General features: G+C 42.5%; 4 protein-coding genes across 11 annotated transcripts; 2 read left to right on the forward strand and 2 right to left on the reverse strand.

Annotated features, from left to right (window-relative positions):
• Positions 1-2,196: 2,196 nt before the first annotated feature.
• On the reverse strand, positions 2,197-50,541 carry PLA2G7 (phospholipase A2 group VII). Of its 4 annotated transcripts, XM_075201331.1 has the most exons (12): positions 46,457-46,543; positions 24,103-24,224; positions 20,377-20,529; positions 17,417-17,567; positions 16,671-16,764; positions 14,908-14,976; positions 13,098-13,251; positions 11,803-11,916; positions 10,537-10,628; positions 9,065-9,235; positions 6,165-6,313; positions 2,197-3,474 (listed from the first exon to the last, which is right to left on the reverse strand). In XM_075201331.1, exons 2-12 carry the CDS (start codon positions 24,160-24,162, stop codon positions 3,362-3,364), a joined length of 1,320 nt encoding a protein of 439 aa, XP_075057432.1. In that variant the 5' UTR covers positions 24,163-24,224; positions 46,457-46,543; the 3' UTR covers positions 2,197-3,361. The 4 variants fall into 4 exon arrangements, with proteins under 4 accessions (XP_075057432.1, XP_075057431.1, XP_075057434.1 ...); XM_075201330.1 differs by lacking the exon at positions 24,103-24,224 and having other exon boundaries at positions 46,457-46,567; XM_075201333.1 differs by lacking the exons at positions 24,103-24,224; positions 46,457-46,543 and adding an exon at positions 50,498-50,541 and having other exon boundaries at positions 2,199-3,474.
• ANKRD66 (ankyrin repeat domain 66) lies at positions 50,487-61,136 on the forward strand. Of its 5 annotated transcripts, none has more exons than XM_075201338.1 (4): positions 50,487-50,605; positions 53,077-53,235; positions 54,918-55,146; positions 60,257-61,136. In XM_075201338.1, exons 2-4 carry the CDS (start codon positions 53,088-53,090, stop codon positions 60,504-60,506), a joined length of 627 nt encoding a protein of 208 aa, XP_075057439.1. In that variant the 5' UTR covers positions 50,487-50,605; positions 53,077-53,087; the 3' UTR covers positions 60,507-61,136. The 5 variants fall into 5 exon arrangements, with proteins under 5 accessions (XP_075057439.1, XP_075057437.1, XP_075057435.1 ...); XM_075201336.1 differs by lacking the exon at positions 50,487-50,605 and adding an exon at positions 50,628-51,214 and having other exon boundaries at positions 60,262-60,345; XM_075201334.1 differs by lacking the exon at positions 50,487-50,605 and adding an exon at positions 50,641-51,214.
• Positions 61,137-77,756: 16,620 nt separating this feature from the next.
• On the forward strand, positions 77,757-100,058 carry MEP1A (meprin A subunit alpha). The gene is made up of 12 exons (XM_075200811.1): positions 77,757-77,825; positions 78,058-78,082; positions 78,163-78,213; positions 82,235-82,352; positions 85,040-85,215; positions 87,293-87,514; positions 88,542-88,691; positions 90,560-90,775; positions 92,155-92,628; positions 96,068-96,238; positions 98,187-98,406; positions 99,664-100,058. The coding sequence occupies exons 1-12, from the start codon at positions 77,757-77,759 to the stop codon at positions 99,809-99,811; spliced, it is 2,040 nt and encodes a 679-aa protein (XP_075056912.1). The 3' UTR covers positions 99,812-100,058.
• Positions 100,059-102,674: 2,616 nt separating this feature from the next.
• LOC142142615 (adhesion G-protein coupled receptor F3-like) lies at positions 102,675-122,114 on the reverse strand. Its single transcript, XM_075200487.1, has 9 exons — positions 122,066-122,114; positions 118,457-118,588; positions 117,354-117,553; positions 115,942-116,124; positions 112,596-112,935; positions 111,559-111,878; positions 106,885-106,923; positions 105,767-105,802; positions 102,675-102,826 (listed from the first exon to the last, which is right to left on the reverse strand). Exons 2-9 carry the CDS (start codon positions 118,578-118,580, stop codon positions 102,755-102,757), a joined length of 1,314 nt encoding a protein of 437 aa, XP_075056588.1. The 5' UTR covers positions 118,581-118,588; positions 122,066-122,114; the 3' UTR covers positions 102,675-102,754.
• Positions 122,115-141,788: the final 19,674 nt, after the last annotated feature.

The following is a 141,788-nucleotide window of genomic DNA, read 5'->3' on the forward strand; positions in this document are numbered from 1 at the left end:
GGACAACTATATGGCATACTCTGAATAGGGGGGACAACTATGTGGCATACTATGAATATTGGGGACAACTATGTGGCATACTATGAATAGGGGGAAATAACTATCTGGCAAACTATAAATATTGGGGACAACTATGTGGCATATTATGAATATTGGGGAATAACTATGTGGCATATTATGAATATTGTGGACAACTATGTAGTATACTATGAATATTGGGGACAATGATGTGGCATATTATGAATAGGGGGATGATTATGTGGCATACTATCAATATTGGGGACAACTATGACAAATAGGAGGGGGGACTCTGTGACATACTATGAATAGGGGGGACAACTATGTGGCATACTATGAATATTGTGGACAACTATGTGGCATACTATGAATAGGGGGGACAATTATGTAGCATACTATGAATATTGGGGACAACTATGTGGCATACTATGAATAGGGGGAAATAACTATCTGGCAAACTATAAATATTGGGGACAACTATGTGGCATATTATGAATATCGGGGACATTTATTTGTTGGTCTCCTTACTGTACACACGTTGCCAACCCCTGCTCTATGGAATGAATGGGCACAGACTCCCACAGAAACACTCCAACATCTTGTGGAAAGACTCCCAAGGAGAGTGGAAGCTGTTATCGCTGCAGAAGGGGGACTAACTCCATATTAAAGTATATGTATTTGAATACAATGTCATTACAGTCTCTGTTGGTGTAGTGGTCAAGCGTCTGAATACTTCTGTCCATATAGTGTACATATTTAGCATGAACACTTGATTTCTGGAAGAGGGAGGAGCACTCTGTGCCCCAGGGGCCACCATAACAAGATTCCGCCTGTATAGCTCTGACCAATCGACCTCCTCTATATTTCTAGCTACTCTCTAAAAGAAGCAACAATCCGCATTTACCCCACATCTGTGTACAACCCCTTTAGAGCGGTGTTCACCATACAGTTGGATGGGCCACGATCTATAAGGCACATGTGAAACACACAGGTTACGTGGAAACACCACACAGCAGCTTCTGAACTGATTGCAATGGAGCTCAGACAAGTGTTTGCTATTTAGGAAACTACAAGTGGTTTTACATCTGCTTGTGGTGACTTCTTCTGCGTGTAAGAGAAGATAATACAACGTCCACTAAGTATACTAATCACATATCCCTGTGGATGGATGAATGAATTGACATTACTCCCTGTAACTTATAAAGTGTCTTGAGTAGGAGAGCAGCTTTAAGGACAGGTTACTGCAGTTTGGGAGGTCACGGTTGTCGGTAATTTTTTGTTAAACACATTGATTGGAGCAGGCGGTTATGATGTCCATTGGAAACAATGTTTTCCATTTTCAGACCTTATTTTTTTTTTGTGCATCACACTAGAGTTGTAAAGATGAACACAGCACACAACACTGACAGCGGTGGGTGAACAGAGCCCTGATCAGTTCATGTCTGTCTTTCATGCGCTGAAATGTCTCAGCTGAATGAGTCCTGTCCAACATGACAAACTGACAGGACTCCAAATGCAGCTGAGAAGTGGTGACACATGGACATCACCGTCTCCTGAACTGGCTGGTCTAACAATCCTGCTTCTGGCATCTATAGCTCAGTGCTGCCCAAACAGAAAGTATAATGACACCTTTATGTCAGCAAAGGTTGAGAGTTTAGCAGTTACAGGAATCATCTATCACTTTAAAACAAGTATCATCCTGTTTTTAATCAGTTCAATTTTAATTTAGTGTCTGACCATACAATATTAAATTATATATATTATTTACTGCTTGAAAACTCTGTATCCTGATGCCCCAGAGATATGTGTTGTGATGTTTGGCGACAGATGTTATATCTCAGCGACCGTGGATGGAGCAGGTTTCATCTTCTGAGTTGTACAGGACGAGCTCTGTCCCGTTTTGCCGTTCACACCCAACCCAGCAGAAATACTATTAAAGTGCGGCACAGTTACGGTTCCAGCGGCGCACAGAGGATTGTCGGGGGGGGTTTCCCCCCGCCGACCCAAAAACAAACAAAAAAACGAGAGAGAGCTGCTGCGTTTCGCCAGCGCTGTCCTATACAGCAGCCGCGGCGCTGTATAGGACAGTGGCCACTTAGTTAGCACAGGGGGGGTTTCTAGAGACTCAGAAACCCCCCCCTGCGTGCGCCACTGGGTTCAGCATTGACGCACCGTGCGACAGGCACACAAATTGCGCCTTTTATCCCAAAGACAATTGCCCCATCTGTACACACTGGCATTCAAGCAGTGTACTTTGTTTTTGTCAAATGTTATGACCAATGAAAATACTGTATTCACCATACATAGACAAGAGCAGGGGGGGGGTACAGGTGCCCAGCAACCCCCCGTAAACCAGAATTACTGCCTAAAATATGAAGAAAAGCCCTTGCACTGAGTACTTTTTTCAAGGTAGTATTATTTATACATTTTGTACTGAGAAGGGCATTTATATAACATTACAGTCGTGGTGTAGTTATATACACAGAAGATTTATCAAAGTCCTGTATTTGCCCCTACAATTGTGGCTTCATGGCCCATCCTTAGTAAACAGTTTCTATTGTTTAGAGCAGAGGCAGACGGCGTGAGGTTAGTCAGTTGCTGTAGTACTACAAGTTCCAACATGCTTTACAAGCTTCTGGTTGCCTAAGCTTAGCCCAGAAGCTTTGATCTGAATGGATGGCAGCGTGCGTATGACTGTAGTCGCTGACCAAGCTGCCTAGGTTTAGTGGTACAGTCGTTGCAGTATACCTTGTATTATCAGTGATCAAGTTCCAACCGTTCACATTTACACAACAAGCTCAATTATCATAAATGTCTTTTTTTGAGCACGCAGACCCTGAAGTAACACAAATCATTGTTTTCAAGCATGATTAGTTAGTTTCACTGTAGTGTATTCTTCAGCATTCATATTTACAGTTGGCATCTTAGTATCTGGAAAACATGTATCCCTGTTAGATAAAGCACCATACAAGCTGTTTGAGGAACAGAAACATCTTGGAGTGCAAGTCATTGTGCCGAAACACTGACTGTGTTCTGCTTGCTCTGCGCTGTGAGTTCTTGAGGACGAACTCGGTTCCGCTACCACTGAGGGTGAAGATTATAGGGAATGCAGAGAGATCATAAACCATTCTACAAAGAACCTGACACCACAGCCAATAGCAATCCATGATGGACAAAAGTTAAAACTTGTAAAATAAAAAAAAACGTTCTAAAAACAGGTTCTCCACCGGTTTGTCACTAATAACGTGGCAATTAATATGTTCCGTGTATGAAGTACATGTTCCTCCGCTGGTGATCACGATGGCAAAGTGTTGCAACACTGGTAATGTGCTACTGACGGGTGTCATTTGGAGGAGTCATTCTGTGTTGAAGGTAGATTAAGGTTGGTTCCAGGAATGACAAATTCTCCTTCGCCCTCAATGAGAGGATCCCACTGATTGAAATCCTTCTGAAGACCTGGCCAATGAAATAGAAGAACTTGTCAAAAAACTGATGTTTGCTTTGCTTGGCCTGATTCAAAACATAAAACCAATATTTAGAAAAGCCCACCGTAAACGCTACAAGTTTCACATCCGTCTCCCGCCTCCCCAAATGCTTTTTGATCTGTATAATCCCTACTTTCGTACACTCATTCTACTAAACTATCTTCACTAGAGTTAATAATGGTCTATCGGTGGTTCCCAAAGTGTGCGCTGCGGCTCCCAGGGGTGCCACGGCGCTGTCACAAGGGTGCCGTGGCCGGGAAGAGAAGAATAAAAAACAACAACAAAAAACTTACCAATCCACGTGGCGCCCGGGACCCAGCATCCTCCCTCCTTGCTTCTAACAATGTCGGGCGTGACGTCATCACGCTCGACATTCAGTGACAAGCGGCAGGAGAGAGGATGCAGAGGGGGCACAGAGTGAGGGGAGATGCAGAGGGGGCACAGAGTGTGTGGAGATGCAGAGGGGGCACAGAGTGAGGGGAGATGCAGAGGGGGCACAGAGTGAGGGGAGATGCAGAGGGGGCACTGAGTGTGGGGAGCCGCAGAGGGGGCACAGAGTGTGTGGAGATGCACAGGGGGCACAGAGTGTGTGGAGATGCACAGGGGGCACAGAGTGTGTGGAGATGCACAGGGGGCACAGAGTGTGTGGAGATGCACAGGGGGCACAGAGTGTGTGGAGATGCACAGGGGGCACAGAGTGTGTGGAGATGCACAGGGGGCACAGAGTGTGTGGAGATGCACAGGGGGCACAGAGTGTGTGGAGATGCACAGGGGGCACAGAGTGTGGGGAGATGCACAGGGGGCACAGAGTGTGGGGAGATGCACAGGGGGCACAGAGTGTGTGGAGATGCACAGGGGGCACAGAGTGTGTGGAGATGCACAGGGGGCACAGAGTGTGTGGAGATGCACAGGGGGCACAGAGTGTGGGGAGATGCACAGGGGGCACAGAGTGTGGGGAGATGCACAGGGGGCACAGTGTGAGTTTGCTGTAAATTATTCTTTGACAGAAATATAATTAAAAAAAAAATATATACAAATATATTCTTTTCCCTTGGATTTATGTGTATTATTTTACAACTAAATTAAGTATTTCTGTCCTGACCTAAATACATTTTACGTTTTTCTGACCCAACCGCTTATAAAAAACGGGACTGCTCGGTTATTATTTTGGAGGGATGTCTTGAAAAAATTATGGAGACTCTAAGGGTGCCACGAACTGCAAAAATTTGGGAACCCCTGGTCTATATAATGATAAATACCAAGGGCTCCACTTGCTTTTTATCCTCTTTTGATTCTTTCCTGATCTGTTACCTCAGGGTTCCGTTTAGGGCCTTCTGCTTTCCTCTATACACTCCAGCTTGGGCATTTGGCATCAATTAACACATAGGGGTATATTCAATTGTTGAATATCTCGCGGCGTTAAAACTATTACCAGTATTACGGTAATAGTAAGCTGGATTTCAGCTCGCAGCTCCCTGAGAAAAGTACCGTAATACCAGTATTTACGCGCACTATTACCGTCTTTACGGTAATAGTGCGCGCGCCGCGAGATTTTTGGCTATAACGCCAACAATTGAATATGCCCCTTAATGCGCAGTTATATCTGTCCACAACTGACCTCTTCACTTAATTTCACTTTCTAATGTCTTACAACATGGGTGGCAGTGAGGTGAACATAACTAATTCTTCCCCGAACTCACTCATGTTCTCCTATTTCTTTCTTATACACAGGTGCCCAAAACGGCACCCCAATATTTAAGGTGCCACCGAACAAGTGATTTATACAATGGTAAAATTACATTTGCTTCTGTGCCTCATTTTAGGCACCACAGGATTTTATTTGCTCCTCTTGCAGCAGCCGCCTGACATTGAGAGCTACTGCTCAGTTTATTGTCCACTAAGTACTTTTTCATCTCGGATAACCCGATGGTATATCATATAATGTATAGGGAGCACAATTATTGCCACAGCCGTGCAAGTCAGCTTTTCCTTTATCTCCTCCAGTCAATTTCTGTAGCATATACACATATATATATATATATATATTTATATATATATTAGAAAGACTTTATAGGGTTAGACTTCATGGCTTTATTTAGCAGATCACCTGTACCCTCTAACTTAAATGACAAAAAATACTCTCTACCTCTCCTCTGTCCCCTTTAGTTCTTTCTTATTTAGCCGTATTGTTCCCTTTTTATTCCTAGGACAATTGTTGCAATAATCTATATACCCGCAACACTTATTCAAAATATATACAGTATCCTATATAGCCTTTGTGGTTTCCTGGAAGAGAGCGTTATTACAGTAAATCTGCTAAAATGCCTGTACGAGCTGTTCAAAATGAGTCTTTGAAAAACTTTTTTGCGTAGCCCCTTACACGAGATTTTATTAAAACACAAATCTATATTATATATACTGCTTCCTAAATGCCCCTCACCTATACATAATATATCTGTTTTATTAGGTCTAATATAACCCCCCACCCCTTCTGCTCCATGGACTTGATAAACATCTGTTTCTTCTGAGAGAAACAGCTAGTTCAGTATCCCGATGTCCAGCCATGAGGACTGGACGTTGTATTTGCAATGGTCAGCGGATTTCATCGCTATGCTTAGTAAGACGCTCCTATCTCCTTACATCCCGTCTGTGGCTACTCACCTAGATGTCTCTGCAAGAAGGCTAATGTCACATTAATAATGATGTCCATTCCCGTGTACGGATCGATATCTCCCTTTAACTTAAATATTTTCCCCATCAAGTAGCCGGTCAGAAATGTGAAGTCGGGGAAACTCTGGTGCACGGTGCCCCTACAGAGGTAAACAGGAGGGAAGATCAGTACAGAGCTCCTGGTATACACAGGGCAGTCTATTCATAACTGTGCATTGTAACATAAACTCTCCATAATAGCAATAATGGCGACAATGAAAAACAAATGTTACGACAATGGAGCCTATGTATCCACCAGAAGCCACTGATGTCACTTAGAAATAATATACCGGAGTGATATCACTAATTCCTGTGTATGTGTTAGCTGTATTTTCAAGCAGACTGTTTCAGCCCACAGGACCGCCCATACTGGGTTTAATAATACAGTGGATAGAAAACGGAACGTTGACAGTTCCTCTGTGATTACATTGTGTATATCTCTGCTCTTACTGTCGGCAATGGAGAGACTGTTGTTGCCATTAGGACCTGACTGTGAGCAGCAAGAGGCAGTCAGTCATGGAGGACCTTTCAGGAGACAGAGAACACATTAGAAGATTTAAGAATCATTTAAGAACGATGGGTCTCAGCAGAGGGAATAATGCTCTTTTTAATCAATATAAATATGTGAGTTTCGTGTTAACTGAGACTTCTATGTTCTCTGTATGAAGGAGCCCAAGAGGCACAGACACATCCAAAGGGGATTGCCACTGTTCTGCAATTAAGGACACCTCAATGCAGCAGGGATCTGCTGTTTCCTGTGTCTTACAATCTCTGCTGGGCAAAAGCTGTACCAGAGCCAAACACGGCAATCATCCAATCAGAAGCTGAAATTTTACTCTGACTCTTCCCTCCTGCAGCTCTCATGCAATTACAGAACTGTCCAGCAGATGGCATCATAGATACCAGGAGCCTGAGAGATCGCAGACTATCCCCCACCAATGTGCTAATGTGGTGTAAGACACAGGGGTGTAGCTGGTCCAAAAACTGACTCATTGTAGGAGACAGCAACTGTGTCTTGTCCCCATTAAGAGTATACTAACCAGCAATCTGTTTATATTATGTAGCTTTTCTATCTGGAGTTAGGGACTAACTGTAACAAAATAACATTTACATTCATTTCTAGGCTAAAAGGAGCAGGGACAGTTACTTAGTATAGGTTACAAATATTAATGTGATATAGCTGAAAGCTAAAATAGTTTCTGTTACTCAAGTTTGCAGTTAACAAAGGAAGTCACACCAAGTAAGTCAAGATACTGTTAGGGCCTTGTTGATGAAAAACTAAAGTGTGCTCTAAATGTGTTTTACAATCTATTATACTGGTAGCGTTGCGTTACTGCATGAGAAACGGCTTCTGTTGTGTTCTCAGATGGTAAAGTCTGCATAGAAATGTCAGAATGCAATGGTGGAAGCCAGCCCATAAGAAACCATACATCTTATTTTTTGATTCAAGCTTTTAGGGGTACCAAAGTAGTACGGAAGCCACAGACTGAGAGTTATATAGTGGAAGGAGCAGGGTCACCCAGCAGCACAGAGTATAGCAGGAGATGAGTGATGTGTTAGTGAGGGCAGGGCTGCATGTGACAGGGGCAGTGACATGATGTGAGGAGGGGAATGAAGGCAGCAGGAAGCCACAGACTGAGAGTTATATAGTGGAAGGAGTAGGGTCACCCAACAGCACAGAGTATATCAGGAGATGAGTGATGTGTTAGTGAGGGCAGGACTGCATGTGACAGGGGCAGTGACATGATGTGAGGAGGGGAATGAAGGCAGCAGGAAGCCACAGACTGAGAGTTATACAGTGGAAGGAGCAGGGTCACCCAGCAGCACAGAGTATAGCAGGAGATGAGTGATGTGTTAGTGAGGACAGGGCTGTATATGACAGGGGCAGTGACATGATGTGAGGAGGGGAAAGGAGGCAGCAGGAAGCCACAGACTGAGAGTTATACAGTGGAAGGAGCAGGGTCACCCAGCAGCACAGAGTATAGCAGGAGATGAGTGATGTGTTAGTGAGGACAGGGCTGCATGTGACAGGGGCAGTGACATGATGTGAGGAGGGGAATGGAGGCAGCAGGAAGCCACAGACTGAGAGTTATATAGTGGAAGGAGCAGGGTCACCCAGCAGCACAGAGTATAGCAGGAGATGAGTGATGTGTTAGTGAGGACAGGGCTGCATGTGACAGGGGCAGTGACATGATGTGATGAGGGGAATGGAGGCAGCAGGAAGCCACAGACTGAGAGTTATATAGTGGAAGGAGCAGGGTCCCCAGCAGCACAGAGTATATCTGGAGATGAGTGATGTGTTAGTGAGGACAGGGCTGCATGTGACAGGGGCAGTGACATGATGTGAGGAGGGGAATGGAGGCAGCAGGAAGCCACAGACTGAGAGTTATATAGTGGAAGGAGCAGGGTCCCCAGCAGCACAGAGTATATCAGGAGATGAGTGATGTGTTAGTGAGGACAGGGCTGCATGTGACAGGGGCAGTGAATTGATTACACCTGGTGACATTTTGCTCATCACAGCTTGGCTCATTTCCGAGATCAGACATATGAAGTAATCACTAGACGTTTGTGTCATGTTCTCATCCAGCATACCTTTATATAGAGGTAGCCAGATTAATGTCAGAGTGACCTCTAGGACCATCACATCTCTGAAATGATTGGCTGAGCTGGATTTCAAGGTGTAGTCACAGTTAGACTGCTCCAGATGAGCAGACTTCCTTCTGTTGTATCGTACGCTCCTTCTATACATCACTCACCCACATGAAGGTTCCGTTCGTAATAATATGCAAATACTGACCCAGGAAGCGGCAAACACCGTCCGCCAGATCCGCACTCACGGAGCGTAAACTTACTTGATAGTCATCATCTTCCTCTCCACTCTGGTGGCGTCCATTTTCTTCATGATCTGTACGTTTTCTACCCACTGGAACTTTTCTGAGTTGACGAACAGAACGGGCTGGTGGATGGCGGAGAATATCTCATCTCTCAGAGAGAACATCCAGGCGTCTAGGGCCACCGCACACCTAGAACCGGGGAGAACAGATCTCACACCGCGCTCGAAGTTCAGCATCCTGTAATGGTTTTATCGCGGCATTTCCTTTGTGGAGTATAAAGCACTGGGGTTTTGTGGGGCCTGTAAGAAGTATGTTTGTACCCCAAAACCTGGGCCTGATCTGAATGTGCTGAAACTGTGCTGTTATTATAGACAAGTGAGGGGGTGTCCACTGTGGAACCCAAAAATCCGACAGGATGCCACAGGGGAAATTGAAAGTATAAAACTTTTTTCACTTCTAAAGTGTGTTAAGTCTTATTGGCAATAATCAGAATATGCACTGACTGATACACAATATCTGTGTCTGTATATGAGCTGAGGAGTTCTGTGATCATAGACAGGATGAGGATGTAATCCTAATGCTTCTATACACGGCACTGGAACATACCACATAAGCTTCTGCTGTGTGTATAGGTGACATGTGACACTTAATGTATAAAACTAATATAATTGGTTATGTCATCACCCTTTATTTATATAGCGCCAACAATTCTGCAGGGCTGTACAGAGAATATCTGTCACTCACATCACTGCCTGATTACAGTCTAAATCCCCTAATACACGCACACAGATAGGGAGATACTAGGGTAAAGTTGTCAGCAGCCAATTAACCTACTAGTATGTTTTTGGAGTGTGGGAGAAAACCAGAGCACAACCACGGGGAGAACATACAAACTCCACACAGATAAGGCCATGGTCGAGAATCAAACTCACGACTCCAGCGATGTGAGGCAGAAGTGCTGACCACTGAGCCACCGTGCACACATCACTTATAATGCTCTTGAGCAGAGAAATGCATAGGTCTATTATTGGCAATTATGTATTATAAGGATATTCAAGGTCACCTAAGAGGTCAGTGTTCTGTTAAGAAGCACTTGATCATTGTCTGTGTGCATCTATATGTCTACAACTCCTTGGTGATGTCTATTATCTGTATAAATCACTAATTTATTTCTGTAGTATAGATCCAGTAAAACACTATACATTATTTTGTAGTCTTGCTGTGGCTGATTATAACAGTAAGCACCACATGTATATACGTTATGTATATACGTTATGTACCCTGTAGGTGCTGCTGTAAGCTTTATGATTTATAAACACTATTTTTCTGGTATTAGAGACATGGACCTTGTAAGTAAATGACTACAATAATAATGTTATAGACTTATCCAGCTATAATTATGTGCTCTCCTGTGGTGCGTGTGGGTTTTGCATTTTATCAGTATAAAACCTGACCTGACACCTGTTTCTCATTTTTGGAGAACTACTTACCTGAACCTCGGGTCTCTGCCAAGAGCTTTGATTGCCGTCGCAGCCCCAAAAGAATGCCCAGCCGCTGCCACCCGTTGGACGTCAATGGAGTCCTTAATACAGAACAGACGGGTGAATGCTATAATTAGGGTATAAACTGTCTGCAGCAATTGTGGAACTATAAGTCCCATCATGTCATGTCATCTGAAGGGAGAGGTTATGGGTAATTGACGTCAACATTGACGTCATACCCGGAAGTGGAGCCAGCGAGCGGTGGTGCCGCTAGCGCTCTGATACTATTGACTGTGCGTCTTCTGTTCTATATTTATTAAGCGCTTGATGTATATTTGGCTAGGGAATCCATGGCATACGTTATATCAGTTAATATACTTACATTGATGGTACTATATCAATGTTGTTATTAATAAGGGACCTCTGATATTAACTCTATGGCATATACCGATCTGTGATATTTTTTCACTTGTGATTTTGCCAATCCCCATTAATTATCATTTAGCATGGGGCTGGTATTTTAGGATATCCCTGGCAAGAGCGCTTCACACATACCTTAACCAGGCAATCCTAGGTGTTTGCCACAGTCATTTGGGGCGCTTATATCTGGTTATTATATATGTTTCTACTTTGTCCTACTATCAGATATGGACACTTAGAGACATACAATTTCATATTACCTGGCTCCACTATCCCTAATTTTAAATACACATTGCTCTATCTTTTTTTCACCATATTCTATCTGTTTTTAAATATTTCACTTTTTTACCAATGAGGTTGTATACCATCATCTAGATGGATATGTTTTCCATTTATTAATAAAGGCTTTTTGCCCGTAACTATTTAGTGGTAATTATTGAATTTCCTTTCAATGTGGATAGGAGTGCTTCCAAATCCCTTCTTTTTCTAATCCCTTTTTAGAGGGTAGTACTATGCAAGCTGCCTAGACTTTGTCTTGCACTGTTTCTTTAATCAGTCTGTGCTTTATAGAGGCATAATTGCTTATTGTAGAAAAAAAACCAAAAAAAAAAAACTACTATAGGTTACGGGTAGGGGACAAAATAAACCAAAAAAAAAATCTCTCAGTGTATCAGTACTCATGAGAATGCAGCCAATAAATTCACTGGTGCCCCGCCGTGCCTCAGTGATTTCACTCGTACCTCGCTGACTGATGGGTGTTAGTTCAGACCACACGGTTTCTGTCTGCACAGTGTCTCAGTGACAGGTGCACCATAATGTGTTTCGGTGACCCCGGTGGTCTTGCTCTGTACTCACCTTTAATAGAAGCCAGTTAAAGTTGGATGGTAACGCGTTGGTGACCGGTTTCCCAGCATTGAGATCCAGCATGAGATCCAGGGCTCTTAAACATTCATCCGCTCTCTTCTGGACCTGCACATACAGGAGGACGGGGTGAGTGAGCAACGCGTTTCACCTACATATTGTATAGACTGGATTAACAGTAATCACCAAATGTATGGAGAGTATGAAAGGGAAGTCTTAATGCTAGGAGAGGCATGAGTACCTCATGGCTCAGTGACTTCACAGGATATCAGCTGTAAAAAAACCTGTGTGGAACAGCATGCAAATTATTTGCCTACCTGTATGCAAGGCGGTCCCAATTTTCCTCCAAATGCACGTTTACAATATGATTATCTTTGTGACACCTTGTACACAGCTGGATTTAACTTTAAGCTATTATTGGACATTCTTAAAGAATAAAACACATTTTAATGCTGATCGCCCAATACAATAATGTAACTAAAGCATTCACTTTGTGTGAGTTTTGATATTATCTTCCACGTTCAGATGTGTTAATGGTGGGTACAATACAATAGGTCATTAATTACAGTATGCTGCAGGAAAGGTTTGGAACCTATTATTGAACGCGCCTTTAGCGCTCTGATAACGCAAGGAAAAATAATGTTGTGATTCAGTAGAAATCATTGACATCACTGAAGCACTTCATGAAATCGATGAAACATTCCCCCAGTTCTTACTAAACCAAGTACTTCTCTGGGGTACAAACCCTAATTCCCCTTTGCTCCCCTCCTCTTGCCGTAACATGACATAACACACTATTACAGATGTCAAACGCCCAAATACGTATATCGCTAAATTAATTTGCAACAAACTGATGAATTTTTTCGACAAGCCAAATATAGACAGTATTATTAGGTCAACAATTCAAATGTCGACAGTATTAAATGGATAGGATTAGAGATATTATTGTTGACCTAATAACACTGTTGACATTTCGATTGTTGCCCTAATAATACTGTCAACATTTTGACTTGTGGACCTTATAGTACTGTAGACATTTGATTTGTGGACATAATAATACTGTCTACATTTCAATTGTTGACCTAATAATATTGTTGATTGTTGTCGTCTTTCCACCCTGTCTATATTAGGGTGTCGACCGTATAAATGTCACATGTACCACACCCCGCTAGGAAACAATGAACACATGAGGAATGAAAATGACAATGATGTTCTCTTTTGGCAATTTTTTACGTTTAATTAAAACACCCGATGATCCGTGTGATAAAGACAACTTGTCGTATTCGTACCTGCTCAAACCTGAGAGGGAATTCATCCTCCCCTGCTTTCGGGGTCTTGTTGTACATCCAGACCTCCTCCAGAGGTCCACACTCCTCGTCTTCCTCACAGGGGTCGGCTGAGGACCTCTCACGGAAATAAAATGTTGCAGATGCAGATTCATCTCTGTCACAGAATTATATGCTATTAGTTTCTGTAGCACTGCAGCCGTCCTATGGTAACATTTGTAAAGTGCAAGTGTTGTATTTGTTATCAAAGCCAAGAAGCGCACCCTTACCGGCCAGAAGGCAAACTAAAACTACAAGAGGAGCGTCTCATATACCAGAATGTTACTTTGGGAGTCATGTTAAAATTTAACACTGGTTACACACCTCCCAGTATTATTATAGTTTATTTGTAAGGACCACGGCTTACTGCAGCCCCACATAGTGGGGAAAACAGAGACATACATAAAACAGGGACCTACAAGGTAGACAATATAAATACACACTTGAAAACAAAGGGTATGGAGGACCCTTCTCATTATAGAGCTTACATTCTAAGTGGAGGAGGGCACAGCTGAAACAAGAGGAGCAAGTGTGGCTCAGAGTGGAGATTGGGACTGGTGTGAGGGTGCATTAGTGTGTGTAGTATATAGGGAGTAGGGTAAGTTCTAATAAAGAGATGGGTTTCCAGAGGGTGTATAAAGATTTGAAGGCTGTGGGAAAGTCTGATTGAGCGCGGTAGAGAATTCCATAACTGGGGAGCAGCACGGGAGAAGTCTTGTAGGCGGGAGTGAGAGGTAGTTACCAGAGACGGGACAAGGCGCAGGTCAGAGGTAGATCTAAGAGGGCAGGAGGGAGATTTGAGATGTATGAAGGGGTAGTATTGTTGAGGACTATATAGGTAAGGGTGAGCAATATGAATTGGATATATTTTATATATATTTATTACTCAAATTCCTGCTAAAAGATAACTGAACCACATGAAATAGGTCAGTCTCCTGTAATGGTTCGTGGAGTGCAGAGCAAACAGCAGCTAATCACATTATTATGTATATACACATATTATATATGACATAGTGCGCTCCCTACTGTAACATATAGACATTACTATTCTCTGCAGAGTTCTGTCACCATATAAAAGCATGATCTTGAATACTTTTATACAGGTCTGAGAAATCTGAGGTGACTTCTAATATCTGTAATAATATATAGCAGAGGAAGCATTATTCCTTAAAATACACACATTTTACTAATGAACATTGAAGTGATGACATCAGAACTAACCAATTATAAGCGATGACACCAGAGCTCACTGTTTACACAGATATTACATGTACTACAGGTGCTTAATACTATACAAAATAATCTTTGGGTACTGTATATGTTTTTGAAGTTCACTCATCACCATACAGTGGAGCCAGGCAATATAGAACACATAATAAGGCAGTTTATCAGTTCACTAGGGGAGAGATTGATCAAACCCTCTAAAAAGGAATAGTAGAGGCGTTGCCCATAGCAACCAATCAGATTCTAGCTGTCATTTATCCTGTACATTCTGGAACATGATAGCTAGAATCTGATTGGTTGCTATGGGCAACACCTCCACTTTTCCTTTTTATATGGTTTGATCAATCTACTCTTAGGAATTAGTGGCATCATTGATGCATAAAGCACTGTGGTGAGGGAGACTTTTTGTTTTAATGATGTTACTAGTTTCTTGTGAATTTATAGGCTGCATTCTAATTCAAACTCCAGAAAAATGGCTGCCCCCTGTGTGTGTGTATGTGTTTTCTGGTGGATCCAAATGGCAATTTAAGTGACTAAATTGAGCACCTACCTGTGTTCTACTGAAGCAACTACAAATCCTTGTGACGCCAGCCCAATGCAGACAGCCGAGTACAACGTCCTGTAGGAAAGAATCACACAGCATGACATCAGATGTAAATAAATAAAATGTGACATAGAGGACATCTTCCATTACTTTACTATGTAACCTTAGAGGCCACTTGCAGCTGAACTACAACTGGCAGAGCATGCTGGGAACTCAGGTTCACCAAGAGCTTAAACAGCCAAAGGTTGCTACATTATATCTGACTAGAGACTTGGAGAACCTTCTGATAACTTTATTGGTTTGCACGTGACCTCCTACATCTTTAACTAAATACATTGCATTTATCTTTCGGATTCCTTCCAATGACTTTTTGTAACAAAACGTTTTTTTTCAAAGTGCAAGTAAAACACTATATTACTAAGCTGAATAATATACCTGAAGTGCTTATACAGCTAAATACTGTAAAGCCATCATGCTGTGGCCCTTTTCAGAAGGTGGCCATATTAGGAGGGAGGGGCTTCTGTAACTGAGCAGTCAGAGTGCGACTGACAGGCGTGCACTGCATGTAAACTGGTTATACATAGGGGCAGGGCCAGTAATGACCATGCTGATCAACAGATTGCATGTTCAGCTATTTGATCTTTACGAGATCTGAATCAGGGGCAAACGCAGAATTTGTAGAGGGGGATTTCCACACCACACAGCCAGAGGGCGTGACCAGCATGTATGGGGGCGTGGCTTTAATTTTAGTGCTTTGCTGCTCTCCAACTCTTCCTATCCCCATAATATACATGGGCAATGCTGTGTGGACTACTGTTATGTGCACACAGCTCTCCCTTTTCAAGCAGAGCCGTGTGAAGCGGGAGTAGGGTAGGGTCCAGCCACTTCAATTATACAGTGCACCAGGCTTGGAGGGGGGTTTCCAGGTACTATGCCTATGCTGATTAGGACATGTCCTTAAGATGTGATAGGAGGTTCAGGTGTCTGTAGTGAGATGGAAGGTCTGACTTTATTAAACATTACTTCCTGAATAGATCAATAGTGTGATGTCAGGTTAACACTGAAGTATTACAATCATATATGAAATGTTGGGGATTTAATGGTCCTTTCACTTTCATTACCATTAGATATGACACAGATGAGTTCAGCTATGTGCACTGGATACATGTATACACACAGCATTCCTATGTCATAATCAAGGATAGATCATATAAAGGCCTTGGTGAAAGACACAGTATACAGAAAAATAAAGCAATTGCTGATGGGAAACGCCTTTAGGTTGTCATTATAAATAGCCTTGTGTACAAATTCTTCTCTCCTCCAACAGAGAACTTGCATGAAGCTTTCTTAAACTTACATAACACATTCAGACGACTTTAGCGTGCACATACCCTCCTGCAGCTTATACTGCATACATAACTTCTACTTCCCTGTTCCTTATCTGCTTTTTAACAGTTTACTTTTATCATCGTGCAGAATCTGTTAGAGCTGCGCTGGGAGATAATTCAGCACTGTTCGGTTCTATGAATACAATTATATCCAGAAAGAAGCTTAGTGGTGTGTACCAGAGCAAGAACAATCAATGTACCTGATAGTATAACTACAAGGATGGAAAGCACAGAATGAAAGAAAGAGCATTAGGAAAAGTTTCAGGAGAAGGTGTACGAGCCATTAAATTATAGTCATCTGAAAATTGAAAACTCTTTAAATCTCGCTAATTAATAGTAAAATAATGTATACAGTAAAATACATTTTAAAGCAATTGTTACCTGAAAGCTCCGAGGCCGTGGGAGAATATAACCAGGGGGTATTTTTCTCCTGTCTTGAAAGGTGCGTTCAGCTTTGCAGGACATTTTACAGAACCTACATATAACAGAGAACTGCTGTCACTATTCCCAACAACATGAACAGTACATTCACCTTAGAATCAGCTCTGCATCCTATATCTGTAGACATTTGCCCATAGCAACCAATCAGATTCTAGCTATCATTTATCTAGTGCATTTAGAAACTAGAATCTGATTGGCTGTTAAAGGCCAACACCTCCGCTTTTCCTCTTTTGAAGTTCTACGATATGTAGAAGGCACTTTAACCTCAACATTTTCCAAATAAGGAGCATGTGACTACCTCCACTTTGTTACCGTCTGTTGTGGTTACAGAGCCCCTGGGCTCATTATGACATCAATTACATTTTAAAAGACCCACAATGATGTCATACCCGCGCCCTTGTATTATAATGGGATTATCACACATGAATAAGATTCACAGAAAGTGGAGTTATATAAGTAAACTAACCTAAACTGTATAGGACCATCAGCATACCACAGGTTCATTATTTATACAGGAAGATTATACACTAGTTACATACGTGGTATAATTTCACTCTATTACAGTTCACCGAAAAACAAATGTGCACAAGATTCTCTGTACAAAAAGACCACATACTCTGTGCACTTACATTGTAACTAGTAATATGAGTTGTAGAAACAATAAAGGAAAAATCTATAAAACTTACCAAAATAATTCCTGAAAATGAAATCAACTACTGTCCGGTTGAGCTTAAGTGTGTCCGCTAGGCCGAGGTAATACTCCCTCCTGGGGATCCACACAGCTTCTTCATATTCATCGCTGTCTACACATGGGTAGAACAGCCGAAAAAAACTTCCCTGTGGATGACAAAACAGACACTTAGTTCTGTGCAAAACTCCGGAATCACAGGAAAATGATGCTAAAGAGATAAGTTAATTTAAATGGGGCCATTCAGAAGGGTTTCTAAGGAATAATGGAGCCAGACAAACAGGATTCCTGTTAAGATTGTCATTTCTTCATCACAGGACTCTTTTCTCATTCACTTATAAGAGCTGATGGCATACGTTAATGTGGGCATAATTGTAATCTCACACTTTTATGTGCCCGTCTACCAGCCTTTTATTTATGTACTTATGTAATACACTTATTACTCTTATACAGAGACTAACACATTATTTGTATTAATAAGTAATGTGACAATATGGAAACTCACTCACCTACATTACATATTTATTTTCCTTATTCCCAATTACCAGTCGTAAATGACTCATTAAATAATAAACATCTCACAATGATATGAAGCAAACGATATGTTGTGCAACAGAAGTGCATTATTTGTTGCCTAGTCATATATACTGACCTAGTTACATAGGTAATGCAATAAGCAGACTTTATATATTAGAAGACAGCTGCCTCTAGTTTTAAGGTACATCCTATGAGATACTGTAATATGTGGCACAATATTACCAGCCCTAATAGTGAAACATTGTTTCTTGATACATATTTCCCCTATGTATCAGGCATCCCTACCATATCTAATAATCCCTATGTTGTATTACAGAGATTCTACTTACGGAGATATCAAGTTGTACAAAGCACCACTTCACCCAATAACCCAACACACTGTCTTTCTATTCATTCTTAAAGAAGAATTCCACAAAAAACTAAGAATTCAGTTGTGTTTGGAGTTCCCAAGGATACGATAAACAGCCTTCACCTCCCTCTACTTGTGCATTCATAGAACAAGCTTCCCTGCATTGCACACAGAGATATGTCGGTCGCTATGGACTGTAACTTCAGCATCACATGTCAGGGGCCCGTCCACACAAGCATTATCTTGTAACATTTCATTTGTCGTCTCTTTATTGTTTCACGGAACTTCCGAGCCAGGTGTATAAATCCCGTCCATGTGGGCAGGCAGCAGCATCATCAATTATTTATATGAATGTATTCTTCAAAGGCTGAGACAGGGATTCCTTAAAGATGTAGAGCCTGATTCAACAAGGCACCCATACTGAGCGCAATGTGTGTTTGTATTAAAAAGCATGTAATCTGGCTCTACGAGCTCCCAAATTCAACAGATAGCGATAGATACATGTGCTGATCAATACGGGTGTAGGTCTACTACACAAGGCACGGCAGGATACGTCATACTTGCCAACTCTCCCGGAATGTCCGGGAGACTCCCACGGACTCCCGGGAGAGCTGGAAAATCTCCCGCATCCCTCTACTGCCGTCACAAAATGACGCGATTTGCGGCGAATCGCGTCATTTAGGCTCCCCGAGACAAAACGTCACTTCCGTCGCGGGGGCGGGATCAAAATGACGCGTTTGGGCCACGCCCCCTCCCGGAAAGAACTTGCCCAAAGTAGGCAAGTATGGGATACGTCCAATACCTATGTGGATTATACATTTGCCAAAGAGCGCAAAAAAAAACCTATTCAATTATTGTCACCTCTTAATAATATAGTCGTTAATGATAAATACGTGTTTTTAGATTTATTTTTTTCCAAGAAATACATTTATGCTCAGTAGACAATAAGAACATCCTAATAAAATACATTTTTACAGTTGCTCCTTTTTGCAAACACATGTTATAGCATGCAAACCAGACGATCATCACTACTGAACAGCACTTAGCCCTGTAGCTGGAGAGTAGAAAAACAAGTAACTTTGAGATGCCCAGAGCTGGATTCGGACGTGGCTGCATGCGCTCGAGTTTGGCACGTCCTTACTGTACATTGACTGCGGAAAAAACGCCCCTTCCCAGCTCCGCTAACTCCCTGAAATTGTAGGCTGTAGTAAGTGTCCTTTGTGCCCGAATACAGAATGGACAGGGCTGCATTTACTGGTGTATGGTCCGGTTCTGAGCATTTACAGGGCGATTTTGTGTACGATACGCTCAAAATCGGCAGATAGCAGCACGGTGGCTTAGTGGTTAGCACTTCTGCCTTACAGCACTGGGGTCATGAGTTCAATTCCTGACCATGGCCTTATCAGTGTGGAGTTTGTATGTTCTCTCTGTGTTTGCGTGGGTTTCCTCCGGGTGCTCCGGTTTCCTCCCACACTCCAAAAACATACTAGTAGGTTAATTGGCTGCTATCAAAATTGACCCAAGTCTCTGTGTGTATCTGTGTGTATGTCTGTCTGTTTGTGTGTCTATGTGTGTGTGTTAGGGGATTTAGACTGTAAGCACCAATGGGACAGGGACTGATGTGAGTGAGTTCTCTGTACAGTGCTGCGGAATTAGTGGCGCTAAATAAATAAATGATGATGATGATGATGATACGTGTCTTGATGAATCAGGTCTGTAGTGTTCACTTCTCTCTCAGATTTAAATAATAAACACAGCCTTTGACAGCAACGGTCCAGGAGAGGTTTGGAATAATATTATGCACCTTGATGCTGCGCTTTAACGAAGTATCAGAGAGTAAATCTCCCAATACAAAATTAATTTCCTTACGGTGTAGCCATTGCCAACACACAGCGGAGGCAGCCATTACTTTGTACCCATTGCCAATGCACAGTGGAGGCAGCCATTACTTTGTACCAATATACCCAACAATACAGCCTCACCCATGGACCTGTGACATCCCTGGTCCAAAGAAAGGTCCAAGGTAACGTAAAGGAAACATTCCCGTGAAAACAAAAGGTTAATTCCTGTACCTGAACGGTGTGATCGCTCATCATGTCGGAGCAGCCCACGGCGTGGGGCCCTCTCCCTTGGGGTATCCCACAGAACTGGACACTGCTGTAACTTCCCATCTTCTCCGGTGCTTTATGATTCCCAGGCCGGCTGCCCGAGGGCTTCTTCTGGGCCTGAGAGATAAATGACTTGTGGTTAAGGTCACGTGTACAGCACTAATCTATGTAAACCTCACACATAACGTATATACAGCACAGAATGCAGACGACATATAAGGACAGAACGGAAGACTGGAAATAACTCAGACTTAGTTGTCCCTCTCCTATCAAACTCCTACAATTCCCCAACCAGCATTAAGTAAGCGTCACGTTCACTATATTACTTGCACTTATTTACAGTAGAAATGTTGGGTCTCATTTAAAAAGCCAATAAAGACTCTATGTGACATGACGATATATGAGTGATATAACTGCAGTAATTACACAGAACTAAACCCGTCCCTCAGGCTCTCTGTCTCACCTTCCTACAGCAGCTCATGTTCGGGTGAAGGTGTTCTCCTATCTGAGCCAGCAGTGTGTGAGAGGCTCCCTCTGTACTGTGAGCACCGGAGGAGTCATACACAGGGGGCGGGGCCAGTGATGTCACACCAGCTTAAATGTCTGGAATGCCGGCTCCATGACTGTGTCACAGAGCCACAAGACACTCATCTTACTCCAGCTATCTGTGACGGAGCGGGTTAGGCAAGTTATCAGCCTATATCTATGCAATTTTCAAACACTTTGGGGTGACCGTGGTCCCTTAATCTGTGAAATTCCCATGATAATTGTGAGATTCTTTCATTACTCTTTAATTTAGTCGATGAACCTGTTTAATAAGAATGAGCAGCTTGATGGTTAAGTGCACACCTTGTAAGATAGGGAGAGTAGCTGGAGATCCGCGTTCTGAATCCCACAGTCAACTTGTTTTGCCCTTCACTAAAATTAGATGGTAAGCTCTGCATCGCTTGGAAAGCCGTATCTGAAACATTCCGTTTAAACCGTTCTATATGACTGAGTACACAAGTACTGGCCTATCCCTGACCCAAAACAGCCTCACATAAGCTGTAGATACAATGTATCCTACAAGGAATGATTCCTCTTTAATATTAATATATCTTGTACAATGTAGTGTTGGACTATATGGAAAAACAACAGTCTGACCATTTTACAATTACACCTTTTATTCCCCTAACCATTGTTGTTAGATGATACACAATATTTTATTACTACAATGTGTAAACCATCAAAGATACACAGAAGCTATGAGGATTCTCTCTGTTACCCGAATGGAAAATATCACAGGAATTAACAGACCGGTTACATTCTAGTATTTAGCAGATAATTAATGGAATCTAGCGAGTTGCATTTGTCTTACAGAGATATGGAGCAGAGAGAAGGTTGTTGGCATTGGCTAGTAGCCTTGATCAATGGTCTATTCATCAGTAGGTAGGTAGGTAGGTAGGTACCCCCCCCCCACCCCCCAAAAAAACCCTGCTATGGGATAGTCGGCATTTAGGAGCTGGATTGGCACCTGATGTGGTTTTGGTGGAAAGACTTACACATAGGGTACTAGTTATCAATAGAGATGTTCACTGACCCCCGTGTTTTGGTTTTGGATCTGGATTAACTACGTGTTTTGGTTTTGGCAAAACCGCCCTCGTGTGTTTTGGTTTTGGATCCCTATTTTTTTCTAAAATCACATAATTTGGCTCTTTTTCTGTTCCTACATTATCATTAACCTAAATAACATTAATTTACAGTAATTTCCAGTCAATTTTTGTCAAGTGACAAGAACACTGCTACCCCTCCTGTTTCTGTGTGATCAATGGCACTGAGCAATGTCACTAGAGAATGGAGAGTGACAAGAACACGGCTACCCATGTTTCTGTGTGAGCAATGGCGCTGGATCTCCTGGGGAGGGAGGTACTTATGGAATCCAAAACCCGTGAGATCCAATGACGCAATGATGATGTTTTGCCTCTATTCAGATCCGAGGACGCACGAAAGTCCCGAGCTGGCTCGCGAGCCTACTCTGATCCCCTAAGTTCGGGTGGGCTCGGTTTTCAGAGAACCGAGCCCGAGCATCTCTAGTTATTAATAGGATAAAAGCCCTTCGCTGCCTATTTAACAAGGACAGCGGCAGTACAAGTAACGCCGTTGTATTCTGATTGTTACCGTCATATTAGGTTGGTACTAACCAGGAGTGCCCACATATATTATATGCGAGTATGGGAGATCTACCCGGATGTTCGGCCTTTACGGGAGAATGAGCAAGTATGACCTTATCTAGTGCTCTGAACGAGGATAATATGACTTGGAGAAGATATTAATCTGTGCTGCCACTTCCCTCCTTCCCTTATTCACTACAACAGAACTTAGCAAACAGCGGGACGAGCTCTGCAACCTTACAGATTGTATTTACATAATAAAGCAACAAAACATTACAACAGTGTCTTGCAAATACATTGTTATGATCAACTAGTGGATATGAATGAATGAAAAACGTGGTTGGAGAAGAAGGAAGTGCGGGTTGTGTACTGCCCTGTTTTTATGCATTAATGATTGCAGAAATTAAACAGTCTACTCTTATAGCAGCTTACCCACAATTATTAGGTCTGATTCTGCATATTTAACATTTGTGTGGAAAGAGCTTGACAGGAACTTGTAAATGAGTTATTTTATTAACAATGTGATGTTGTCAAAACTCTGCAGTCTATAAATGTATTTGACTTTCTTCACACCTACGTATGTTGTCCAATTAGAAATGTAATGTGTTTGACTCGCTCAACCCAGAAACCCTAGATCTACTGTCAGTTCCCAGCTTTTGTCAGGAAACATCAATAATGTTTATATGACCCCACAAATATGAGGCCCGGCATCACCTCAAGTTAAGGATCATTATTATTAAGTTATTATTAAGTGACCAATATAATTGCAGTACACACCTGATTCATTAAGGAATGTTAAGCAAAAATTTGAGTAACTTTTCTTACTTAAGTTCTCTGGACAAAACCATGTTGCAATGCAAGGGTTGCAAATTAGTTTATTGTTTTGCATATAAGTTAAATACTGACTGTTTTATCATGTAGCACACAAATACTTGATAGCTTTATTTTTACACTGAAATATAAAGTTGATCTAGGACATGCCCTACCCCCAAATAAAAATCTGCCATCACATTTTAAATTTACCTCCCCCTCCAATGCAACATGGTTTTGCCTTACTTACTTACTTTTGCTTAACTTTCCTTAATGAATCAGGCCCAATGAGATTAATATGTCTGTATTAGAATAGACATATTACTGCCGCTTTCCCCAATACATCAGTCCTGAAATATCTTCTAATTCTCCCAGGCTGCTGTCTGTAAGAACACATCCTAATGGACCTTTTTTTTTTTAGCTATAAAAACACCACGTTTCCTATGGATACAACATCCAGGAACGTTTACTTGCCGTTTTCTAAGGAAAAACAGTCTGTTTCTTTAAATACCATTCAAGTCATTGGACGTGAATTGTTGTAGCATTGTGTATCCTAAAGCACGCCTCAAATAAATTACTGAAAAACCCCTCTACATACATGTAGCCGCGAGGTGACGTTACTATGATGATAGAAGAACTAATTTGGGTGTGGGGTAATCCAAGGGAGGAGCAGTGTGACAAGCTGAAACACATAAGTTAGTAGTGGAGACAAGATATATAATTGTTTTACCCAATGCAGAATTCGGTTAAGACTGAACAAGTTTCGTGACAACCTTGTGACATGTGCCATTCCACTCAGACTCTTCCCCCAGTCTAGTCTATCCGTTCATACAGAGCCCGGATAAGAAGATCCTGTAATACAGGAATTCAATATGATGTGTAGAAGTGACAATAATCATTGCATTTTTTATAAGTAATAAAAACCATTATAAAGGTCCTCTGACCCTAGAGACTCCCCCAGTATCCTGACTCTTGGCGGCTGTATAGAACGAGGGTTGAGGTATATACTGTGAAGTAACTTTATGTGGTTTTACAGACTATATTATCATTTAACATCAGATTGTGGCTCGCACATGACTGCTAAACAGGAAAAAACAATTATGAAGCTGATCTCAGATAAGCCACTTATACATTTAATAAGTGCAGCCACAGGACATAATGCAGCATAAAAGTGTATTTGCTAATTCTCTCTTATTATGACACCGTTGAACAGAAACACGCTCATACATGTAGCGTAATTAGGAAGCATTGCAGCAAATCACAGTTTACAGCATGCGGTTTGAATAGCCTGCACCAATTTCTAAGCACATTGTAGATTTTGTACAACATTCTCTGCCAATAACAAGCTATTAACACTCATTACTAACGGCAGGATATTTGGAATAAAATTGAATTAGGCACTGACGTTACTTTTTATCCACCTCACGCATAGATAGGTGCATGCTTTCTTCCTAATTTTGGAAGTTCCTCTGTGCTAAAAGCTCTGCGCGACCCTTTGTGGGATTGATAGAAATGCTGACGGTAGAAAAAGGAAATATTCTGGTGATGTTGGTGGTGAGTAATTACAAGGTGCAGGGGCAAACGCAGGATTTGTAGATGGGGGTTTCCACTCCACGACACCAGTGGGCGTGACCAGCATGCATGGGGGCGTGGCTATAATCTTAGACAGTGCTTGGCTGCTCTCCAACTCTTCCTATCCCCATAATATACATGGGCAATGCTGCATACACTACTGTTAGGTGCATACAGCTCTCCCTTTTCAAGCAGAGCCGTGTTAAGCGTAGGCAGGGTCCAGCCACCTCAATTATACAGTGCTCCAGGCTTGGATGGGGGGTTTCCAGGCACTATGAACCCCCCTCTCCCCATTCCTTGGTTTGCCTATGAGGTGGTGGCACAAACTTCACCGTATTATATGCTGGAGGTTAACCACATTCACTGCAAATCATAGAGATAAATAGTAGAGTTACTATATATCAGGGTAGAGTGGCTCTAGGAGCCCCGGGAAAGTGCCCCCTCCTCCACAAACTTTCCTTTCAACTCACCGGCAGCCTAAGGCAACCAAGGAATGGGCAATGTGTATATCACTCTCTGTGGTGAGGGAACCAGCGATGTTGGCGAAGATTTTCACCGCTTAACACAATGTCGCAGCCCCCATAGAGGTCTATGGGAACAGCGGAAAGCTCCGGTAATCAGGCTAAGTCCGGAGACATCTCTGATTTCTCCAACATTAACCCTTTATTAAATAACAAACAGCGCTGAAAGAGCCTTTTTTCATTTACTGCATGTTGTGTATTCATGTAGTCAGAATAAAGACATTATTTTTTGCCATACCGCGTATATACTCTAGCACTGTAAAGAGTGGCCATATTTGAAAGCATTTATTATGCTCCGGTCACAAACTTTTAAATTGGCAAGTCTGCCAGAACCAACCGGCCCTTACACATGGTTAGGATGGTGCTGCCTATGGACATATCAGTAAGAACCACCCGGCCCTTACACATGGTTAGGATGGTGCTGCCTATGGACATATCAGTAAGAACCACCCGGCCCTTACACATGGTTAGGATGGTGCTGCCTATGGACATATCAGTAAGAACCACCCGGCCCTTACACATGGTTAGGATGGTGCTGCCTATGGACATATCAGTAAGAACCACCCGGCCCTTACACATGGTTAGGATGGTGCTGCCTATGGACATATCAGTAAGAACCACCCGGCCCTTACACATGGTTAGGATGGTGCTGCCTATGGACATATCAGTAAGAACCACCCGGCCCTTACACATGGTTAGGATGGTGCTGCCTATGGACATATCAGTAAGAACCACTCGGCCCTTACACATGGTTAGGATGGTGCTGTCTATGGACATATCAGTAAGAACCACCCGGCCCCTACACATGGTTAGGATGGTGCTGCCTATGGACATATCAGTAAGAACCACCCGGCCCTTACACATGGTTAGGATGGTGCTGCCTATGGACATATCAGTAAGAACCACCCGGCCCTTACACATGGTTAGGATGGTGCTGCCTATGGACATATCAGTAAGAAACACCCGGCCCCTACACATGGTTAGGATGGTGCTGCCTATGGACATATCAGTAAGAACCAACCGGCCCTTACACATGGTTAGGATGGTGCTGCCTATGGACATATCAGTAAGAACCACTCGGCCCTTACACATGGTTAGGATGGTGCTGCCTATGGACATATCAGTAAGAACCACTCGGCCCTTACACATGGTTAGAATGGTGCTGCCTATGGACATATCAGTAAGAACCACCCGGCCCTTACACATGGTTAGGATGGTGCTGCCTATGGACATATCAGTAAGAACCACCCGGCCCTTACACATGGTTAGGATGGTGCTACCTATGGACATATCAGTAAGAACCACCCGGCCCTTACACATGGTTAGGATGGTGCTGCCTATGGACATATCAGTAAGAACCACCCGGCCCTTACACATGGTTAGGATGGTGCTGCCTATGGACATATCAGTAAGAACCACCCGGCCCTTACACATGGTTAGGATGGTGCTGCCTATGGACATATCAGTAAGAACCACCCGGCCCTTACACATGGTTAGGATGGTGCTGCCTATGGACATATCAGTAAGAACCACTCGGCCCTTACACATGGTTAGGATGGTGCTGTCTATGGACATATCAGTAAGAACCACCCGGCCCTTACACATGGTTAGGATGGTGCTGCCTATGGACATATCAGTAAGAACCACCCGGCCCTTACACATGGTTAGGATGGTGCTGCCTATGGACATATCAGTAAGAACCACCCGGCCCTTACACATGGTTAGGATGGTGCTGCCTATGGACATATCAGTAAGAAACACCCGGCCCCTACACATGGTTAGGATGGTGCTGCCTATGGACATATCAGTAAGAACCACCCGGCCCTTACACATGGTTAGGATGGTGCTGCCTATGGACATATCAGTAAGAACCACTCGGCCCTTACACATGGTTAGGATGGTGCTGCCTATGGACATATCAGTAAGAACCACTCGGCCCTTACACATGGTTAGAATGGTGCTGCCTATGGACATATCAGTAAGAACCACCCGGCCCTTACACATGGTTAGGATGGTGCTGCCTATGGACATATCAGTAAGAACCACCCGGCCCTTACAAATGGTTAGGATGGTGCTGCCTATGGACATATCAGTAAGAACCACCCGGCCCTTACACATGGTTAGGATGGTGCTGCCTATGGACATATCGGTAAGAACCACTCGGCTCTACACATGGTTAGCATGGTGCTGCCTATGGACATATCGGTAAGAACCACCCGGCCCTTACACATGGTTAGGATGGTGCTGCCTATGGACATATCAGTAAGAACCACCCGGCCCTTACACATGGTTAGGATGGTGCTGCCTATGGACATATCAGTAAGAACCACCCGGCCCTTACACATGGTTAGGATGGTGCTGCCTATGGACATATCGGTAAGAACCACTCGGCTCTACACATGGTTAGGATGGTGCTGCCTATGGACATATCGGTAAGAACCACTCGGCTCTACACATGGTTAGGATGGTGCTGCCTATGGACATATCGGTAAGAACCACTCGGCTCTACACATGGTTAGGATGGTGCTGCCTATGGACAGATCGGTAAGAACCACTCGGCTCTACACATGGTTAGGATGGTGCTGCCTATGGATATATCAGTAAGAACCACTCGGCCCTTACACATGGTTAGGATGGTGCTGCCTATGGACATATCAGTAAGAACCACCCGGCCCTTACACATGGTTAGGATGGTGCTGCCTATGGACATATCAGTAAGAACCACTCGGTGCTTACACATGGTTAGGATGGTGCTGCCTATGGACATATCAGTAAGAACCACTCGGCCCTTACACATGGTTAGGATGGTGCTGCCTATGGACATATCAGTAAGAACCACCCGGCCCTTACACATGGTTAGGATGGTGCTGCCTATGGACATATCAGTAAGAACCACTCGGCCCTTACACATGGTTAGGATGGTGCTGCCTATGGACATATCAGTAAGAACCACCCGGCCCTTACACATGGTTAGGATGGTGCTGCCTATGGACATATCAGTAAGAACCACCCGGCCCTTACACATGGTTAGGATGGTGCTGCCTATGGACATATCAGTAAGAACCACCCGGCCCTTACACATGGTTAGGATGGTGCTGCCTATGGACATATCAGTAAGAACCACTCGGCCCTTACACATGGTTAGGATGGTGCTGCCTATGAACATATCGGTAAGAACCACTCGGCTCTACACATGGTTAGGATGGTGCTGCCTATGGACATATCAGTAAGAACCACCCGGCCCTTACACATGGTTAGGATGGTGCTGCCTATGGACATATCAGTAAGAACCACCCGGCCCTTACACATGGTTAGGATGGTGCTGCCTATGGACATATCAGTAAGAACCACCCGGCCCTTACACATGGTTAGGATGGTGCTGCCTATGGACATATCAGTAAGAACCACTCGGCCCTTACACATGGTTAGGATGGTGCTGCCTATGGACATATCAGTAAGAACCACTCGGCTCTACACATGGTTAGGATGGTGCTGCCTATGGACATATCAGTAAGAACCACTCGGCCCTTACACATGGTTAGGATGGTGCTGCCTATGGACATATCAGTAAGAACCACCCGGCCTTTACACATGGTTAGGATGGTGCTGCCTAGTGACATATCAGTAAGAACCACTCGGCCCTTACACATGGTTAGGATGGTGCTGCCTATGGACATATCGGTAAGAACCACTCGGCTCTACACATGGTTAGGATGGTGCTGCCTATGGACATATCAGTAAGAACCACCCGGCCCTTACACATGGTTAGGATGGTGCTGCCTATGGACATATCAGTAAGAACCACCCGGCCCTTACACATGGTTAGGATGGTGCTGCCTATGGACATATCAGTAAGAACCACTCGGCCCTTACACATGGTTAGGATGGTGCTGCCTATGGACATATCAGTAAGAACCACCCGGCCCTTACACATGGTTAGGATGGTGCTGCCTATGGACATATCAGTAAGAACCACTCTGCCCTTACACATGGTTAGGATGGTGCTGCCTATGGACATATCAGTAAGAACCACCCGGCCCTTACACATGGTTGGGATGGTGCTGCCTATGGACATATCAGTAAGAACCACCCGGCCCTTACACATGGTTAGGATGGTGCTGCCTATGGACATATCGGTAAGAACCACTCGGCTCTACACATGGTTAGGATGGTGCTGCCTATGGACATATCGGTAAGAACCACCCGGCCCTTACACATGGTTAGGATGGTGCTGCCTATGGACATATCAGTAAGAACCACCCGGCCCTTACACATGGTTAGGATGGTGCTGCCTATGGACATATCAGTAAGAACCACCCGGCCCTTACACATGGTTAGGATGGTGCTGCCTATGGACATATCAGTAAGAACCACCCGGCCCTTACACATGGTTAGGATGGTGCTGCCTATGGACATATCAGTAAGAACCACCCGGCCCTTACACATGGTTAGGATGGTGCTGCCTATGGACATATCGGTAAGAACCACTCGGCTCTACACATGGTTAGGATGGTGCTGCCTATGGACATATCGGTAAGAACCACTCGGCTCTACACATGGTTAGGATGGTGCTGTCTATGGACATATCAGTAAGAACCACCCGGCCCTTACACATGGTTAGGATGGTGCTGCCTATGGACATATCAGTAAGAACCACTCGGTGCTTACACATGGTTAGGATGGTGCTGCCTATGGACATATCAGTAAGAACCACTCGGCCCTTACACATGGTTAGGATGGTGCTGCCTATGGACATATCAGTAAGAACCACCCGGCCCTTACACATGGTTAGGATGGTGCTGCCTATGGACATATCAGTAAGAACCACTCGGCCCTTACACATGGTTAGGATGGTGCTGCCTATGGACATATCAGTAAGAACCACCCGGCCCTTACACATGGTTAGGATGGTGCTGCCTATGGACATATCAGTAAGAACCACTCGGCCCTTACACATGGTTAGGATGGTGCTGCCTATGGACATATCAGTAAGAACCACTCGGCTCTACACATGGTTAGGATGGTGCTGCCTATGGACATATCAGTAAGAACCACCCGGCCCTTACACATGGTTAGGATGGTGCTGTCTATGGACATATCAGTAAGAACCACTCGGCCCTTACACATGGTTAGGATGGTGCTGCCTATGGACATATCAGTAAGAACCACCCGGCCCTTACACATGGTTAGGATGGTGCTGCCTATGGACATATCAGTAAGAACCACTCGGCTCTACACATGGTTAGGATGGTGCTGCCTATGGACATATCAGTAAGAACCACTCGGCCCTTACACATGGTTAGGATGGTGCTGCCTATGGACATATCAGTAAGAACCACCCGGCCCTTACACATGGTTAGGATGGTGCTGCCTATGGACATATCAGTAAGAACCACCCGGCCCTTACACATGGTTAGGATGGTGCTGCCTATGGACATATCAGTAAGAACCACCCGGCCCTTACACATGGTTAGGATGGTGCTGCCTATGGACATATCAGTAAGAACCACCCGGCCCTTACACATGGTTAGGATGGTGCTGCCTATGGACATATCAGTAAGAACCACTCGGCCCTTACACATGGTTAGGATGGTGCTGCCTATGGACATATCGGTAAGAACCACTCGGCTCTACACATGGTTAGGATGGTGCTGCCTATGGACATATCAGTAAGAACCACTCGGCCCTTACACATGGTTAGGATGGTGCTGCCTATGGACATATCAGTAAGAACCACCCGGCCCTTACACATGGTTAGGATGGTGCTGCCTATGGACATATCAGTAAGAACCACCCGGCCCTTACACATGGTTAGGATGGTGCTGCCTATGGACATATCAGTAAGAACCACCCGGCCCTTACACATGGTTAGGATGGTGTTGCCTATGGACATATCAGTAAGAACCACTCGGCCCTTACACATGGTTAGGATGGTGCTGCCTATGGACATATCAGTAAGAACCACCCGGCCCTTACACATGGTTAGGATGGTGCTGCCTATGGACATATCAGTAAGAACCACTCGGCCCTTACACATGGTTAGGATGGTGCTGTCTATGGACATATCAGTAAGAACCACCCGGCCCTTACACATGGTTAGGATGGTGCTGACTATGGACATATCAGTAAGAACCACTCGGCCCTTACACATGGTTAGGATGGTGCTGCCTATGGACATATCAGTAAGAACCACCCGGCCCTTACACATGGTTAGGATGGTGCTGCCTATGGACATATCAGTAGGAACCACCCGGCCCTTACACATGGTTAGGATGGTGCTGTCTATGGACATATCAGTAAGAACCACCCGGCCCTTACACATGGTTAGGATGGTGCTGACTATGGACATATCAGTAAGAACCACCCGGCCCTTACACATGGTTAGGATGGTGCTGCCTATGGACATATCGGTAAGAACCACTCGGCTCTACACATGGTTAGGATGGTGCTGCCTATGGACATATCGGTAAGAACCACTCGGCTCTACACATGGTTAGGATGGTGCTGCCTATGGACATATCGGTAAGAACCACTCGGCTCTACACATGGTTAGGATGGTGCTGCCTATGGACAGATCGGTAAGAACCACTCGGCTCTACACATGGTTAGGATGGTGCTGCCTATGGATATATCAGTAAGAACCACTCGGCCCTTACACATGGTTAGGATGGTGCTGCCTATGGACATATCAGTAAGAACCACCCGGCCCTTACACATGGTTAGGATGGTGCTGCCTATGGACATATCAGTAAGAACCACTCGGTGCTTACACATGGTTAGGATGGTGCTGCCTATGGACATATCAGTAAGAACCACTCGGCCCTTACACATGGTTAGGATGGTGCTGCCTATGGACATATCAGTAAGAACCACCCGGCCCTTACACATGGTTAGGATGGTGCTGCCTATGGACATATCAGTAAGAACCACTCGGCCCTTACACATGGTTAGGATGGTGCTGCCTATGGACATATCAGTAAGAACCACCCGGCCCTTACACATGGTTAGGATGGTGCTGCCTATGGACATATCAGTAAGAACCACCCGGCCCTTACACATGGTTAGGATGGTGCTGCCTATGGACATATCAGTAAGAACCACCCGGCCCTTACACATGGTTAGGATGGTGCTGCCTATGGACATATCAGTAAGAACCACTCGGCCCTTACACATGGTTAGGATGGTGCTGCCTATGAACATATCGGTAAGAACCACTCGGCTCTACACATGGTTAGGATGGTGCTGCCTATGGACATATCAGTAAGAACCACCCGGCCCTTACACATGGTTAGGATGGTGCTGCCTATGGACATATCAGTAAGAACCACCCGGCCCTTACACATGGTTAGGATGGTGCTGCCTATGGACATATCAGTAAGAACCACCCGGCCCTTACACATGGTTAGGATGGTGCTGCCTATGGACATATCAGTAAGAACCACTCGGCCCTTACACATGGTTAGGATGGTGCTGCCTATGGACATATCAGTAAGAACCACTCGGCTCTACACATGGTTAGGATGGTGCTGCCTATGGACATATCAGTAAGAACCACTCGGCCCTTACACATGGTTAGGATGGTGCTGCCTATGGACATATCAGTAAGAACCACCCGGCCTTTACACATGGTTAGGATGGTGCTGCCTAGTGACATATCAGTAAGAACCACTCGGCCCTTACACATGGTTAGGATGGTGCTGCCTATGGACATATCGGTAAGAACCACTCGGCTCTACACATGGTTAGGATGGTGCTGCCTATGGACATATCAGTAAGAACCACCCGGCCCTTACACATGGTTAGGATGGTGCTGCCTATGGACATATCAGTAAGAACCACCCGGCCCTTACACATGGTTAGGATGGTGCTGCCTATGGACATATCAGTAAGAACCACTCGGCCCTTACACATGGTTAGGATGGTGCTGCCTATGGACATATCAGTAAGAACCACCCGGCCCTTACACATGGTTAGGATGGTGCTGCCTATGGACATATCAGTAAGAACCACTCTGCCCTTACACATGGTTAGGATGGTGCTGCCTATGGACATATCAGTAAGAACCACCCGGCCCTTACACATGGTTGGGATGGTGCTGCCTATGGACATATCAGTAAGAACCACCCGGCCCTTACACATGGTTAGGATGGTGCTGCCTATGGACATATCGGTAAGAACCACTCGGCTCTACACATGGTTAGGATGGTGCTGCCTATGGACATATCGGTAAGAACCACCCGGCCCTTACACATGGTTAGGATGGTGCTGCCTATGGACATATCAGTAAGAACCACCCGGCCCTTACACATGGTTAGGATGGTGCTGCCTATGGACATATCAGTAAGAACCACCCGGCCCTTACACATGGTTAGGATGGTGCTGCCTATGGACATATCAGTAAGAACCACCCGGCCCTTACACATGGTTAGGATGGTGCTGCCTATGGACATATCAGTAAGAACCACCCGGCCCTTACACATGGTTAGGATGGTGCTGCCTATGGACATATCGGTAAGAACCACTCGGCTCTACACATGGTTAGGATGGTGCTGCCTATGGACATATCGGTAAGAACCACTCGGCTCTACACATGGTTAGGATGGTGCTGTCTATGGACATATCAGTAAGAACCACCCGGCCCTTACACATGGTTAGGATGGTGCTGCCTATGGACATATCAGTAAGAACCACTCGGTGCTTACACATGGTTAGGATGGTGCTGCCTATGGACATATCAGTAAGAACCACTCGGCCCTTACACATGGTTAGGATGGTGCTGCCTATGGACATATCAGTAAGAACCACCCGGCCCTTACACATGGTTAGGATGGTGCTGCCTATGGACATATCAGTAAGAACCACTCGGCCCTTACACATGGTTAGGATGGTGCTGCCTATGGACATATCAGTAAGAACCACCCGGCCCTTACACATGGTTAGGATGGTGCTGCCTATGGACATATCAGTAAGAACCACTCGGCCCTTACACATGGTTAGGATGGTGCTGCCTATGGACATATCAGTAAGAACCACTCGGCTCTACACATGGTTAGGATGGTGCTGCCTATGGACATATCAGTAAGAACCACCCGGCCCTTACACATGGTTAGGATGGTGCTGTCTATGGACATATCAGTAAGAACCACTCGGCCCTTACACATGGTTAGGATGGTGCTGCCTATGGACATATCAGTAAGAACCACCCGGCCCTTACACATGGTTAGGATGGTGCTGCCTATGGACATATCAGTAAGAACCACTCGGCTCTACACATGGTTAGGATGGTGCTGCCTATGGACATATCAGTAAGAACCACTCGGCCCTTACACATGGTTAGGATGGTGCTGCCTATGGACATATCAGTAAGAACCACCCGGCCCTTACACATGGTTAGGATGGTGCTGCCTATGGACATATCAGTAAGAACCACCCGGCCCTTACACATGGTTAGGATGGTGCTGCCTATGGACATATCAGTAAGAACCACCCGGCCCTTACACATGGTTAGGATGGTGCTGCCTATGGACATATCAGTAAGAACCACCCGGCCCTTACACATGGTTAGGATGGTGCTGCCTATGGACATATCAGTAAGAACCACTCGGCCCTTACACATGGTTAGGATGGTGCTGCCTATGGACATATCGGTAAGAACCACTCGGCTCTACACATGGTTAGGATGGTGCTGCCTATGGACATATCAGTAAGAACCACTCGGCCCTTACACATGGTTAGGATGGTGCTGCCTATGGACATATCAGTAAGAACCACCCGGCCCTTACACATGGTTAGGATGGTGCTGCCTATGGACATATCAGTAAGAACCACCCGGCCCTTACACATGGTTAGGATGGTGCTGCCTATGGACATATCAGTAAGAACCACCCGGCCCTTACACATGGTTAGGATGGTGTTGCCTATGGACATATCAGTAAGAACCACTCGGCCCTTACACATGGTTAGGATGGTGCTGCCTATGGACATATCAGTAAGAACCACCCGGCCCTTACACATGGTTAGGATGGTGCTGCCTATGGACATATCAGTAAGAACCACTCGGCCCTTACACATGGTTAGGATGGTGCTGTCTATGGACATATCAGTAAGAACCACCCGGCCCTTACACATGGTTAGGATGGTGCTGACTATGGACATATCAGTAAGAACCACTCGGCCCTTACACATGGTTAGGATGGTGCTGCCTATGGACATATCAGTAAGAACCACCCGGCCCTTACACATGGTTAGGATGGTGCTGCCTATGGACATATCAGTAGGAACCACCCGGCCCTTACACATGGTTAGGATGGTGCTGTCTATGGACATATCAGTAAGAACCACCCGGCCCTTACACATGGTTAGGATGGTGCTGACTATGGACATATCAGTAAGAACCACTCGGCCCTTACACATGGTTAGGATGGTGCTGACTATGGACATATCAGTAAGAACCACTCGGCCCTTACACATGGTTAGGATGGTGCTGCCTATGGACATATCAGTAAGAACCACCCGGCCCTTACACATGGTTAGGATGGTGCTGCCTATGGACATATCAGTAGGAACCACCCGGCCCTTACACATGGTTAGGATGGTGCTGTCTATGGACATATCAGTAAGAACCACCCGGCCCTTACACATGGTTAGGATGGTGCTGACTATGGACATATCAGTAAGAACCACCCGGTGCTTACACATGGTTAGGATGGTGCTGCCTATGGACATATCGGTAAGAACCACTCGGCCCTTACACATGGTTAGGATGGTGCTGCCTATGGACATATCAGTAAGAACCACTCGGCTCTACACATGGTTAGGATGGTGCTGCCTATGGACATATCAGTAAGAACCACCCGGCCCTTACACATGGTTAGGATGGTGCTGCCTATGGACATATCAGTAAGAACCACCCGGCCCTTACACATGGTTAGGATGGTGCTGCCTATGGACATATCAGTAAGAACCACTCGGCCCTTACACATGGTTAGGATGGTGCTGCCTATGGACATATCAGTAAATCATTACCAGGCACTCACAAAGTAATGAAAGGGATAGCAAGATATAAAGCAGATATTTCCTCTGGGGAGTTACAAGGCCTCAGAAATTGAACATGTGTATCTCCGGGGCCTAGGTGACCCTAGAGAGCTGAATTCAGCCTAAATAAATGTAAACATGCTTTGCCAGAAAGAACACTATAGATTCCCAGCACAATTGGGCAATGTGGAAAGAGCTGTCTCCTTTGTGCGTTCACACAAAACACATTCTGCAGCTCAACAGCAAAAAAAAGCTTTATCTGTAAACATGGGAAGCAGCTGTGTGTTAGTCCTCAACAGCCCTGTGCGTACTGATCAACCAAAAACAACCAGACAGTATTAGTGACCCAGAAACTAGATGCACATGTTCTATAAAGAAATATTGACTATTTTGTCATAAAAAAGACAAAACATTCCACTGCTCTAAGTAATTGTGAATACATCTATTACCCATTCACTTCTGCCCCATAAACTGTGCTGCCCTTAGCATGGGCCACCGTGTCACCTTTATCACAAAAAAAGCTTTTTAGTGAAAAGTTATTAAATAATGTGTGAAGTTCTGCATTGTTTCAGAAAAGACGGAAACGATTTCCACAACTTCTAGAAGTTGTGGTTTTTCCTTTAAACTTGAAATAATGGGACAATTTTTAAGGTTACGAGTTGTATTTGATGTTTAAAGGCAAGTGTCATCCATCTATATTATACAGTTATATCACAAAATATATCACAATTTCTCATGAACTGTGGTATTGGGCTTAACTGTTATACAGTACACACAATTGAATGGAACAGCTGAGCAGTGCCTCTGTATCCCTAAAGGCTCATTCGCATGAGTAATTGTTCAAGTGCATTGTGTATCCAACTCAACAATACACATCCAGTGAGCGGGCAGTTCTGTAGGTGACTGGTTCAAGCTGACAGTAACTCACAGTAACATGCATTACACCAGCGGTATGCAGAAAGGTATCTCGGAACGCACAGTACGGCAAACTTTGAAGTGGATGGGCTACAGCAGCAGAAGAAACAAGCCCACGCTCGGTATATCCCATACTGTATATTGTACCAGCTGCGTGGCAATATAAATGCCCATATATGTATACAAAACAAAAAGACAGTTGTCAGCGCTTATCCTTTACAATGGATATCTGTGTGTGTCTAGCAAAATGAAAACATGAGGTATTAGTTCATATTTTGATCAAAACATTTAAGCCTGTATCCCAGCGTCAAGGGCACCTCATTATATGCAGGTCCTACACTGACCTATATGCTTTAAACACCATTAAAATGCAGTTAAAATCAGATGCACTCACCTCCCAGGTATAGGGGTTTACATCTAGCAAGGGCTGGCTTGTGAGCCACACCCAAATGTGCCTTAAATAGGCTTGTTTTTTTCCCTCTGGTTTAGTTTCAAAATATTGCCTTTTTGTCATAGCAGCCGTCCATCAAGCCTATTTAAGGCACATTTGGGTGTGGCTCACAAGCCAGCCCTTGCTAGATGTAAACCCCTATACCTGGGAGGTGAGTGCATCTGATTTTAACTGCATTTTAATGGTGTTTAAAGCATATAGGTCAGTGTAGGACCTGCATATAATGAGGTGCCCTTGATGCTGGGATGCAGGCTTAAATGTTTTTATCAAAATATGAACTATTACCTCATGTTTTCATTTTGCTAGACACACACAGATATGCAGTGTAAAGGATAAGCACCGGCAACTGTCTTACAAGCTATACATGTCAGTAAGTATCTGGAATCCTCCTGACACACAGTCAGTGAAAGCTATACATGTCAGTAAATATCTGGAATCCTCCTGACACACAGTCAGTGAAAGCTATACATGTCAGTAAGTATCTGGAATCCTCCTGACACACAGTCAGTGAAAGCTATACATGTCAGTAAGTATCTGAAATCTTCCTGACACACAGTCAGTGAAAGCTATACATGTCAGTAAGTATCTGGAATCCTCCTGACACACAGTCAGTGAAAGCTATACATGTCAGTAAATATCTGGAATCCTCCTGACACACAGTCAGTGAAAGCTATACACGTCAGTAAGTATCTGGAATCCTCCTGACACACAGTCAGTGAAAGCTATACATGTCAGTAAGTATCTGAAATCTTCCTGACACACAGTCAGTGAAAGCTATACATGTCAGTAAATATCTGTATTCCACCGCTACACACAGCAGACAGAACATCCATTAACACAGAGGTGACGAGAACCAACTTACAAAAATGCTACTTTCAACTTAGAGTACAGCTACAGTATAACCCTATTAGTATTATCCTCTTACTTTGTATAGTGAGATATGTGTCAGGTACATGTAGATTATCTATATTAGCTCCAAGTGCCAGGGAGATTGTAAAAGAAATAAATTGGCAAAACAGCAATTATTATGTAATACAATATAATGTTTAATGCAATAGAGTTTTAAAAAAAAAAGTGATTATATAATTAGAATATAATATTAATGTAATGAGACGACTTTAATTTGGAGTGTTACCCAGAGATAGGTTACTGCAGACACTGACTCAATAGACGGATATTGAGTTTCGTTCTACACACAGGGCTCTGGGTTCAGTCTTGGAAATGTGACTCAGAGTTTTCTAATAACCAGGAAAACTGGTAACACAGTGCGTAAATGCGAAGCCCTTAAATCTGTTTTTGGCTTCATTTCATGCGGCTTCAATTATATATCCTGGGGGATGATATTTTGTTACACAGGAATAACCCAAGATACGACATAACAACTGTTATTGTGTAAGGGAAATACAACCTTGTTGCTGTTCATTTAAAACGGGTACTTGTTAATTATACGGGCGCCACTTTAAAACATGGACTCCACCCACCTGTCATTTCAGTTTCCTAACTTTGTTACATTATTAAGTCCCCATATTGGTATAGAATACAGCACTGTGGGGCATGTTAATATAAATAATAACAATAATGCTGTTTATGGTATTGAAGAGCACGTACCAGATAGGTGACCATGCAGTGCCGTGGGTGGGCCGGTGGGGGAGTTAGGCTGCCCCCCTGGATATTTACCCAGATGGGCCCTCCTGTTACAGAATGCACCACAAGTGGGCAGGTGGGTGAGTTAGGCTGCCCCCCTGGATATTTACCCAGATGCTCCCTCCTGTGACAGAATGCACCACAAGTGGGCAGGTGGGGGAGTTAGGCTGCCCCCCCCTGGATATTTACCCAGATGGGCCCTCCTGTTACAGAACACACCACAAGTGGGCAGGTGGGGGAGTTAGGCTGCCCCCCCTGGATATTTACCCAGATGGGCCCTCCTGTTACAGAACACACCACAAGTGGGCAGGTGGGGGAGTTAGGCTGCCCCCCCTGGATATTTACCCAGATGGGCCCTCCTGTTACAGAACACACCACAAGTGGGCAGGTGGGGGAGTTAGGCTGCCCCCCCTGGATATTTACCCAGATGGGCCCTCCTGTTACAGAACACACCACAAGTGGGCAGGTGGGGGAGTTAGGCTGCCCCCCTGGATTTTTACCCAGATGGGCCCTCCTGTTACAGAACACACCACAAGTGGGCAGGTGGGGGAGTTAGGCTGCCCCCCTGGATATTTACCCAGATGGGCCCTCCTGTTACAGAACGCACCACAAGTGGGCAGGTGGGGGAGTTAGGCTGCCCCCCTGGATATTTACCCAGATGGGCCCTCCTGTTACAGAACACACCACAAGTGGGTCGGTGGCTTTTAAAAGTTTGGAGGGTAAGAACAAAGTTCAACGGGGAAATGTCTTGTGGCATACTGAGGTTTTACAGCAGAAACTAGGCCCAAATGTGTTGCCATGATAACCTGTAGCACCACATGTAGCTTTTGAGATCCCCATAGAAGTGGCATCCATATAATTAACAAGACTTCATATATTGTACAACTTAGTACAGGCTTAAAGGGATATGCAACCTATAGATGACTTAACAGGCTTATAAATGCCCTTCTCCAATTCCCCCCCCCCCCAAATACAATATTTTGCTTTTTCTTTCTAGCTATCTTCTGTGATTTTTAGCCATGTAATCCAACCATCCACATCTACATGCACATCAATCATACATTCTGTTCCCTGGGATATACACAAAGCTGGATAATACTGTATCCAAAACATAGAACAGAGCAGCTCTTTGTTGTAACCCAGGACAAACAACAAGCAACTGGCTGTAGCAGGTAAGTAAATGTTCAGAGGTAAGTAAAGGTTTGGGATTTATTTTAACTCTCTGTGCTCCACCGAAAACTATTGTTGTTCGATTTGGCTGAAGTTATTAGATGTTCTCACTCAACGCGCACTGTCACAGAAGGTCACCTTTAAGTCAGTGTGTTCAGAATGCTACCGCTGAGTGCTGAAGCGCGTACAAATCATCTGTCCTCAGCTACATCACTCACTACCTAGTTCTGAGGCATCTATTCATAATTATACTGACTGACACCAGTTTTACAGTCTCAGCTTTTGCTGACCAGAGGCTGCCAGGACAACCTGTGTCTCCCACAGCAGAGAATTTTCCATGACAGCTAAAACATTTTGCTGTGAATGACATATATGCAACACAACCCAAAAAGTCTGCCCTAGCCTACATTATTTCTGAATTGAAAGTAAATCTATTACTTCAAGTCACTGACTATTGGGACGGAAATAATAGAAATAAGGCCACGTACAGTGAGCAACTTCTGAATGATTTTCTGGGTAAAAAGAATTGTGCTCATTTCAAAGGAAAGTAAAATAAGAGGAGTTCAACAACCTCTAAGTCAAATTATTTTGTGATGGTTGCATTGCAGTGTAAAGATTCTATCCTCCCGGAATAACCTGTATACAATGTAATTGGTCTATTGCGTTGTATGTGGAAAACAAAATTATAAACATGTGCACTCATTGGAAGTTCTCTTAATTATACAGCTAGAACTAGTCACACAAAAATCTCATTTCAATTGTTTAGTAGTAATCGGTTGCTTTCAGCTCTACAACAGAAGCCTATACACTGGTTTCACATTTTTGTCTTTTTTCATTGTACACCTCTTCTCTTGGGGCACTAATTCGCTCATTTGGCCTCCAATACCACCTCTACGCTGATGACACCCAAATCTAAATCTCATCCGCTGATCTCTCACCTTCTGTACTATCTCGTGTAACCAACTGTCTTTCTGCTATCTCCACGTGGATGTCCCAACGCTACCTAAAGCTGAACATATCCAAAACAGATCTTATTATCTTCCTTCCTGCCAGAGTCACCACCTTCCCTCAAATCTAACTCATTGTCAATAACACCACGGTTTCCTCAGTCTCCCAAGCCTGCTGCATTGGTGTCATACTTGACTCCACTCTCTGCTTTATTCCTCACATCCAGACACTCTCCCAGTCTTGTTACCTCCACATTAAAAACAGAGTACGCCCTTTTCTTATTCAACATGCTGCCAAAACTCTTATGCATTCTCTTATCTCCCGTCTTGACTATTGCAACCTCCTGCTATCTGGCATTCCTGACACCCATATATCCACACTTCAATCCATCCTAAATGCTGCTGCAAGACTGATCTTCCTCTCTCACTGCTCCACATCTGCTGCACAACTTTACAAATCCCTACACTGGCTCCCTGTGTCCTCCAGAAACACATTTAAATTACTCACCCTTTCCTACAAAGTCCTCAACAACACCCCTGCATACATCTCAAATGTGATATCAAAATACTCTTCCTCCCGTCCTCTTAGTTCTACCTCTGACCTGCGCCTTGTCTCGTGTCTGGTAACCACTTCTCACTCTCACCTATAAGACTTCTCCCGTGCTGCTCCCCACTTATGGAATTCCCTACCACGCTCAGTCAAAGACTTTCCCACAACCTTCAAATCTTTAGCTGCTATTTGAAATCCCATCTCTTTTTTAGAGGTGACCTTATCCCCGATAACACTATTCACACTAATGCACCCTCACAGCTCCCAATCTCCACTCTGAGCCACACTTGCCCCTATTGTTTCAGCTGTGCCCTCCTCCACTTAGAATGTAAGCTCGCTAATGAGCAGGGTCCTCCATACCCTTTGTTTTCATGTCTACATTTATTTTGTGTATGCTGTATGTCCTGTTTTATGTATGTACTGTTTTCCCTACTGTACAGCGCTACGGAGCACTGTGGCACCTTACAAATCTACGATAATAATAATAATCCGAGTAAAAAAGAGTAAGAAAGCATAGATCTGTGGCTTAACAGTGTTAGTAATAAATCCTAAAGTCACAGTTCCCAAATTGTACACTATACAATACTGTAATGAAGTCTCCCAAGAGAGAATGTCTACACAGTGTTACTAATAAATGCGAAAGCTGCATTCACCATGTAAAATACAATTAAAGACAGAAACAATTACAAACTAAAAGTACAAACTCAAATCCAGTTAAACACAAACATCCTTTGTTTCCCCTTTTAAAATTCAAATGGGTTTCTGCTGCAGTACAAATGTGAATATCAATCTAGTAATGTGTGGACGGGACTACATATAATATACTAAGGTTTCATTTACTATCAGTGGGAGTGGCCCAGACACAATCAGCCAATCAGAAGTGGTAGTTTTAACAAAGTGCATACTGCACCAGGGAATCAAGAGATACGTCTCCTGACAGGCGCATACGCCTCTGTGTCCAGATCTACATCGGTCGCACTGCGTGAACGCGCTCTTAGAGGGGGATTAATTAACCGCAAATTGTCTCTGGAACGTATGTCAGTCACTTCGCGATGTAGATTTCTATAAATTCTCTGCTCATTGAGGTGCGAGGGAAAATTAGCGGAGACTTAGCTGTATTTGCCGGCAATCTGCGCAACGCGATGTCATCATTCCACATCAACTGCAATTGAAATCCCCCCTTACTGTACTCGTCCTTACCACCCCCGTTCCTTCTCTCTAATCTTAGGGAGGTGTAAGTGTAATATGCAACCAAATCCACATACAGACAGAAGTGTAAGTCTTTTTTGGGTACATGTTAAGGCATCGGTTCCCAAAGTGTCAGGTAGAGGGGAAAAAAACAAAAAACAATTTACCAATCCGGTGGCGCCAGGGACCCAGCATCCTCCTCCTCTCACTGAATGTCGGGCGTGACATCATTACGCTCGACATTTAGTGACAAGCGGCAGGAGAGAGGAGGATGCTGGGTCCCCGGCGCCACCGGATAGGTTTGGTTTTTTGTTTTTCCTCTTCCTGGCACCGGCATGCAGAGGGGGCAGGGCCACCTTAACAACATTATGGGCCCCCGTGCAAAGCATTGCAGCGGGGCCCCTACCTCTATATATGTGTATCATATATATATATATATATATATATATATATATATATATATATATATATATATATGCAGGATTTTTTTTTTTTTTGCAGGATTATTTATTTTACTTAAGAGCCCTGTCTATGAGGCCCCCGTGCCTGTGGGGCCCCCGGGCAACTGCCCATCGTGCCCAATGGAAAAGATGGCCCTGAGAGGGGGCACAGAGTATATGATGGAAGCAGAGGGGGCACAGAGTGTGTGTGATGGACGCAGAGGGGGCACGGAGTGTGTGATGGACGCAGAGGGGGCACGGAGTGTGTGATGGACGCAGAGGGGGCACGGAGTGTGTGATGGACGCAGAGGGGGCACGGAGTGTGTGATGGACGCAGAGGGGGCACGGAGTGTGTGATGGACGCAGAGGGGGCACGGAGTGTGTGATGGACGCAGAGGGGGCAGGGAGTGTGTGATGGACGCAGAGGGGGCACGGAGTGTGTGATGGACGCAGAGGGGGCAGGGAGTGTGTGATGGACGCAGAGGGGGCACGGAGTGTGTGATGGACGCAGAGGGGGCAGGGAGTGTGTGATGGACGCAGAGGGGGCACGGAGTGTGTGATGGACGCAGAGGGGGCACGGAGTGTGTGATGGACGCAGAGGGGGCACGGAGTGTGTGATGGACGCAGAGGGGGCACGGAGTGTGTGATGGACGCAGAGGGGGCAGGGAGTGTGTGATGGACGCAGAGGGGGCACAGAGTGTGTGTGATGGACGCAGAGGGGGCACAGAGTGTGTGTGATGGACGCAGAGGGGGCACGGAGTGTGTGATGGACACAGAGGGGGCACAGAGTGTGTGTGATGGACGCAGAGGGGGCACGGAGTGTGTGATGGACGCAGAGGGGGCACGGAGTGTGTGATGGACGCAGAGGGGGCACGGAGTGTGTGATGGACGCAGAGGGGGCACGGAGTGTGTGATGGACGCAGAGGGGGCACGGAGTGTGTGATGGACGCAGAGGGGGCACGGAGTGTGTGATGGACGCAGAGGGGGCAGGCAGTGTGTGATGGACGCAGAGGGGGCAGGGAGTGTGTGATGGACGCAGAGGGGGCAGGCAGTGTGTGATGGACGCAGAGGGGGCAGGGAGTGTGTGATGGACGCAGAGGGGGCACGGAGTGTGTGATGGACACAGAGGGGGCACGGAGTGTGTGATGGACGCAGAGGGGGCACGGAGTGTGTGATGGACGCAGAGGGGGCAGGGAGTGTGTGATGGACGCAGAGGGGGCACGGAGTGTGTGATGGACGCAGAGGGGGCACGGAGTGTGTGATGGACGCAGAGGGGGCAGGGAGTGTGTGATGGACGCAGAGGGGGCACGGAGTGTGTGATGGACGCAGAGGGGGCAGGGAGTGTGTGATGGACGCAGAGGGGGCACGGAGTGTGTGATGGACACAGAGGGGGCACGGAGTGTGTGATGGACGCAGAGGGGGCACGGAGTGTGTGATGGACGCAGAGGGGGCAGGGAGTGTGTGATGGACGCAGAGGGGGCAGGGAGTGTGTGATGGACGCAGAGGGGGCACGGAGTGTGTGATGGACGCAGAGGGGGCACGGAGTGTGTGATGGACGCAGAGGGGGCACGGAGTGTGTGATGGACGCAGAGGGGGCACGGAGTGTGTGATGGACGCAGAGGGGGCAGGGAGTGTGTGATGGACGCAGAGGGGGCACGGAGTGTGTGATGGACGCAGAGGGGGCAGGGAGTGTGTGATGGACGCAGAGGGGGCACGGAGTGTGTGATGGACGCAGAGGGGGCAGGGAGTGTGTGATGGACGCAGAGGGGGCAGGCAGTGTGTGATGGACGCAGAGGGGGCAGGCAGTGTGTGATGGACGCAGAGGGGGCAGGGAGTGTGTGATGGACGCAGAGGGGGCACAGAGTGTGTGTCATGGATGCAGAGGGGGCAGGCAGTGTGTGATGGACGCAGAGGCGGCAGGCAGTGTGTGATGGACGCAGAGGGGGCAGGGAGTGTGTGATGGACGCAGAGGGGGCAGGCAGTGTGTGATGGACGCAGAGGGGGCAGGCAGTGTGTGGAGATGGAGGGCACAATGTGAGTTAGCTGTAAATTATTCTTTGACAGAAATATAATTGAAACAAAATATATAAATATATTCTTTTCCCTTGGATTTATGTGTATTATTTTTGCATACAACTAAATAACTATTTCTGTCCTGACCTAAATACTTATTACGTTTTTTTGACCCAACTACTTATAAAACGGGACTGCTCGGTAATTATTTTGGAGGGGTGCCTTGAAAAAGTTATGGAGACTCTAAGGGTGCCGCGAACTGCAAAAGTTTGAGAACCACTGTGTTAAGGTGTATTGTTCGCAAACAAAATCATGGTCCAGCTCTCCATGATCCCCATAACATACATGCATTGTATACACCTCCCAAACTACAGAGCGAGTAATGCACACCATAAGAATACAATACTGTACTAAGTGCTTCCATTCAATCCTAAAGTATACAGCAAACATAAACAGCACAGATACTTAGAAAGCAGGGACTGCCAGAGGCACAGATCCAGGAAACCAGTGACCTATCTGATAACACAGAGCTCTGCTATATTTGCACATAGTACAGTGACTGACGCCTGGCAGCCAGTAGCAGACATGTAGATACAGCACTGTATGACTTGCTGTGCCAGCCATGCCACCCTCACTCACCTCTGTCTCTCGCCTGCCAGTCTCTGCCCTGGCCCCCTCACAGCCACCAGCTGACTCAGTGAGCCCAGCACAGTGCATGTGTCAGAGGAGGGGAGGGGACCACAGTCCTTTCCTGACTCTATGTTCAGGGCAGATGGGGAGGAGCTGAACTTTGTCTTTCTTTCTCAATACAGATGACGGGGCTGTAGAACAGTCAGTCAGGGAAATGCACTGTATAATGCAGTGTGTATGTATCATGTGCAGTGTGTATGTGTGTATAATGCACAACGTGTATGTGTGTCATGCACAGTGTGCATGTGTGTCTTATAATGCAGTGTGTATGTGTGTCTTATAACGCAGTGTGTATGTGTGTCTTATAAATTATAATGCAGTGTATATGTATCATGTGTATGTGTGTATAATGCACAACGTGTATGTGTGTCTGTGTCATGCACAGTGTGCATGTGTGTCTTATAATGCAGTGTGTATGTGTGTCTTATAACGCAGTGTGTATGTGTGTCTTATAAATTATAATGCAGTGTGTATGTATCATGTGTATGTGTGTATAATGCACAACGTGTATGTGTGTCTGTGTCATGCACAGTGTGCATGTGTGTCTTATAATGCAGTGTGTATGTGTGTCTTATAACGCAGTGTGTATGTGTGTCTTATAATGCAGTGTGTATGTGTGTCTTATAATGCAGTGTGTATTATAAATTATAATGCAGTGTGTATGTGTGTCTTATAATGCAGTGTGTATGTGTGTCTTATAACGCAGTGTGTATGTGTGTCTTATAAAATATAATGCAGTGTGTATGTGTGTCTTATAATGCAGTGTGTCTGTGTCATGCATAGTGTGTATGTGTGTCTTATAATGCAGTGTGTATGTGTGTCTTATAACGCAGTGTGTATGTGTGTCTTATAACGCAGTGTGTATGTGTGTCTTATAACGCAGTGTGTATGTGTGTCTTATAAATTATAATGCAGTGTGTATGTGTGTCTTATAATGCAGTGTGTATGTGTGTCTTATAATGCAGTGTGTATGTGTGTCTGTGTCATGCACAGTGTGTATATATGTGTGGGGCAGACATCAGTGACGTCTCCAACATGCAGCCTCCATACAGACTGTGTTTCCATGATCTATGTGTGCCAGATAGTCTGTGTTACATTTAGTAGTTACATCCCACTGTGGAAGGAGGGGAGGGTTGAGTCAGTCTGTGAATCTGAACTTCCACAGAGCTGGTGCTCCCACATCCTAGAGAATTGTAATTCCCTGCACCTCGGAACTAGCGCGTGGATAATGACACCAATGTGGGTGCTAACTGTGCATTTGATATTAATAGAAAACGATTATTCACCTTTACCAGGACAGATCATGACAGGCATACAAATGGCACATATGTAATGACAGGTTTTTTTAAATTGTGCTGAGCCTGAAAGTGCTTTTATCTTGGAACAGTTACCTGAACCCTCCAACTTTTCCTTAATCATCAGCTATTTATATAGCGCCACTAATTCCGCAGCACTGTACAGAGAACTTACATCAGTCCCTGCCCCATTGGAGCTTACAGTATAAATTCCCTAACATACAAAGACAGACACAGACTAGGGTCACATTAATAGCAGCTAATTAACCTACTAGTATGTTTTTGGAGTAAAACCAGAGCACCCGGAGGAAACCCACCCAAACACAGGGAGAACATATAAACTCCACACAGATAAGGCCATGGTTGAATCATACTGATGACCCCAGTGCTGTGAGGCAGAAGTGCTAGCCACTGAGCCACCATGCTGCCCTGACTGTCCCCCTAAAGCAGGCATGACCAACCTGTGGATCTCCAGGTGTGGTGAAACTACAAGCCCCAGCACGAAATGCCAGTAGATAGACAGCCAGTTAGCTGGCAGGGCATGCTGGGACTTGTAGTTTCACCCGACCTGAAGAGTCACTGGTTGGCCATGTCTGTCCTGAAGGTTCCGTCAGATCAGTGTTTTTGTACAAGTCAGACTGAGACCCAACTGAACCTCTCTCTGGACTCCTGCACTTCTCTGTCGCAAATTTCTCAGCAACTTTGACTCAGGGGCGGGCCGGGCCGCTCAGAATCACGGCTGTTAGGGCCGGCCGCCCCCCGGAAGTAATATAAATGTGATGCGGACGCATCATTGATGACGCGGCCGCATCACATGTCATGTGATGCGGCCAACCTGTGCAGCGTGTGCCCCCCGGGCTGACGTCCGTCAGCCCGCGCCTGCTTTGACTTATGGGGCTCTGATGTCATATCTCACTTCTCCACTAATTAGGCATGCTGGACCCCAGCCAGCGGCTACTCCTCTGTCTCCATATTCCCTAAGCAGATAAGCTGTGAGTCTGGGGTTACACATGTTTCCGGGTGCTGTAAACCAAATATTCCAATGAACTATGCCCTAGATTGTGACTGTGATTGCACAATATTTATATTATATGATGATTCCGATTGACTGCACTATTACAGAATGATTATACTGAGTCACAACCAAACATTTACTGGTGGAAATAGGCTGTAAAGGACTGCAGTTTCTGGCTTTCTTATAGAAACACAGAGTCATTTGGAAACTAACATTTCTGTCATGTGACCTGATCACATTTTCCATGTCAGTCATGTGACCATAAATGTACCACCGAATTCTTATGCTTACTCAGCATAAGAGATAAATAAATATTGCTAAAACAGATTTAATAAGAAAATTGTACAGTTCCTCTTTATGGAGGGTACATAAAAAACAGGAGCAACGTAGAAACAAATAGCTACATAGTGTCTCTAATGCAGCGGGAAAGCTGGCCCAATATTCACCATGAATGTGACCCCAAGTTAGTCCGATGCCCAAGAAACATCATTTCAAAATGACTCTATTAGGTAGTTTTCGGACAGGCTTATAAATGCTGTTTAGGGGCCTGATTCATTAAGGATCTTAACTTGCGAAACTTGTTATTTCAGTCTCCTGGACAAAACCATGTTACAATGTAAGGGGTGCAAATTAGTATTCTGTTTTGCACATAAGTTAAATACTGACTGTTTTTTCATGTAGCACACAAATACTTGATAGCTTATTTGTACACTGAAATGTAAAGTTGATATTTGTGTGCTACATGAAAAAACAGTCAGTATTTAACTTATGTGCAAAACAGAATACTAATTTGCACCCCTTGCATTGTAACATGGTTTTGTCCAGGAGACTGAAATAAGAAGTTTCGCAAGTTAAGATCCTTAATGAATCAGGGCCCTAGGCCTGTGGGCTACGATCTGCTGACATTGTGTGGTCATACTGGATATAGATCCGGTCAGATGGCGCCGTGTCTGAGTGATGGCGCTGGCAGGTTCAGTTACTGTACAGCTAGTCACTCCACATCGCGCCCATTATTGGTGCCACCTTTAATCTGTATTCACCGTCCGATTAAAGCCCCTGCCATCATGGTAGCGCAGTAGCGCTTTTCAGCAAAATTTTCAAAACTGATCCATGCAACATTCCCCTCGTGCTGCGTTTGTCGGTGGAACTTCATATGTTTTGCTAACAGAGTTTAGTCTTCAGAGTTCTGAGTGGAATTTCCAGTCCAAACCCAACCACAGAGCTGAATAAATTAAGTGTTGTTATTTCAGATCTCTTCATAGATAATAAATTTGGCGAACTGCAAGTTTAAAAATACAATGCGAGAGTGCATTACGCAGAATGGCGAAGCAGCAGTGGAACTCACAATTGTATAGACAGAACTTTGCACCGCTTTAAAACAACCTGTTCCACCACGAAACCCAATTTGGGTAACATTTTGGCACTCTCAGTTTCAATGCCCTCATGTTAGGAAAGGGTGTACCTGTCTCATGTATCCATCAATACTGCAAGGGGGTCAATGTATCATGTACTAGCATCTTATAAATTAATGGAGGTATTAAAAATCTCTTAGCACTACAAGGGCTGTAATAACTTATTACAGAGCTTCTTGCAAGGAAGGAACTGAGGTGAGTGACATCACAGAATACTGACAGATGGGAGGGACCAGTTGCCACGGCAGCCGCTGACAACAAAACTCACCCACTCTCAGCCCTGGGCGATCTTCCCTGCTGCTTCTCTCACAACAATTTCTGAAGGTTTTGCTGGAGACAATAGAAGACTTTTCTGCACCTCCAGGATGTAGACAAAGTAAGAAAATACATTTATTTTGACATTCTCCTAACTAGAACACAGCTTAGTCATTGCAATAATTGTTTCACTGTTGCAATATAGGGTCACACAGGTGGTTTCTGTGCTACAATGACTCTGCACAAATAGTAACAGGACGTCACATGAGCATCTGAAACTCTGGATTTGCATTTTGGGGAAGTGTGAAGAGCGGTGTCCCCAGGAATCTATGTTATTAATTTTATCTGTCTAGGGAAGGTTAGATAATTAGACTCATTAGTGCAGGGTTGTCCAATTCGCGGGCCGCATGCGGCCCAGCACGCCTGTAAATGTGGCCCAGAAGGAGTTTTGGTTGTGGCAAGGGGGCAGCGCTGTTAATGGAAAAAAAAAATTCTGCAAAAAAAAAAAGAAGAAAATACTTACCTTGCGGTCACGTCAGCTGGTACTCCGGCTCCCTCCCTTGTCTCCTCCTCCGTGCGGTGCTCGCAGTGAATGTCGAGCATGATGTCATCACGCCCAACATCCATTGCGGAGCGCAGCACAGAGGAGTCACCCGCGCGAGAAGAACAATCAGCAGCACAGAATTGGAGAAAAGAAGAGAAGAGGACAGGAGAACAAGCCGATTAAAAGGTAAGTTAAGGGGGATTTTTTTCTATTATTTCAAGGGACGCTGACCAGTGAATAAAAGTCACCTGGTCCTGGAGCATCATGGACCTTATCTCCCTGCTACATACTTCTACTTGTATTACTAATGGGGCATTATATATTATTCTCTTTGGCCCATTATAAGTTGTTATACCTTAACTAACATAGTGGTGTAATTAGCAAAACAGGTCACAATTTGGGGTCACAGTGATGTATATGTCAGGTACCGCAGGCCTGGTCAGGGCACCCTGATATACAATGCCTGGATTAAATGCACTTTATTGATATTGCATCGAAACAATACAAAAAGTGATTATAGTATAATAACTAGAGAGGATTTTTTGAACATGGCGATTGAAAGGTAAGTATAGGGGGATTTGAAAAAAAAGTGATATATATATATATATATATATATATATATATATATATATCACTTTTTTTCTCATATATATGTATATATATATATATATGTTAACTATGTTTTCTATGTTTTTTTTGGATGATCAGCCATCGTTATTGTTAGTGTATCTTATGTGCGGCCCAAACCAACTCGTCGTCTTCCAATGTGGCCCAGGGAAGCTAAAAGGTTGGACACCCCTGCATTAGTGCAAATATTGCAGGTCTTTAATTGCACAAATCTACCTACTGTCTGCCTAGCTCATTTCAAGGCTCACACCAGTCCTTGGAGCCACCCGATAATCAATCTTTTTGCGGATACATCTAAAAAGAAATATCCAACCTTTTTTAGGACCGTCCCTGTCTGTCATTTGAACTCAGTTTTCTCCTAAAATGCTGCTCAGTGTTTCCTTGGATAGATAATTTGGTGTAAAGAGCATTTTCCACCATTGCAGGGGGGAAGGCTGATGTACTCTCCCGTAAAGTATGGGACCCCCTCCCCCTAATCTGTCTTCCCTACCCTGTGATCTCATGTAATTTAATCTTGTTCCTTGTTCATCACTTTTGTAAATGACCCTTAATGAAGCAACTTTCAGATTGGTTGCAAAATGCATGTAAAACGAATGTTAGTGAGTAAAACAGGTGCAACACGGTGGCTCAGTGGTTAGCACTGGGGTCATGAGTTCGATTCCAGACCTTGGCCTTATCTGTGTGGAGTTTGTATGTTCTCCTTGTGTTTGCGTGGGTTTCCTCCGGGTGCTCCGGTTTCCTCCCACACTCCAAAATCATACTGGTAGGTTAATTGGCTGCTATTAAAATTGCCCTTAGTCTCTCTCGGTCTGTGTGTGTGTGTGTGTGTATATTAGGGAATTTAGATTGTAAGCTCCAAAGGGGCAGGGACTGATGTGAGTGAGTTCTCTGTACAGCGCTGCGGAATAATTAGTGGCGCTATATAAATAAATAGATGATGATGATGATGATGAAGATGATTAAATAGCCATGTAAAGCACTTGGCTTACGTTTTTGCTGCCTCTTGGCCGGACACGTATACTAGCTCTCTATAAGTGATATAAGTGACATTCTAACACTTCTGTTATAGAGACAACATACTCAAAATACTACTTATTTATCCCTGTATGACCACAATGATTAATCGTGTTCAAACCATCACCATTAACGGGATGCTCCATGTAAAGATCACTGTGCCATATACGATAAGGTAGAAGAGAGGTGGGATGATTAGAACTATATAGTATATTTTATTGAATACATAAATACTGGCATAATACAATAAACAGACAACATTCAGCAAACCAAACAGAGGGTAAGTCTGGTGCAGGATCAGCCGGATAATAGTGGTATGATGATTATATACATTACAATGGATATATTCCTGCGGAGTGATGTTGTGTAGTTGTGTAATTGTTGATATCACCTTCTCTTCACAACAGAACGGCAGATTATGGCTGATGTCACCGAGCTTCATCAAGCAGCCGCTCTCGGGGACTATGATTTGGTGTCGGATATCTTGAAGAAAGGTCTCCATGACCCAAATTACAAAGACATTGACTGGAATGACAGAACAGCCCTGCACTGGGCAGCGTCCAAAGGTACCGGAGGGTCCTAGCTCAGTGCAACGGGCAGAGACGGAACTAGAAGTGTTAGTTACCAGGACAAGTGACACCACTGTGCCCCCACATAGTGGTGCCCCCACTTCATATTATGCCACATAGTGGTGCCCACATTTCAAGTTCAATCATATGTAGACAGCTGTCCTCTTATATGTGACTCGCCTCTGGAGTCCGCTCACACGTCTTTAGTTTTGCAGCGGAACCTGTTCGGAGCTGCTGCCAATCAGGAAGATGCAGGGAGTCTCTTTCTCCCTTAAAAGTAGACATCACTGTTAGTTTGTGTCCTGTTTGCTGAGATTATTTGCTTAAGGGCATTTACATGGACTTTTATGAGAACTGGTGACATAACCGTGTCCTGTACCCGAAACAACCGATATGTTTCTGTTATTTTTCTTGTACAGTTTAAAAAAATGGAAGCAAATAATTAAATAGTTCCTGTGGTTTATACCACCTTTATCTTGTGCACCCATGTTCCTGAATGTCTCTGGTAAATGTCTGAGGTATTATATATAGAATACTAATAATATATTCACATAAACACTGTCACTGATGTGTCTGCATAGGGAACACTCTGATCATTGAGTATCAAAATATGATTGGGGGATCCTGGTGCCAAATAGATCCAAAATCTGCTTTGCAGCTATACATATCTATCTGTATTAACACCACTCCTGGGGCTAGATTTACTAAGCTGTGGTTTTGAAAAAGTGGGGATGTTGCCTATAGCAAGTAGCAACCAATCAGATTCTAGCTGTCATTTTGTAGAAGGTACTAAGTAAATGAAAGCTAGAATCTGATTGGTTGCTATAGGCAACATTCCCACTTTTTCAAACCCGCAGCTTAGTAAATCTAGCCCCTAAAGTCTGTAAACTGGGACCAATTAGGTTAGTTTGTCAAATGTTTCCCTGTCCCATTGGAGCTTGCAATATAAATTCCCTAACACACACACACTCTTTGGAGAACCTGTATCTTTTTGGACTGTGTGGGAGGAAACCGGAGCACCCGGAGGAAACCCACAGAAACACGTGGAGAACATACAAACTCTACAGGGGCAAAGGCAAGATTTGCAGAGGGGGTTTTCACACCATGCCGCCAGTGGGTGTGACCAGCATGCATGGGGGCGTGGCTATAATATTAGACAGTGCTTGGCTGCTCTCCAACTCTTCCTATCCCCATAATATACATGGGCAATGCTGCGTGCACTACTGTCAGGTGCACTCAGCTCTCCCTTTTCAAGCAGAGCCGTGTGAAGCGGGGGCAGGATCCAGCCATCTCAAATATACAGTGCCCCAGGCTTTGAGGGGGGTTTCCAGGCACTAATAACCCCCCCCCCCCCCTCCTCGGTTTGCCTATGCTCCACACAGATAGGGCTTTGGTTTGAATCTAATTCATAATCCCAGTGCTGTGAGGCAGCAATGCTAAGTCCATACTTCATACAAGTCCACAGAAGGTGTACGCATCCTTATAAAAGCAAATTTTACCACAGAAAACTTCAACTCTCTTGTTCCACAACTCACATGTAACAGGGGAAACATTCCAATATTGGAAGAGGGGGAATCCTTGTATGTATACAGGGTGTAAGGGCATGCATGATGAGGGAGCAGCATAAGAGATAAACTAATTTTTATTCATCTATCTTGCTAAATTCCTGTCTCCGGCAGGGCAGTCTGATACTGTGAAGCTGTTAATTGACTACGGGGCGCGGCTCTGTCTGAGGACGGACATCGGCTGGACCCCAGCGCATTTCGCAGCAGAATCAGGAAAGCTCAGCGTTCTCCGCACCCTCCATTCCCTGCATGCCCCTATTGACGCCACAGACATACATGGGGACACCCCTTGCAGAATAGCGGAGATGTACGGACACAAAGACTGCGTCAAGTTTCTGGAGACGTAAGTTTTAGAATATTGAACACTCGCGTTCCACTCGGAACCGGTCTCTAAATCTTTCTATTGAACCCAAACATAACAGTCAGATTCCAAGGGGTGAAAGAACAAGAGACAGAGGGTGGAGAGGGCCCTGGCTGCTTATAATTTAGACGACTAGGGAATGCTGAGACAATAGGAGCTAGTGGGACAGGATGGTGGATGATAGTTGGTGTAGGCTCTAGTGAAGAGGTGGGATTAGAGAGAGTGCTTTAAAGATTGACGGTGGGAGAGAGTCTGGGTAGGGAGCTCTATTTGAGTGGAGAAGCACAGGAGAAGTTTTGGAGATGGGAGTGAGAGGAGGTTATCATAGAGAAGGCGAAGAGCAGGTCAGAGGCAGATCTAAGCGGGCATGAGGACAGTGTCTTGTGAAAGGTCAGAGATGTATGAGTGAAAGGTATTGATGAGGGCTTTGAAGGTGGATGTAACCAGCTTGAATTTGATTCTAGCCAGTGTAGGGATTTGCAGAGTGATGCAGCAGATGTGGAATGACAAGAGAGGAAGGTCAATCTTGATCATCAACATTTATTTATATAGCGCCAGCAGATTCCGTAGCGCTTTACAATTGGGAACAAACATTAATAAGACAATACTGGGTAATACATACAGACAGAGAGGTAAGATAACCCTGCTCGCAAGCTTACAATCTATAGGACAATGGGAGTTAGAAACACAAGGGCATGTGCTACATCATATTGCACACTGGACCAGCCAGACTGCAAAGGTAAAAGTACTGAGTGGGCTGTGTGTGTGGCAATGTTGGTCAGAGGGTTGTTGTCTTGTGTTAGCTGTGTAGAGGATGGTAATAGGGTAACCTAGGGAGATTAAGATGGTGGTAGAGTCTTGCCTCAGCATTTAGAACTGATTGGAGTACATAGATAGATGAGGGTAAAGCCAGAAAAAAGGAATTTGCAGTAGTCAAGGCAGTAGATAATGAAAGAATGTATAAGGGTTTTGTTAATGTCCTGAGTGAGCAAAGGGCATATTCTGGCAATGTTTTGAAGATGGAAGCGACAAGATAGTGGGAGGCTATTGGATGTTTGGAGTAAAGCTGAGGGTGGAGTCAAGGATGACACTAAGGCAGCAGTCAGGGAGGGCTGGGGAGAGTGTTGTTGTCAGTTATGAGTGAGACTAGAGGTGGAGGGGGGAATATGATGAGCTCAGTTTTGGGAATGTTGAGCTTTAAGTAATATGTGGACATCAAAGGGTAGATGATGGAGAGGCAGTTTGAAACATGTGGGATAAAAGAAAGGTAAGGGGAGATGAGGTAGATTTGGATGTCGTCTGTGTAGAGCTGGCAGTGGAGGGCAAAGGATCATATTAGTCCTCCAAGAGAAGAGGTTTACAGAGATAAATGCTGAGTTCCAGGAACAGATCCTTGATGAACCACAACGGATAGAGGAAGTCGAGTAGAGAATGTTCCGTAAATAGAGATGTTTAAGGAACATTCAGAAAGGTAGGAGGAAAACCCGGAGAGCACATGGCCAAGGGAGTGAAGAGGGTGAATGACTGTATGTAAGAGCAGCCTAAAGGCCAAGGGAGATGTAGCCTTTGACAGCTGTGAGCAGAGGATGGATTCTGCAGATGGTCGAGAAAGGAGTGAGAGGGGACAAAGTGCGTTAGGTGGTTGTACTAAAGCCTCTTCAGTAGTTTGGAGCAGAGACCCAAGGTGGTGGTTGGAGAGAGGTGAGGTCACAAAATGATTTGTTGACAATAAATTGGCCCCTTCCTGTCACATACAAGACAGGCTCCAATCACTGCAAATTTGTCAAATGAACTTGAACAGTCACATTTTGGGGAAATGCATCCTGGGGACAGGTTGACCCACAAGTCACCACCCCAAAACGTAAGCTAAGTCATACATTGATACATCCATTTTAAGCAGATATGTAATGTATTAAATAATCAACTAAATATTATCTATTTAGGAGAAGTGCCAGTTGGGGCTATCCGGTACACTCTTCAGAAATGTGTACCTTAGTGAAATTAGGTGTTATAAAGGAGATAATAGCTGCTCTTATGTAGTCTGTAGAAGTCACTATTCTTAAGAGGTGTTTGGCATGTTCAGAGCCGGGGTGATTTTTGAGGGGACTGTACAAGGTTGGCATCCCAGCACCAGTTTACAAAAAGACTATTTAAAGCCAGGTCTTATAGGTAATTCCATTTTACATCAAAAAAGGTCCAATAACATTCGTGTTACCATTCTTCATCTCCAGTTGTGATCCCAGTTTTGAAGTGGGATTAAACAAGCTGTAGCCAATCAGAATTTTCACAGCAGCACAGCATATTTCAGGAGATGAGTATATTCATCCTGTGGAAGTCAGAGACCTATCCACTCGTGGTTATATTAGTGAGGACAGGGCTGTATGTGATTGGGGTATTGTCATGATGTGAGGAGGGGGATAGAGGCAGCAGGAAGCCACAGACTGAGAGTTATATAGTGGAAGGAGCAGGGTCCCCCGCAGCACAGAGTATATCAGGAAATGAGTGATGTATTAATGAGGTCAGGGCTTCATGTGACAGGGGTATTGTCATGATGTGAGGAGAGGGATAGAGGCAGCAGGAAGCCACAGACTGAGAGTTATATAGTGGAAGGAGCAGAGTCCCCAGCAGCACAGAGTATATCAGGAAATGAGTGATGTATTAATGAGGTCAGGGCTTCATGTGACAGGGGTATTGTCATGATGTGAGGAAGGGGATAGAGGAAAGCGGATAGACACAGACTGAGAGTTGGGTAGTGAAAAAAGCAAGGTCCTCCAATCAGTAGTGATGTGAGATGTCTGTCCAACCAAAATATTAACCCCTTAATGAAACATCCAACATGTTACTGCTTAAATTTGCAACATTAATTAGAGCCTCATTAAAGTATAGGTGACCACCCACCTAGAAGTCATTAGGTGGTTACTTTGATTTTTAGATGACTATGATCCATTTGTCCCCTGGGTAAGTCCTTCTTCTCTAAAGGAACACTAAGCCCAAAAACTGAAACTTGCATATAGGAACCATAAAGGTAATTGTTGCAGAAAAGGTTCTTATGGATGAAGAGTGTATGTAATGTTGAGCTTGATGGACATGGGTCCATTTTTTAACCTTGGTAATTATGAAAGATGACAAAAATATCAACTATTGCACTCAGAGTATTATTTACTAGCAACATGAAAATGTGCATTGAAACCATAGCAACCAATAAGATTCATTGTCTAACTTGCACCAGATAGATACAAGTTAAATGACAAATGGGTGCTTAGGTTTAGTGCAAATAATAAAAATAATAATAATAATAATAATAATGTTACATATCTGATTTGGATTTGGATAACACAGTGTCACTGGTAATATATTGTCTCATGAAAAGTTGTTATGCAGGTGTTAACAGTGCCCTCTGCTGGTCACAGTGTTATTGGGCCTATTTATCATTAAAGCCACGATAAGTGGATTTAAAAAGCCAAAAAACGTGGTACTGAGCAGCCCCTGTGATACTGGACGGGAGGCTAAGGGTTAACTTACCGCTACACTGGGTGAAACTTTACAGATGTAAATTACATTTATCTAAATAAAAAATGTAAAAACATTTAAAACAATTTTATTCATGAAAAAATAAACATTTTTTTAAAAAATTATTTTAATCTGTTATCGTCATCCTAAAATGGCGATAACCGTACAGCTCTTAAAGTGTTACAGCAACAATACTTTTTAAATAGTGAAGCTGGCAAATCTTACAGCTGACAGGATTATCACCCGCGTGACCCTTTGATGTATAGAGTGAAACTAACAAAATAAAAAATCTGTATCACCGGCTATACCGTCCCTTTTATAAATCCCATAGTTTTGACTGGCAGAAACCACTTAGGTAACAAAAGAGAAACAGATAGTTGTTCTCAAAATAGGTGCACACGATGTCCCAGGAGAGATTATGGATTATGTGCACCTATTTTGTGAACAACTATCTGTTTCTCTTTTTTTTTTTGCGTGCGTTGAGTTAAGTTGTCTTTTGGTTGCACCCCTTACACAAATATGTTGTAGTTAGGGTAACTCCCAACAATAAGTGCAATGGAACTATTCCTTTTATCTTAGAAAACACTTAGGGGTATATTTACTAAACTGCGGGTTTGAAAAAGTGGAGATGTTGCCTATAGCATCCAATCAGATTCTAGCTGTCGCTTATTTAGTACACTTTGCAAAATGACAGCTAGAATCTGATTGGTTACTGTAGGCAACATCTTCACTTTTTCAAACCCGCAGTTTAGTAAATCTAGCCCTTAGGGCCTGATTCATTGCCAAACGCAAAACTAACTTAATGTGCATTTTTTTAAAAAAAAATGCACGTGTATTGGGTATACGCTGACATCTGGTGATGAATACGGGTCTAGATCCGCTCTGCTCTAACAGACAATACACTGCAGAATACGTCCAATACATATGTCCAATATCAAGTCACAAAAGAGCACACAGAAAAAAATAGAACTATTCCATTAATGTCACCTGTTAATAATACAGCCATTAGCAACAAAATATTTAAAAAAAAAAAAAGATTATATTTAATTTTTTTCCCCGTCAAATACATTTATTAGAGTGTAATTAATGACTACTGTACATAAAATACATTTTTACAGTAGCTCCTGATTGCAAACACATTATCTATCATCCATTCACAGCCGTCATCACTAGTAATCGGCAGTTAGACCAGACCTGTAGCTGGGGCGAGTGATACGACTGATAATTACGTACCGTAGAGATGCCCAAAGCTTGAATTGCACGCTGCTGCTGCGTGCGCTGGAGCTTGGCACGTCCTTACTGTACACTGACTACGGGCATACGCCCATCCTCCTCTCTGTTCCGTCCCTGAAATCAAAGGCTGTAGTAAGGGTCCTTTACGCTCGAAAATTAAGTGAACGTTGCTGTGTTCTGTGGCGTATGGTCTGGTTCTGGGCAGAGTGATTGGGTGCAGTATATGCAGTTACGTTCCTTATGAATGAGGCCCTTTATGTGGACAAGGTAATGATAACATGTATCTATGAAGAGGTGAGGTTTCCTTATCTTATACTGGGATTATAGTAAATCTCATTTTCCTTCTCAGGGCAGAAGTGGAACACAGAGATTACCGTCTCGCTGCGGATCTTACAGAAGACCCCTTGGACGAGTTGGATGAGGACTGGGAGGCCAAGAAATCAGAGTTTCTAACATCTCAACTCAACAATAAAAGAAAAAAAAATAAACTGAACAGGAAAATTGTTCCACTTAGGAGCAGTCTCTCCAGGAACCCTGTAACGCGCAAACAAGAAATCCGTCCTACAGACCCGCACAGCCACAGAAAGACAGAGCAATGAAAGGAGGCAGATTTATACTACACAGAGACGTACGCAGGATGTAATTGTGTGTCACTGGGGGTCACATGCAAAGCACTGCAAAATGATATATATTATATGACATTGAAATAGGAAATGTGCTTCTCTGTTACCATTAGAAGTGTAGGATGAGACCCAAAGACCGCCAGATCTGAGGAGCTGGGGCAAGCACACTGCAGTGGCCCATGAGCCACGGTCCATCCTACACGGGCTCAATTATCAGAGGGGGGAGAACCTCTTTTACTGGAGAAAACCAGTGTCTTGTTTTCTCTTTGGCCACTATATATACCAGTGTTGGCTAACCTATGACACTCCAGGTGTTGTGAAACTACAAGTCCCAGCATGCTTTGCCAATATATAGCAGTTTATTGCTGGAAGAGTATGATGGGACTCGTAGTTTCACAACACCTGGAGTGTCACAGGCTAGCCAACACTGATATATACAGTGACCGCCAGCATTAACCCTTGTTTGGAAGCCTGTTTATCCTCAGATGGAGTTACCACAACAGAAGCATTAAAAAAAAACAATACTTTTTTTCTTGGAAGAAAGCATTGAAGTACTGTTTAAATATGTTTTATTGATTTATAAAAAAGAAAAGTACTTGGTAATTATACAGGCTCCACTGTAGCTCACAAGTGTCTCCCCCTTGAGCTGCTGTTTCTCCTGGTGCCTGGGTCAGGTCAGTGAATAAGGCATCATGCCAGCTCTGAAAACAGTGGGTCAAATGGAAGAATCGTCGAGGTGCCAGAGATGAACAGTGACATCGGTATCAGATAAAACACCTTATTAACATAGGAAAATATTTGATATACATTATATATAATGTGATTGGTGCTCCAGCTAATTAACAGAGCAGGTAACGTGTAGGTGGTAGTGCAGATTAAGTCATTTTACTCATCATCACCTACACCCGACTGTTATCAATGTTGGTGGAATGTTGACATCTATCTTCACGGTCTGCTTGTGGGTTCCAGAAGTCTCATTCTGTCTTAGATAGTTCTAGCACAGCCCAGGCATGGTGGGAAGGGGCTTATTAAACCAGCATGAGCCATGTAGACTGGTACTTCTACCCTTCCATCCCTATCATACCTCTACTCAATCCTCTTAATCTTCTCCCTTTGATCACTTCCATCTCACTGTTCCTTTCCTCCTCAATCCCCTTCTCCAAAGTCTCTATCTCACCCCAACCCCTCTTTCCTCAGTTACCCCCTGTTCATCGGCCTTGCTTCCACCCTTGTCATAGTTCCCCTTATCTTCATCGTAAGTAACCCCCAAATAAATAAACCCTCCTATTAATTTACCTTCTCAACAAACGATCCCCTCAAAGTCATTAACCTCCTCCTAATTATTAAATCTCTCAGCGTCATCATAATCATCAACATCACCCTCCCAATAATCCGTTATCCCCCAACACTCTAATTAACCTCATCACCCCCCTCGTCAGTAAGGAACTCCCTCCTTAAATTCATCAGCCTCATCATAACAATACCTTCAACATCATTCATTGGCTCATTCTACATCATTAATTAATTCCATTCATTAAGCCTCTCAATATTTACCACCTCTTGGCCTCATCAAAAGAGCCCCTTCATCATAATTAACTCCAGAGCTATATTTACTAAACTGCGGGTTAGAAAAAGTGGAGCTGTTGCCTATAGCAACCAATCAGATTCTAGTTATCATTTATTTAGTGCATTCTACAAAATGACAGCTAGAATCTGATTGGTTGCTATAGGCAACATCTCCACTTTTTCAAACCTGCAGTTTAGTAAATATGCCCCCAGACCTGATCTCCCTCTGGGTACTTCCAGGTGTCCACCATGGTGCTCCTACCATAGAGAAGGAATGTACAGCCCGTAGAGCTGAGGAAAGGTCCCGCCACAGCCTGAGAGAGGAAGGGGCCACCAGAGAGGAGCTAGGAGCCGTTCATGGCCCCTACCTTCGAGGCATGGTGAGGTAAAGGGAGGGAGTTAGGTGGCCGAATAGTTTTTTTTAATAATGAAAACAATATCTTCTCTTGGCGTCCATGGGCCATGCAACCAGAGATGGATTAAGGCTCTGGGGGGCCTGGGGCACTTTAGACAGGGGGGCCCCTAAGATGTACTATGGCTATAATTTTATACATATACACAGACAATACTGTATGCACTACTGTTAGGTGCAGGTAGCCCTGCCTTAACCAGTAGTACAGTTTGAAGCAGGACATACCTCCCAACTGTCCTTGTAGTCGGACCAAATCCTGTCTAAGCGGGACAGTTCCCCAAATTCGGGACTGCTCCAACAGGTTCAGGACAGTTGACAGACTGCCTGCTCTCATCACCTGTGGCTGCTGGTGTCTTAAACTCAGTTGCTGCTTGTGTAGATCCTGGAATATTCGTGTAAATTTAAAATAGCCCTGGCATTAAATCAACAGCACATTTCATAAGAAAAAAACTATTTCCCTCCCCACAAAACAGCCCAGCAATAAATTAATAGCATTTACATGTAACAAATAAACCCATTTCACACAACCATTTCTGACAATTAATATTTCATATTGACGTTTAATAAATTAGCCCTCCTTCTCCCCAAAATTAGACCTAAATTGAATAATAAATTAATAGTCCTGAAACCAGCACAGCATTTAAAGATCCCATCAACTCGCCTGAATTGGCCCCACTATTAAATTAAATATTACACCAACACCTGTAAAATAAATTCATAGCACCCACCAGCAAAACTACACCATTAAATTAATAGTCTCTCTCTCTCTCAGCAAAACTACACCAGGGGGTAAATGTATGAACATGCGGGTTATACATTTACCCCCATATCTCTCTCTCTCTCAGCAAAACTGCACCATATCTCTTTCTCTCTCAGCAAAACTACACCATATCTCTCTCTCTCTCTCAGCAAAACTACACCATATCTCTCTCTCTCTCTCTCAGCAAAACTGCACCATATCTCTCTCTCTCTCTCAGCAAAACTACACCATATCTCTCTCTCTCTCTCTCTCTCTCAGCAAAACTGCACCATATCTCTCTCTCTCTCTCAGCAAAACTACACCATATCTCTCTCTCTCAGCAAAACTGCACCATATCTCTCTCTCTCTCTCTCTCTCTCTCAGCAAAACTGCACCATATCTCTCTCTCTCTCTCTCTCTCTCTCAGCAAAACTGCACCATATCTCTCTCTCTCTCTCTCTCTCTCTCTCTCTCAGCAAAACTGCACCATATCTCTCTCTCTCTCTCTCTCTCTCTCTCTCAGCAAAACTGCACCATATCTCTCTCTCTCAGCAAAACTGCACCATATCTCTCTCTCTCTCTCTCTCTCTCTCTCTCTCAGCAAAACTGCACCATATCTCTCTCTCTCTCTCTCTCTCTCTCTCTCTCTCTCTCAGCAAAACTGCACCATATCTCTCTCTCTCTCTCAGCAAAACTGCACCATATCTCTCTCTCTCAGCAAAACTGCACCATATCTCTCTCTCTCTCAGCAAAACTGCACCATATCTCTCTCTCTCTCAGCAAAACTGCACCATATCTCTCTCTCTCTCAGCAAAACTGCACCATATCTCTCTCTCTCTCAGCAAAACTGCACCATATCTCTCTCTCTCTCAGCAAAACTGCACCATATCTCTCTCTCTCTCAGCAAAACTGCACCATATCTCTCTCTCTCTCAGCAAAACTGCACCATATCTCTCTCTCTCTCAGCAAAACTGCACCATATCTCTCTCTCTCTCAGCAAAACTGCACCATATCTCTCTCTCTCTCAGCAAAACTGCACCATATCTCTCTCTCTCTCAGCAAAACTGCACCATATCTCTCTCTCTCTCTCAGCAAAACTGCACCATATCTCTCTCTCTCTCAGCAAAACTGCACCATATCTCTCTCTCTCTCAGCAAAACTGCACCATATCTCTCTCTCTCTCTCTCAGCAAAACTGCACCATATCTCTCTCTCTCTCAGCAAAACTGCACCATATCTCTCTCTCTCTCAGCAAAACTGCACCATATCTCTCTCTCTCTCAGCAAAACTACACCATATCTCTCTCTCTCTCTCAGCAAAACTGCACCATATCTCTCTCAGCAAAACTGCACCATATCTCTCTCTCTCTCAGCAAAACTACACCATATCTCTCTCTCTCTCTCAGCAAAACTGCACCATATCTCTCTCTCTCAGCAAAACTGCACCATATCTCTCTCTCTCTCAGCAAAACTGCACCATATCTCTCTCTCTCTCAGCAAAACTGCACCATATCTCTCTCTCTCTCAGCAAAACTACACCATTAATATATCTCTCTCTCACACACACTTAAAAAGACAACTTGGCCAATGTCCAACACCTAACCATCGCTACCTCGCAAGTGTTGTACTACAACAAAGTTCGGATCAGCTGTCATCTTTCTCCTGTTTGTGCGGCTGTCAGCTGTAAATCTCCCTCACGCAGGCACTCACCACTCAGCAATACAAACCCTCCCCCTCCAGACGGACAAATCCTTGGCAGCAGGCCAGTTCTGCTGTACATTTTTACATATTTACGCCGACTTCTAGTTGCTGCACATGCGCAGCAGCTTCTCTCCTTCCAGCCGGCGGCGGGGGGCCCTCAGAGAGAGGGGGGCCCGGGGCACGTGCCCCCCCCCCCCTTAATCCGGCCATGCATGCAACCTACATAAATGCTTGACCCCGGCCAAAGGCATTTCAAGTGGGACCAGCATTGGAGACATATGAACCCCTGATCCATGGCCCAGCCCGCACCTGTGCACAGTTCAGATGTTTGTGGTGTGAAAATGGCAAATTCCCCTTCACACCAAAAATGTGCCCTCTCTACCACCACGGGCGCCTCTACTCTGTATTTTCCTAAGAACACCTCTCCTTCTCCGTATGCCTCTTTTCTGTCTTTGCAAATTTCGATATAATCAGTTTAAATATATTTCCTATTAAAAAATAGAACAAAACAAGAATAACAATAAATTCCAGAGAGTACCCTCTGCAAGTGTGGTGGTCGAGTACTCGATGGGAAGTCTTTCCTTTACCTTGTCCTCCAGATACGAGTCAGGTTCTTTTCTGTTTCGGACATCCGGTGGCCAGGAGATAAATACTTCAATGAAAGGGACAAGGATTGGTCAAACAACTTGGATTTATTGAGGATACGGTACGGGTAGATTTGGTAGGCCACCGCACCACTGACCCCCTCAGCCCAATAGTAATGACAAAATAATACGTCTTGTCAGTATAGAGCACAATAGCATTTAACATATAACATACACCTGGTGAGTATAAGGCACAATAGCGATAACATCTTCAATGCACTTTGTCTAATAAGGCACACTGGTAATCACATGTACTACTCTCAAGTTAACGATATCTGACTGGTGATGATGCAAGTAACCATCGATAATAACCAATCAAGACTCTTACGGTCACTACCGCGCCCACTAGAGGGCTCCTTCCAATTCAAGCGTTTGGGGTACCGTGCTATTCCCTCTGGGTCAGGTGCCCCACTCTTAGTGTCACGACTAGTATAGCGTACCTGCTATCGTTGGCACTACTCGGAGGAAGGCGCGGAGTCTAACGTGCCCCTGGTGTTCACCAGGGACCCCCGCAAGGAGGTATGGACTTGGCTGCAGGAAACACGCAGGTCGCGGTCCTTCCACGAGTCGGATAGCGAAGCACGAGAGGGATATCAGACAGGCGGGTTCAGCAATGATGCGGGTAATGCAGGTACACAAGGAGAATACAAACGGGGTGTGAGTCAAGCCGGGTCGATAACGTTCTGACAGCGAGGTACAAAGGGAGATCCAAAGGGGTAGTCAAGGCAATCCGGGTCACAATGGTCACAGGCAAACGGCAATAAACTGGAGGAAGGCAAGGGTCAGGAAACAGATAGACACAGGAACACTGGAACGCTGGAGGACAGGAAAGGACCTGAAACTCTGGCACAGGAGGTGAGGTCAGAGGCACTTAAATAGGGCTGCTAACCAATGCCCTCAGCACTAGTGGTGCTGTAATAGCTGTAGCGCCGTAGCGCTAGTCATAGGGCAGCGCCGTAGCGCTCTAAATCTGCAGCGTCCCGTTGCCTAGCAACGGAGACGCTTCTGGGTCTGGGCTGGCCGGCCGGGAGGAAGGGGAAATGACGCATCTGGTTGCTAGGCAACCAGACGTTCTTGTATGGACGGGCGGGCGGCCGCCGAGCGGCGCCTGACACTTAGCATCTACTACTGGGTTAACTTGAATCGCAGCGGTACCACTAACGCTGAATGTCACACCCTCAATATCAATAAATCAACTCTTAGGTAAATCACATAACATTAACATCCCGCTAAAACATTTGGTGCACCAATATTATCCCCAGTAATGTTACCATATTTTCCACTCAGTCCTGGGCTGACCTGTGCACAGGAATATGGTAGTGTTCAAATGTCCTGCAGAGGTTTCCAGAAGGGTTAACAGTCCCGGTTAAGTCTCTGTACTTCCTCCTAAAAGGGGAGCTGTTAAAAACTGTAGGCTGGGTTGAGTATTATAGTAGAACGCAGGGCTGTTGCTCAGTTCAGCCACAAGATGGCGCTGTTCTCTCACCAGTCAATGAATCTCTACTAGCACGTGCTCTGAAACAGGGGATAGGGTCCAGATATCAGCAACACACAGGATATAGCTGAAATGACAGTCTTAATTGTTTCCTGCAGCCTGTGTAAAGGTATGATCTGGGGGAAGAGCTCCCACAAAGGAAACAGTATCCTTCCTTGTACAAGAATGCAATGGCAGTTTTGGGTAGATTCTCCCAACACTCTTCCCCCTGACACTGGGGTGTGGGCTGTACACTGCAGGCTAGGGTTTTACCTTGAGAGGGTTCTGCAGTTAGTGGAGACTGTCTTTGGCGCCCCACTGCGTGTCCCCAGCCATCTTTGTCCGCGTGTGCTGGCAATGTCACCGGTTCCGGCAGCAGCTCAGTCTCCTCTCTGCTCGGCTACACATCAGCCCCCTTTTTTCTTCTACCATGCGGCTCTCTCTTCTTTCTTCCAGCACATCCTCTTCCTGTTACTCCCCCAGCCAATCAGGGCCTTCATCCTCCTCCTGTCAATCACTCCTGGGCACAAGTCTCCAGAAGCACAATTAACCCATTGTAGCCCTGCATTTTAAAAGCGCTTATGCACTCCTCTGTGCTGTGCAACGAGGCTTTGGGGCACCACACAAGCACGTATTAATCCTTCATTCGGTTTTTGAACTAAAGTATTTGAGCTTACAAAGATTGGAATTTATTTGGCAATGAATTACTTTTTTTGACAATACCACGATGAGAAATAGTCACTGTACAATACACAGGAAATTCACTGAAATATCAAACGGTGTCTAAAATTCTGCAAGCAGACGATCAGCACTTTTTTTTGTGGCATCTGAAGAGGAGTTAATGTTTTTGTACTAAGCAAGAAGAGGACATAAAAGATGCAGGAAAAGGAAAAATATATACAAAATACACAAAATAAGGGTGGAAGGGTTCCTTAAATGCCCTTTAGTGCTTCAGTCTTGTGGTCGGTTGGATTATTGGTAGGATAAGGTAGACCAGTGACCAGGGATAAGAAAATGTGCTGCCCATAGAGTATAGTCTGATCGTGTGGGCATTGCTGGCGGTGGAACTTTAAATGAAAAGTTACCGCTCAAAACGTGGAAAATGAATAAACAATGGCTTAACGAGACTCACAAATATACATCATCATCATTTATTTATATGGCGCCACTAATTCCGCAGCGCTGTACAGAGAACTCATTCACATCAGTCCCTGCCCCATTGGGGCTTACAGTCTAAATTCCCTAACACACACACACACAGACAGACCAACAGAGACTAGGGTCAATTTAATAGCAGCCAATTAACCTACTAGTATGTTTTTGGACTGTGGGAGGAAACAGGAGCACCCGGAGGAAACACACGCAAACACGGGGAGAACATACAAACTCCACACAGATAAGGCCATGGTCGGGAATTGAACTTAGGACCCCAGCACTGTGAGGCAGAAGTGCTAACCACTAAGCCACCGTGATGCCCAAATCATGATAGTTTTAACTTTACCTTGATTTGGAACACAGAAAAACTCTGTGTCAAATAGAAACTGGATCCTATGAGTTACTAAACTGCAAACACTATTTTTCTTTGTAATCGTTTATATTTTCCAGCAGCATATCTTGAGGTATGTTGAATTGGACACTTAGGAGGTCGTTCCGCACAAATATTCCTTCCTAAGCCCAAAATGGCAATCTGACACATTTCTTGGATACCTCGTCCCATATTTGGTAAGATGAATGTTAACAACCCTAAGTATGTCTTGAGATAACCATCAATCATTGAGACATACTGCCAAAATGTATTATTCTAAAATCAGGCAAATTTAGTCCAAACCCCAATCTGCCCAAGCCACACCCTTTTTGGAGTAAGGCCACTGATCTGTCAGGCATACCAATCCAATCTTAAATTGTGTGAATGATTTTGCCATCACCACAATTCATAGTTATATCATTCTATAGTAAGGTTGAAGAAAGACACAGGTCAAAACTTTAATAAATTCAATTTTGTATGGATTCAGAGAAAGGCAAAGCAGAACCCCCAGTGTGTCAGTTGCCAATTCAGCCTAAATTGGGAAAAATATCCTCTACTAGTTATAGCCACAGATATAATTTCTAGTAAGAAAGGCTTCCAATCCATTTTTAAGGTCTGTGAATTTACCATCACCGTGTGGTAAGAAACTGCACAGCTAAACCACCCTTACAGTAAAGAATCCTTCCTGTGCTTATGGTGATACAGTATTTCTTCCATTCGCAGTTGACGACCTCTCATTATCTGTATGCTCCTTTGTGCGAAAAGTTTGTTAGATAATTCTTTATATTGACCTCAACTATTTTTTTAGATATATTAATATATATATATATCTAATATAAAATATTTAGATATAGTAATAAAATAATGTAAAAGGCTCCTTTTTTTTCTAAACAAACCTGTATATATGCGAGAGATTTTTCTAACCTCTTGCATTTATACATTCTCATATACACAAACAGTGGTCGAAGTGAAATTTTAGAAATGCTGGTATGGAAATTTTAAGTGCATAATTCCAGAAATTTTTAGGGCTTTGATAGTTTAAAATCAATTTTAAATGTATTTTAACAGTATATAGTATAATGTAAAACATATTAAATATTGCCAGGCTATCTGCCCTGCGGGCCCCATTACTCATGTACAACATATACTGTCCTTGGTGTTTGATGCCCAAATAATTATTATTTATGTTTTGTCATGCAACTTAGTCTGTTTTATTGATATATACGTTATTGCGCCTGAAGGAGACATAACCACTCACCCACTTATGTACAATTAGTACATGTACGTTGTTTTCATCAAGGTATGTATCACATGTACAGATAACAGCTGATACTGGGGTGATTAGTCCACATAAACGTTTTAATAAAGAGGGTTCGAAGGTTCTGAATTCATCTCTCGGAATAATATACTGAAATGTTGGCAACCCTATGGGGCCCCTATGCAGGTGGGGCCCCCAGGTATCTGCCCATTGTGTTCATGCAATAAGACAGTACTGATTTTTTTTTACAATAACACATTTACTTAAACACAGCATGCAGTGTAATAGTTTGTGTATTTTGCCGGTTTCATGTCCAGTTTACAGGATTGTAGGATAAAACTGATTGAGCCTATTTGGTTACTCTATGGTCAAGCTCCTCCCCTGTTGTCATTCCTTCCTTCAGAGCCTGTGATATATTAAAGATAAAACTCTCTCAACTAATGGTTACAGATCAAAGTACAAACCCATTCAATAAACCACAATTATTGACCCATCTGATTTCACATATACACACATAGCAGAACAATCTCTGGCACAATGACCTCTCCACGTAGAATAAGGGGTGGGAAGATGTGCTTTAATAATTATCAAGCATTCTCTCTTTATCTAAAGCCTGAGTAACGATTTGTTTAATACCTGAAATTAGCCCATGGTGCTCCCTCTGCTGTTCATCTAAAAAATTACATGTAGGTGGATTCTTTGAGTTTTAAATCACTATACACAGCTGTTATGGAACTACAAGTCCCAGCTGCTATGACAGTGCATTGGTATTGTGTAACTGTAAGCTACAACATACACTACCAACATCTTGTCGGCAGGTCATGCGGGCACGCGTAGTTTTACAACACCGGGGAATAACAGATGTGCCAGAGGTAGGCCCATTAAAGGAGCAATTTGATAGGTAGGAAGTAAACCAGGAAAGGATAATGGAGTGAAGTATACGCAGGAGAGGATGGTGATCAACAGTGTCAGAAACAGCAGAGAGGTCCAGGAGGATGAGTATGGATAACTGACACTTAGATTTTGCAGCAAGTAGATCTTTGATCCCTTTTGTGAGAGCAGTCTCAGTGGAATGATGGCACCCAATTGCAGAGAGTCTATATGTGAGGATTCACAACACTAGCTCTAGTTGACAGCTGTCAGAAAACAATTACTGTGAGGATTCATATCACTAGCCCCAGATGACAGCTGTCAGAAAACAATTACTGTGAGAATTCACATCACTAGCCCCAGGTGACAGTTGTCAGAAAACAATTACTGTGAGGATTCACATCTCTAGCCCCAGATGACAGCTGTCAGAAAACTATTCACAATGACAGCTACAAATATTTTTTCTCAATTTCAGTAATCAGCACTCTGCTAAGAACAGCAATCTAGCTAGTCAGCTCACCTGGACTACTGCACAGGTCTCCTTACTCTGCAATCAGTCAATCAGAACAATTTTTCTCACCTGTTTGTAGCCTTTATAAAGACTCTCAGTTCTACCAAACCTTTGCAGAAGGAAAGTTTTGTTTTGGATCTCTCTGCTTGTGCTTTGAAGAACTCTTGTTTTGTTGGACTCTACAGCACGATTCTACTTCTTCCAATCCTTCATCCTCAGCTTTGTCCATCACAGACAAGATACTCAAGTAGTTTGGAGGAGAAATATAGGGTGGTAGTTGGAAAGACAGGTTGGCTCAAGAGATGGTTTTATTAGGATTGGTGAGATGAAAAGGTGTTTAAAGGAGAGTGGAAATGTGCCAGTGGAGGTAGACAGGTTGAAGAGGTGACCTAGAGGTTATCCTGCAGTGGGGGAGATTGTACAGTGAGATGGTGAGTTGAGTGCAGATACTTCATTCTCAGTTACTGGGGAGAATGAAGTGAGGATGGATTGGGGAGTGTAAAAGGAGATGGCTGGGGGGTGGAATGAGGATATATATTGTTGAATAATATCATGGGCCGTGATAGGGGGAGGGGGAGGTGGGACAGTTGGGCAGAGAAGCAATTTGATGGTTTCAAAAGGACATCTGGGGGTAAAAGTATCAAGCTGCGATTTTGGATTTTCAGCGATTTTCTCGGGTGAGTTTAAACTCGCCGATGTATTAAATGGCGGGTTAATTGACAATCGCTAGAAAGGGGTTTGGTTCTAAGTCACCATTTCCAAATTCGCTACAAATCGCACATGAGTACAAGTGCATGCTGCCACTTGTAGTGCCACGGCTATGTGCTTTAAATGGTGCCCCCATCTGGAAATATTACGTGTTGCCACATCATAAAAATATAATTATTGCCCCAGTGATAATGAAATAGTAAGCCACTATAATATAATAACATAAAAAAACATCCCCTTACATATAATCATTAAGGAAATTTGGCCCACTAATTTATTCATAAAATAATTTGTCCCCCGTAAAATAATTAACAATCATTCTTGACCCTTTTAAACAAAAATTATGATTTCCCACAACATGTATTGTGTCTCCTGTTATGTAAACTATTCAATTTTCTATTCAATCTTGTGCGAATTTCAGTTTCTGTTGAATCCTGGGCGAGGTTGTGTTTAACCTCCAGCGAGTTTGACTAAAACACGGGCTGGATAGGTGTTTTAAAATTGACACAAATTGCAGGTTAGTACATATGGTGACTTTGCACATAAAATCGCCTTTTATCTCTCGCGATTTGCGGCGATTTTAAATTGCTGAAAAAATCTCAGCTTGATACATTCACCAGCTGGAGTTAGAACACTGGGTGAATATTAAAGAAACACATTAAGTTTGCTTAGCAAGGGAAAGGGCAGCGTTGTAAGGTGAAAGGACACATTTACAATGGAGCAAGTTTTCCACCAGCGGCACTCAGAAGTGCGGGAGCACTTTGCAGGTAGTGGGTCTGTTCGGTGTGCCATGGTTGAGGTTTGGATTGCCAAAGACTGTATGACTTTGAGTGTAGCCGCATTGTCAGTGTTTTATTGTAGAAAGAGGCAGCCAGATCAGGGCAGGACAGGGTGGCTATAATGAAAGCCAGCATCTGAACAAATCATACTTGCCAACTCTCCCTGAATGTCAGGGAGACTCCCTGAAATAGGGGGGATCTCCCTCACTCCCTGAAGAGTCTGGCCTTCTCCCTGATGCTGAGCCAGTACAAGACGTGGTTGGCTTTGCCATCTGTGGCATGATGACACAGTTCAGAAATTGTGTCCTGTGTCCATGTATTGATGCCTATGGAGGTGGCCATTTTCATGGAGACCAAGATTTAATCAGAGACTGCCAGGTAAGACAACATGACTTCAGTAATGGAGACAGAATTGTAAAAGACACTTCAGTCTCTAGAGATTCATTAGTTGCTTTTCTTTAACACATAGTTGCCTTCTCTCCCGGAATGTCCGGAAGAATCCTGCATTTCTGGGAGACCTCCCGGGAGAGCAGGGCAACCTCCCGGTTCTCGCCCCCGCAATATATAAGTGATAGGGGGTAGGGATTAATGATGCAACTATTGTGTCATTTTAGCCCCGCCTCCTGCTGTAATTGGCCAAAATTGTGACAATCGTTTAGGGCGGTTCCAAAATGATTGCATTCATCAAGCCACGCCCCCGCACGCCCACCTCCCCCGGGATGTCCCTGAAGCCAACGAGGAAAAGTTGGCAAGTATGGAACAAATCCTATCTCCCAACACCACCTCTTACACACAATCATGTTATAAAAACCCCTTATTGAGTCCATTCATCCGGTTCCATCTACGGCCCCTCAGAGTAATACATGTAAGTGTCGAATTCTTGGACGGTTGCATAAGTGTGACAAGGCAATAAGTCTGACAAGGCACTGTTTTGTTTATATGGAATTTATTGCATCATTAAACCTCAACCACCGACTTTTTCTGCTCTGAATAAAAACAAATAAGGAAGTACAAAATGCTGTTTGAAAGATGTCCTATGGAATTAATTTATCCATTTATCAATTAATTTATCCACCATAGCGCCCCCCGTAGATGTGTGCAAGAAGATCTGTGATGTTGGGGAACTGTAGTGCGCAAGAAGACATTGAATTGAATTGGCCCCATAGTCTTTGAACAGGGATGGGTCAATGACCGTCAACTTATTCTCCTATATGGTGGGGTTTATTATTAACAGGTGTTTATATAGCGCCTACATATTCCTCAGTGCTGTACAAAGAATATTTCATCTTTACCATCAGTCTCGGCCCTTTGTCAGCCTACATTCCCTGCCACACACACTAGAGTTACTGTTCAGCAGAAGCCAATTAACCCATCAGTTTGTCTTTGTTGTGTGGGAGGAAACCGGAGCACTCAGAGGAAACCCACGTGGGAGAACATACAGGCTCCACACAGACAGTGCTCTGGTTGGAATTGAACCGATGCCCCAAGTATGTCAAGGCAGCAATGTTAACCACTGTTCCACCGTGCTGCCCCAGGTCGGACTGTTGACACTTTAATGCCAAATTTTTGTTGTAGAAACGGGATCATTTCAATATATACAATAAACATTATATGCCATCTATATTTTAAGGAATAATTCCAGCTAAAATTAAAGCTTTACCAAACATCACTCTTTCTCCCAACTATCAGAACTGCATTTATTCTATCCCTGACGTCCCCACCATTACCCCATCCGGCTCTGCACCTCCTCTTGTCCCTGCTTTAAAAACAAGCAGCAGCTCTGACACTGATTCTATGTTCCCTCCTCCTGGTTATTTAAGCTGGGACAAGAAGCATTGTAACACTGGTGGAGGTAAGTTCTCCGGAATCCTGGGGTCCTTTAAATAACATCCCCAAGGTTCAGCTTGTTGGGTGGGTGGATAAGAACCAGTTGACCCATCCAGTCTGCCCAGATTTTAACCTATGGTAACTTCAAGCCCTATTTGATCCTTAGTTCTTTGTAAGGATATACTGTATTATCCTCTACCACCTCTGATGGAGGCTACTCCACTTATCCACTACCCCTTCTGTGAAGTAATTTTTCCTCCTATTTCCTCTGAACCTACTTCCCCCCAGTGTCAGTACATGTCCTCGTGTTCTAATATTTCTCTTCCTATGTAGAATGTTTCCCTCCTGCACCTTGTTATAACCCTCTATATATTTGAATGTTTCTGTCATGTCCCCCTGTTATATTGAAGTATTTTTACATTTGTTACAAATAATGACTCATGTGGTAACTGCATTGTCAGCTACTGTATCCTGCCTGTCACAATGTCCAGGGGATCTCTGCTGTGGTTATAACTGGCTCAGTGGTTAGTTGACCAATGTACAGAACAAACAGGGTGATGGATTATATAGGGGTTGATCAGTGTAGAGAAGCAAAAGAAATGTTCAAAAACATTTATGATTTACTTGCACTGTTTCCATGTGTGCTGGTAGAGTTTTTGCCCAATTTTCTACCTCTTCTTTTGGGAGTCTGTTTGTAAACGCACGGTGGCACGTCTTGTAGCGTAAAGAGTACCAGTAACGCACAGTGGAGGCAGCCATTTTGTGGGTTGATCTAATATTCATAAATATGCAGCCTATAACGTATACTGCACTAGTGACATCACTCACTGCTATTACTAGTCCTCACACCACAAAATGGCTGCCTCCACTGTGTGTAGGTGACTATAAAGATAGTGGTGTAGTGTATTGTAAATGTCCAATACAGAACTTACTGACTTCCCTCCTCCGAGAGCCGCCACCTTGGCTCAAATCTCCCTCACTGTCAATAACACCACAGTTTCCTCAGTCTCCCAAGCCCGCTGCCTTGGTTTTATACTTGACTCCACCCTTTGCTTTATTCCTCACATCCAGACTCTCCCAGTCCTGTTACTTCCATCTTAGAAACGTTGCCAGAATACTCCCCTTTTCTTACCCAACACGCTAACAAAGCTCTTATCCATTCTCTCATCATCTCCTGTCTTGATTATTGCAACCTCCTGCTATCTGGCATTCCTGACACCCATATATCCACACTTCAATCCATCCTAAATACTGCTGCAAGGCTGATCTTCCTCTCTCACCGCTCCACATCTGCTGCACCACTTTGCAAATCCTTACACTGGCTCCCTGTGTCCTCCAGAATCAAATTCAAATTAGAGTAGATTCATCCTTTCCTACAAAGCCCCCAACAACAACACCCCTTCATACATCTCAAATATCATATCAAGATACTCTCCCTCCTGCCCCTTTAGATCTACCCCTGACCTGCACTTTGTCTTGTCTCTGGTAATCACCTCTCCCTCCCGCCTACAAGACTTCTCCCGTGCTGCTCCCCACTTATGGAATTCCCTACCACGCCCAATCAGACTTTCCCACAGCCTTCAAATCTTTAGATGCTCTCTGAAAACTCATTTCTTTTTTAGAGGTGACCTTATCCCCGATAACATTATTCACACTAATGCACCCTCACAACTGTCCCAATCTCCACTCTGAGCCACACTTGCCCCTATTGTTTCAGCTGTGCCCTCCTCCACTTAGGATGTAAGCTCTCTAATGAGCAGGGTCCTCCATACCCTTTCATTTCTGCATTTATATTGTCTACCTTGTATGTCCCAGTTTGATGTATGTTCCTGTTTTATGTATGTACTGTTTTCCCTACTGTATGGCGCTGCGGAGCACTTTGGCGCCTTACAACAACAACAATAATAATAATAATAATAATAATAATAATAATAATAATAATAAAAAATACAATTGAGCTCTCTTCAATGTTTTCTTTCTACTTTGAGGCACTCCTCATTTTAGGTATGTTCTGTCATCATCCCTTCTTTCATACATAATTACATAGTAAAGCTAGAAAAAGACAAAGGTCCATCCAGTGCAACCTTTTATAATTATAAATTGTGTTTAGCAAAATTACATCATCAGTGAAAGTTACCACTTCAGCCTGACAGAGAAAAAAAATCCAATCCAGTTTTAAATTAAGTTTAGTGAATTTGCCATCATCAACTCATAATGTAAGGAAATCCACTGCTTCACCACCCTTACAGTAAAGAACCCTTCCCTGTGCTGATGATGAAACTTCCTTTCTTCTGTTCAAAACTGATAAGCCATTGTCCTCTTTATTGATCTTGGTATGAAAGGTTTGTCAGACAAATCTTTCTATTAACCATAAATATATGTATACCTATGAATGAGGTGATCTTTAAGACACTCTTTTTCCCAAAACGAAGCAAACAAAGTTTTTCTAACAACTCTTTATAATTTATCCTTCCATTGAATTTATTAATGAGATATCCTGGCTCTGAGCTGAGCTGTCTTTCTTACAGTGAGGTGCCCCATATTTAGGATGTGGTCTAAACTAGTGACTTATACAATGCCAGCACTATGGTGTCACAACAGTGGATGAGACCTGATTATTGGCTGCTTATTGATGGACTGTTCAGATCATTACAAAAGTTGTATATTACAGGTCTACACCGAGATACAACTTTGTCCTTATCAACATGTGACTTCAGATAATGGGTTTGAAAAGTGGAGATGTTGCCTATAGCAACCAATCAGATTGCAGTTATCATTTATTTAGTACAGTCTGCAAAATGACAGCTAGAATCTGATTGGTTGCTGTAGGCAACATCTCCACTTTTTTTAAAAAAAAATGTACCCCTTAGTCTTGTTACCATGATATGTTCATGGGGCACCAACATACACTGCAGATCTGTCACTCTACGTTCTCAATACGTAAAACTGTTAGTTAATGATAATATGAAGTCTAATGAGCTATATGGATGTTACGACAAGAATAAAAGTTAATATCCCGTCAATTAAAGATGCTAACCAAGTGTTAGTTATTCGTTTATGGCCTATAATCTAGTTGAAGATAAAGGTAATATCCAGGGTTCTCACCAGCTATAAAAAGGAAAACAGGTTAATCTGAACTTGATAAATTGTGCAAAGTCCAAATAACTCCTATAAGTTGCTCTGGAGGGATCGTGTCAGTGAGTCTACGGACAGAATGAGGTCCCGGGCACTTCTCAGGCTCACCTGCCTTGGAGTTTTGTTGGTCAACTTGACAGCTTTCACGGTAAGTGCTAGAACCTGCTTGAACTCAGGTGTATTTTTTAAAATCAATATAGCAATATAAACTTGCTGTGGTGTAACTGCAAGTACCAGCATGCCACAAGTTGCCTATCACTGCATGAAATCAGAGGTCTGCTGGAACTTGTAGTTCTACCACTGCTAGTGAGCCACGTCTTGTCTACCACTGTCATATGCCATTGTTTTAAATGTCTCATTTACTCATTTTTTTTTTACAGATCAATCATCGACCGAATGCTCCTGGTAAGACAAAAACAGCAAACCCAAATATATTGCCTGTGTGTGGATATTACTTCTTATTAATTCTTTTTTTCCTCCAACAGAAGACCATGGAGATGCTGGAGATTTTATAGACATCCCAGACTTAAATATTGGTAAGTGATCACTAATATTACAGCTGTGGATAGTATCGGATTATCTAGACATTACTATGTTTCAGTGGTTGAGTATTGGAGATTTAGCATATATATATTGTCATATATCTCCCCCGCCCTTGCTGTGCTTTGAGCTCACTGAGTTACTGTGCTTATTGTTTACTGTACTGTGCTGTCTCTCCTTGTATTGTAATTTCGTTTGTCCCTGTACGGCGCTACGGACACCTAGTGGCACCTTATAAATAAAAATGAATAATAATAATAATAATAATAAAAATAATAATAATATATCGCTGTGGTAAGGTAATCTGCAAATCTACATGTGTTCTTATATTGAAACTCCCTTCACCCTCTTCCCATGGTCCCCTGGGCTGTTTTATTTAATAGCTGCCTTTGTAAGATCTATGGGTGGTCTGCTAATGAGAGCTTTGCCATGGACTCCTTGATGTCCCCAAATAGCCCTGATTGGGAGCTTGTTGTTGTATTTTACAATTTATTTTTTTATAGTACAAACAGTTTATTACCCAGTTCTGCACACACTCAGGTAGTCAGGCATGATGTTCCAGGATACTTCAGCTTACAATCTAGTTGTTGGTGCTTTGGACACAAGGAGACAAAGTTACCCATCTGTGGACACAAGGAGAAGACACTGAGATTCATATTGGTGACTCTGATAAAAGTTACATAGGGCTTTAACTACTGAGCTACAACTTTAATTCAAAGACAACTTTATGTTTCTTGCGCATGTTTGGATGATATTTCCACTGCCTGGCAGAGCATCCTGGGCCTTATAGTTCAGCAAAATCTGAAATAACACAGATGGTCACGTGACCATGATCAGATCCAACACGCTTTGTGGACAGGCATCTAACGAGAATGCTGGCAGCTCCTGAGGGGTGGCAAGAGGGTGCAAGTGAGGTGGGCAAGAGAGGGAATCAACATTTGTATATATATTAACATGAGTGTATGTGTCCTGTATGTGCCGTGTCATGTATTTATATAATGTACTTCAATCAAAACCACCAACAATGTGTCGAAATGTCTAATCTATTGTACTCTATATTCCATTTATAAATAGGCCAGGATCTATTCCAAGGAGACATCATGCTGCCGGTGAGTATTGCTCTTTGTAAAGTGTCGCTTTACAAAGAGCTTTCTGCAGTTTAATGTACAAATCTCTATGTGTTATATGTGCTTCTACTCTACGATACAAAGTCATGGATACCCCTTCGGCTCAACCCCCTTCAATCATCAACCAGGTTTAAGAATTGGAGGTTTCTTGATTGATTGCCAGTAGTTTACCATTACAGATCAGTTTTAGATGCACCTTTGGACTACACATATAAGGCACATTTGCACTTTGCTTGGCAACACTTTGCACAGGAATGCTAATTTCTTTGTTTACTTGGTCCACTCTCATTGTAGCGTCTATTTAACAAACAGAGGAGAGCCAAAATGCCGGTGGAACCGCTGGCAAAAGGATCTCTTTTTATCATATTTAGCAAAGGGTTAACTCCCCACCGCAATGCTGGGGTCTCCCGCTCCCCCCTGGACTGAGTTGGTGCATGAACCACTAGCTCATACTCCCCGCGCTTATTCAGATACCTGCTCTGTCTAGAGTGGGCTCTCAGAACATAAGGGGGCACACTGCCATCACCGAATATATGTATTTGTAGGTGTTGGCGGGTCCCCCCGGTAAGTGTTGCGCCCTCCTGCCAGTTTTATTGTGCTTTGCCTGTCCTGCTCTGGCCTAATTAATGGTTCTTACCGCTGTCTCTGTAGACTTCTAGGTCTATAGCCCTATAGGCAATGTAGTCCATTAAAATATCTTTCATATTCTCCATTTGGTTTTTGCTCTGCATAAGTTGTAAAGAAAACAATGCTAGACCAGCCACGGAATCCACCCGTGGTACAACAAATTGCTGGACATATTATTAAATGTTGCGCCAAGGAAGTGGCAGAACTACCGTTGGTACGACAGGGTCCCATAAGGATAATGGGGCCCGCTGCATGGCAGATGCAGAGGGTCAGGGGCCCCGGTTCCCTCTTTCCCTCCTCTGTGCGCCGGGGCTCACAGCTCGCTAGTTGCGCCTCTATGCACAAGGGCTCACAGCTCGCTAGTTGGGCCTCTGCGCCAAGGCGTCATCTTGCATTGTGTACATAGGTGAACCTTTAGCACAATATTGGCCTTTGCTCTGCTCCTGCACGGCCTGTTGTAGACAATTCCAAATGTCACTGAACTGTTTACTGTCGACAGAAAAATGAACGGAACGCTCTACGCAATGAATACTATAGATGGAAGTTCCCGATTCCATACATACTGGCTGATAACTTAGGTAATAAATGTGTTTTTCTACTTACTTGTATGATACTATAAATATACACACAGGGCCTGATTCATTAAGGAAAGTAAAACAAAAAAAGGACTAAATTTGCCCCTGGACAAACCATGTTACAATGCAAGGGGTGCAAATTTGTTTATTATTTTGCACATTAGTTAAATACAGTCTGTTTTTTCATGTAGCACACAAATACTTGCTTTATTTTTACACTGAAATTTAAAGTTGATCTAGGACATGTCCTGTTCCATCTATAAATCTGTCGCCACATTTTAAAGTTACCTCCCCCTTCAATGCAACATGGTTTTGCCCAGGTGCAGAGTTACTTCTTTTTCATGCTTTACTTTCCTTAATAACTCAGGCCGACAGACAGTTATTTCTCTCTTTCTCCCTCACTTTATCACTCTCTCTTTTTATAATTTGCTATTATTATTATTTTTGTAGATTTGTAAGGCGCCACAGTGCTCCGCAGCGCCGTACAGTAGTTAAAACAGGACATACATAAAACAGGGACATACAAGGTAGACAAATTAAATGCAGACATGAAAACAAAGGGTACGGGGGATACCGCTCATTACAGAGCTTACATTGTAAGTGGAGGAGGGCACAGCTGAAACAAGAGGAGCGAGTGTGGCTCAGTGTGGAGATTGGGACGGTTGTGAGGGTGCATTAGTGTGAATAGTGTTATCGAGGATAAGGTCACCTCTAAAAAAGAGATGGGATTTCAAAGAGCATATAAAGATTTAAAGACTGTGGGAAAGTCTGATTGAGCGTGGTAGGGAATTCCATAAGTTGGGAGCAGCACGGGAGAAGTCTTATAGGCGGGAGTGAGAGGTGGTTATCAGAGACAAGACAAGGCGCAGGTCAGGGGTAAGTCTAAGAGGGTGGGAGGGAGAGTATTTTGATATGACATTTGAGATGTATGCAGGGGTGTTGTTGAGGGCTTTGTAGGTAAGGGTGAGTAATTTGAATTTGATTCCGGAGGACACAGGGAGCCAGTGTAGGGATTTGCAAAGTGGTGCAGCAGATGTTGAGCAGTGAGAGAGGAAGATCAGTCTTGCAGCAGAATTTGAATGGATTGAAGTGTGGATATATGGGTGTCAGGAATGCCAGATAGCAGGAGGTTGCAATAGTCAAAACTGGAGATAATGAGAGAAATGATAAGAGTTTTGGTATCATGTTAAGTAATAAAAGGGTATATTCTGGTAATGTTTTTAAGGTGGAGTCGACAAGACTGGGAGAGAGTCTGGATGTGAGGAATAAAGCAGAGGGTGGAGTCAAGTGTGACACCAAGGCAGCAGGCTTGGGAGACTGAGGAAATTGTGGTGTTATTGACAGTGAGGGAGATTTGAGGGCAGGTGGTGACTCTGGCAGGAGGGAAGATAATAAGTTCTGTTTTGGACATGTTGAGCTGTAAGTAGAAATGGGGCATCCATGTGGAGATAGCAGAAAGACAGTTGGTTACACGACATAGTACAGAAAGAGAGAGGTCAGGGGAAAGAGATATAGACTTAGGTGTCATCAGCGTAGAGGTGGAATTGGAAGCCGAATGAGCAAATTAGTGCTCCAAGTGTAGAGGTGTACAATGAAAAAAGCTATTTGTCTTTCTTCCTCTCCACTATATAATTATAAAGAATTATTAATTTAAATGACTACAAATCTCTTTTGTTTTTATTTATTAGACCTGAATGCAAAGGGAGTAATTCTTAACACCTTTGAAATGTACCGCGTTAAATCGTGTGTGGATTTTAAACCCTATGAAAGAGAATCTACATTTATACATTTTCAGAAGTTTGGTGGGTAAGTTACTTACAAGGCGGCTTCTCTACACATTTCCTCATCTCGCTGCAGTCCTGGTTTTAGTGCTACAGTCCTGATATTCAACCTTCAAAAGTTTGGAGTTATTGGTTCTCAACGAGCCCATCAGAACACATTTGTGTTACAAAACCTTAAGATAAAAGGGGCAGTTTCTATAATAAGTTGAAGATTAAGGGGGGGATTCAAGTGGTAGAAGTGCGAACAAAAATGAGCGATGTTTTCTGCACCATAATAGCGGTAAATTTGCACAGAAACCTGAAATCTAATTAAATCTGCGCCTATAGAAAATCATCATACCCTTTGTCACATTACACCATGGAAAGTGTAATAAATTAAATCAAACTTCTCCAGCTGTAGTTAAACATTATGACCATCAACATAAAAGTGTAAATAACATCTACAAAAAATCTTAACAATTAATATAATTTAATTATTAAAATACCTGGTTTGGATAAGAGATCATACCCTTAGCGTAAGCATTATAAACGCAAGTACAACCAATGACCCTCGAGATCACACAACGGGCTAATTGGCCACCACCTGACACAAGCGTAGTGGTTTTTAATTCTTGAGAATAGAACTGGCTTTTTCTACTAGTGGTGCATGGTAAGGCAAAGAATTCACCATGGTTGGAAAGGTGCTTTCAAAGGGGCTCCGGAATAAAGGTGTGGAAAGGCACAAGTTAGGAGAAGGATTCAAAAAGATTTCAAAGGCTTTTACTCTCCCTCTGAGTACCGTTCAAAACATTATTAAGAAGTGGAAGGCGTATGACATCACTAACACCTCCCCTACTTTGGGCCGTCCCTTCAAACTGGATGAAGGAGCCAGGAGGGTATTGATCAGGGTGCTACCAAGAGGCGATTGGCATCTTTGAAGGAGTTACAAGTTTTTATGGCTGAGATTGGTCGGTTTGTGCATGTGACAACTATCTGACAAGCTTTACACAAAGCTTCCCTGTATGGCAGGGTTGATGGAAAGAAGCCACACTTAGGGCTAGATTTACTAAGCTGCGGGTTTGAAAAAGTGGAGATGTTGCCTATAGCAACCAATCAGATTCTAGCTTTCATTTATTTAGTACCTTCTACAAAATGACATCTAGAATCTGATTGGTTGCTATAGGCAACATCCCCACTTTTTCAAACCCGCAGCTTAGTAAATCTAGCCCTTAGTCTCGTTTACACCTTGCAAATAAACACTTGGAAGAATCTGATGCCATGTGGTAAAAGGTTGTGTGGTCATGTGACACCAAAATAGAACGTTGTGGATGGAATTCCAAGCACTATGTTTAACGCAAACCAAACACAGCACACCACCCCGAAGGGCACCACACCTACTGAGAAGCATGGCGGTGGCAGTGTTTCTCTTCAGCAGGAACTGGACGACTGGTCAGGATTGAAGGGAAGATGGATGCTGCCAAGTACACCCAAATTCTTGAGGAAAACCTGCCGCACTCTGATAGACAGCTGAAGATGGGCATGTGTTTCACCTTCCAGCACGGCAACGATCCTAAATATACCACCAAGAAAACAACCCAGTGGCTTAAGGATAGGAAGGTGGAATCCAAATGAAAATCTATAGATGGACTTGAAGAGGGCAGTCCATCACCGCTCACCACGAAATTTCACTAAATCTAGGTGCACAAAGCCGGTAGAGACATATCCGAACAGACTGATGGCTGTAATTACAGCAAAAAATGGTTCTACAGACTATTGAGTCTGGGGACTGATCACTTTTTCAACCCTGTTATTCTATTTTTTTTATTCAGTTTTAGAATTGTTACCTTTTTTTTTTTAGTTGAATGTTGTAAGGCGCAATGTGCATCTAAAGCTGAAAAAAGTAAAGGTTTTGACCGGGCATGATGATTTTCTAAAGGCACCATATATGTGAACTATACTTTAGCAATACATTAAACAAATTACCATAATTCAATTTGGCTTTCAAGCCTGCATATATTTGTTCAGGTTTATTACAATATTTAAAATATTTAACATGAGGTATCTGTGTTGAGATGTGGGTCACGAAACCCAAAGAGATGTGCAGCCTCTGGGCTACCAGAAGGAAGCAGGTGCAACTAGTAATGTCTGGGACTTCTAGCAACGTGTGATTGGGCATTATACGCACCATCCTATATCCACTACAATGTCTGCTCCATCCCCACGCTGTATCCAATAGGGCAGAGTGTTAAATGCATTAGTAGCAATCTGGCACATTAGATATAGCTTATAGTATTCCGATACCTTTGTGCCACTATAGCGCGACAGAGAACTCACTAAGGGTATTTAAATGCTGCCATTATTATTTGTTTGATCTTCATCAACTTCTAGTTAGAACCAGTGGTGGATGTGGGCTGGTGTATAGTACTATGTCATACCGCCACTTCTCCTACTGCCTTCATTGTAACACTATCACATTCCATTCACTTATATTTTCCATATTTTCCATACACTTCTATAGCATAATCTGTAAATTACTGGGACACTATCATGTTACTGACTTGAGAAACTGTACAGGCCAATAATGCTGCTTTCATGGTTCACCTGGCATTGTAATAAATATGGAAAATTAGGTCAACCCCTGACCCGATCTTCTATCCTGAGACTCAATTAGGGCCACACACAATGCAGTGAAACATGAATTATATACACCTGTTTGTCATTTTCTTTGTAAAGGTGCTGGTCCTATGTAGGGGACTTCCATGTTGGTCAGAACCTTTCCATTGGAAGCGGATGTGACCATAAGGCCATTGTAGAACACGAGCTACTTCATGCTCTGGGATTTTACCACGAGCAGTCGAGAACTGACCGAGACGACTACGTCCAGATCTGGTGGGATGAGATTCAGGACGGTCAGTATATACTATGAAACCTAAAACAAAAAAACGTGAACCCCCTCAAGCACTTATACCACATACGTAGCAGCCTGGCCAATTCTATGAAGCACCACCGCACTCCAAAGTTCAATTCAAGCTGATAAACTTAGGAATTGACCTATGGTGCTTAAGAAATGTGTACACCAATATTGGTAAACAAATAATTATACAAAAATATATAACCAATGATAAATAAAATATCTGCTGTATCAAAAATGTCCAAGTGCAAAAATATGTTCTCAATTACAGTAGTATTATAGGGCCGTTCTAAGACCTGCACTGAGTCCACCAAGATGTCAGGGATCTTTTTTTTGTGGTCTGTGTTGTTCCAGATAAGAACCTCTCTCTTCACCTCTCTCTTCACCTCTCTGACCTTGAATTACACACAAATCTTCGTATTCAGGCTAAAAAAACCCGTGAAGGAACAAAGCCAAAGGACCTGGTGCATTAACTTTTACTTAACGTATAAAAACAGCTTAAAACACACATTCAATTTCTTTAACATTGCTGGAGCATATCATTTTTTTCTTTGACAAATGTCCCCTTTCCTGGATATTTCTACAAGCATTCAAACTTACTACTAATATCTGGTACGGATGTTTGTGGAGATATGCCCCCAGGACGGGGCTGGGTGTCCCTAGGGGGAAGGGAGGGGGCACGCATATTTTTTTTGCAGACCCCAACTCCTTAGGGAATCCAGCCCCGTGCTTTGCAGCCTGGGGCTGGTTTGTCATTATGGCAGGGGTGCCCCACTCCGCAGGTTTACCTGCTATAGTGCCACCAGCCCCGGCTGACTTGCCTAGTGCTGGTTTTTATAAAGTCGTGGAGGACCCACACCTTTTACCCCCAGATTTTGCGATGACCAGCACTAGGCTGGCAGCACAAGGGTTAATAGTGTCTGGAGGGGGGACCCCCACACAATTTTTTATTTATTTTTTAACAATTTTATAGAGCCTGCAGGTCTGGTGGCTGTAATACCGCTGGACCCGCAGGCTGCTGCAGGTGCAGACCGGTACGAACATATCCTGCAGCGTTCTGTGTATTAGAGCAGGAAGGGGTTCCAAAATACACCCGTTCCTTGTTCACGAGGGGTGTAAGCAGTGCCTGTTTGCTGGCAGTTTGGCCGATACGTGCCTTAATGACTCAGGCCCATAGACCAGGGCCATCTCTTCCATTGGACACAATGGGCAGGTGCCCGGGGGCCCTGCGGGCAAGGGGGCCCGTCCGAGGCAGCGCTGGAAAAAAAAATCCTGAAAAAATAAATAAATAAATGAAAATACTTACCTTGCAGTCACGTCGGTGGCAATCTGGCTCCCTCCCTGGTCCCCTCTTCCGTGCTGTGCTCGTAGTGAATGTTGGGCATGGTGTCACGCTCAACATTCACTGCGAGCACAGCACGGAGGAGCGCAAAAGAGACTCAGCGACGCGGAAAAAGCAAGAGAGGGGATCGGACTTAAGGTAAGTTAAGGGGGCCTATATATATATATATATATATATATATATATATATATATATATATATATATATTTAGGGGCCCTAGTGCACTGCATTGCCCGGGGGCCCATAATGTAGTTAAGGTGGCCCTGCCATAGACTTGGTTATAGTTGTTTATAGTTATTTCCTTACCAATATATATGTACAACATAGGTCAATTCCTAACTTCCTAAGTCTATATTGCGAGTCTTCCGATCACTGGCGCACAGCTGAGCCAGCAATTTTCTGATTTGAGCCACTATTCATGTTCAGAATCAACCACTAGGAACAGTGACTGTCGCTGAGGCGTGAGGCACGAGGCTTTTCTAAGAAGCTGTTATGGGATTTAATAAGTAACGTTTTCAGCATCATAGTAGGAAAGCTGTTGATATACATGATGATAATAATAACAATACTAATCATTCATTCCAAATTAGAGTTGTGTTCTGGCTTTGATGAACACCTGCATATAAATATGTAACATAATACACATTGTACATATTGTTAAGTGATTTAAATAATGTAAATAAAAAACACATTTACTTGATAGGATCATTTAATTGTGAATTCCTTGGCACAGGTTTGGCCCACAACTTCAACACCTATGATGACATCTTTATCACTGATCTCAACACTCCGTATGATTATGAGTCTGTTATGCACTACGGTCCCTACTCCTTTAACAAAGACCCGAATACTCCAACCATCACCGCCAAGATCCCCGCGTTCGATAATATCATAGGACAGCGCCTCGACTTCTCTGAGATAGACCTGGAGCGTCTGAACCGGATGTACAACTGCAGTATGTATCACTATCTATCTATCTATCTATCTATCTCATATCTATCTATCTATCTATCTATCTATCTATCTCATATCTATCTATCTATCTATCTCATATCTATCTATCTATCCTATCTATCTATCTCATATCTATTTCATATCTATCTATCTATCTATCTATCTCATATCTATTTCATATCTATATATCTATCTATCTCATATCTATTTCATATCTATCTATCTATCTATCTATCTATCTATCTATCTATCTATCTATCCTATCTATCTATCTATCTCATATCTATTTCATATCTATCTCATATCTATTTCATATCTATCTATCTATCTATCTATCTATCTATCTATCTATCTATCTATCTATCTATCTATCTATCTATCTAACTATCTATCTATCTATCTATCTATCTATCTATCTATCTATCTATCTTATCTATCTATCTCATATCTATTTCATATCTATATATCTCATATCTATTTCATATCTATCTATCTATCTATCTATCTATCTATCTATCTCATATCTATTTCATATCTATCTATCTATCTATTTCATATCTATTTCATATCTATCTATCTATCTATCTATCTATCTATCTATCTATCTATCTATCTATCTATCTCATATCTATTTCATATCTATCTATCTATCTATCTCTATCTATCTATCTATCTATCTATCTATCTATCTATCTATCTATCTATCTATCTCATGTCTGTCTGTCTGTCTATCTCATATCTATCTATCTATTGTATCTATCTATCTATCTATCTATCTATCTATCTATCTATCTGTCTATCTATCTATCTATCTATCTATCTCATGTCTGTCTGTCTGTCTATCTCATATCTATCTATCTATTGTATCTATCTATCTATCTATCTATCTATCTATCTATCTATCTATTTGTCAGGCAGGTATCAGTGTGTACCTAGACACTTTTCTCTTGGTATCTCATACATAACAGTGGTCAATTGAATCTCAGGGAAGAAATGTCGCTGATGTACGTTGTTTCTCTTCTCTGCAGCTGCCCCGCTCTTACTTTTGGATCAGTGCTCCTTTGAATTCATCAACATTTGTGGTATGGTGCAAGGAACCACAGATGATGACGACTGGGTCCATGAGCTGAGTTCTTCAGATTCATTTACCGATCACACCTTGACTGGACGCTGCAGAGGTAACAAACTCCACCTAGTAATCTGCTGAGTCTTCCATATACCCCACGAGACCACGAGACTTCGTGCAAAGGACACATGTTATGACTTAACAGCCGGCATAAACACAGATTGTGCACTCGCTGATCTTGCCAAGGGTCGATTGGCTTATTTCTTTCTGTTAGATAACAACGAGAAGAATGCAGAACATCGATTGTCCCCAAGTTCAGATTATGTCTGTAAATACTTGAAAGTGGACTATGATCCTACCTGTAGAAAGTGTCTAAATACTTGTAGAACCACTAATGTAACTTATCTAACACAAACCAAATTCAAAACACCTGCAGTACACAACACTGGTGCAGTTTTACAGAGCACGTAAAGGCAGCATTCAACATAAATATATATCATAGGATATGTACTACTGAGCTGAATAATTGCTAAACTGAAAAGCATTTCAAGAAAAATCAGAAATTATTTATTTGACGAAGGCGATAGCATAAAGCATAATAGGTTTATCTTTGATGTAACAATGCTACTCTTGAGCATTTTCCACCTCTCCGCCTTTTTAGTTTGCAAAGGCGTCTTCCAAGAGCATAGACGTGCGCCTTAATGTGCGCTCTTTAGACCATCTAGGCCAATGATGGTCAAAGTCCTGACAGTCTGGACAGTGCCCCAATATTTAGAACTTCCCACCAGAATCGGCATAATTTGTCAGACAATTATGCTCTCTCCTACCTGTTCCAGCAGCTTTGATCACCTGCTGCTGGTGTCTTATGCTTTATTTCTGATTATCTGGATCCTGGAATGTTGGAGCCCTGTTAGGAAAAGCAATAGGTATTATTTATCCTCCTGGAAAGCCAAGATACAAGTGAACACGTTAGACCTCCATCTACCTAATCAGCTCTTACATTAACTCAATAGCACCCACGTTTAATAATTAAGCCTTCTTTCCCCCAGTCAGCCTTGACATTAAATTAACAGTATACTGTTTTAATATAGATATCTCATATTTCATAATTAGCCCCTTAAATATATTTATTCCCCCCCCCTCCCAAAAAACCCACATTACATTAATAGTCCCCATATGCCATTAACATTGCACACCAATACATTCCAGTGTGTTGGAGGGATTATTAATAATCCTTCCAACACACTTATCGACTCTGTAGAATGTCATGGGAGGCAGACTCATCTGTCTGCCTCCCAGAAGTGATGTGGCGGTTTGTGAGGTGGCAGATGAGAGAGGAAGGAGCTAGCCAAGGAAGGGAAGGGACATATAAGGGGAGCATACCAGGACATGAGGGAGCCAGCCACCAGGAAGCACAGCAATACCAGACCAGGACCCCCTCCTAGGTTAGAAAAAAAGAACTTTTTGCAGGGCCATGGGACCCGGCAGCTCCTCTCACCCATACCTGAGTCCTAGGGGTAGATTTACTAAAGCTTCTAAAAAGGAAAAGTGGAGATGTTGCCTATAGCAACCAATAAGATTCTAGCTGTCATTTTGTAGAATGTACTAAATAAATTACAGCTAGAATCTGATTGGTTGCTATAGGCAACATCTCCACTTTTTCAACCCGCAGTTGAGCAAATATACCCTGAGGAATGTAGATAGTTCTTAGGAATTTTAGCGGTTGATCTCTATGTGGTGAGAGGTATGTAGTCCATCTCGGCTGCAATAACCTATGAATCACCTAAGTGTAGCGTACATCATTGCTGTCTGTGTGGACGACATACGTGGGATAGCATAGAGATCAATAAATCTTAAGCCAGCAAATTACTTCCTTAAAGGGAAAAAAAGCACTTGGTAAAGATCACTACATCTCTTTAGGCAATGCCATTGTTCTCTGTATACATCAGATGACTATTACAAACCACATTTTACATGCAGGTGCTGGATATTTTATGTACTTTAACACCAACGGTGGACGCATTGGTCGCACCGCTTTGCTGGAGTCCCGTATTCTGTACCCTAAGAGGACAGAGCAGTGCCTTCAATTCTTCTACAAGATGGATGGGAGCCCCCAGGACAAACTCTCCATCTGGATCCGCACAGATGACGGAACCGGGACTGTTAGAAAGTTGAAAAAAATTGAAACGATTCAAGGTACAGTGGTTTATTGGTTCTCTTTGTAGTTTTTGGATAGACTCTTCATTCGCCTCGGACTATAACAGATGTCTGCTATCCCTCTCGATGCTATGACCATAGAGAGGACGATTACCAGGTGAGGCTGGTCAGTTTTATAGATAAACCAAGTATGTGTCCAGAATTAATTCTGGTGATCAGGTTTTCACAGAGGAGGACCAACTTAGTTCACAAATTGACATATTTTTTCTAATACAGGATACCGACACTAGTTGCATATCTTGCAATGTATTTCAAGCAAATACTTAAATGTTATTCCATGATATGGTCCTATTCCATGACAAATAATGTACTGCAGATAACTGTGGACATATTGCTCATCTACCACAATGGTATTCCTGACTAGGGGTCTATTTATTAAGACCTCTCTGATAACAAGATGTTATATCTTTGCGTATTTCATGCTTGAATTTGGACTTCCAGTTAAATATTCTATAAAAAAAAAAAGTAATACATTTAAAAAAGAAAAAGAAAACTAGGTAAAAAACGAAAAACTGTACAAATGATATTTAAAATATACTAAAAAATCTTTTGCATTTCCATGTTTTTATTAGAGACATATTTGAATTGGTGTACATAAAAATATAGAATTAAAGTTAAACTCTTTTTGTGGCTAGCAGAAAAGATTCAAGTTATCGGTCTTTTTGACATATCATGTCCCACGAATGCACCAAATACTGTCAAATTTTTGTAATTAAAATCTATTCAGTCAATAAATTGTATCTCATTCATTCCAATGTTTCCTGTTTCTATTGATGTATAATACAGTATATCTTTGCTCCTGGTGTGCAGAGAATATGAACATTTTGGTGAAAGTCAACACTGGAACCCATTGGGCTTGTCCCTTGGAATTAATGGAGGGTTGAGGTCAAAATATACCAAAATATTTTGGATTTAAATATTTTGCTTTTGATTCTATTTGCTATTTACCACTGCTAGAATTACATACTATTCATATTTAGAAAGCTTTGGACAATTACTCCATTAACTTCGATAACAGTACTTTCCTCAACGACTTCAGTCATGGTTGTTACCCTATGGTAACCCTATTTCTATCCTATAGAAAGTAATGGCTAGTGCTTGTTCTGAGCAGACAATATTTTTTCTCCAACAAAGTGGTAAAAAAAACAACAACCCTTAATTTAACGTGACATCGAAGCTTCTTAGATAGGTTGAAAATGGGCAAAGTATACCTGAAAATCTGAATGTGGAAATAGGCCGAGGACAATAACAGACATTGGCAAAATAGGAAAATTACACAAAGCACTTTGATCCTTTCTAAAAGTATTAATGTTATAACATGAGATGCCTAAATCATTTCTTATGTGCCTTTCACCCAGGTGATAACGACCTCAACTGGAAAATTGCCAACGTACCGCTAAACGTAGATAAAAAGTTTCGCTATGTGTTCCAAGGAATCCAAGGAGACAATCTAAGTACCAGTGGTGGCATTTTAATTGATGACATCACTCTGACGGAACTACCCTGTCCTAGTGAAACGTGGACCATCCGGAATTTCAGCCAGATCCTGGAGAGCACTGTTAAAGGAGACCGCCTTGTCAGCCCTTGTTTCTACAGCTCTGAAGGCTACGGATATGGATATGGTCTTTACCCCCATGGTCAAAACTCATCCGCCTACACCGGTTACGTCGGTATATCGTTCCACCTGTGCAGCGGGGAAGATGATGCTGCCTTGGAGTGGCCGGTGTTGCACCATCAGGTTATTATAACACTTCTTGACCAGGACCCAGATGTACGTCTGCGTATGTCCTCCAGCAGGAGCTTCACAACGTCAGCTGATCAGTTTGTACAACGTAAGTGATTGTTGCACTGTAGAGCCTGTCTAGACAACAATATTAGAATGTTGTACTTGGGCACTGTCCACTATTGTCATGGGCATGTGGGGAAAATACTGTAAAACAGAATGGTAATGTGCCAAAAATAAGTGACCTACGAAGGTGGACATTATTTCAGTCTTTCAGCAATTTTATAATGACCAAGGCTTTGCCTTCCTCTAGTTCTTCAGCCTCTCCATCTACATTTTCTAGGGCTTACCCACCTCCAGATGGCTTTAATGTATAGGATTTAACGCACCTTCTTGCAACTTTTGCTATATATAGTATATTTTTGGCGTCCTTCTCTGCTCTTCAACCATGTTTTTATATGAGCAGCCTCATTATTAATTTTAATTTCCCAGTGATACAGCATACTGGACTATATTCAGCGCCGGTTGGGTATGAAATGTCGTCAATGAACATGTTGACATTCAGAATGTTGACATGTTCATTAGGGTGACAGGATTACATTGTCGACATTGTTGACAGGTTGTAAAGTCGACAGTAACAACGTCGGCATAAAGCATTAAATTTAAACCAGAAATGCCGCTGCCGGTAATAGAGTAAAAAAACCAAAACAAAATAGAGATAAATGTAAATAACAAACAAACAAGTGGACAAAAAGCATATGGTCCCCCAGCCGGAGTCTGGTGGCACAATAGCAGGGGAATCCGTAGGCTGGCGCCCCCCTGCCATGATGACAAACCAGCCCCAGACTGGTCAGCATGGGGCTGGATTCCCTAGGGAGATCGGGTCCACAATAAAAATGTTGACCACCCCCGCTAGTTGTACCCAGTCCCATGTTGAAAGCACTAGGGTTCTTCCCACAACCCTGGGGCGGTGGGTGTGGGGTAATAATAACAGTGTTAATGATGAAAATAATTTTGTCCTGGTGCACTACAAGTCCCAGCATGGCCTGGCTGCCATTAAGTGTCTGGGCATGCTGGCATTTCTAGTACTATGGCAAAACAAAAACCCCAAATATATACAGGGGTTTTCATCTGTCAACAATCCCAACGATCATTGTTTGGCAAAACAAAAAACCCTGATACACGATGCTAAAATAGTTCTAAAGAGCTCCCGTCACAAAGTAACCTCACACCGGCACTGGTCCTATTTATTACATGTATACTGTCGACATTATGGTGTCAACATTTTGAGTGTCAACATGTCCATTGTCGACATTCCGACTACATTCCATTCAGCACAGTGATCTCATCTGTCTCCAATTTGGTCATTTATAAGGGTGGTCACCAAGGCCGAGTGACCGGTTCACATGGCAGATTTAGTGAAGATGACCAATGACTGCTCACGCTGACATGTTACTGTCGTCAGTCGACCAGATTTCAGCCAGTGCCAATTAACGACTGATCTTCACTGGGTTTCAAATTCTAAGTGTGAATGAAATGAGACAAACATCTCCATTAAGACTCACTGCATAGCTTGAGAAACAGCACCATAGACCTCCTGTTCAGCTTGACAGTAGTTTTCATTGGGATACCTGACATACCTATTCCCAAGCACATCCACATGAATGCCAGGACCCAAGGTTTCCCAGCAGAACATTGCCCACAGCATCACACTGCCTCCACTGGCTTGCCTTCTTCCCATAGTGCATCCTGGTGCCATCTCTTCTCCAGGTAAACGAAGCACACGAAGTTATAGAGATAAACAAAGGTTATGTCGCACCAGTGAACAAATGTAACTCCTCTTTTATTACCTTGAAAGATAATATTTATTTCCTATAGGTACAGAGGGTGCACTAGCCATTGATAGATAATGTGAACCAGAAACAGTAAGAAATGGCCTAGGTGCACAGTACTCTCTATTATTTTAAGGTTGGAAATAGAGAGTATGTAAAACTTAACTTTTATTTATTACAAACAAAAAAGCAAAATAAATCCGACTATCATCATTTAAAAACAATTGTGTGTGTTTAAAATCCACTGATAGAGTGATTCTGCCTCTTATTTTATAAGGGATTAGTCCTAGGTAGTTTCATAAAGGAATTGCTAATATAATATAGTATGATAGTGCTGCATGAGGGATTGTCTATCTATACACTATTGTAAATAGATCCCGGTATAATGACCACTTTAATTACAGCAGATTGCAGATACGTATAGATAGGTATGGGCAAATTCTACTATAGAAAAAGCCTTCTATTGAAATAAAGCACTGTGTCTTGCTATCTACCTAGCTATTGCTCCTTCTCACTTTGGATCTAACGGAGCGGTATGCAGCGATATTCCTAGCGTGTCTTGCTAACTACCTAACTATTGCTCCTTCTAACTTGGGGTATATTGGAGCAGTTTAGGACAGAAATTCCCTGCAATATAGAGAGGCAAGCACTGGATCAGCGGATCCAGTGCTTGCCTCTCTATATTGCAGGGAATTTATTTCGCTTTTTTGTTTGTAATAAATAAAAGTTAAGTTTTACATACTTCTCTCTATTTCCAACCTTAAAATAATAGAGAGTACTGTGCACCTAGGCCATTTCTTTCTGTTTCTGGTTCAAACGAAGCACACGAACCTGGCCGTCCAGATGATGTAAAAGACAACATGATTCATCAGACCAGGCCACCTTCTTCCATTTCTCCATGGTCCAGTTCTGGTGCTCATGTGCCCATTGTAGGCACTGTCGGTGGACATGGGCACCATTGTAGGCACTGTCTGTGGATAAGCAGCCCCATACGCAGCAAGCTGCGATGCACTGTGTGTCCGGACACCTTTCTATCATAGCCAGCATTAAATCTTTTAGCAATTTGTGCTACAGTGGCTCTTCTGTGGGATTGGACCAGACAGGCTAGACTTTGCTCCCCGCACTCATCAATAAGCCTTGGGCACCCATGACCCTGTCATTGGTTCACCAGTTGTCCTTCCTTGGACCACTTTTGGTAGGTACTAACCACTGTATACCGGGAACACCCCACAAGACCTGATGTTTTGGACATGCTCAGACCCAGTCATCTAGCCATCACAATTTGGCCCTTGTCAAAGTTGCTCAGATCCTTACACTTGCCCATTTTTTCTGCTTCTAACACATCAACTTCAAGAACTGACTGTTCTCTGGCTGCCTAATGTATTCCACCCACTGACAGGTGCCCCTTGTAACGAGATAATCAATGTTATTCACTTCACTTGTCAGTGGTTTTAATGTTGTGGCTGGGGGTATGTAAAATGTAAGTGAATGGAACTTGATAGTTTTACAATCTGTGGAATTGACATATACCACCGTATACTAGTTTGTGTGTGTGTGTGTATATATGTGTGTGTGTGTGTATATATGTGTGTGTGTGTATATATGTGTGTGTGTGTGTGTGTGTTAAATAGATACAGCCTCCAATATGAACCATGTTATCACAACAAAAGTGTGGTCCCCTGACACCTTACAAGCCTATTGTTTTCTGTTTGACAGCACAGAATATATCCCGATGGGAGAGACCTTCCAAAACCGGGACATGGGACCCGTCTTGCAACTGCTACAGGACCACGGATTTTGGATGGGTCACATTTATATCGCACTTCAATTTACGCCGCAGGAGTTTTCTGAAAAACGATGATCTGATCCTATTTCTGGATTTTGTGGGTATGTTTTCTGCATTTCGTTATTAGTTTCCAATTTGTGATGAGTAAAATAGAAAATGTACTAATTTTGTGGAAATTGTCTTCTCTCATTTTTCCTATTAGTGGTTCATAAATTTACAAATTGCTGCTGCTCTATTTTCTGTAAAATCAATGAAGTGTTTCAGCTTCATAGTGATATGTAAATCCTACACCCCAGATATTTCTTACTAATACATTAGAACCTTAATGATCTTTGATAAATGTGTGGTATAAATGTGTGGTATAAATGTGTGGTATAAATGTGTGGTATAAATGTGTGGTATAAGTGTGTGGTATAAATGTGTGGTATAAATGTGTGGTATAAATGTGTGGTATAAATAGGTGGTATAAATGTGTGGTATAAGTGTGTGGTATAAATGTGTGGTATAAATGTGTGGTATAAGTGTGTGGTATAAGTGTGTGGTATAAATGTGTGGTATAAATGTGTGGTATAAATGTGTGGTATAAATGGGTGGTATAAATGGGTGGTATAAATGGTTGGTATAAACAAAAAACATGTTTAATTCACTATCTTATTAAGCCAGTGGTGGTTATAAAGCCTTGCCTGATGTTTGCACTCTATGGGGCTGATGCGCAGTAGGTTGTACACCAGATTGTCTAGCACATGTTGTGTGAAATCTCTCTGCGCCTGCCCATAAAGTGAGATCACACATATATGCGCCTGTGTGGTTGTCTGGCGCTTACTCTCACCTGCACCTAGAGGTTCAGAACAGGGTGATATAATAGGATTTGTAACACAGGCAGTGTACTGTAATGTGTTTACACAAATGTGCCTAAAGCGGACCTGTAGAAAGACGAATCTTCTGTACCTGTGAAAATACCCACTGATGATGATAAAGATGAAGACTTGACTTAAACCAGGCACATGAGCTGCCAGTGCGGAGCTGGAGGCATCTAAAGATGTGAACGGTTCTGCATAGGGGTGAAAATACGCTATTTTTCCATGTTTTTTTGTTTAGAGTATAGATTTTATTAACAACTGTGCATCAGTCTCTATGTGACCTTTTGGATAACAGTGGTACCAAAAGGAACAACACTGTGTCCCAAAACAACTGGAATTCATTTGGCTAGACAACAGATTAAAATAGTTGTCCCCAATGAAAGAAACTAAGAGAGAAGGAGTATGATTCATATTCTGTTGTAAGTCCATTTGCGATGCCGTATTTTATGGGAAAAAGCACATGAGCAAGAACAGGACTTCACAGGTGAATACAATTCATGTGCGGATGCAACTTACACTGACAACTGCCTACAATTTGAAGAGCGGAACAGGTTTGGGAATGGGCGGACTAACGTTGGCCATGTACAGTAAGGACCTGCTAACACGGATGCAGCCGGTTCAAGTACAGGGCCTCTTATACGCACGTGTATTTATCCGTATCACTTGCACCAGATACAGGGCAGGTGTAAGTGCCGACTGATGTGTCTGCAAGAGAAACTCTAAAAAAGCATTTTATGTACAGTACACATGAGGAACATCTGTATTTATGTATTTAATGTAAACAAATCCCCCCTTCTTTTTCTTTAAATAAAAACATTATTATTAGTGATTATAGTATTAAGGGTTGTACATTTATTTTACACTATTTTTTTGCATGCGTTCTGATGGGACTGTATATTGCACATTAGCAGTGTGTGTATCCTGCACTGTGTTCTGTCTGTCTACATACGGCTAGTAACGTATAGCTAGATGGTACTTTTATTTTGAGATCCCCTATTTGAATACGGCATATCTGTGTAAAAGTTACATGCGGTTTTTTAAAATGCTTGTTGCGTTCATATTGCGTTAGAAGGAGAATCAGGCACAGAAGGTATAAATTTGGTTAGGTCACATGGGGATAAAAACATATGATCCGGGAGTGGATAAAACAAGGTTTCTAATGATTTCTCCACTATATTCTCGTTTTCAGATCTCACACACCTCTTAAAGACTGAAGTGCCCATCCGAGCTGCAGAACTGGTGGAGAAGGAGGTAGAGGAGGTGGAGGTGAATGAAAGAAGGAAGCGTTCTTTGCAGGATCCCAGAGACTCCGAGGGTTATGACATCCAGCCAATGGGAAGCCAGTGTGGCGACAATCTGTGTCTGAATGGCGGAGTTTGTGTCATTGAGAAAGGCAGAGCAAGCTGCAGGTATGTCTAGCATGTAATCCCATGTATACGTTATGCTAAGGAGTCGTCTATTCTCAAAGTTCTAGAACACAATATGGGACATATATGAAAACAATTTAATGGGTAACTGTAGATAAAGGTGGCGTTGCCCATAGCAACCATTCAGATTCTGTTATTTGTCTTAGAAAACGTCCATTGTTATGTACAATACAAAGACCTTTAATCCTGGTTGAGTGTTACTGATCAGAGCTTCATATCTTGTGCTTGAACCAGCCGATGACCCCCATGGGCAGGAATGACCTTGGAAATGTTCTAGAACTAAATTCATTAAACGTAATGTACAATATTACAGTCTCCAATGAATCTTATGGCTGGAAAGGAGCACAAGGCCTCAAAAGAAACTTGCAAAACAAATAAATGTGCTCTGACACCTCTATAAGAAATATTTCTGGCCTCTACAGCTGTAAGTGACTTAAGAGGTTACAAGTAACATTTTTAAATGTATTTCATATTTGCAATTCTCCCGATTCCCGGGCAGCGGTGGTAAGTGAATGGAGGAGGCGGGGCTTAACGGCATCATGGCTGCGTCATTGTGGCCCGCCCCCTTGTTTTATTGGACGAAACAGGTTGTGACAGCTTTGGGGGCGGGGCTAACGGCGCGATTCTTCGATCCCCGCCCCCACACACCCACCTGACCCCCGGAACTTAACCTGCCAATGTTGGCAACTATGACATAGACTGGACAAACATAGAGGGGGGTAGTTAGTAAAATGATGCTAAGGAACAGATGTGCAGAAAGCAGATGTAAGCTTTGAATGTTTTGCGCCAAGTTACAAATAGTATTACCACAGACGTTGTTTATTTTTATGTCCTATCCAAATAATGGTCACTGTATCTGCAGACATTGAGGGCCAGAGTCATTAGAGAAAGATAAGCAAAAAAAGGAGTACATTTTCTCTTGGACAAACCATGTTACAATACAAGGGGTGCATAGTAGCTTATTATTTTGCACATAAGTTAAATACTGACTGTTTTTCATGTAGCACACAAATACTTGATAGCTTTATTTTTACACTGAAATTTAAAGTTGATCTAGGACATGTCCTACCCCAACTATAAATCTGTCCCCACATTTTAAATTTACCTCCCCCTCCAATGCAACATGGTTTTGCCAAGGTGCAAAGTTACTCTTTTTTGTTGCTTTACTTTCCTTAATGAATCAAACTCTGAGTGTTGATGATGATGACTAAGTATTCACTTATCGATGTATTATTGCAGGTGTGCATCCACGCAGACATATATCTACACCGGCGAGCAATGCGAGACCGCGCAGTTACACGGGAACGTCCTCGGGATGATTATCGGAGGAGTGGCCGGAACCATTGTTCTCACTATCGCTGTACTCTCTGTGATGAGCAAAAAATAACAACACTGTATAAAAAGATTCAATATCCGTCTACTCAGACTGGAGAACTGTCATTCAGATAATTAAATTAAATCCCATCATGGCTGGGTGTTCTTCTTGCATCCACGTTCTGAGTGAAAATGTAAGAAAAAATTCTGTATCAAATGTTTTAATATTTTTAGTGTCAGCCATTTTGTGAGCTAGATAGGCTGCAATATTGGTTCATCCCACAAAATGGCTGCCTCCACTGTGTGTAGATGACATTTAAATAAGGAATAATAAAAAAACATCTGTTTAATGACGCCTACACTCTAAAAGTTATTTATTTAAAAAAGCTTATGTTTTCATGATAACCCCTTTTAACTGATTTAAATGTTAAAATTTACCTCATGTTTGTGCTTGAATGATTTATGTATAAGACCCAAGGCTGGATTATGGTTGCTGGGGGCCCAGGGCAACTAACTTGTGGGGGCCTCTGGCAATAAAATTGATGCAGTCAGAGCAAGTCATGTCAAGGTCACCCAAAGTGAGCTGCCAGCCGGGCACAGCCGGTGACTGACTATCTGATTATAGCAATAATGCTCAGTCAGCCACCCGTTCCTCCTCTGCACTAAAACAGGGTAAGTTTGCATTCACTCCATGCAGAGGCGGAGCTGCGGGAAGCGGGGAGGAGGGGTGGAAGGGATGGAGGGAACTGAAGCCTACAGCTCGCTAGTTCCAACCCTCTGCATCTGCTATGCAGCGGGCCCCATTATCTCCAAGGGCCCCGGTGCACCACACATGCCGGACTAATGGTAGTTCCGCCACTGCCTCCATGCATACCTCCCAACCGTTCTGATTTCAGTGGAACATTCCCGAATTTAGGTCTTTGTCCCACTGTCCAGCCCGGGGACATGTTTGTTCCGCAGGTGGGAATGTTGGGGGGAAGGGAGGTAGCTAATGGACAGTGCTAGGCAGCCCTCTAGGGAATGGCCGTGCCCCAATCATAATGTGGACACGCCCCCCATAGTTCCTTGACCACGCCCCATGTAAGACCCCCCCCAGTATATACCTTCTGTCCTCTCTTAGTTCTAAGGAATTCACAATGTCCATATATTCAGTAAATAACCTAATTGTCCTTATAGGTCTCTTTTACAGTGATGCAGGAGACACTATCAGCGATTTGCGACAGGTCACATGACACAGGTCACATGACTAACAGTATCGTCCTACAAGTCCTGTTGTAAAATCTGTATCAATCAGAATTACCATATTCTAAAAAGACCGATGGAGACTGTGTCAGAGGATATATATGCTATACATACAAGATAATATCAGACCGGAATGTCTGGGAGACTCCCGAATCCGGGCAGAACAGGCAATTCTCCCGCCTTCTGCCCACTTACTAGTGAAGTGGGCAGGATGGGAGCCTCAATGACGCGTATCAAAATGACACAACCATCCCCCCACCATGCCCCCCTCCTGGTGGGCAAATATGGATAATATACAATGATGATATTACTGGTAATATGCATTGCAGTACATTCTGTCTGCATACTGGGCTGTACAAATGTCCCCAGTATTATTTTAATGAGCCCATTTAAACAACAGAGTGGATTAAACATTATAACAGCACAACCCAACAGTATATGCAGTGTCACATGTCAACTGAAGAGTGTCACGTGTCATAAATCCATCAGCACTCTGTAGTATGTAAATATATGTAAATGTCAGCTGAACCAACAAATATTAGCAGTGTTGGCTGAGAGCACATGATTTCCATAGGCCAACATTCACATGAATGGCTTTCTAGGAAGAATAAAGTCAGATTTTAACCACTCACACCCAAGACAAATTTATTTTCAATTTAAATGGACCGCATGGTCACGTATATATACAGTGTAATATGCTCTGTACATTTCTAGCAGCAATATTATGTACCTAGGAATCTAGTTTTATGTAGTGTTAATTTTGTTCTAGATGTTCTGTGTGCACAATGCTTTTATTGAATTGTAAAATGAAATAATCAGTGGTAGTTATGGAGTTTTTGCAAATACCCACATATCTCAAACATGAGGCTTAGTTATGAGAGAGATATGAAACAGGTAAATAGATATGAGAGAGAGATATCAGTGAGATAGATATGAGACAGACACTGGAGATATATAGATATGTGAGATAGAGATATGAGACAGACACTGGAGATATATAGATATATGAGATAGAGATATCAGAGAGATATGAGACAGACACTGGAGATATATAGATATATGAGATAGAGATATCAGAGAGATATGAGACAGACACTGGAGATATATAGATATATGAGATAGAGATATCAGAGAGATATGAGACAGACACTGGAGATATATAGATATGTGAGATAGAGATATCAGAGAGATACATAGGAGTGAGAGCGATAAGAGAGATATGGAGATATATGAGTATATAAGATAAATACTGGCTGTATATTCATCTAGCGCACACATACCTGATAGCTTTATGTTTACACTGAAAATTAAAGTTGATCTAGGACATGTCCTACCCCAACTATAAATCTGTCCCCACATTTTAAATTTACCCCCCCCCCCCTCCAAGGCAACGTGGTTTTGCCCAGGTGCAAAATTACTCCTTTTTTATGCTTTACTTTTCTTAATGACTCAGGCCCTGAGACACTAAGACTAATCACACTATGGAACATTTGTGTATTAGACTATGTAATATTGCAAATAACAAACAGTTTAATGAAATAACCAGTTTATTATACTCATATAAAGTCAATGAAGCAGCGACACACTGGCTTCTAACATCCGGCTACTGAATCTAGAGACCATGACTACAAATCGTGAAAGGACAGAACTCGTAGGACTTGTGCATAACTTCAAGTTTATTCACATAATCAGCGTTTCAGCCTGTTACTAAGACTTTTGCTAAAGTATATAATTTAGTTTCTCAAGTTCCAATATTATTTCCATCCAGTTACCGTCACTTCTCCTTTTTTATTGAGGATGTGGTCTTACCGGGAGCCTCAGAAGTGGACGTGGTTGTGGAAGTTGGCTGTAAAACAGAAATATATGGTGTTTATGTTAGGATAATGTTTATGTCATTTAGTATTTATTTATTGGTACTAAATTTAAATACACTAGTAATAAAATAGTATGTATAAAAGTTAAACAAGCTCAACAATGTCCCGTTTTGCCCAAACCAAGCCCTCATTCAGGTAGGCCCCACCCATTTGCGGGTCTAAAAATCAGGACTATCCTGCCAAAAACGGGACTGTAAGGAGGTATGAGACTATTATGGGATGGAATGCAGAGGTAGTGTGGCCTCCTATAATATAATTACTCTATGGCTACAGTTATTTTCCTGAAGCCTTGTGGAAGCTAATTATGGTACAAATGCTGGCATGAACTAAATAAAGTCAAGTTAATAACCAAGCAGTCACATAAGTGCTATTTATAGTGACAGCAGTGGCTGTTTTTAGATGGGTCCGAAGAGAGAAGGTTTGGTTCCCGGAACTCTGATTGGTGGATTACACCGGCCATTTACCAATCAGATTGCTGTATACACACCAGCCAGCGTCTTGTACTTTCAGTGGTTGATGGCCAATGCTTCCCACCAATCAAAGTGTCTGAAGCCCTATAATGGGTTTTCAACATTCTGACTGTTGAATTATTAGTGCTGTCCACCAATAAGATGGCCAGTACTCTGATTGGTGGATAGGCCCAACCATTCATAGTCTGAATAACAGATACCCACTAGACCAGGCCTGTCCAACCTGCGGCCCTCCAGATGTTGTGAAACTACAACCCCCAGCATGCTTTGCCAGTAGACAACCAGTTGATATCTGGAAGGGCATGCTGGGACTTGTAGTTTCACAAACACCTGGAGGGCCGCAGGTTGGACAGGCCTGCACTAGACCGTCTCTAGTTTCTGAGCACTTTCTGTCCATAACTCTGAGGCCAATAGAACTTTAGGGACAACATTGATAATCCACCAGAGATCTGCATTGTACAGCCACCAGAGATCTGTGGATGTGTGTTTTAAAGCTACTATACATCAGGGGTCTGTATTATATTATATTTATAGACAACTTAATAAAGCATAGTTATAGGGCCATGCGTCGACGATTTGCAGTAATTATTGGATCATTATGTGAATCATATTAGCTATACCACCATCAAATAGTATGAGAGGGGGCATATTTTTTTCCCCAGAATTTGTGCTAAGTAAGTTTGCTAGAAAGCCCACTGTTCATAAACCGACAGTCTTCATGGGCACAGGGGCCAATTGTTCTGCCATTCAGCTTGCAACTTTCCCTAAATTTAGTCCTAAAGTGGCTCCATGAAGTACCGACAGGAAGTCCGATATACATAGGAAACAAAGTCCTTGTATTTAGAGGGACTGGGGATGCAGTTGCAGAAAAAGGCGTGGCTCCCCAATGAAAGGGGTGTGGTCAACTTCATTTAGGGTTATGTCTGGGCAAGTTGGGACAGGAAAGTGGGTTGGGACGTGACTAAAATGATCACACTCTCCCCATTGAAAATGCTGAGAGAGTTTGGGCAAATCCTTATTTCTCGTAACACCTGATAAAATCCTGATAAAGTCATTATATTTACAGTATATATAGGGAGTTTGATTAAAACAGTCATGTGGTTTTGCAGTCACGTTATATGTTCAGATTACATCCACTAACTATATATCCAATTTTTTCTCTTTCATTGAGCAATCTTGTTGTCTTGGTATTTATTGGGGAGTTTATGTTGGCGTGTTCTGTGTTCATTTTTGTGTTTTAAAAATGCTCAATAAAATAAACTGGGCGTGGTGACCAGATGGACTTCGCCTTGGTCTGTACGGGGAAGAGGATAGCAGGGATGGTGTCACCCTGCCACCAGACAGTCGCCAACTGCGCAATATTTGTAGGCTCATTCGGCTGCCACCACTGGGCTCCTTTGCGGCACCCAGAACCGCGTACTTCTGGGGTAGCTGGTATAGCTGCTGCCGCGCCTCTTTGCTGTGGGCAGGCTGATACCTCCTGACCATTTACTATGGATCAGGACTGCTGAGTAACGGGCAGAGCGTTGACACAGAGATGCTGGGTTCAACACAGGACAGCTGGGGCCTGGATTAGAGTGTAAGCTCTTATCTGTTGGTCACAGGATACAGCAGGCAATAGTCGCAGGCAGAATCTTCAAGCAGTGATGGTTTATTGCTCAAGATTCCTGACAAGGACTTTTACACACCAGTTTGAGGTACTGGTGATTATCCAGAAGTTACAGATGGAATGATACATTACATGGTAAAACAAATATTTTTGTATACAGATTCTGCCACCCATGTTGGCAGAGGGTAGTCCTGTCCCCTGATCCTTGCTATTTAACATCAGGATATAATATATTCTCTACTCTTGGATTTAAGCAAATTTAACTTACAAAATTCACATCAATCTGTGATTTCCTAAAACTTACTGCCTACATTGTTAAGAGGTTTCCTGTCTCTCTAACAATACATGATAACAGGTAATGGCTCCCTGCTGTGTATTCAGGCTGAAAAAGTGTCGGTCACTCACAGAGGAAAAAGGGACTAATTAGCATGAGGCTCAATCTAGAAGTTACAAAACATATTTGCTATTGCATCAAAAATCAATACATAAATATGAAAATGAGTACATTTAAACCTAGCCCTTTCTGACACTGCACTCCAGTTATTAGCCTGCTCCACAGTGTCCATACATTAAATATTTACATTTAATTTGATAAATATACCCTTTTAAACATCTTTAATGTCTTAGAGCTGAGGTTTAACCCATTCGGTACACCAACAGCAGGTATTAACCCATTCGATGCGGCAGCATTCATCTTGGCCATGTGGGAGGTGAGAAGGACCATTCCATAGATCCCATATTCTGAGTCTACCAAAGATGTGTTTAATACCAACAGTTAAATGATGACCAACACAATCCCCATTTCTGTAAATGTAATAAAACAGGAAACTCACAGATGACGATGGCTTGTTGAAGAGTACCTCTCGCACCTAAATGTAGATTGAACAACAATTACATTGCATTACTTATATCAGTGCTAGGAGTGATCATTACAGCAGTAGTATAAAATGATATATAGGGCATTGTGTCCTCAGTGCTGCCAGTGCATGTGGGTATTGGGGAGATACAGCCTGCCATGCCGCTAGGCATTTCTATATTGCCAAAGCTAAACTTGAATTAAAGTGCCCCCATCACTGACATGTGATACATAGAGGAACAGCAAATGTTACAAGGGCAGCTATAGATATATGGTTGGGGCCAAAATTAGGGGAGATATCTCCACAGACAAGTAGTAAGAGAAAGAAATAAAGAATACAGGACTGTCTATGAAAAGTACTGAGAATTGTAGAGAGCAATGCATAAATAAATACAGTACGTCACAGAAGTGCAGCCATTAGTGCAATAAAAACAAACAAACAAATGGCAAAGTTAATTAAAAGCTGAAACATGAGCAGAAAAAACTGTCTACCAGATTTAAAGGCAATGTCAACTTTTCAAGAACATTTCAGTACTCCGTCGGTGAGGTCGGCTAACTGTACGGCTCTACCCTCAGAACCCCATGTTAGCGTGACGATCCATACCAGCGGCGGTGAAGGGAGAAAATTCACCAATAATTGGACAGAGACAATGCATCCAATCAGATGGAGCCATTCATTACGCTCCTTCCTAACAACATGGTTGGAGGTTCTAGGTACCTCTATAAGTATTGGTAAGGGAGAGCCAGGGGAAACGGCTTCTTGCTAACATCGGTGGTTCCCTGTAACCTTGCCCTATTAACCCACAAGAGGAAATCTAGGGCACTTGCAGCAATCCTGGCAACTGGCTCCTCCAAAGACAGACTTATATTGTCCACTGGTCATTTTGCTCTTTACAAATGAGGCCGAGCAGTAATGAAAGTGGGGTGTATACGGGGTGTGTCATGCCGCCACTTCTCCTACTGCCTTCATTGTAACACTATCACATTCCAGTCACTTACATTCCCATTACATTTCTCATACCGCCAATTCTCAATCTCCAATTCTACCACTAAGGCCAAGTATATTATTTTGTATCTTGTGTAAGTCAAGCTTACCTTTCTTTCCATGATGCAAGTCAACAAAATAAAGAAACCCTGTCAAATAGATAAGTTAGAGACATATGCTTAGTATGTATGTTTAGGATGCTGTATGTACACATAAAACCGGCTCTATATTAGGAATTTTTGCAATCAAGCTGATGATTATTACTGCACATTAAGAACATCCAGATTTTGTATTTAATATTTAAAAAAAAAAAGAAAGAAAATGTTTTAAACACAGATTTTTATAACCGATTATAGACTTATAACTTGTTAATTTATTTTATACATATTTTTTTGTGCATGTGTTCTGATGAGACAATATATTGCACATCTGCCTGTGTAAGGTTTAGACAGAGCTTACTTACACCCAGATTCAAACGGTAACTCATAATGAGATCCAATTGGATTTGTTGGAACTTCCGCTTTCGTTATTTTAAACGCACGTGTTGTGCAGGTAACGTCTGCACATGAATCAGGCTCATTGTCTATTATGCTGATTTCATTCTAGTACAGCCAAATACTCCAACTTTAAAGTGACACCTAACTCAAAAATTATTTTTTAAATTTGTTTCCAAATCTTGTTAAAACATTTATATACTTGTCACACCTTTCCTTCTAAGCTTGGCACACAAAGGCCGTTTTTGCAATTGAGAAACGTGGTCAGTGTTCTCTTTAGCCACATACATAGATGGTCAAATTGGTCAAGATCTTGGTCTGAGCAGCTGGATCTTTTCTGGCTTCGCTGGAGTCCATTAGTGAGGTTAGAAGATCCCACATGCTGATAGCGGTCATCTGCGGCTATCTTCTTATTATCAGCATGCCGATATTGATCCCATTGATTTTGATTAGATTATTACATGAAGGTCAGTTTAAGATAACACATGTGGTTGGGCCAGTTGTTGTATATTGGCTGCAATTTTGGAGTATATATCACCAGCATAATGAACCGATTATGTGTTTTTTCCCTATTCCGTAGTTACTAATCTGTAAGTAAGCTAATTGTCCCATGCACTCCTGTTATCAGTATAATCTCCTGCACTGTTGAAATGAAGCACTCCCTCTTGTTATCAGTATAATCTCCTGCACTGTTGAAGTGAAGCACTCCCTCTTGTTACCAGTATAATCTCCTGCATTGTTAAAGTGAGGCCCTCCCTCTGGTTAGCGATATAATCTCCTGCACTGTTGAAATGAAGCACTCCCTCTTGTTACCAGTATAATCTCCTGCATTGTTAAAGTGAAGCACTCCCTCTTGTTACCAGTATAATCTCCTGCACTGTTGAAATGAAGCACTCCCTCTTGTCACCAGTATAATCCCCTGCACTGTTGAAATGAAGCACTCCCTCTTGTTACCAGTATAATCTCCTCCACTGTTGAAGCGAAGCACTCCCTCCTGTTACCAGTATAATCTGCATTGTTAAAGTGAAGCATTCCATCTTGTTACCAGTATAATCTCCTGCATTGTTAAAGTGAAGCACTCCCTCTTGTTATCAGTATAATATCATGCACTGTTAAAATGAAGCACTCCCTCTTGACACCAGTATAATCTCCTGCACATTTGAAACAAAGCACTCCCTCTTGTTACCAGTATAATCTCCTGCACTGTTGAAATGAAGCACTCCCTCTTGTTACCAGTATAATCTCCTGCACTGTTGAAATGAAGCACTCTCTCTTGTTACCAGTATAATCTCCTGCACTGTTGAAATGAAGCACTCCCTCTTGTTACCAGTATAATCTCCTACACTGTTGAAATGAAGCACTCCTTCTTGTTGCCAGTATAATCTCCTGCACATTTGAAATGAAGCACTCCCTCTTGTTACAAGTATAATCTCCTGCACTGTTGAAATGAAGCACTCCCTCTTGTCACCAGTATAATCTCCTGCACTGTTGAAATGAAGCACTCCTTCTTGTCACCAGTATAATCTCCTGCAATGTTGAAATGAAGCACTCCCTCTTGTTACCAGTATAATCTCCTGCATTGTTAAAGTGAAGCATTCCCTCTTGTTACCAGTATAATCTCCTGCACTGTTGAAATTAAGCACTCCCTCTTGTTGCCAGTATAATCTCCTGCACTGTTGAAATGAAGCACTCCCTCTTGTTACCAGTATAATCTCCTCCACTGTTGAAATGAAGCACTCCCTCTTGTTACCAGTATAATCTCCTGCACTGTTGAAATGAAGCACTCCCTCTTGTTACCAGTATAATCTGCTGTACTGTTGAAATTAAGCACTCCCTCTTGTTACCAGTATAATCTCCTGCACTGTTGAAATGAAGCACTCCTTCTTGTTATCAGTATAATCTCCTGCACTGTTGAAATGAAGCACTCCCTCTTGTTACCAGTATAATCTCCTGCACTGTTGAAATTAAGCATTCCCCCTTGTTACCAGTATAATATCCTGCATGGTTATGATTTATTGGGATTCTTTCACACAGATGTCTTCTCTTCACCCCTTTACCAGCTTACATAGCAGAAGTCTCAGTTGTATACTGCACTTTCTATAGAAAATACAATCACCAGCTCCCAATCAGCAATTTCTAAAGGCAACTTTAACCACTTTGAGACTGGCATGGGGTTTACACCTACCTGCCTCATTAGCAGGCTTTAGCGCAGCATAATTTTTGTTGGGTATATTGTTTTTTTCTGGTTATTTACATTATTCTTTTATTAGCACATTGAAATAAATTGCTTTGTATTTTAAAGGCATTAATTCCCCCCCTCAATAAATATTTTCCCCATAACTATTTACACAGATATGTCTATGTATATTTGCACAAATATGTCTATGTATAAATGTGTACTGTACTTTGCTGAATGTCTGAAGTAGTTATAAAGGCAGAAACAAAGGTATATTATTTTTTTTAACTTTTAAACTCTTTTTAAAACCTTTAAGTCAGGGAAGGCGTTTAGGCTCACTAGTCGCTCAGACGGACTATATGTATTTTTATTAATAATAGATCAAATGTAAACTGGATCTCACAGTGACTGAAATAGATCCAAGTTAGTAGTCTTTTAGTAATGCCTTGCATGGTATAGACGAGTCAATAACTTTCTGCTATAATGTGGAACCTCTCCCGTTTTAGGTTGATCAAGCTTAACGTCTGATTGGGTGATGGTACTTACATATTCTTTGTACTGGTAGTCTTCTTGATTGTAGATACTGGTTAAACATTACAGGCCTGATTCATTAAGGGAAAAAAATTATAACTTTGCACCTGGGCAAAACCATGTTGCATTGGAGGGGGAGGTAAATGTAAAATGTGGGGGCAGATTTATAATTGGGGTAGGACATGTCCTAGATGAACTTTAAATTTCAGTGTAAAGATAAAGCTATCAAGTATTTGCGTCCTACATGAAAAAACAGCGAGTATTTAGCTTATGTGCAAAATAATAAACTAATCTGCACCGCTTGTACTATAACATGGTTTGTCTGGGAGGCTACTTACTCATTTTCTTTGCCTTACTTTCCTTAATGAATCAGGCCCTACTAGTTTAGGCCTTCCATAATGGATACATGCTTCTAACATGGTGTTTACATACAGAAAATGTAACTTCATACTGTTGGTTAACATTTAAATGGTTTGAACTTAGCTGCAGAAAGACTTTAGGAACACATCACTGACATTACAGGATAATTTCACCTCTTAATGCTAAATTAAGCAGAGACTGAGAGGCAGGTCTTCTCTATGGTACAGTACAGCACAATGCTACGGAATGTTAGTCCTATTTGACTAAAGCTGCGCACACACTACATGGTTTTCAGCCAATTATCGGGCCAATCACACGATAAGCGAACATTCGGCACGATATCACATTAGTGTGTACCCTCCGACGATGAACAGTTATCGCTCCAAAGCACATTGTATAATTTCATTTGATTTTATGAACGGACTAAAATTTTAGTCAACGATGGAACGATGTCGTTCCAATTCTGCAGTGTGTATGCACTCATTACCAGCAGTGTCCATAGATCTGGGGATCTTTTCACCTGTGGTTATGACAGATGAAGAGCACAGATCTGGCGGTAAATCGTGTAAAACATCAATAGTGTGTACATAGGAATCAGCTGCTGATAGGGACTGTCAGTCGTTGGTAAAAATATTAATGATATCGCATCGGGAGAAATTTTCTGTAGTGTGTTCTCAGCCTAACACAGACTTTCACTCCGAAGCCAAGTTCTATTGCTGAAATCACCAGCAATTCGCCAGGTTACAAACTATTTTAATCTATGCTTACTTTTCTACCAGACAGCAGGAAAGCGAGTAACAGTCATCATCATCATTTATTTATATAGCGCCACTAATTCCGCAGCGCTGTACAGAGAACACATTCACTGAAGCTTACAGTCTAAATTCCCTAACATACACACACGGAAACACAGACTAGGGTCAATTTTGATAGCATCCAATTAACCTACTAGTATGTTTTTGAATTGTGGGAGTAAACCAGAGCACCTGGAGGAAACCCACGCAAACATGGGGAGAACATACAAACTCCACACAGATAAGGCCATGGTCATTCATTTGTAAATCGTCAGTTGGCCAATATTAATTTTCTAAAATAAATTATATTTGGAATCTTCCCTATTAAACCTGTCCACAAATTCCATTCTCGTTCATATATTATTTACTCCCGCACTCACTTGCCTGCAAAAAAATTACTTAATTACATATTGTCTCCTTAGATCTTACCTGAAAAGCATTCATCCCTGCAAATCCATACGTGAAGATCTGCTTTGTCAGATTATCAAGATCCGTCAGTAGAGCAAAACCGAAGGCCCATGTAAATCCAAAGACGGGTGTTAATACTACGATTGCCTTCAGGATGCTTTTAGCTGTGTCCCTGTCATCTGGGAGGCTTGCATCAGAAACAGAGGGTCTGCTTAACTTGGCAATGACGACCAGCAGCGTAAAAAAATTAAACACAATGATGAATCCCGCTGGTATGGCGAAGGTATAGATAGCGCCAGTTCCTGGATTTAGCCAACACACGCTTTCGTGACTGTATCTATCTTTTGGGTAGAAATATAAAAAAGTGCCAGAAGCTATGGATGCGGGGATAAAATATCCAACAAAGAATGAAAGTGAAATATAAACTCTCTTTCTCAGGTGGTGGAACAAAAAGAGAAGCTGGTGTAGAAGCATCACGCTCTGGGCGAAGGTCCAAAAGAAAAGGGCCAGGTAGAAGAAATGGTTTAAGAAGGTTATTGAGAGACAGATGAGTTTTTTGGTTAAAACTGAAGGAAATGCGGATGACAAGAAGCAGACGTCCGCGCAGAGTAAAGACACCGCGATGTTGACCAGCGACATGTGTCGAAAATAAGAGATGTTTGATCTTACTACGTTCTTCCATACAAACCATTCAACCAAGACACAGATGCAGAGAGAAGCTATGGAAATCCCAAGTCCAACATAGGTGATTTCCTCAATTAGAGCGAAATTTTCCGCATTTATTGACATAAGCACAGCAAAAGAGGTCAAGTGGTTGCACCTGCAGTAGGTGATATTGGTCTCCATGCTTGATGTACAGCCAACATCTGACCACGAGCCTCCATAATGAGGTAGAGAGAAGTCCCAGAAAACGCAATGCTGAGAGTACCTTTCATCCGAAATGTTGGTCTTGAATGACATTAAGATATTAGAGGAAACAGAGCTTGAATCTGACAGTCTTATAGAGGTGGATTGTACAAGGCTATTTAATTGTGAGTCATTAAATTTCTCAGATGTACCTGTTAGGAGACTTCCGATGGAGCTGAACACCACAGTGATGATTTTAACATCGTTTTCTTGCAGCAGTGAAGAGATGGTCTGCTGGTTTATTGACACGCTCAACCCAAGTTGTGTGTCAAATGTCTTTTGATAGTTTTTCCCAACACTTCCTCTTTCGTAGGCACTGCCCTTTAACTGGATGTTTTGTAGATCAATTTCAAAGGTCCCATTGTCAACCTGGAGAAGTTGGCTAAATCTCTCCACCGATTGCAGCACTTTGGAAGCTGGTGGACCGTTGGAGCTTTTCCAAAGCGATGAGTATCTGGGATCTGTGAGGTTGCTGGCAACAGTGAGGAAACTCTGCAGGCAAAGCAAGACAAGTAGTCACGGAGGGCTAGCACAACGCAAAAGTACAAGAACCAATAGCAACCAATTAGACATTAATTTCCATTATCTAACTTGCGTAAGACCAGTCAAAGCTGTTGTATGACTGGTTACTATTTACATAAATGACCAGAGGACCCAAAGCTCTGATTAGTGATCCAAGGAGATAGGTATCTAAATTAGCGAAGGGGTGGCCCAAATGTCCTGTGTTATTTTATCACTAGTCTAAGGGAAGCACTGTGGTGTTCGACCTTTTCACTGTAGTCAAAATTGGTATGATCATATTGGGCCTGATTCATTAAGGAGTGGAAATGCCAATACATGCTTTATTTTGCCTTAAATTGCACTGCGCACACCCAAAAACTGAATATATGCCAGTGACCTCAAGTGTATGCAATTCATCTTCGAATACAAAAGACACTTCCAACAGCCTATGATATCATGGGGGCTGCAGGGAGGCGAAGGGGCGCATGCATGTAGTCAATGTACAGTAAGGGCGTGCTAAGGTTGAGCGCACGCACATCACCAATTCAAGCTCTGGACATCTCTTCGGTACATGATTTTCAGCAGTTTCACTTGCACCAGCTACAGGTCTGCTATCAGTACCAAGTGATCATGTGACAGTCGCGTATGCATGTTAGAGCATGTGTTTATAATCAAGAGCAGCTGTAAAAATGCATTTTATGGAAAGTAGGTATTAATAACATCATGGTAAATATATTGCATGTAAAAAAATTAATGATTATGGGCCTGATTCATTAAGAAATTGAGTAAGTTTTCTGGACAAAACCATGTTGCAATGCAAGGGGTGTAAATTAGTTTATTATTTTGCACATAAGTTAAGTCTCTTTTTTCATGTAGCACACCAAATATCAACTTTAAATTTAATGCTATCAAGTATTTGTGTGCTATTTGAAAAATACAGCCAGTATTTGCCTATGTGCAAAATAATAAACTAATTTACACCCCTTGCATTGCGACGTGGTTTTGTCCACAAAACTTCAGTAAGAAAACTCACTCAATTTCTTGCCTAAGTTCCTTAATGAATCAGGCCCTATATTAATATCATCATCATCATCATCATTTATTTATATAGCGCCACTAATTTCGCAGCGCTGTACAGAGAACTCATTCACATCAGTCCCTGCCCCTTTGGGGCTCACAGTCTAAATTCCCTAATATAGACACACAATCACACAGACACAGACAGACAAAGAGGGAGATAGACAGACAGGGAGACAGACAGAGACTAGGGTCAATTTTTGATAGCAGCCAATTAACCTACTAGTATGTTTTTGGAGTGTGGGAGGAAACCGGAGCACCCGGAGGAAACCCACGCAAACACAGGGAGAACATACAAACTCCACACAGATAAGGCCATGGTCGGGAATCGAACTCATGACCCTAGTGCTGTGAGGCAGAAGTGCTAACCACTAGGCCACTGTGCTGCCCATTAACAGGTGTTAATGTATGTAATAATTTAAATATTGTTCTGTGTATTCTGAAGTTTCTTTATATATACGTATGCATTGTGCATATCCTGCAGTGCGATGTGTCTCTCTGTATAAGGCAAGTGTTGTATAGGCAGAGAGTACTTACACCCGTTTTCAACAAGAAATGTTTCTTCTTGTTGAATATGGGCATAGCTGCTGGCAAATTACCCTTCTAATGCAAGGAGTTTGGCAAATTGGGGCGTTTCTTGCGTTTCTTGGTAGAAAATGGATCCCTCTGTGCTCACTTGCAAAATGAGTATTCCATTGAGGAGTGAGATACCTGAAAGAGCTTTAAGAGTTGGAAATTGCTCCGGTCTCAAGAGGGTAAAAATTTCTTCCTAATCCCGGCACTGACAATTGTACATAACTTATCACAATGTGCTATTAATGTCAGTAGCCCTGTATATTCTAGTTTTTTTTTTTAGGAAAATGCCTATTCTTTTACAGTGTTTGCCAATACCAGTTCTTGAGGGAGTCCATACTACAGTTTCACATCTCTTACAGTAAAGAAGCCTTTCCATAGTTGGAGATTAGCTTTCCTTTCTTCCAGCCACCAGGAGTGGCTTTGTTAGACATGTTGCCATGGAATGATCATACTCCCCTTAATATTCTCATCTCAACTGTACATCAGTCAAACTAGCACAGCCTTTTTTCATAACTGGGATTGTCAAAACCCCTTCTTAATTTAGTTGCCCTTCTGTGCAATCTTCCTAGTTTTAGGACATCCTGAACTGGTGTCCAAAATGTAACTGCACATTTATGCTGTGGATTACCTAGTTCCCTATAATGGGATGACATTATATTGTTCTCCCTGGAGTCTATGCCTATTTTCATGCATAATAATATCCTGGTGGCTCTGGATCCAGCAGACTGGCATTGCATGCTCTTGCTAAGTCTTTGATCTACAGTTATACCAACACTCTTCTCCATCATAGGTTCACCCAGTAGTGTCTCAGGTCAGGTGTATGCTGCATGCACATTTTTACCAACCAAATGAATAATTATACATTTACATACCGCCCAACTGCCTCGGTTTAGGCAGGACAACCATGATTTAAGGGGTCTGTTCCACCATCCCGATCGGGACAGCTTTGTCCCACGGGTGAAAAAGTTGGGAGGTATTGTCTGTTCACTGCTGCTTTGCACGCCCCCATCTTTCCAAGGCCATGCCCCCAGCTTGACATTGCCATGCCCCACTGCCCCGACTCCGCCCACCCAAATGTTGAAAGGTATGAAATTTGCACATCGAACTTCAACTTAATCTTGCTGCCCAATCTACCAATTTATCTAGATTCCTTATTAAAGATAAGGCACATTGTATGGAATGTATAATATACATAATATCATGTCAACTGCACATATAAAGTACCATTATTTCTATCTACATCAATTATAGTACAGTGTAATAAAAACTACAAATTATATCAATAGTGAAATTACGCAGAGCTAAAACCTCTTTGATACTCTATGGGGTTAAGAGAGAACTTACCGTGACAACGTTTACATTAAATGTATTGTTTACGGTGGCCGTTATTTGGGAGATTGCTCCGAGTATGGTGACTAATGCCGATACTTCTGCCGCATTGGAAATAATTGTCCCATTCGTGCTGGAAATGTACTGGATTATCTGGGGGACTTGTACTTGAGGGATCCCCAGGCCTTGCTCCATTGCCTGTGAAATGTGACAAACAATTACAAAATCGCCACCGTCACCTGCTACACATTATCCCTGTATAATCAGATCACAGGTTCACACTTAGGGTACGTAGACATGGAACCATAATAAAAAAGCACAGAGTGAACCATTGAATCTTATGTGGAGTGCATAAACTATACTATATACTATACAATGATCCCTACTTTTAGCTCAGTCTGTGTTCCATTTGTGCTCTGTTTCAGTTGACCAGAGCTCTGGCACCATTTGGATGTAGTCGCTAATCGTAACAATCTATCAGTTACACACACAAATGTAACATCTTAGGAAGTTCTTCCTCATCAAAAACAAAGGTGTTTGATGTAAGGATATGAAGCTAAAAGAAAACCTCATTAAGATGTGTTTGACTTGGGTTAAAGCCCAATCTTCAGGTGCTGCTCATCTGGGATGTTCCCAGTTTTGAAATGGGCCGGCAGGTAACAGCCTGTTGCCAATCAGATCTTCAGAGTGGCCCTGGCAGTAGGAGAGGGGATTGCGCTACCGATCTTGTGGGAGTCAGTGACTAATACCGAGGAGGGTAAGTGAATGGAGGATGAATTACAGGGTAGGGGGTGAAGAAGGGAATAATTGATTACAGGGTAGGAGATGATGGATGGGGACTGAATTACAGGGTAAAGTATGTAGTAGGGTGAATGAATTAGGGGATTGAGGGAGGGGGGAATGAATTACAGGGTAGGGGATGAGGCAAGAGAAATGAGTGACAGGAGAGGGGGAATGAAATAGAGTGTGGGGGATGAGGAACGGAGAGTGAATTACACGTTAGGGGATAAGGAAGGGGGAATGAATTACAGGGTGAGGGGTGAGGTTGGGGAGAATGAATTCGAGGAGAGGGGGAATGAATTACAATGTGGTAGATGAGGTTGGGGAATGAAGGGTGGGGACTGAATTACAGGGTGGGGATGAGTAAAGGGTGAAGAAGTGAGGAATTGATTACAGGGTAATGGTGAAGGATTGGGAATGAATTACAGAGTAGGGGTGAGGGAGAAGTAATGAGTTACAAGGTCGGGGGTGAGGGATTGGGAATGAATTACCAGGTCGGGGGTGAGGGATTGGGAATGAATTACAAGGGCAGGAGTGAGGTGCAAACACATTTTTTGGTTCGAACTCAGCATATTTTATGCAAATAAGACAGTGGTATGTCCGTCTCTACATGAAGCCCCCAGAAAGTGTGACAATGGCTGTGTTACCTGTACGCTACTCAGTGCCACTTGCAGGACCTGGCTGATACAGTTATCTTGGACAGTCAGCCACACTCCATCTGATGAGCAGTCTCGAGCCAGATACCCAGATCTCCCAGGAGGGCAGGATGCAGTGGCTGACACGCCAGCTTTCGACACGTTCCAGGTAACGCCATAGCTCCCATTAATGCTGCAATATTTGTCTCCCGCTAGGAAAAACACTCAATTACTGTACAGCTGTAATTACTGTTATTACATTATTTTACTTAATCAGATTAGATCACCAACCATGCAAATGTGACTGAGAAGGAAAACACACACTGGTGGATACGGAGATTATGGGACTTACAGGCACCAAACCCAGAAAAAAATGTCCAACAGATGTTAAGAAAGTTAAACAAGCAAAATAAAAAGAAATGAACAAACCCTGCAGTACTACTTGTGGCCACCGTGTGGTGATGCAGAGCCCTTCCTGCCATCCCTTGTATGCTTTCTGTAGACTGCAGTTTGTACACTATACTAGGACATGATTTGTAAATACCATACTGAGGTTTCTTTGCCTTCCTTCCTATGTATGTGTAAAAATATGATGTGTGTTAGGTTTAATGGTGACCATGAAAATACTGTTTGCACATGTGATAATTACAACATTTTACCCCTTATCTGACACTCTCTCTCTCTCTTTGTGGTTCTATCTATCTATCTATCTATCTACCTATATATCTCACATTCTAAGGAGTAGATTCACTAGAACTTATATAACGGAAAAATGGCAAGTATTGCCCATAGCAGCCAATCAGATTCTGACTACCATTAGTACATTTCTTCAATTTTTCTTTTTCAGAAGTTTTACTAGATCTACTGCAGAGTCAATGCTGCATGACTAGCACTAGTAGATAATAGAAATTGCACCATTTAAGTCCTTTTAATAATTGGATGATTTTACCACCACCCTAGCAAATAAAAAAAATATATATTACCACATTTACAAAGCATACCACCCAACATGGGCAGAATGTGTGCTACAAACATATCTTTTCTAAAATAAAGTGCTATTTCCTCTTTAAAGTGTATGATCACATTAATGACCAGAGTACAGTTGGTGGACGTACCTTCGATTACAGTCACGGGGATAGAAGTTTGTTTTTGCTGTCCAGCTTTGTTTGTAAAGGTACAAGTGTAATTTGTGTCGTTAGTTGGGCGCGGAGGAGCCAGTGTGTAACATCTTAAATCCATTCTATTACCTGTCAAGACAATGGATTTATTTTAGTTAAATCTGACCCCGGAAAATCTATATTATTTCATGAAACTCTAATAGGATCATTTATATATATATATATATATATATATATATATATATATATATATATATATATATATATATGGCCTTGGATAGGAACACATTTTTCCTTTGTTACTCATAGCATTTCAAGCAGTTGTCTTTTAACAGCCTTCTGATCACAGAAGGTATTCACATCCTCAGAGCTTTCTGATTGGCCAATAGGTGCAAGTAAGATACCATTTGCATATGTTTACCCAGAATGCCTAGGGCAAGGTTAAATTCTTCACTCTGATGTTCTGTGGGTTCATATCTGTTATAAAATACCTATGACAATGTGATTACCTATTGAATGTTATAAGAAGGCTCTTTTTTTTTTTTTTTTTTTTTGAAAGCCTAGGTAGTCTGAAAGACTACAATCTGTGCTCTCGTGCCCAAGTGTCCGAAAAAATAAGTGAAAACTTAAAAAACGTGCACAAGGGATGCAGAACTGGCCCTCCTCAATAAAGGAAGGGCCCTAGTCCCCGACCCCCGGATCCATAAGGACCCTTAGGGGGCAAGGGTCTTCAGACCCCCATCGCTGTGAGGCTAGGGGGGTCCCTTTAGCCCCTGGGATCCGCCGAAGCTTCACCCAGGGCTCAATAACTGTCCACCCCCTGAAGGGAGGACCAACGATGTTTTCAGGGGGGCCGGAACCTGATGGCCACACAGCCCCCCCTAGATCTTCGGGGGTATAGAGCCCATAAGGACTTTATCCGCACCCTAGAATCCGTGAATAAAACATAGAAAAAAGTGGAGTGACAAAACAGGTGAGAAAATAAATAGTGCCGTGTATAACGGCCCCAGCCTTTCGGCCGATAAGAAGGCTCATACAATATTAAACCCCAATGATTGCCCTGTTTAAGTATTTCTATCCAAATAATATGGGCACCAGCCAAGGCCGCAGAGAAGAATCTTGGGCCTGAGTGCAACCTTTTCTTGGGGCCCTCCCACACTTGTAAACCTCAAAAAAGGTGGTGCTGTGTGCTCAGCCTAGGGCAAACTCGCTAACTCTCCCGGAATGTCTGGGTGACTCCCGGATTCTGGGGTAGGTCTCCTGGACTCCTGGGAAAGTATGGCAGACTGCCATACCCACCCACCGCTGTAAAATGATGCTGGTGCATTATTACGTGCAGAGGCGGGACCAAAGTGACGCGATTCACTGAGCCCCGTCCCCTGCACTCCCCGGCATCTCCTGACAGCCAACTTGGCCTAGGGGTGTTAATAAAAGGACCAATAGGAAACTATTCACCTTCATAGTCACTTACCCCGCCCAGGGCCCTCTTAACAACATTTGGGGCCCCCGGGCAAAGCAGTGCGCCGGGGCCCCTATATATATTAATAAAAAAAAAAAAAGAGGCAGCGAGAGAAAAAAGTTCCTGAAAAAAAGAAGAAGAAAATACTTACCTTGCTCTCAACTGGCGATCCGGCTCCCTCCCTGGTCTCCTCCTCCGTGCTGCACTCCGCAATGGATGTCGGGCGGGCGTCATGATGTCACGCCCGACATGCACTGCGAGTGCAGCACGAAGGAGGAGACCAGGGAGGGAGCCAGATCGCCAGCTGAGAGCAAGGTAAGTATTTTTTTATTTTTTTCAGGAACTTTTTTTTTTTAGCTGCCTCTGACGGGCCCTCTGGGCTGCAGGGCCCCCGGGCACCTGCCCATCGTGCCCTATGGAAGAGATGGCCCTGACCCCGCCCATTAACATTATTGGTTAAACACAGGAACCCTAAATACAGGCCCGGCGCTCCCATTAGGCAACCTTAGGCAGTTGCCTAGGGCGCCGGGACCTGCAGGGCGCCGCTGACTAGATTTTTTAATCTAGTCAGCGGCTCAGGAGAGGGTTGCACCCCGCCGCCGCTGTTTTTAAGTGTCCGCGGCGCATCTGTAAAGTATCACACTGTGACAGTGTGAATAAAGTTCTTTCCCGGCGCCCCCCTCCCCTTCCAGAATGCATCACTCCGCCTCCTGTGTGAAGAAGGCGCGGATCAGCTAGAGAAAAGGTAAGTAAAATCTACTTTTTTTTTTAGTGTGTCCGCGGCGGGGGGTGGGGGGGGGGTTGGGGGCGGCGAAATTTTGCCTAGGGCGCCGTGAACCCTAGCACCGGTGCTGCCTAAATAGTGCTGCAAACATTAATTTGAAGATTGACTAGGACTATTTAACTTTCCACCTGCTACTCTGATCTTTTGTGAATGATCCTATGAAGATGTACAGGGATGTTTAGCTTAAGCAATTGGATTTCCCTGGAAATAAGGGGAAAGTCATAGAGCCTGATTCATTAAGGAAAGGAAAGTAAGAAAAATTAGTAACTTTGCCCCTTGGCAAAACCATGTTGCATTGGAGGGAGATGTAAATTTAAAATGTGGGAACAGATTTATAGTTGGGGTAGGGCACGTCCTAGATCAACTTTAAATTTCAGTGTAAAAATAAACTATCAATTATTTGTGTTCTACATGAAAAAACAGCCAGTATTTATATTATGTGCGAAATAATAAACTAATTTGCACCCCTTGCATTGTAACATGGTTTTGTCCAGTACAAAACGTAGTCATTTGTTTGCCTTACTTTCCTTAATGAATCAGGCCCGAGGTCTGATTCAATACACTGCAGGATAGGTCCAATGCATATGTGGAATACAAAGTCACAAAAGAACCGACAGAGAAAACAAATATTCAATCAATGTCACCTGTTAATAATATAGCTATAGACAAAAGATAATAAAAAGGTGTTTTTCATTTTTTTTGCCATGAAATACATTTATTAGAATGCTATGAATGTTTTATAATATGCACTTTTACAGTTACCCCTGATTGCAAACACATGTTCTAGCTGCATACACAGCCGTCATCACTATCACTCGGCACTTACACCTGACCTGTAGCTGCTGCAAGTGATATGATGGTAAAACACAGAGCTGTGAGATGACCAAAGCTTGAATTGGACATTGCTGCTGCAGGTGCTCCAGCTTGGCACGCCCTTACTGTACACTGACTACGTGATACGGCCATTCCCCTCCCTGTTCCATCCCTGAAATCATGGTCTGTAGTAAGGGTCCTTTACGCTCGAAGATGTATTGGAGGTTGCTGTGTTTTATGCCATACGGTCTGGTTCTGGGCATGTGCAAAGCGATTTTACACAAAATACAGCACGCATTGGCATTTACGTGCCTTAACGAATCAGGTTCAGAATGAGTCAGGAAGCCATTAGATATAACTAATTAAAGCTGTATCCACCAAGCTAGGTATGTTCTTCCAATAAATAAGTTGACTGTTAGAGCATTGCTAAGTGATTTAACTGCCCTGGGATTCAAACTAAACAAACCGGCTAACAATGCCACCAGCTACTGCTCTGGGAGGGAGATGTGTTTAATTATTTAAACCATTTGGAATGCGCTCTGCTTCCTACCTTGTGATGCTTGCGACTGCTTCTCCTCAGTGTGAGTGACAGGCTGGGAGCTTGCGCCTTACGCACTGTGATGTCACAGCTTGTCGTTGGCACAGAGGAGAACCAGCCATCAACATCACAGGCAGCCCTGACTCTGACATCGTCTATCTCTGCCTGACGCTCCTGACTCTGACATCGTCTATCTCTGCCTGACGCTCCCTCTGCTTGCTCCAAAAAAGGGAAGGTGGAGCACCTGGAGGTGGGGTGCCTGAGGCGGAGGGGCTCCTGGGGTGCCCAGGTCCCCCTGCTCCATATAATTCAATCACACTAAAAAAAACGCAATAGAAATAAAAAAAACAAAAAATAGTTCTGATTAAAGGAAAATATTGGCTGAAACACTGTGCTATATGCTCACTGATGGAAAAACGACCCTCAAGTAACTGGTATTACAGCTCTAGCAATTTTGGTCTAAACACAGTTGTATGAAGATGACAAAGTGGCCTATATATGAAGTCCTAAACCATGCGGAAACTGCTTTATCCACGTGGTTTAGACAATTTCAAGTAATATGTTCATTTACTAAAAGCCTAAGCAGGCTATGTCTCCTGCATTGGGCAAATTACTGCATTAACCACAGCCCCCATAATAGTCAATGGGGACTGCTGTCTGAGCAATTTGATCAAATTCGGAAATTGTCCGAAGATGGCGTTAGCCATTTAATCCTACGGGGAGAGAATTGCTCTAGTGGGATCTTATATCCCTCACCGCAGCTGACCTGCTCTCCTCTCTGACCACTATCGAAAAGTAGCTTTGCACATGCGCAGCCTTAGGTCAAAGCCACTTTGCGATAGTGACCGGAGAGGAGAGACAGATAACGGGAGTTTTATAGTAAGTGAATTCATCCTCCTATTGGATGCGCTGTCCCGGGATGATTTTTTTTAACAAACTAATAAAAAAAAATCATCTGTCATCACTGACAGAGGATAATTAATGGGGCAAGACCCTGTTAATTAATAAATAGGCCCCAGTGTCCTTTAAGTAAAAAAAAGTATACCCTTGTTGGGTTTTCTCAACTCCAGCTAGTTATATGCTCTCTGTACAGTATGGGGCCACTGGTAACAAACAGAAACACGGGATGTCTGCTATACTGACCAGGCGGTACTGTGAGTGTCACGTTGCTGTATGTCCAGGATACATTATACTCCTCGCCATCGAACGGCACGCAGCACTCTAACAGCAACTGTGACTTGTCCCACGTGGTCAGACTCTTCTGCATCGGGGTAACGGTGATCGCAGATGGGAGAAGGGTAACGTTGACTATTGCTTGTGCTCCGTGTACCAGGCTGTCATTGTAAAATTCACAGACATATATGCCTAGGAAAAACCACAACATTATTTCATCCTAATAACTCATCTTACTTATGGCTTTTATATACATATCTAGATCGGTGGTTAGGAAAAGTATGGCACGCACACTACGGAATGCCATCTGTCAATCAGATATTTTGCCTACATAATTAAACATCGACCTGCATATAGTTAGTTGTTGTTGAACGAAAAAAGTCTCTTTGTGTTCTATGTTAAGCTTGTAACACCGAAAATAGTCCTGAGGGTAAATGTATCAAGCTGTGAGTTTCCGGCGAGTTTGAAAGATGTTACCTATAGCAACCAATCAGATTCTAGCTATCATTTTGAACTAAATAAATGATAGCTAGTCTCTTGGTTGCTATAGACAACATCTCCACTTTTCAAATGCGGTAGAAACTCGCAGCTTGATACATTTATCCCTTGGTGTCAAAAACATTTTGTGCAACAAAATAATATTTGGGGTGCTAGAAAAATAGATTTTGTGCAATAGATGCAATATTATACTACTGAATAATCAACTTAATGATTTATTTATTTTTTGTAGCAAATTTGATCTTGAGTTCCTGGAATGATTTTGTTGAACAAAATTAAATTTGTGGGTTGTTTTGCAAATGCATTTGACAATTAATAAATAGAGAAAAAAGTGTAAATTATTGGAAAGTGTAAAGTCTGAAAAATGTAAATTATGGTTTGACTGAATATTACTTATTCACTTTTATTTGTCTTTTAAAATCCGCCATACATGTTTTATGAAATTATTCATTCAAAGTTATTATATTTTATTTTATATAAGAGGACACTATATTATTTAATATAAGGGGGCACAGTGTTTTATTGTTTAATACAAGGGGGCACAAGATTTAGTTTATAACATTGGAAGCCACTGGCTAGGGGTCCCAGTGCTACTTAGCATTGGGCCAAGAATGTCGAGTAGCACTGCCTGTAATATACACGACAGGGACAATGATACTTATATCAGGAAAGATTGGACACAGATATGGAGCTTTATGTAATATATTATATATTTTCATTAACATAAGCTCAATAACAATCTGAGATTACATATCTATTCCTCATGTATGTATATTTGAATATTCCAGGTTGTATTACAATTCCCTTGTTGCTCAGCAACTATATGTTTTTATATATCCATCACATAGCATTCAGCATTCCTTTATAGCGCAGCAATATTCTAGTATCACAATACAGTGCTGCGATATCCTAGTATTATTACAGTATGTGGCAGCAATGATAAATCTGGCGCAGCAATACAATAATCTGGCGCAGCAATACAACAATCTGGCGCCACAATACAACAATCTGGCGCGGCAATACAACAATCTGGCGCGGCAATACAACAATCTGGCGCAGCAATACAACAATCTGGCACAACAATCTAGTGCAGGAATATAATGCTTCCCATCAATTTCTTATAATGCTTACCATTATTATATCCATATTAATCCTTTCAATCCATTATATTTCCCACAACATCATGCTTCCCATAGATTCCCTATTATTGTTCACATATCACTCGCTGTCCCATAATACTCCTGGTCCCAATATTCTACTTTCATTCTCCTGAGTTACTGACCTTCCCACCACTGATCTGCGCTATTAATGTAGAGAACAGAGACGGTTGTGCCCGACAGCTGCCGCGTTGACACGTCCAGGTTCCCTCCGCCGCTGAAAATCATAGTAGTGATGTGATTGGTGATCAGAGACCAGTTCACGGCTGTCATTGTCTCATTGATTTCACAGGTGAGCTTTATTGGGTCCCAGATTTTTACTTCTAGGTTTGTGGGCTCAATAGATGCCAAACCTGCAAAACAAAGGATTAAAGATAATGAACCAGCACTTCTGGACAGGAGTTCATATTAGACAGAGTAGGACTAGTAGCCTGTGGCTTGGGAAGGGGGGGGGGGGGGATTTGTGTGAATGCCAAAATGTATTTGTCTTTCAACAACAATGTGCAATGAGCCGAGAGAATGATAAAATCCGCTAATAGGAATACTAATGTATAGTGTCACCATGTCTTTTTGCATAGTTGTTCATAGGAGTTATATTGCTAAAACAAAGCTATAGAGAACCTAATTATGTTAAACTCTGGTTTAAATAATTGCTATTCCAGTGAACACACAAGAAAAGTTTTTCTTAGACCCATAGTCTTCACATCCGCTCCCTGCTGAGTACGTACGTGCGTATACCCAATGTATGTGTGTTTTTTAAAAAAACGTTCTTTACGTTGTTTTGCATTTGTATGAATGAATCAGGCCTATTAAGTGTATCAGCAATGGGCCAAATCCCCTTCACTTATATCGTTTTACCAAAATTCCAACCGCCAGGATTTATTATCAATTTGATAACAGGTATATTTGTTAGACAGTGAGGCCGAACAAATTTATGGGATAAAGTGCTAGGACCTGATTCATTAAGGAACTTAAATTAAGAAGTTTCTTATTTAAGTCTCCTGGACAAAACCATGTTACAATGCAAGGGGTGAAAATTAGTTTTCTGTTTTGCACATAAGTTAAATACTGACTGTTTTTTCATGTAGCACACAAATACTTGATAGCTTATTTGTACACTGAAATTTAAAGTTGCTATTTGTGTGCTACATGAAAAACAGACAGTATTTAACTTATGTGCAAAATAGAAAACTAATTTTCACCCCTTGCAATATAACATGGTTTTGTCCAGGAGACTGAAATAAGGAACTTCTTAATTTAAGATCCTTAATGAATCAGACCCCTGGTGTGTGTCTCTGAATACAGTGTACCTGTAGTCGGGCTAAAAATTGGGGCTGTTGCAGAGTTGGTTACAAAATTTGTATAAATTTCTCTTAAAAATGTGCACGAAAAATAATGTTCATATTCAGAACCGTACACAATCCCGACATTCGTCCACCTCCGGATCATCAGCATATGCAATTGGTCATCATCATCTGCCCTGTACCAGGTACAAAAGATACATCTCCTGATAAGCGTGTTTCTGCAGGACTAAAGGAGCTGCCAGAACAGGCCCTTACTGTACTTGGCCATGTTTGACTACTCCTTTGTTCCCTCATTCTGCCTCTCCAATCATAAGAAGGCACCAGTGTCATATGCAAACAAACGGTAAAGTCAGTGTTCAAACACAGCAGTCAGACACCGCAATCTGGACATCTTACAGCTCTTATCTACTATACATTAAACAGATTGAAGTTTACAAACAGCTGGAACATTGACCTTATCCCTGCCTACTCTTATTCTAAATGCTGCACCATGCGCATTGATAAAATGCTTAACGGCTGATAACCTCTCCTTACCTTATACTCTTACTGTTTAACTATAACCATAAATAAAACACAGACAACTTAAATGTGGAGAGAGCAAAGGGAATTTATTGTAAGGTGTGGTGGTGGAGAAAGAGAGCAGTCAGAGTCGACTTCCGCCAGGCAAACCAGGATGCCCCAGCCTTTCCATGGGACATCCACAAACGGGGGACAACCACACACCCCAAGGTGCACATATCTACCTCAATGGGGCCACCGCCCCGGGCACTACAGAACACTCCCTCTTTCTAGGCTAACGGAAGCAACCACAAGCCAACCAGGTCAGGAAGTACTTGGACAGAGACTAATAGCCTATTCCATTTGAAAACAGGTGGGTCAAGTGTGTCCGATGCCATCATGTGCCCTTACCTCTGGTCGTCGATTGTACTGTGATTTCCGGTCACTGCTACTCCCAGACAGCCTCCACCACCAAACTATACCAATACTGGATCACACTGCAAATGACCATCTTAGCCGTTCCACAGGGAGGGATGGTGGGCAATGTCCAGCTGCATAAGGGACTGATTCTTCTCCGCCCTTTCCTGATATAATCTCTGTAACCCCTCCCCATGCCTCATATGGGCGTCCTTCCATAGACCAAACATATTAACCCCCAGAGTACCAATACAGTCCAATACAGCTTTAGCTTTTAATATCCCTCGAGCTTAGATACAGCCCTCAGTTCTTATTACCTTTTGTGGAGAGCTGGGATGAGATGACAGGTAGCATCTGTGCAACCAACATATTGCTTGTTGTCAGCTGTTTAGCAGACAGAGGGCCCGATAGCGACATCTTGTAATTTGCCACCACACTTCCTGGACTTAGGGCAAAATAAGCAGAGATTCATAATTATTAGCACGTACAGTGTTGAGATTTCCTACATATGTTTCTACATTTAATATTAATTATGTTTTTTTTCTCTTTACCTGAAACTGAGCACTGACACATTCAAAGGGTTACAGTTCTTTGTATAAGCATTCAGAAGCTGCAACAAAAAGTAACACATTGTTAATACTGATAATGTTGCTTTAATAGCCAGTCAGCTCAAAATATAGCTGGTATTTAGTACATACAGCATAGTTGTCACATATAATACAGTTCATTGTTATAATCATCATCATCACTTTTATTTATATAGCGCCACCAATTCCACAGAGCTGTACAGAGAATATTTGTAATCCACATGAATCCCGGCTCCGCTGGAGTTTACAGGAGAAAACCCACTTATACATGGGTAGAACATACAAACTCCACACAGATAAGGGCTTGGTCAGGAATGGAACTCATGACCTCAGTGTTGTGAGACAGAAGTGATAACCACTGAGCCACCGTGCTGCCCGCAGATATAATTTAGTTGGTAGATAATAATACAGTAAATAGATATAATCAAGCCAATAAATTTAATAAAGTCAATAGATATAATATAGTTGGTAGAACTAATATAGTCTAAATATAATATAGTCAGTAGATATAATATAGTGCATAGATATAATATAGTTGGTACATTGTTATAATATGGTCAGCAAATATAATGTAGTTAGTAGATATAATATAGTTGGTAAATATAATACATCCAATATATATATATAATGGCCAATATATGTAATGTAGTCGGTAGATCTAATATAGTTTGCACATATAATGTAATTAGTAGATAATATAGTTGGCACACATAATACAAACAGTAGATATAAAGCAGTTGGTAGATTTAGTATAGTCTGTAGATAGAATATACCCGTTACTAGTTAAAAGATATAATGTAGCTGGCAGATAAAATATATTTGGTAGATATGATAGTTGGACTACTGGGAATTATTACATATTCTCTTTACTGCACTGCATAATATGATTAGTGCTATATAAAAAACAACAATAACAATAATATAATATATAACATAATTACATATAGTTCCAACATAATTGGCGAGCCAGCCAGGAGAAAAATGTTCTACCTTATTTACCTTTGGGAAACATGGGATTTGTTAGACTTCTCTATATGTGTAAAGGATAGGGTACAAATGAGATAAACTTAATAAAACTGTACATTAATTATTATACACTGCTTAAAATGTAATACTGCTATTGATCAGTTTAACAACATATATAATAGTTAGGAACAACACAACTCACATATATCTTTGTTAATGTTCTAGTGTATTAAGTGTTTGCTTAGAAAGGCAGGGGTTAATTTATATAGGTGGTTGTAAGTGTCAATTCCTTGTAAGGTGGCAGGATAGTAATACTTAATAGTAGTTTGGTCAATTTTTTGGAAAGTTTTTTTAGGAAGTGGTTAAATTAGTAAAATAATTTCAAAAGGTTGTTTTAATTTTTTGTGTCAGCATTGGGTAAATTAACAGAAGTTAGAGTGATTAGAATGTTTCACTTAAAATATAGAATGGTTTTAGATTTTCTTTCTGCCAGTAAAGGGAGAGTGCCTGTGAGTTAGTAGGATACAAATGTTGCATTTTTATACTAGAGAATATCAAAGATATAAAGGAAAATATTGTAAACATATGCAAAATAAAGTGAAAAAAATTAAATGAAATACATAATTGGAGTTTAATGTTTTTTTATTTGGAAATATTGGTGTTAAAATCACACGGGGAATATTTATTGTGTTTTACAGTGTGTCAATGTGTTAATTTGGTTGAGAAAATATTGCATATCAAGGAATAAGGTTTATAATGATGCTATCTAGAAGTGAATGTAGATTTAAGAAACTATTTAAAAGATTAGTATTAATCATAATAATAGTTTTATATATATATTATAATAGTTTTACATTTTTATACAAAGGGGAACTGAACGGAAATGCTCAATGATTACGGAGGCCCGCACATGTTTTGCTATTTATTGGAAGTCAACTATCCATATGAACTGCTACATGGTAGATTTTACTATAAGGCTTCAGGAGTGGAACTAACCATAACATAATCACTGTCTGTCATCTGCCTTATTCAGTTTTAGCACCATCAGCCCTTGGTTAATGTGTCTGGAACACTTACAGCGAGAGTTAAATTGGATTCCATAGCCTTGTACTTTGATGTGGTTGGGTCTAGGAGATCTGATGTAAAGGTTTCATTCAGGGTAAATGATCCATTAATGTGAACTGAGGGAGAGGAATATATAAGTTAGTGGTTATAAAAGATTACAATGTTATTGCAATATGCAGTTCAAAGGCAATACATATAATCAGAGCTAAACTGAGGATCTGGCAGCCATTTTGTGGACTGAACCAACTGGAACTAGTTGGATTAGTTGAACTTGGAAAAAGATGCCATAAGTTCTACTGATATGGTGGATCAGGATATTCCTTGCTGAATGGGGTTAGGCTAAGTCATGTGACTCGAAATGGGCTCAAATGTAAGAACGAGACTCTGTGTTGCAGCATGAGGTATTTCCGTGAGATACAAGGGGAAGAAAGTCCATATTTTTGACGTATTCCTGTTTTAGCTGGGGCACAGAGCTCTCCGCCTGAAGATGTTTTTCCCCAGGTATTGTGGAGGTTCTGGTAATCATCAATCGTCTGTACCGTTAATGGAGAGCTTGTTTGCACATTCCAGGTGTGTTTGATGTGGGATAGAACATTTCTCTATGCACAAATCACAAAGGGATATTTTTTCTTTTTTAAGTACATAAACAAACTCATGCGCAAGCTCTGTGTGAATGGCTGCTCAGCACGTGAGCTCCCACCACTGGACATGCTAATTGAGCAATTTATCACACACTACTCAGGCAAAAAGCAAAAGACCGACTGTGCAAACCACATGCCTCAAAGTCAGAAATCCAGTTTGTAGGTACTGTTTTATTTTTTTTATTTTTTTTTAGGACAAAGCATTCCTGTAAGATGCAACAGGCAATCACAGTGTCCACCAAGGAGGATGGTCAACTTTAAACTGGAAGAGGACAGCACAGCCCTGGCAAGCAAGAATAATATTGCTTCACTCCCGATTGAAGTCAAATCAATGACTCCATTAGGGACGGTAAGGTGCCGTTTTAGGTACTAAAGCTGAGTGAGCAAAAGTGGTCTGACCAGTTCACAAACAGTGGTAGATTCTCTCAAAAGACCAAAATATATCTGTCATGATTTTATTATCCTGCAGTAGAAGTAGCAGGATTCTGAATATAGAACGATGCGCGGTGACCTGTGGTTAAAATATATCCCAGAGTCAGTGGAAGAGGCACAGCGGGAAAACTCTTTTATTTCCTGTTCCTGGATATTCCGGAGGATAAAATAATCTGTAACTGTGTCCACTGGGCCTTCTATCCAAGATCCCTGACAGAGATGTTATAATGAGATTTAATTTCTGCAAAACCAAAGAATCCTGCAGGAGACTATGGGGCACATTTATCATTGATCGGCAGAAATGAGAAATAGTTATCAATCCTTATCGCATGGATAAGGATTGATCTATTTCTCAAATTTATTAAAAATTGAACACAGAAACAGCAGTTCCGAAAAACTGCTGTTTCTGTGATAAAAAAAATCACACTTACCCCTCTCTTCAGGACGCGCTGTCTCTAGGATCTCCTCCACGTCATCTTCGTTCCTCTTCTTCTTTCCATTGCGCATGTGCAGTTCCACAAAGATCCCGGTCTGTCTGCAATTCTGCGAGCGGTGAGTGACAGGGAGGGATCATGTGATCCCTCCACACATGCACTGTCCAGCTCTGCTCTTCGGAGCAGAGCTGACAGCATTGGGTTTTTTCATTTCTGATAAATAATAATGTTTTTTCTGAACTTGTTAGATTGCAGCTGGGAGCAGTCACCATACTGTTGAATGGTGACTGCTCCCAAAAACGAAGAGGAGTGCAAAGCAGCAGATATCCATGATATCTGCTGCGATGCACCCTTAATAAATTTGCGGAGGACACGGAGGCACCTTAATTACCCGGTAAAAGCACTATCGTACTTTCTTAAATATGCCCCTATAAAGCCATCTGCCTGTTTGGGAAGTCACACTTGCGGGAATTTAAAGAAATTTATTTCTGGTCTTGGTATGGAGAAGGGAAATGAAGGACATCGCTAAAAACCTGGATAGACAATTCTGTTATGTACAGATGTGATTTCCACTTTCAGAGATCCACTGGCAATGAGCAATTAAGAACCTGAATGCCAGATAAAGCCCTATATATTCTCCAGCCACTTTCCATCTCCTCTGGGGATCCAAGCCCCAGTTTTGGCACTCCAAACAGATCCCGCACCTCGGAAAACCAATGGAGAAGATCTTGCACCAAGTTCGACTTTCTCCACTACAGATGTAACCCGTCTTCTTTTCAAATTTTTTTATATATATATATATATATATATATATATATATATATATATAAAATATATTCTTAAGCACTCACATTAATGAAAAGTTGTCATTGCCTAGAATGTAATCCCGCCAAAAAGCGTAGCTAAGGAACACTTGAATCGGTTTACCCATTCTTTGCTCATTTTCACAAACTTGTAATTGCAATATATTCTTTATAATAATAAACTATGGTACTAGATGTGAATTTTCAGCACAAATGTCTAGAACCAGGCCAGTCGTGGCCTGTAGGCACACTTTGAAACCATGATGTGTCTACACTAAATACCTTGACATTGACAGGTGAGCTTACCCCAATTGAGTACAAATAAGTCGTGGTCTTCACCTATAGCAGCCTGTTTTCCCTTAGTGCTAGACATGCTCACTGGTACACAGTTGCCTCCATGTCTTATACACACAGTAATAGAGGCTCATTCTGAGATAGACCCTGGCATCAGAAATTTGGAGGCACCAATCAAAACTATACAAAGGACCGCACAACAGGAAATCCCGATACTCACACAGGCAGGAAATAGATTAACTAAAACCAGAGTCTGTGCTGAGTTCAGGGCAGGAAGCAACCCAGGAACAACAATGTTCCAGGCAAAAGGTCAGGGTAGGTAAAAATTCGTAGAATGGACAGTACCCAAGGAAAAGGTAAAGGCAGGCGACAATCCAGAGAATGATCAGTGTCCAAGCAGAAAGTGAGGGCTGGCAGCAATCCAGAGAATGGTCAGTGTCCAAGCAGAGGGTGAGGGCAGGCAGCAATCCAGAGAATGGTCAGTGTCCAAGCAGAAAGTGAGGGCAGGCAGCAATCCAGAGAATGGCCAGTGTCCCAGCAGAGGGTGGCAGGCAGCAATCCAGAGAATGGCCAGTGTCCAAGCAAAAGGTAATACAGATAATGGTCAGTGTGCACCGGGCCATCTTAACAACATTATGGGCCCCCGGGCAAAGCAGTGCACCGGGGCCCCTATATATATATATATATATATATATATATATAGATAGATAGATAGATATAGATATAGATATAGATATAGATAGATATATAGATGTATAGAGATACAGATACAGATATATAGAGATATATAGATGTACTTGCTCAGTGACCCTTGAAGCTTTTTTTTGCAGGTTTTTTCTTTTGCAGGATTATTCTAATTAAGAGCCCTGCCTATGGGGCCCCCGGGCACCTGCCCATCATGCCCAATGGAAAAGATGGCCCTGAGTGTGCAAGCAGAAGGTAAGGGCAGGCAGCAATCCAGAGAATGGCCAGTGTAAAAGCAAAAGGTAATATAGATAATGGTCAGTGTGCAAGCAAAGGTAAGGACAGGTAGCAATCCAGAGAATGGTCAGTGTCCAAGCAAAGGTAAGGGCAGGTAGCAATCTATTTATTTAGCAAATGGCCCTTAGTATCTTCTTTTTAATATCAACTTCACTATGAAACAAGACATCGGTTAATGATAAATGAGTGAAACAGTTCAGTGTGGTTCAGAATTCAGAGGATTTTTATTTTATATATATCTATATATATATATATATATATATATATATATATATATATATATATATGTATTATTTGACATAAGGGATGGGTAAAAATCTTTCCATTAAGTCTCCTACGGGTAGCTTTATCAAACCTTCTAAAAAGGGAAAGTGGAGGTGGGCCATAGCATTCACTCAGATTTTAGCTATTGTTTATCTAGTACATTCTGATTGGGTTCTAATGGCAACACCTCCATTTTTCCTTTTAGGAAGGTTTGTAAAATCTACCCCTAAATGTAGTATTTTTCCAGTGCTTGGTAGTGAATATACACAGAGATTTTGACTTACCTGCGTTGCTAGAAATATTTTTAGGGACCGCACAAAATGGAATATGGTCATCCAAAATGAGCAGACAAGAGCAGAAGGCGGAGGAGTTGCTACAAGGAGTATAAGTATAACATACAGTGATATTCCACTTGTATCCTCCCGTACAGCCGCAGGCCTTTCCTTGATCAGTCACGTTACACTCTAGGAAAAGATGTAATCACATTACTGGAGATAGAGAGCTCTACTGCATTGCTTTGGTATTAAATGCAATGTTCCACCCTCAGACTAATCTAGTTTATCAGTGTGTACATAATCTTTTCACTTTATAGATAGATCCTTAATTTTAATACCCTTGAATATAACACATAGCAGCACCACAGTACGATTCTGCTCGTACCCCAAGTGAGTGCACCAGAGTCCAATTTGGACGCACATATAAGTGGCGAAATTGGGCGCGATCTGGATGTTTGGTGCAAGGTCTGATCAGCAGAACCTACCATGTGTGGCTGGCAAAAAGCACAAAGCATAGCTAATATCTGTTGTGTTCAAGGGGTATTCAAAAGACAACAAATCTGTAGGGTGTATGAGGACATGTATAATACATTAATGTTGGCTGAAGTTGGAAACCCCATTAAAAAGATCCTTTTCCAATTGATTGATGCATAAAAACTGTTTAACATAATACCCATTTGTTCAGACATTCTTAGTTATGCACTTTTTGTATTTGCCGCCTCTAAAATGCCCATGACACTCTCTGAAAATGCAAAGGAGATCCTCGGTTGAGGAGACAGCTGTTTTAAAAGAGAAACGTTCCCTGCCCCTGTAGTTTAGAGAAGGGGCTGGCAAGGGCTAAAGGGAGACTTAGGGGTAAATGTATCACGGTGCAATTTTGCAAATCATCATCATCATTTATTTATATAGCGTCACTTATTCCGCAGTGCTGTACAGAGAACACATTCACATCAGTCCCTGCCCCATTGGACCTTACAGTCTAAATTCCCTAATTTAGACACAGACTCACAGACAGAGAGGGGGAGACTAAGGTCAATTTTGATAGCAGCCAATTAACCTACCAGTATGTTTTTGGAGTGTGGGAGGAAACCGGAGCACCCAGAGGAAACCCAGGCAAACACAGGGAGAACATACAAACTCCACACAGATAAGGCCATGGTCGGGAATTGAACTCATGACCACAGTGCTGTGAGGTAGAAGTGCTAACCACTAGGCCACTGTGCTGCCCAGCGATTTTCTCGGGAGAGTTCAAACTCGCAGATGTATGAACCTGAGATTCCATGTAAAATCGCCAGAGTTGTGTTTCTGTCAAAGTTGCTATTTCTAGTATTGATAGAGATCAAAGTCCTGACTGTTTGCCACTCTAGCTATACAAGTCTCAAATGTATGAAGCTGCGATGCTGTAAAAATCGCTCTATACAACACGCTGCATCCTAGCAGCATGTTGTATGTTGTAAACACATCACTGTTACACTGCCTGTCTATACAGCCGGAGGTCCGGCAAGTTGCAGCCAGCCATGGCATACTTGCCAACGCTCCCGAAATGTCCGGGAGACTCACGAAATCCAGGTCGGTCTCCCGGACTCCTGGGAGAGCAGGCAAGTCTCCCACATCCTACAATTCCCTGGTCAAAATAACACGATTCGCTGTGAATCGCGTCATTTTGGCCCCGTCCCCACTACAAAACGTCATTTCTGTAGCGGGGGGCGGGATCAAAATGCCACAATTGACCACACCCTGCCCCCTCCTGCCCTCTAGTCACGCCCCTCTACTGGACTGCATTGCCTGAAATTAGGCAAGTATGAGCCATGGGTGTCAGGGCACGTTGGCACTTGTGGTTCTCCAAGTGCCAGCATGCCCTGGCTGCCATGGGTATGCTGGTGCTTGTAGTTATACAAGCATCAGCATGCTCAGACTGTTTAGGGCAGCCTGGGCTGGCTGGGACTTGTAGTTCCACAAAGCAAAATGTCGTCAATTTAGTTTTTTTTTTACATTCTATCACCGTTATTACCCTACACCCACCGCCCAGGGGTGTAGGAAGAGCCCTAGTGCTTTCAGCACTGGATTGGGTGTCCCTCTCAAAGGGGGCCCGCTCATTTCTTTCGGCGGATCACACTCCCTAGGGAATCCAGCCCAGCGCTGAACAGCCTGGGTTTGGTTTGTCATTATGGCAGGGGGACTCCTGTCGCGTGTCCCCCTGCTATAGTGCCACCCACCCGGCTGGTTTGCCTAGTGCTGGTTATGTGAAAATCGGGGGGACCCCACACAGATTTTTTCCCGGCTTTCATGTAACCAGTAGTAGTCTGGCAGCACCAGCAGTAGTTTGGCAGCACTAGGGTTAATAGTGGCCAGGCGGGGAGACGACATGTTTTTTTTTTTTACTTTTTTCTATTTTTACACTTTTAACAGCGGCCGGGACCTCCGGCTGTATAGACAGTGCAGTGTAACAGTGATCTGTTTACTAATCTCGCAGCTAGATAAGGACAACACTGGAGAGTTAGCTAAACCCGGGAGTGTTTGACATCGCAATAAATTGCCAGAGATGACCAGCAATTTTTTAAGATCAGAGTAGAAATCGCAGTTTAATACATCTGGCGACTTGAGGACTAAAATCGTGGGTAATGCTGCGATTTGAAAATGCTGTAAAAAATCGATTTGAAAATGCTGTAAAAAATCGGACCTTGATACATTTACCCCCTAGTGGTTTTTCTTTGATTGGAGATGCCCTACAATAAAATACAGTCTAAGCATCATCTTATTGGGCCTGATTCATTAAGGTACTCATCCTGAGTACAACATGAGTTTGTTAAAAATCGCACGTAAATCGGCTCTGCATGCTCACAAATTCATCAAGGAACCTATCTGAAGATACGTCCGCTGATGAATTCGGGTGTAGGTCTGCAGTGTTCTACTACACAAGTCACTGCAGGATACGTCCAATGTCTATGTAGAATACAGATTCCCAAAAAACGCATAGAAACAAATATATAGAATTAATGCCACCTAGTATAATAATATAGTCATTAAAGATAAAACATATTTTTATATATATTTTGTTCTATGAAATACATTTATTAGGATGTTCTTAATGTCTACTGAACATAAAATTAATTTTTACAGTTGCTCCTGATTGCAAACACATGTTATAGCATGCATATGGGACTGTCATCATTACTGATCAGGACTTAGACCTGTAGCTGGAGCAAGAGATACGGCAGAAAAACAAGTAACTTTGAGATGCCCAAAGCTTGAATTTGACGTGGCTGGGTGCGCTCGAGTTTGGCACGCCCTTACTGTACAGGCGAACGCCCCTTCCCTGCCCTATTCACTCACCAAATTGCAGGATGTAGTAAGTGTCCTGTGCATATATAGATGCAGCACACAGGGCTGCGCTCACTGGCGCATGTTCTGCGCAGAGAGTGATTTTGTGTACAATACGCAAAAAAATGGCAGAGACCTACCGTGATAATTCAGACCCATTATGCAATATTTAATAGCAGAGAAATTAGGGTAACCCATCAGATTCTTTTCAGAACAAAAAGTCAAATAACCAAATAGAAAAGAATCCCCCAGTAAACACAATGACCACTTTACCTGCGCATGTAACTGTTTGATAATTATAATATATATATATTATAACACAAGTTAACCCGTGCATGATACTCATGCATTCTAGTCAAATCAAGCTACTTAAGGTGTTAAAAAGGTTCTTGTCATGCATTTGGGCCATAGCCCAGGCCTCAACCACCAACCACTCCCCACTGTCACCCCCGGCAACCACCAACCACTCCCCACTGTCACCCCCGGCAACCACCAACCACTCCCCACTGTCACTTCTCCTTCAAGAAATATATATATATTTTTTTCAAATCTTTATAAACACTTTTAACAATTAACAAATTAAATTAACAAATTAAAAACATCTTAGTATACCAAATTTCAGCCTTTCTGAATTTTTTCCCTCACACACACTAATAATTTAGTAGGTCAGTGTATAACTCCGCCCAGCAGGTGGCGCTGCAGCTTGGTTTTATTTTTTCCACACACACACACACACACACACACACACACACACACACACAGACAGACTAACACACGCCACTAGACATTTATATTATAGATAGTAAGTGTATAAACTGCTGGCCTCTAGTTCGCTATACTGCCCCTCTCCCAGCTAATAACCTGGCACAGTTCGCCTCCAGTACATTTCATACATTATGTGCGTAGGTCTTACCTGTAGTGATCGCTACCTGCACAATGCTCATACTGACAGTGGAATTGATTTGCAATGTGCTTGATAAAAATGCGGAGCTTGTAAAATAAGTTTGATCCGCAGCACTAGAAGATCCTTCCATTGTGAAGTCTGTGTAATACACATACTGATAAGTGCTCTGCACAGCTGTGGAAAAACAATTGTTTCATGTAAGTAATCAATCAAGTAATTCCACACAGAAAAAAATGATCCACTATCTTCGTATAGCGCACTGTTTATTGTGACAAATGTTCTTGTATCAATTAAGGACGACTGGCTAAAGAGGCAAATTTGTATTTGTATTTTAGAGTTAGCTGTCCTTCAAAATAAAACTAATTTAAAGTTTTAATGTAAATATTGTGTGCTTGATACATATGTTTTCCGCAAGTATATTTATTAGAGACACAATTTAATGTCAATATTATTCTCAGTATGTCCAATCTGTTCATCTGTATGACCATGTTATTCTACACACGTTATGATAACTGCTTTCCATGCCTATCCATACTGCACAATCTTCCTTTCTGCACTCCCCTCGTACCTCTCCTGCCTTGTACCCCTCTTCCCATGCTCCCAGACCAATATCCTCAACTACTTCAACCTACTCTATCACCACTTCACCCCACCCTCCCATAGGCAAACCGTGTGGGGGGGGGGGGGTTTCCTGGTGCCTGTAAAACCCCCTACAAGCCTGGGGCACTGTACAATTGAGGTGGCTGGACCCTGCCCCTGCTTCACACGGCTCTGCTTGCAAAGTTGTGTGCATCTAACAGTAGTGCACGCAGCATTGCCCGTGTATATTATGGGGATAGGAAGAGTTGGAGAGCAGCCAAGCACTGTCTAAAATTATAGCCACTCCCCCATGCATGATGTCACGCCCACTGGCGGCGTGGTGTGGAAACCCCCCTCTACAAATTCTGCCAGTTCGACTGTGTAGCCTCCACCTCCTCTGCTCCCTATGTGGACTGCTAATCGTAATGTCCCTTTAGTTCCTATTGTTTATATCACTATCCCCTCCCTCTAGAATGTAAGCTCTCACGGTCATGCATCCAGTCTGTCTTCCTCGTATGTCCCTGTAGTGTCTGATGCTGACTTGTTTCTACATGTCATGCCATTTGTTCTGTTAATTGCATCTATTATTAATGTTTAACAGCTTAATTGTTATAGGAATTTGTCTAACTTCTACGATGACACCAGTAATCTGTCTACTACAGTTGTTATTCACCATCACCGTAATACTTCTGTCTCCCCCAAGAGCTTTCCTTTTAATCTTATTGAAGAGTGATCATCCTCTCATGCTACAACATAATACAATAGTTTGATAGGGTGGGAGGGAGCGGCAAGTGGCACGGGAGATGTAGGGTTACCATATTTGGGACAGAATAAAGGGGGCACACGGAGTTATGTTTGGCATGGAGTTGCCCTTTTTAAACCACTCCCCCTTTGGAAGATATTGCACTCATTAAATGAAGACAGACCAGGGACATAGCAGAATAAACTTCACATGCAAGGTATACAGTATAGCCCCTTCATACTCAATATACCACACATGTTCCCCATCAGTATAGTTCTAATAAAAGATGTCCCTTTTTCTATCATATGTTATATGCCCCACTTCCCACTTCCCATCATACTCCTTTGTCCAGAAATACATGGCATCCACTACACAGTGCCCATCATCTGCAGTAGGCCCCATTATACACCAGATGAGTATGCCCCAGTATACATCATATGAGTGTGCCCCAGTATACACCATATGAGTGTGCCCCAGTATACACCTTATGCAGTATGTCCCGATATCCACAATATGCAGTATGCCCCAGTGCCCATATTGCTCAGTCCTTTCTGAAGGCATTCACTTGTCTTAACTTCCCTCCTTGGAGCTTATAGATATCAACAAAATGGAGCTCTGGAGCCCACTGCAACTGACATAAATTGACTGCTTAGTGCATCCTCTAGTGCCGAGCTTGAAACTCTGTTATTTGAGGACTGAGGCTTCTAAAACATGGCAATCAATCCAAATCAAAAGACTCATCCCTTTTCTACAGCGCAAATGAAATGATAACTGAACAGTCTTTGTTCCATTGTATACGTAAACTAAGAGCTTTATAAATGTCCTATCATTTCATTAGTTCCACTAATGTAATGATATGTTGTGGTATGCTGTAGAATTCTCCAAACTGAAAGTGGATAAATCAATGGGGCCAAATGGGATACATCCATGCAGACTAAAAGAACTTTAAGGGGTGCTGGTAACACCATTAACAGAATTATTCAATCAGTCACTAGTTACAGGAGTAATTCCAGAGGACTGGAAAGAGTGAATGTAGTCCCACTGTACAAAAGTGGAAGCAAGGAAGAGGCAACTACAGACCAGTGAGCCTTACACATCAGTAGTGGGGAAATTGATGGAAACACTCTTAAAAGAAAGAGTTGTAGAATATCTAAAATCCAGTGACTTACAGGATCCCAAACAACATGGATTTACTGGGGGGAGATCATGTCAAACAAATCTTATTGACTTTTTTGACTGGGTGACTAAAGTAATAGATCAGGGATGGGACATAGCTTATCTAGATGTTAGTAAGGCTTTTGACACTGTCCCACATCGCAGACTGTTAAATAAACTTGAAAGCTTGGGATTGAATTCAAATGTAGTTGAATGGATAAGATCTTGGTTGCAGGATAGAAAACAGAGAGTTATAGTAAATGGAGTACATTCACAGGAGGGAAAGGTTACCAGTGGAGTTCCCCAAGGATCTGTACTTGGACCAGTGCTTTTTAATATCTTTATCGGTAACATTGGAAATGGTATTGAAGGGAAAGTAAGTATTTTTGCAGATGACACAAAAATATGCAACGGGGTAGACACACCAGGAGGGTTAAAACTAATGATTAATGATCTAGGTAGACCAGAGGAATGGTCAAGAGAGTGACAACTACAGTTTAATGCCCAAAAATGCAAAATCATGCACTTGGGTCTCAAAAACCCAAAGGCTAAATATAGTATTAATAGCATTATAATGGAAACTACTTAGGAGAAAAGGGATCTAGGAGTCACTATTTCAGGTGACTTAAAGGCAGGTAAGCAATGTAACAAAGCAATGAGGAAGGCAAGTCAGACGCTTGGTTGTATAGGGAGAGGGATCAGTAGCAGAAAGAAAGAAGTAATAATGCTGCTGTATAGGTCATTGGTACGGCCTCATCTAGAATACTGTGCTCAGTTCTGGAGGCCATATCTCCAGAAGGATATAAATACATTAGAGACTGTACAAAGAAGGACAACTAAAATGGTGCATGGCCTACAGCACAAAACTTACCCGGAAAGACTAAAAGATCTTAATATGTATAGATTGGAGCAGAGAAAGGAAAGGGGGGACATGATAGAAACTTTCAAATATATCAAGGGTTTGAACAAGGTACAGGAGGGAAACATTCTTCAAAGGAAGAGCAGTATTAGAACACGAGGACATGCACTGACGCTGGGGAAAGTAGGTTCAGAGGGAATATAAGGAAACATTATTTCACAGAATGGGTAGCGGAATAGCCTCCATCAGAAGTGGTAGAGGCTAATACGGTAGAGCAATGTAAACATGCTTGGGATAGACATAAGGATAACCTTACAAAGATTAAAGGACCAAATAGGGTTTGAGGTTACCATAGGTTAATAAAAAATGGGCAGACTAGATGGGCC

The sequence above is a fragment of the Mixophyes fleayi genome, chromosome 3 (assembly GCF_038048845.1).
Source record: "Mixophyes fleayi isolate aMixFle1 chromosome 3, aMixFle1.hap1, whole genome shotgun sequence".
NCBI classification, from domain to species: domain Eukaryota; kingdom Metazoa; phylum Chordata; class Amphibia; order Anura; family Limnodynastidae; genus Mixophyes; species Mixophyes fleayi.

Coding starts and splice junctions, on each gene's coding strand:
- PLA2G7 (XM_075201330.1), bottom strand. CDS start 46,534: ATGCACTGTGCTGGGCTCACTGAGTCAGCTGGTGGCTGTGAGGGGGCC. Junction 17,568..20,376: donor TGAGCGATCACACCGTTCAG/GTACAGGAATTA, acceptor TGTCATCCACAG/GGAAGTTTTTTTCGGCTGTT. Junction 3,475..6,164: donor CTTCTTGCAGAGACATCTAG/GTGAGTAGCCAC, acceptor TTCATTGGCCAG/GTCTTCAGAAGGATTTCAAT.
- ANKRD66 (XM_075201334.1), top strand. CDS start 50,914: ATGTGGCCCAGAAGGAGTTTTGGTTGTGGCAAGGGGGCAGCGCTGTTA. Junction 51,215..53,076: donor GAGAACAAGCCGATTAAAAG/GTAAGTTAAGGG, acceptor TCTTCACAACAG/AACGGCAGATTATGGCTGAT. Junction 55,147..60,256: donor TGCGTCAAGTTTCTGGAGAC/GTAAGTTTTAGA, acceptor TTTCCTTCTCAG/GGCAGAAGTGGAACACAGAG.
- MEP1A (XM_075200811.1), top strand. CDS start 77,757: ATGAGGTCCCGGGCACTTCTCAGGCTCACCTGCCTTGGAGTTTTGTTG. Junction 78,083..78,162: donor TCATCGACCGAATGCTCCTG/GTAAGACAAAAA, acceptor TTCCTCCAACAG/AAGACCATGGAGATGCTGGA. Junction 98,407..99,663: donor AAAGGCAGAGCAAGCTGCAG/GTATGTCTAGCA, acceptor GTATTATTGCAG/GTGTGCATCCACGCAGACAT.
- LOC142142615 (XM_075200487.1), bottom strand. CDS start 118,580: ATGGATTTAAGATGTTACACACTGGCTCCTCCGCGCCCAACTAACGAC. Junction 117,554..118,456: donor CCCCGTGACTGTAATCGAAG/GTACGTCCACCA, acceptor TGTTTTTCCTAG/CGGGAGACAAATATTGCAGC. Junction 112,936..115,941: donor TTAATGTAAACGTTGTCACG/GTAAGTTCTCTC, acceptor CTTTGCCTGCAG/AGTTTCCTCACTGTTGCCAG.